General features: G+C 39.9%; 2 protein-coding genes across 2 annotated transcripts; both read left to right on the plus strand.

The window, feature by feature from the left end:
* Positions 1-2,690: 2,690 nt before the first annotated feature.
* LOC139465223 (uncharacterized) lies at positions 2,691-8,714 on the plus strand. Its single transcript, XM_071246895.1, has 2 exons — positions 2,691-2,772; positions 5,629-8,714. Coding segments are annotated over exons 1-2 (1,212 nt in total). The 5' UTR covers positions 2,691-2,770; the 3' UTR covers positions 6,839-8,714.
* Positions 8,715-17,672: 8,958 nt separating this feature from the next.
* On the plus strand, positions 17,673-59,143 carry LOC139465741 (innexin unc-9-like). Its single transcript, XM_071247579.1, has 3 exons — positions 17,673-17,773; positions 34,863-35,138; positions 55,234-59,143. Coding segments are annotated over exons 2-3 (1,233 nt in total). The 5' UTR covers positions 17,673-17,773; positions 34,863-35,136; the 3' UTR covers positions 56,465-59,143.
* Positions 59,144-129,230: the final 70,087 nt, after the last annotated feature.

Here is a 129,230-nt window from a genome sequence, read left to right on the forward strand (position 1 = left end):
GAAAGGCACAATCGACTCACACTCTTAATGTGATTAATGAATGAAGTTTTTCGCTTTTATTTGCATCAGAATGTGTGTTTTTCCAATACTTTTTGTGTCTGCATTATACAACAATTTTTAGATTAAAAGATGCCAGGAACGACCTATCTTATGTGACCTTATCAGGATAAACTGCATGGGGATTGCCCAACATACACATAAGATGTTACGTTTGAGTTTTTAAAAAAAAAAATATTTATATAGAAATATAGTAAACAGTTTCATAATATCCTGTGAATTCAATATAAAGAAAAGAAACGTGATTTAGTACAAAACGATCAAAATATTTTTTAAACATAGAATTTTATTTCTTCCTAATAACGAGTGCATGGTATAATTAATTATAGCTATGGTCAGATTAAGTACTCCGTGTGATAACCTATTTATCGAGACACTTGGTGACGTTTAAGACACAAATGATGCATTTGAAAACGATGACAGGCATACAGGTCCCACCCCATTTGTCAGATACCTTAAAACGACTTTTAATTCACGGCTGAATTCTCCCATCACCCTGTGCTTGTTACTCACATGGTAACATGGATTAGTCCAGATTATACTCCATTTGTCAGACACCTCATAAGATTTCTATTAAATAAATAAATAAAAAGAATTTCATAATGCTTCGTTGGCTTTAATAGCTACATAAGTAATTCAACAAGGTTTAACGTATTACTACATCAAGGTACCCCATTTAGCACTTTGGAACCGTTTCCTTGAGTTGACCCAACTTCTGTGAACACTTAAATGTCATAATCGAGTCATTATACAGAAAATAGCAAAATATTGTCACTGACTAAAACATGCTATTCTCTTCTTTCAACACTGTCAATAGGATGTATTAAATTATAAAAAAAACACATTTTCATGTTGATTCTGCTACTCATGTTGGATATTTTAAGTTCCTTTGTTTTAAACGCTTTTCTATTTTATTTATGTTACAGGTAACAATTAAAAACAAAACACTTAAAATTTGTGTTGCATTCGCCTTGGTGTGCTCGTTGGTATTGAGTATATAGTCAAGCTCCATATCAGCAAACTTTAAATAACCAGACTTCAACTGACAACAGAACTGTATTGTGAGATTCATTCTAACTCATAAAGATTGATGTGATAAGGACATTTGATGTTGACATATTATGTTCTTCACTTTTATTTGTTTGTAAATTAATATCGTGCAAACCTTGCTACTGATTATTGTTTTATAAACATTAATTAACATATCAATACTATTAGAAGTAATTTTAATACTATAAGGTTACAATAAACAAAACAAAAGAAATTATCAACTCAATTTGTGATGAAAGCATACGTCTATATTGCCACATTTACCCGTCAAAATAGCTGGAATATTGCTGAGTACGGTGTTAAACAACAAACAAACAAACATTTACACGATCACCCGATCTTGTTCTTGCTGTAAAGGTGATGTTGAAAGTCTTTTTTTGTTTATCTTAATTATTTAGTCTAAAATTAAGTCTATAAAGACCACAACAGGTAAATGTCATCTCAACTCAACTGGGGTATGACCCACATACAGGCGCATAACCTTAACCATTGCATAAGCATAAATTACATACTTTAACGTTCATATTTTCCTATTTACGGGGAAAGAATGGTATATGTTGATATGCGGTGTCAGATACGTCAATATTTATAGGAATGAAACATGGCTAACTATTGAACTAATTGGAGAATGAATGAGTGACATCTGAACAATCAGTTTTTTACAATTCTTTTTTGTATCAATATTGATACACGTACTTCTCTTTGAAACATATACAAATGCGTTTCTTCATTTCAGTACATTAACACCCTTGAATGTTTCTTAGACATGAGCTATGTGTTCGGACTGAACACAAAGAATTCGAAGCAATTAAGTACACATACCGATGATGATGTATTAATGCACTTATAAACGTGCAGGTCTACGACGGAAAATATAAATTTCATTATTTTATTTACCCATCGAATGTGGGATTGAGTGAGTGAGTGAGCATGTATTACACCGCCTTTAGCAATATTCAAGCAATATCACGGCGGGGGACACCAGAAATGGGCTTCACTCATTGTACCCATGTCGGGAATCGAACCCAGGCCTTCGGTGTGACGAGCGAACGCTTTACCCACAAGGCTACCCGACCGCCCCTCGAATGTGGAAGATGGAACGATGCACTCTTAATAGTCGACAGGAAATGCACTTTAAGTAATAGTTATAACAATGCTGGTGAAGTTCATTTCATATTTAGATGTAAATATCTTAATTCCATCAGTAACCTATCCAACTGTTTCAATGTAAAAATCCTATATCTCCACATGCTATGTACATATTGCCTGGAGAGTAATAAAGTTCTGTTCTGTCGTTCTGAGACAAAGGGGTAAGCAATGGAAGAATACAGGATACTGTTGCGAGTTTTGCAACCATGAGGTAAACCCCACTTGTTGCAGTAGTCTTTCGTTAAGTCTCTGCTGTATGAATGTCATATTCAGAGTCTTCTTATCAATAAATCAACAATATATTACATTACTCTGAGGCAAGCCAGCTCCTGCATAAATCAATGTCTATTTTAAGGCACAGCGCTATCAGTTCTGCTCTCGCCTACATTTTCCGGGGGATCCCCGCCGGTGGGAACCAAGGCACCGCGTGCTGCACGGAGGCGAGCCTTTATACTTACAGGACGGGGCCGAGAAGATAGCTGGTTTCTTTCTCCGCTGATGTTACGTTACAAAAATGTAAGTAGTATTTTATGAATTCATTACAAGTTCAATATCCGACGTATATTACATGTGCATTTGCGTGTTATCGAAACAGTGTGTGAAATGTATAAGGCTGTGCGTTAAAACGTGGGGAGTGAGGAAAAGTCATGGTAACCGCAAGGTTGGGGGTGGGAATATTGGTGGTGTGTGTGTGTGTGTGTGTATGTGGGAGGGGGCGGATGGAGATGTTACGCTGGGTGAGGAGATGGGCTTGTTTTACCAGTCGCTATATATTCTGTTCGTGCTTATATTGTTCTGTGTTGATGATATTACTCTGTGTTATGAGCGGAATGGTATAGATGCATCTTTTACCAAACAATAGGTTGCAAAACAAAGATTACCCAAATTATTTATTATGTTTGTTTCTTTGTTCGTTAACGCCGCACTCCGCTATATTCCGTCTAAATGATGTCTGTCTGTAAATAATAGAGTCTGGACCAGACATTCCAGTAATTGACATGGGCATCAATCCATGCAATTGGGATACGATGACGTGCATCAACCAAGTCAGTGAGACTGACCACCCAATCCCGTTAGTCGCCTCTTACGACAAACATAGTCGCCTTTTACGGCAAGCATGGGTTGCTGAAGACCTATTCTACCCCTGATCTTCACGAGTCCTATGATTTTTTATAGTGAAACCTCGCTAACTCGAACTCCAGTATCTCGATGTATCGTTTAAAACTAAGTTACTGTGAGGTCTCTGCAGAATCTTATCTGCACTATGGTCTTACTTATCCCGGTAATCCGGTTGTGTCTTAAACGATCAGTTGCCATGGGGTGGAAAAGAATTTTTACTGTATTCTTTTCAGAATTCAGTCACCGCGAATAACTGCAGGATTGCTGATGCGGTGTTAATCCTTAATCACTCACTCACTCATCATTCAGTATTTTAGGAAACACATTTTCATATATTTGAACCAATAAGTCCAATGGCGTTTTGCTTTCGTCGTTAAATATCATACATTAATCAGATATTAAATTTAAAAAAAAATTCTTTCAATTATTAAGCAAGTTGTAATACTAACTTTACATTGTGTGCATTTCAAACATTGTAACCAGGGTTTCACTGATCTATTTCTAGGAACTAACTCCTCGTACCCAGGGCGCGTCTTTAAATTGATGAAGCAATAAAGACACACTTGTTTTAATTCGTTTGATATATAATGCCATTTTTACAAGATTTATATATATTTCCGTGAGTTTATATTACAAATGAATTTTAAGACAAATATAAGTAAAATTTCGTTTAAAGCTATTTGATTAGAGATATCAGAAAAATGTAAATTTGTAAACATTTTCCGATATTGACGTTATTTCAGACGTGATGGAGATGCGGGCAGCAATGGAAACTATTTTTCAAAGACAATACGTATAAAGACTAATCACAGCCTCTCAACCTTTCTTACAACTTCCACATTTCAAATCGGTAATGACAGTTGTCTCTTCAAGAATCTTACACAGTCTCCCTGCTAGTTGGAACCATACAAATTAATGAATTAAATTAAGACACTGGCAAAACTTCAAATATGTCATAAGACGACCGTACTCTTCAGGATCTAGCGCCGTTTTATCGCTGAGTGCATCATTACTAAAATGAAGTGAGGTTATTTTTAATTTACACTATGTTCGTGACTTGTATCTAAGATGAGAGCTTGACGTATCAAACGTTATTTTAGTCCCCAGTATCGTTAAATCATTACGCCCCCAGTTTGGTCCTAAAGTATCACATTCGCGTCCTGTTATCAAGGGGTCTCATTGTGTCAGGCTTCTTTGTTAGTTAGCTGGTACAAAGAATGTTTTCAACGTGTTTATGCATGTGGTTGTGTTATTCAAACTGTTTCCTCCCCCTTTGTTGTATGTATTTGATGTTTTCTGTTCGGGTGTCAACACGTTTATGGCAGGAAGACGGTTGCCATGAGGCCGGCTCTATGTGACAATACATATATTGTGGCTAAGCTGTTCAGATTTGATTTCAAACGGTGTTTTTTTCTGAAACGCGACTCCTCTTTAGTTTCCGATAAGGATTAGTGTTTGTATGATTGTTTATATTTTTTTTTTTAATCAAACATACGTCTTAAATTTCTTGAACTGAAATAATGCCGATGCGACGTTAAACTTTAACTCATTCACTTTAATTTTTTTAACGTTTTTCCATTTTAAAAATAGGCACCTTCCATTGACCAAATCGTAATACTATGCGTTGCACTGAAACATCGTCATTGAGTTGTATTTATATAATAGTTCGTAATATATCCATGGTTATAATGCGGTGTTACACCCAATAACATTTATTAATATAGTCATGATTTGTTCAGTCTTAGCAGTATAAGTCACATTGGCTGTGTGTTGTGCGACCTCAATAACAGTTGCTAAGCCAGCAAGAGTTAATTCCCTTTGTTAGTGCGCGTTTGTAATCGCGTTTTTTACGCCCATTACACATTAATTTTATAAATAAACATTAACGTTCTAACAAATTAATTTTTTTACTACTGCTACGAATGAATATCACGATGTACCTATTCTCTGATTACAAGGCCATGTGCGCAGGTATGAGTTGACTGAAGCGCCGTAAAATCTACCCTCGCTTGATTTTTTTTTTCTGTCAATTTTCAAAACATCCAAGGAGCAATGATTGATTTTGGGGTACATTGATTTTGTAAAATCGCATGGTGAAGATCTGAGTTGGATTCCCTTAATGAGAACAATGTGTGAAGCCCATTTCTGGTGTCCCCCGCCGTGATATTGCTGAAATATCGCTAAAAACGCGGCAATGATACTCAATACTGACCTCTACATCTACACACTGACATCTTGCGTTCTCTTTTCCAGGTATTTCCAAACCCGTATCCTCGACTCTACAGCGACAGTGTTCGTACTGATGGCGCTGTTCATCCTTGGTCTCCAGGTAACGCAGCCTCCGTCCTGCAAGTGTCCGCGGGGATTCACTTACGCTCAGTGTAACTACACCAACATGGTTTGTTTGACGCAGGCATTTTTCGTAAACCAAGAAGCCATCGTTCCTAACTCTGAGCGACCCGCTGCTGAGCCGTCGGATGACGTTACAGCTCATGATGACGTTGTACAAGCTGATGTCGACGCGTTGAAGAGGGAGATGACGTACAATGATGGTTTTGTTTCCGAGATGTCCAAGTCAAAATCTCAAGGTTTCAAACATGCTTCAATCACCAAGCAACAAAAGTTGCGCGTTGAAGTCGTGACAAGCAGTAAAGGACTTTATTCCAGTTCTATAAATGAATACGATATTTTGAGGTCAAAAATCATTTTGTACAACGCGTACGCTGTCATCTTGATATCTATTGCGATACTCTTGTCTCTACCTAATTTTGTCTGGATATGTACATCCGTTGAGAAAGACCTTACGTGTATGTTGAATACTTTCACATACGCCGGAACAAATGATGGCGTAGGATCACGACAAAGATGCGTGGAACAGTTAGTTGGAGATATGAAATTCTTCCTAAGATCTTGTCAAGGCAGTTTCTACAAGAACATTCTGTGGATGCACGTTCTCAGACCTCTGATTCCATTCCTAGTTCCGGTGGCCATGACCTTCATACCTGGGGTCAATGCCCTAGAAACCTTCACCTTGAACCCCATGACGTTAATGTCAGCTCTGCACAACCAAAGCGTGACTGTGTTTCCCTCAAATGCCTTCTGTCAGTTTCAAGTCATAAGCAGGTCTACCCCAAAATGGGTGTCTACAACTTGTCTTCTCCCTGTAAGCGAATTGCTTCAGATTCTGACGCCAGTACTTATTGTTTGGCTGGCGGTTGTGTCCATATTTGGTTGGTACAAATACTACTCGTTTAGCAATGTCATGTCGTTAGCCAATCAGAAATCGTTTTATGGAAGGCATGGTCTGAGAATGGACAAGGAAGATCCAACATCCTTACAGAGCGTGTTCGGCAATGACGGCTTCTTACTGTTCACAATTGTCTCGGAACTCGATAAAGGCCAAATTTTACCCCAAGTAATGTACGATCTGAAAGCATCCATGGATAATCTAATAGGAAGATAACAGATATGTCCCCATATCGGTATCACCTACAGCAAATGTCGTCCTTGGTGGGACAAACAAGCGTCTCACTATGTCATTCCACAGTCTTTGGATCACATTCGTGACAAACTCGAGTTTGCGACTCGAAAAGCGACTCGTGTCCCTCTCGTGGCCATTTTTGCGACTGGGTTCCGTCTAAGCGCAAACGGGGATAGCTAAAACAATTATAATGATTCACGTATATTTCACCCATATATCGTATGTAATTTAAAACATATCGCGACTTACGGTATTGTACAGTCTGATTAAACACATTTAACTGAATCTTACGTGTCTTGGCAAGACATATGTAAAATCATATTATATTTCTGAGGGATTCTTTGACTGACAGGGGCACGAGTCTTCTTGCAGGTTACGGAAAGGTTCGAGTGGTGAAGAATGTTTGGATCGCCGATTTTGGGATGGGGTGTTTGGCAAGGATGCATTTTCACTGACGTTTAATTCATGTCGAAATCCATCATTGATTAAAGTGGGAAAGTCCAACTTCGACAAAACCTGTGTGTCGAGATACGACCAAAAATGTGTCGAGATATAACTTGACAATCATTGTATCATTGTTCTATATTGGTCATCGTTTCAATGAATGAACTGGGAATGATATTGCTTAATATTGCTGCGGTGGTTGTGTATTTTCTCTTTCATTTGTGTTGGGTTTGTGTAACGACTATGAAATAACTTTGAACATACGTTCAACCTTGACTCGCCCTGATAACATTCGTGATGTGACATTGTATATATATTTCATAACACAGTAACGAGATACTTCTTTGCCATCCGAGAGCTATTACATGTCACGCGGTGCATAATAATCCTTATTTTGACGAGTTGGCGATAAGTATCCGTGAACGCTATTTGTGTGACGTGAATGTCCAGACAATCTTCCCACACGAAATCTGGCACATGCGGAAATAGCTCGATCGTAGTAATTGTCATTTTGAGGGAGAACTGGTTCAGCTTACAGTAAAAGCGTTCGCGCGTCACGCCGAAGGCCCGAGTTCGCTTTACCAAGTGCACAATGTTATAAGCCCATTTCTGGTGTTCCCCGCCGTGATATGGATAGAATGTTGTTAAAGGCGGCGTGGAACCACACTCACTCACTCATTCTGTTTGGCCAGCTCGTCTCTTACTTGCTGTTCATATCATACCCAAACTTAACTGTGAAGCTTAACCCATCCCCGCCCCAACCTCCCCTCTCAAGGGCTGTGAATTTAGCTGGAAGTTGTATGACATAACGTTACATATTACCGAGGCAAGAGAGTTAACTGACTTTAAAAGTCCCCGTTCCACCCTTGTATCGTTGAAACTGACTGATGCAATAACGTTACATCTTCCCGAGGCAAGAGAGTTAACTGACTTTAAAAGTCCAGTTTCCACCCATAGTAACGTTACATAACGTTTCATCTTCCCGAGGCAAGAGAGTTAACTGACATTAAAAGTCCCCGTTCCACCCATGGTAACGTTACATAACGTTACATCTTCCCGAGGCAAGAGAGTTAACTGACTTTAAAAGTCCAGTTTCCACCCTTGGTAACGTTACATAAGGTTACATTTTCCCGAGGCAAGAGAGTTCCACCAAAGGTGGAAACGGGACTTTTAAAGTCAGTTAACTCTCTTGCCTCGGGTAGATGTAACGGTATTCCATCAGTCAGGTTCAACGATACACGGTTTTCTTTACAAATTTTGTGATTTGTCTTTCATAAATTAAATGATGTTTATATTACAATTTAAGTGTTTTCCCGTGAAGACTGTTGCTTTCGGTCTACTTTATGATCGGTGATTAAAAATAATATATTTATGATAATTAAAAGTATTTTGTATCTATTATGTACATGTACACATGTGTATATTTTCAATAGATGTTTTTTTGCGGCTGTTGAAATAAAGACATTCGTTACCCTAGTTCTTGTAATAATATTCATAGCACCATACAGTACCTGGGCAGCTGTGGTGGTAGTTTGTTTGTGCGTTTGTACAAAAACGCCAGACACAACAATATTACGGCGGCCTGTAAACAATTTAATCTGGATCGGACAAACCAGTGGTTGATATCATGAGCATCGTTCAACGTCGACGGGGTAGATGACACGGAAACAAACACGTCACCGATCCTGACCGGAGAGGGAGACGCCTGGTACTAATAGCGGATGTTCCTTGGGCCTAATATGACCCGGACTCCCCAGTTGGGTGGTGTAGCAGTAATAGATAGCATCAGTGGGTGGGATGTACCGCCGCCATGAGCAGTTGTCCAGTGATATAACCACGTGTCACTGACGCAGGTCGTAGACGTTTTTGGTGAATCTCACATGAAGGAGCATGGGTGCAGTGCTGGCAGGTCAAAGGTTACAGAGGGAGTGAATTTGATTCTCGAACCTTTGCAAACCCGAGTAGTAGTAGTAGTAGTAGAAGTAGTAGTAGAAGAAGTTGTAGTCGTAGTAGAAGATGTAGGAGTAGTAGTTGTAGTAGAAGTAGTAGTAGTAGTAGTAGTAGTAATAGTAGAAGTAGTAGTATTAGATGTAGTAGCAGTAGAAGTAGTAGTCGTAGTAGTAGTAGTAGTCGTAGTAGTAGTTGTAGTAGAAGAGGTAGTTGTAGTAGTAGTAGTAGTAGTATTAGATGTAGTAGTAGTAGTAGTAGTAGCAGTAGAAGTAGTAGTAGTAGTAGTAGAAGTAGTAGTCGTAGTTGTAGTAGTTGTTGTAGTAGAACTACTAGTAGTTGTAGTAGCAGTAGTAGTAGTTGTAGTAGAAGTACTAGTAGTAGTAGTAGCAGTAGAAGTAGTAAGTAGTACAAGTAGTAGTGGAAGTAGTAGTAGTAGTAGAAGTAGTTGTAGTACAAGTAGTAGTAGTAGTACAGCAGCAGCAGCATTAGTAGTATAGCAGCAGCAGCAGCAGCAGTAGTAGTAGTAGTAGTAGCTGGCAGCATGAACAATAACACATGTAGAGCTTCTGCTGAGTTGGGTAACTGCTTATGGCTTACAAAAGTTAGATGTAGGACGCAAAGAAAACGATACCGGTTGTAATTGTTTTACTATATCTGTGTATTGATTGAACCTGGCACAAGTACACCAATAGTGGTTAGCATAGTGAAGGCATTCCTATTGCAGGGATTTAATGAATACAACACATTGTGAGTGCGTACAAAAGACGATGTAGCTCTTTTCAGCCAAAGTAATTCTACATCAATCGGTACTACTGGTAGGCTAGGATAAGTTGAGTTGTGACCTGACAATTAACCCCATATGACTTTGTATGAGGTCCACACACTGGCGCGTACCACTGTGAAGAAAGGGGTAGCGGGTGGTCCACGCCAAGTGGTACGATGGATATGTGCGTGGCCTGCCTCGGCTAACAACGAGTTCTCGTAGCAAAGTCAATATATAGTACGCGCTGATGTGAGGTACCCGATGACTGTGAAATGGTGACAGCAAATTTGCATGGATGGGTCCTGAATATCATTTGCTGTAAAAAAACTGAATACGTTTTTGTAATCCAGAGAGCAATCATGAATAGTGTCGTGTCATTCATTAATGAATGTAAAGGTTGAGACCTTAAAGTAGTCATAGTTGACTCGCTGACAGGCTCCTAATCATTAACACTAGTCCCCACATTCTGATGCGTAGATACAGACGGACCAGTGGCAGTGTCACCTTTTGACAATGCTTGTGATTGATTTGCACATTCTTTCTCCATGTAATTTATGACCTTATAGGCCAATTCTCGAGCCAGAGAATGTGTGATTTGGCCATGCTAACCCAGCTTTGACATGTCTTTTCGTTGTACAGTAAACTACGGTTATAACGAACTCAAAGGGACAACTAATTTTAGTTTGTTATAACCGTAATTCGTTATAAGCATATATACAGCAAATAGTCGGGACTAAAAAGTATGTTCGTTATGTCCGTTAGTTCGTTATAAGCGTGTTCGTTATAACCGTAGTTTCCTTTAATTAACTTCTATCAAACGACTTTTAGAGAATTCTTGTATTCACCTGTCACACCGACTTCTTAATAGTCTCATAAGGAACACGTGTGTCCTCGGAAACGTTGTCAATTGCATCGCCATGACCTGCAATCTACAACAAGCGTACACCCTCCCTGTCTGAAACAAACCAAATATGTTTGCCCAAATTCTGTGCACCGCCTACTTGTCTCAAGCGCGTTTTGTGAGTTGGATCAACTTACCAGTATGCTATATTTCTGCAATACTAGGTACAACCCACAAGAACAGGTACATTTAACATCTCCTGCTCGTTTACATGCTTGATACAAATACATACAAGTTATTGTTTTAAGAATATCAACGTTTATACTTTTTTAAAAATATTTAAATGGATCTTTGGGTTATTTATTCAATATTATGGTAAAGTTAAAATAGCTTTCCCACAGATTCACATACTGAATTTTGTTTACATTATTATCAAGCAAATTGTGGTCAGGATTTATATGTGATTTCCCATTACCGTTAGGTAACAATCGGATTCGTAATTTGAGATACAGAAGTGCATCACATGATATTTGTATCCTTTGTGCATTAGATTATAAATAATAAACGTAATGTATATTCTACTTGTTGATATTACAATACCAATCCATATCAGCCTCATCCCTTACTTTTGCAACCAAACTATTGCTATATGTGCCAGTATGCTTGAAAGTCATATGTCGTGTGTTTTAGACATTATTGTTATTTGTAAGAATTATTTTCAGATTACCACATACTTACTACAACCAGAAATAGCAGCAGTACACTAAGTATCGAATAGTGTTTCATACAACGTCGCCAATGTCTTGGAGTTTACGGTATGTGTTTTATATCTTTTCAATACAGTGCACACAATGATATATTCTACAATACATGCATAAAATAATGAACAGCTGCACTATGATTCAGACATATTGTTAACGTAGGCGCCCTGTAATTGTTAACTTGTTTACTTTGGGCCCCATGGTATCGAACACAACACAAGGCTCTGGCAACAAAAGGCGACAAGAGTTACTCCCCTTGTGGAATTTCGTTAAACAGTCTTTTGTCCTTGGTGTGTCTACTGTGATGACGATGATGATGATGGTAATGATGTTGATGGTGGTGGTGGCGGTGGTTGTACGTATAGCATATTGTGCAGTGGTAAAGGTCAACATAAATCTTTCCTTCGCGTCAAAATATTTTCAACATCAGTTTCTCAGGACTAATATTGGCCTTACCAAAACTTGAATTTCGTTTTCTCCATGCTACATTCACGTATTTAAGCCACTATATTACCACAGCATTCTTCATATTCATACCATACGTTTTGCAACAGCATACTTCATATCTATACCATACGTTATTACAACAGCATACTTCATATCTATATCGTACTTTATTACCACAGCATACTTCATATCTATATCGTACTTCATTATCACAGCATACTTCATATCTATACTATATGTTATTACAACAACATACTTCATATCTATACTACACGTTATTACAACTGCATATTTCATATCTATATCGTACTGTATTACCACAGCATACTTCATATCTATACTAAACGTTATTACAACAGCATACTTCATATCTATACGATACTGTATTACTACAACATATTTCACATCTATATCATACAGTTATACTACAACATACTTCATATCTGTATCATACTGTGCTACTACAAAATACTTCATATCTGTATCATACTGTATGACTACAACATACTTCATATCTGTATCATACTGTATTACTAAAACATACTTCATATCTATATCATACTGTATTACTAAAACATACTTCATATCTATATCATACTGTGCTACTACAACATACTTCATATCTGTATCATACTGTATGACTACAACACACTTCATATCTATACGATGCTGTGTCGCTACAACATACTTCATATCTGTATCACTCGCTGACTCAGCTGATGCATGTCATTGATCCCAATTGCATGGATCGATACTCATGATATCAATCACTGGATTGTCTGGTCCAGACTCGATTATTTACAGACCGCCGTCATATAGCTGGAATATTGCTGACCTCGGCGTTAAACAACAAACAAACCAACCAAACAATCATATCTATATCATACTGTATGACTACAACATACTTCATATCTATATGATACTGTAATACTACAACATACTTCATATCTATATCATACTGTATAACTACAACAAACTTCATATCTGTATCATACTGTATGACTACAAGATACTTCATATCTATATCATACTGCATGACTACAACATACTTCATATCTGTATCATACTGTATTACTATAACAAACTTCATATCTATATCATACTGTATTACAAAAACATACTTCATATATATATAATACTGTTTTACTATAACATACTTCATATCTGTATCATACTGTATTACAAAAACATACTTCATATCTATATAATACTGTATTACTATACCATACTTCATATCTATATCATACTGTATTACTATAACATACTTCATATCTATATAATACTGTATTACAAAAAATACTTCATATCTATATAATACTGTATTACTACAAGATACTTCATATCTATATAATACTGTATTACTATAACATACTTCATATCTGTATCATACTGTATTACGAAAACATACATGTGTACTTCATATCTATATCATACTGTGTTCCCACAACACACTTCATATCTATACCATACTGTATGACTACATCATACTTCATATCTATATCATACTGTATGACTACAACATACTTCATATCTATATCATACTGTATAACTACAACATACTTCATATCTATATCATACTGTATAACTACAACATACTTCATATCTATATCATACTGTAATACTACAACATACTTCATATCTATATAATACTGTATAACTACAACATACTTTTTATCGGTATAATACTGTATTACTATAACATACTTCATATCTATATCATACTGTATGACTACAGCATACTTCATATTTATATCATACTGTATTACAAAAACACACTTCATATCTATATCATACTGTATAACTACAACATACTTTTTATCTGTATCATACTGTATTACTATAACATACTTCATATCTATATCATACTGTAAGACTACAACATACTTCATATTTATATCATACTGTATTACTACAACATACTTCATATCTGTATCATACTGTATTACTACAACATACTTCATATCTATATCATACTGTATGACTACAACATACTTCATATTTATATCATACTGTATTACTATAACATACTTCATATCTATATCATACTGTATGACTACAACACACTTCATATTTATACCATACTGTATTACTACAACATACTTCATATCTGTATCATACTGTATTATTACAACATACTTCATATCTATATCGTACTGTAAGACTACAACATACTTCATATGTATATCATACTGTATGACTACAACATACTTCATATCTATATCATACTGTATAACTACAACATACTTCATATCTATATCATACTGTATGACTACAACACACTTCATATTTATACCATACTGTATTACTACAACATACTTCATATCTATATCATACTGTATTACTACAACAAACTTCATATCTGTATCATACTGTATGACTACAAGATACTTCATATCTATATCATACTGCATGACTACAACATACTTCATATCTGTATCATACTGTATTACTATAACAAACTTCATATCTATATCATACTGTATTACAAAAACATACTTCATATATATATAATACTGTTTTACTATAACATACTTCATATCTGTATCATACTGTATTACAAAAACATACTTCATATCTATATAATACTGTATTACTATACCATACTTCATATCTATATCATACTGTATTACTATAACATACTTCATATCTATATAATACTGTATTACAAAAAATACTTCATATCTATATAATACTGTATTACTACAAGATACTTCATATCTATATAATACTGTATTACTATAACATACTTCATATCTGTATCATACTGTATTACGAAAACATACATGTGTACTTCATATCTATATCATACTGTGTTACCACAACACACTTCATATCTATACCATACTGTATGACTACATCATACTTCATATCTATATCATACTGTATGACTACAACATACTTCATATCTATATCATACTGTATAACTACAACATACTTCATATCTATATCGTACTGTAAGACTACAACACACTTCATATTTATACCATACTGTATTACTACAACATACTTCATATCTATATCATACTGTATTACTACAACATACTTCATATCTATATCATACTGTATGACTACAACATACTTCATATTTATATCATACTGTATGACTACAACACACTTCATATTTATATCATACTGTATGACTACAACATACTTCATATCTGTATCATACTGTATGACTACAACATACTTCATATCTGTATCATACTGTACGACTACAACATACTTCATATCTGTATCATACTGTATTACTACAACATACTTCATATCTATATCATACTGTATTACCATAACATACTCCATATCTATATCATACTGTATTACAAAAACACACTTCATATCTATATAATACTGTATTACTATAACATACATCATATCTGCATCATGCTGTATGACTACAACATACTTCATATCTATGTCATGCTGTATGACTACAACATACTTCATATCTGTATCATACTGTACGACTGCAACCTACTTCATATCTGTATCATACTGTACGACTACAACATACTTCATATCTGTATCATACTGTACGACTACAACATACTTCATATCTATACCATACTGTATTACTGTAACATACTTCATATCTGTATAATACTGTATTACTACAACACACTTCATATCTATATCATACTGTATTACTACAACACACTTCATATCTATATCATACTGTATTACTATAACATACTTCATATCTATATAATACTGTATTACTACAACACACTTCATATTTATATCATACTGTATTACTATAACATACTTCATATCTATATAATACTGTAATACTATAACATACTTCATATCTATATCATACTGTATTACTACAACATACTTCATATCTATATAATACTGTATTACTATAACATACTTCATATCTATATCATACTGTATTACTACAACATACTTCATATTTATATAATACTGTATTACTACAACATACTTCATATCTATACCATACTGTATTACTGTAACATACTTCATATCTATATAATACTGTATTACTACAACACACTTCATATCTATATCATACTGTATTACTACAACACACTTCATATCTATATCATACTGTATTACTATAACATACTTCATATCTATATAATACTGTATTACTACAACACACTTCATATCTATATCATACTGTATTACTATAACATACTTCATATCTATATAATACTGTAATACTATAACATACTTCATATTTATATCATACTGTATTACTACAACATACTTCATATTTATATAATACTGTATTACTACAACATACTTCATATTTATACCATACTGTATTACTGTAACATACTTCATATCTATATAATACTGTATTACTACAACATACTTCATATCTATATCATACTGTATTACTACAACATACTTCATATCTATATCATACTGTATTACTACAACATACTTCATATCTATATAATACTGTATTACTATAACATACTTCATATCTATATCATACTGTATTACTACAACATACTTCATATTTATATCATACTGTATTACTACAACATACTTCATATCTATATCATACTGTATTACTACAACATACTTCATATCTATATAATACTGTATTACTACAACATACTTCATATCTATATCATACTGTATTACTATAACATACTTCATATCCATATCATGCTGCATTACCACTCGTAATTGTGTATCGGTGATTTTGTGATTGAGCAGTTGAATACGTAGTTGAGTGGTTGAGTGAGTGACTATTAGTTATTCGTTCATTAATCTACTAATTTATTCAACAATGCTTTATATCATTGTTTTGTTTTCTCCGGAGTTGTTACCGTTATTTATCTTATCTCATTTGATTTAACGAAACAATCGTCACAAAGCATGCAATGGATGAATGTCCCAGTAATTAAACGAACATATCGGGGAGTAATTATGTACATCTATTAGAACATAACATATCGTGTTTCCTATGACTCAAGGATATGAAGGTTACTTTCCTAATGGCATTCATTTCAACCAAATTTCATCTAAATATTATAATCAACTGTGTATTACTCAGAAGCCCGTTGTCCATGGGATATCGATATATCCATAGTTCGAGACAAACGGAGTACCACTATTAGTGTCTGTGAGGTAAGTCTAAAAGGTAGATAGTCTGAAGCGTTAATATGTATATACTACTCAAAAGAAGTTAAGGATCGCCCGATTATGTTATATTACCAAAGTTAATCTCTAATGTCATGACGGGATAATGATTTAATAAAGTTATATGAAATAATCGGGTCGTCCTTAACTTCTTTTGAGTAGTATATGTCGAGGATGTGTGACTTATAAAGATTACATTATATCAAAGGAATAAATTTTGATTAAACCTGATTCAGGACAAAGGCCATATTTTACATTTGTTGGAAATGCACAAGGCCTTCATATCACATTCTGTTGTTATCACTTGTCCATTTGTTGTGTTGGAATTATTTTTTTAAAGTTTTCCAAAGGCTGACAACCAGTTTCCGCGCGAAAATGAGAAATTTCACTGGCTGCGATTTGCGCAATAAGTGCAACAATATGTGTTCTGTTAGATGTGGTGATTCCAGAGAATGACACATCAACATGTAGCAGACGACAAGCCTCACGCGCCCATGTGACGTCACAGGAACCCCAGACGACATTTCTTCCCGTTTCGGTAAACACTTGACAGAGAGCAAAGTTGGATACCAAAGTCACTAAACACCGGCAATGTAAGTACTTCCTTTAAAATAGTCCTAATCTCAATACATATATTAACAAACAGTCATTAAACAGTTTCACATGAACTCGACATGAACTGTCCCGTTTCCGTAGATGGAGAAAGGCCGCATAAGGCAAATGACTGTTGACCTAAATCTGAGCATCTCGACTCCACGCGAGGACAAACTTGTAAACATACTATGAGCATTATGACTCTGTGATTCTGATTCCGATTCTGATTCGATTCTGTGGTTGGACCTTAGTGGTATTATATACAACTATAACTACAAGTGGTTGATTGAGAATATGTCTCGGATGTTAATATATCTCTGTCATGGCTATGACGGCCCTTCTCTTTGTAGACTGTGAAAACTACAATCGGGTTCATCTGCAGCGAGTTAGTCCTGACTATGGATGTGGAATATCTGTATTTGATGAAAACAAAACCAATCTAGATTTATTTAAAAGCAGGTTTAGCCAGCTCTAGCCAGCACTTATCAGCATCAGGAAAATTATTTGTTTTAATTTTAGAGGAAAGAAATGCATTGTGTAATATAATATTTCATAGACTATTTGTTGGTTTGTGACGGGCAAGTGAAATGCGACTTGTAAACGCGAATAACGGTGAGATTCCTGTTAAACTTCTTTCGTTCAACAAGCTGCATCTCTGACAGGTTGATATCTTTATAAAAGTTATCTTGTAAGATGATACATATTTGTCGTAAAACTACACGAGAAATAAGGTGTTGTATGACAGATAGACACAGATGAGTTAGTACATATACATAGACCCCTGAAGATCCGGGTTAGAACAGGTCTTCAGCAACCCATTCTGGTCGAAGATAATAATAATAATCTTTCCCAAGTATCCTGTATGATGTTTGAACGTTTGTTGTTTAACGCCGCATTCAATAATCCAGCTATATGAAAGCCGGCTGTAAATTATCGAGTCGAGAAAAAACAATCCAGTGATTGCCATCATGAGCATCGATCTACGCAGTTGGCATGCGATGCCATGCATCAACAAAGTCATCGAGCCTGACCAGCCGATCCCGTTAGTCGCCTCTGCGAACAAGTATGGATTGGTGAAGACGGATCTTCATCGGATCGGTTGCCTATGATTGTCGTGCAGTACGTTCGGACCAACTTGAGAATTGATGTGACCCCGACGACATTCACACTCATACACCAAATCACTGTCATACTCTACTAAGTCTAAGTCTCCATAGTCTCGCCATGGAGAAGCGTATTCTTCCTCGCAGAATGAAATTACTAAAGAGCAGAAGTCAGTAGTCATATAGTTTTCCAAAACCTTTGTTTTTCACCAGTTGGTCGAACTGTACATTCCCACGCTATAGCGCCGCCTTGTCCCCACACGACGTCCCTGAGAAGGAACCTTACCCCCTGTGTTAGATTAGAATCCCACCCCCCCCCCCCCCCCCCCCCTTCCGGAATGCCAAGGAGGTTCCAGGCAAGCATAAACATCCTCATCTCCCCCCTCTCATCGTCAACTTTGTCGGATACTGAATACTTGCTTACTGCCAACTGCGCATGTGTTTGCTTCCACCAATCAGATCATAGTATATCACAGTAACAATGTACATCTACCAGCCTATTCTATCTGATTTTATGCAAAAGACACTTCAATCCCCAGGGTTACCATATTATTTTAAACACATGCCCACAGAAATGAAAGTTGAACCATTTGGAGAATTTGACCTTCAAACGCGTTGGAAAATTGGAACACAGTGATTCAAAGTACAAAATACAGTGATTGTTTGTGTGTGAGAGAGGGCGAGTTTGAACTGGCATAATGGCCATGATGGATCCTGTACCCAACTTTGACCTTTAGGTGTATTTCATAGTTCACTGTCATTAACATTGTGATCTGGCCTCAGATGTAAGGTAGACGTTCTCGCCTGGCGGATAGTGTTACATCTGATATTTTATTGAATGATATTGCAGATTAGTAACGGATTTTTGTTGTTGAATATGAATTTCAAAAGTGGTGAGAAACTCATGAATTAAACAAATATCTAGCCTCTGATATGAATCTATTTTGCAGAAAAAAAACAGTTGTTAAATTATCTTCATAATTTATATAAAAAAGAAGCCCAAAGATTATTATATTTGTTTCAGAGTTTGTTGAAAAGACTGCATATGCATACATAAGAAATTCACTTGATATCGTGTGTATTGATAACTACTTGAATAACTCGGTAACTACGTGACAGGGTCTATAAGTCCAATTAGCAAATGCTTATCGAAGGTAATTTTATAACCTTCCCTTTCGATTGTCCTTGCGTAGACTAACATCTAGTCTCTGAAATGAACATATCGTACAGAAAAAAACAGTTGTTCAGTTATCTTAATAAAAATATAATAAAAGGGAGCCTAGTGACTCTCTTCATACCTGATACTGCAGTAATCTAGACTTGCCAAACAATTTTAGACTTGCATGGGCTGTATTTGATATATATTTGTATCAGGGTCTGTAAGACAGACTAGTCCTAGCGCGAAATATGAATTCGTGGATGATGACCATTGTAGAAATATTTCAGGTAGACCATACATTGTATCTGCCGGTTCAATGTTCCAATGGAAGTCTACTCGTACAAGCCGTTTCTTGTAACTATTACCAGCGGGAGTTTTCGAGTAACTTTTAAGTTACTTTTGTCGTCCACATGCAGTAAACCTCGGGAAAAACAAAGTCCAAGGCAACAGCGCCAAATCAGTTCGTTATATCCGATGTTCATAAATAACGTGGCCATTTACATTTATGACCACTCCCTGGGAGTAGAATTGGAATCGCTTTAGACGATTATTCGTTATATCAGGATACGTTCATAATCGATACAACCGTTTATATTTGCTGTAACATATACCATGTAACGTTTGTTTGTTTGTTGTTTAACGCCGCACTCAGCAATATTCCCGCTATATGACGGCGGTCTGTAAATTATCCAGTCTGGACCAGACAATCCAGTTGTTGACATCATGAGCATCGATCCACGCAGTTGGTGATACGATGCCATGCGAGCCTGACCACCCGATCCCGTTAGTCGCCTCTTACGACAAGCATAGTCACCTTTTACAGCAAGCATGGGTTGCTGAAGACCTATTCTACCCCGGATCTTAACGGGTCCTTAATGGAACTGACTCAAGAGATGCCGTGTATGTACTCGCGGAGTTAAACATATATTCTTAAAATTAAATAAAACGAAATCCGTCAAATAAAACCTGCCACTGTCATAACTGATTTTCAGTGATACATTCATGTATATATATACATTTCACCGCCACTTCGTCTTTTAGGAGGGCATGGGTGGCCCAGTCGTCCAAGGCGCTGCGATTCGCTGTGCAGAGTTGCGTCCCATAAGCACGCCAGAAACCTATGACTTAGGGTTCGAATCCCGGTTCACCCCGATTAGGTTTCTAGGTTTGTCAGCAACATACCCGTGCTCGTGGGTTTCACCGAAGTGGTACACGTCTGAGACCTTCCCACATTAAGCTGACACGCCGTGATATAACTGGAATACTGTTAAAAGCGGCGTTAAACCCAACTCACTCACTCGTCTTTTAGGGCTAATGGTTCAATTTAGACAGATAATCAAGACTGATTATTCTCCGGCATTGACGTATTTCATTTTTATTAACTATATCAAATAGCGATGAAACCAGGTGTTCACGAACATGATGGTAGTTTCAATCTATACCCTGCAAAAAAATATATGAAAAAAACTATTCTTATCAGGAATAAATGTCAGGAAATAATAAATCCGACAGAAGCTCATTGATGACACTCTGAGATAGATATTAGATATGCACATCAAGCGCGATGGAGTACGACAGGTCACATTCTTGTCATTCCTCATCCAATGAGTGACACGTAATGTAATTGCCTTGAAGCATGTCAATCACGGCATGTGCTTATTTGGCGATTAAATGCCATGTTTATATTGACGAGTGTGATTGATGCTCTTCCAGGAAATATGTTCCTGGCGCCACACAAGAACCCCTGTCATCATGTTACATCCAGGATGAAGGGGTGAATAACTTGAATTGATAAGACCAATGCAATTCCCTATGTTGACTTGTACCTTATGTTACCGTGTTTGTTCAGGTGAACAGTTGACTTGCCTTTGCATGTGTTTGTGACGTGACACCGATAGGGCAAGATACGTCCACCTTTTTGACCTGGTGTCATCACTATTTGATAGGGGGCGGTCGGGTAGCCTAGTGGTTAGAGCGTTCGATCGTCACGCCGAAGACCCGGGTTCGATTCCCGACATGGGTACAGTGTGTGAAGCCCATTTCTGGTGTAGCCCGTCGTGATATTGCTGGAATATTGCTAAAAGCGGCGTAAATCCATACTCACTCACTCACTCACTATTTGACAGTGATACATAAACACGTGCTCATGACATTGTCGGATTCCTTCAATGGACACTGCTTTTAGCAAATATTTCTTATGATTGTAGAAATGTTTTTTGTCACTTTTAATTACTGTATCCAAATAACAGCTAGAAACTGGATTAAACGCTTGACAAAGGCGTCCGTATATATAACAATTGTGTAGACTTACATGTTTATAAACTTTTAAGACTTGAATAGGCTGATTTGACGAGCAGCGACTTGTGAACCGTTTCGCTACGGGAAGCTCAGTCGAGTGAGGCGAATATGTTTGCCTGAGTTTGCACGTAAGGAATGTTCCAGTACTCCCTCTCCCACACAGAATGACATCACATTTGCACCAGCGCCATAGAAACAACTACAGCTGCAAATCATTAGACAAAAAGCCAAGTGCAGTGAAGTCAATATTTATAGCATGGCGATCATAAATAGTTCTTAAACCTCAATGCCAACAGGGAAACGTGGTGCGTCCATTTATTCCCGTTTTCTACACCCATAGTCATACTGCGTTTGCTTGATATATACCACATAGCACTGATAGTATTGTTCAAGTGAGGCGGTGGGGTAGCCTAGTGGTTAAGCGTTCGCTCGTCACGCCGAAGGCCCGGGTTCGATTCTCTACATTGGTCCAATGTCTGAAGCCCATTTCTCACTATTGTTCAAGTTGCAGTGTTTTGTCAATTCACTGAGCAGAGTTGCCTCCCTTATGTGTGATAGGAATATCTGATAGAGGGTTCGAATACCTGATTCCCCTGACTGCATTACAGGTTTGTCAGCACCATACCTGTGCCCGTGGGTTTCACCAAAGTGGAAGCCGGGCTTTTCTCCTACATTAAACTGATACGCTGTGATATATTTGTTTGTTTGTTGTTTAACGCCCCACTCAACAATATTCAATCTGTGTGACGGCGGTCTGTAAATAATCGAGTCTGACCAGACAATCCAGTAATTGATGTCACGAGCATCGATCTACGCAACTGGGATACGATGACATGTATCAACCAAGTCAGCGAGCCTGACCACCCGATCTCCTAAGTCACCTCTTACGACAAGATCTCGTAAGTCACCTCTTACGACAAGCATGGGTTGCTAAAGACCAATTCAAACTCACTCACTTACACACTGTATCTGATACATATATTGTCCCTGAAATGTTACCTATTCAATGTGACGCTTCAGTGACTCTTTGACACTTCATAGACTCTCTGAAAACGCAGGCACAGTTTGCCCTGTCAAAGGTGCCACAATTCGCTGTGCAGAGTTGCGTCCCCTGGGGACACATAAAAACTGTGATCTTAAGTTTGAATCCAGGTTCGCTCCGATTATGTTTCTTGTTTTGTCAGCACCATACCCGTGCTCGTGGCTTTCACCACTTGGGCTTTCCTCCGACATTTAGCTGATAAACTGGCATACCCTCTAAGGCGGCGTTAAACCAAACTCACTCACTCTATACGGATTGAGTCCATTCAGTAACTCGTCCAGCCGTCTACACAATCACATGGTTATAAGACTAGCCATACTATACGAACAATATACCAGTGTAGACGTGTTTGCAGTTCACGTATTTCTTTCGGATCAATTTTAAGATTCCATTCAAGACATATTATCAGTCAGATTTGAATAATATTGCGTAGGTGAGAGATACACTGATTCAAAAACTTTACAGTTTTCGAAAGCACACTTCAAAGACGCAGCGAAGCATATACCAAAGCCATGTCAAAGTAGCTCTACCATATTTTGTCACAGAACACGGAAGACCAATGACCCTCACTGTAAAACATACATTCAAGAAGTGTTTGTGCTATTCGCTTCGCTTCAAATGACTCCTACCTCTCTCAAACATCGATTACGACTACGCCTTTCAAGCACGTAAAAGCATGAAGCATTGCCTATAGTAGCTGTACACTTCCATCACAAGGTTGTTTACACGATGGTAAAGTTTGAATGTGGCAACAGCTCCAGTACGTACTATTGAATTCAAACATTGAGCAATGGTATTCCTGCCAACGAAACGTAATATAACAGACGAGCTTTTAAACTCTGCCCCTATGTATACAGAGCTATTTACCTTGTCTACCTTGAACTAATGAAGACTCAAGTGGGGTTTATGAGAGATATGACGCGCCATTCTTCATTCTGTCACACGGTCAAAGGCAGACTAAACCAGGCACATATTCGCTTCAAGTAGAACACACTTTGTAGTGGTCTCTCAAGACCGGTTGAAAGATTTCAGGTAAGTGAACTCGTCCTTAGTACGAAAATAGAGGTATTTCGTATTTAGTATGTTAGGTTTGCGTTATTGAGAAAATAGATGTTTTTTTTGTTTGTCTTTCCTTTTGTGTACTTAAAAGTCAAAAGTAACCGTAATCATATAAATTTGATGATAATTAATAAGTAATTATGATGAAAGATGTCAAATGTAAATGGACGACGGACAGCGCTCTACGACAAAGGTGCTCTTCAACCTAGTTCGGATGACCTAAAACTTGAATCGGAAACGTATACCTCTGTTTTTAGTAAAGATTTTTTATTATAAAGGAAAAGAATATTGTGTCAGAATGATATATACAGTGTTAATATATGACCTTTTTGACACACACAGCAAGTCTCAGATAATGTTTTGAGCCATTGAATTTATTTATCATTCACTTTTCGTGTTGGTATTGATAGTTTTCTTTGGGTATTCAGTTCTCCTCCATTTGCATGTATCCATGTGCTGCTTCAAGTGTGCCAAATAACGCACAAGCGCAACAGCGATACATGTGTATTCAGTTCTCCTCCATTTGCATGTATCCATGTGCTGCTTCAAGTGTGTCAAATAACGCACAAGTGCAACAGCGATACATGTGTATTCAGTTCTCCTCCATTTGCATGTATCCATGTGCTGCTTCAAGTGTGTCAAATAACGCACAAGTGCAACAGCGATACATGTGTATTCAGTTCTCCTCCATTTGCATGTATCCATGTGCTGCTTCAAGTGTGTCAAATAACGCACAAGTGCAACAGCGATACATGTGTATTCAGTTCTCCTCCATTTGCATATATCCATGTGCTGCTTCAAGTGTGTCAAATAACGCACAAGTGCAACAACGATACATGTGCAAGTTACAAATAAATAAATGTGACCTTGCATTATTCACTGAAATAGATACCTGTCTAGATCCGGGGTAGAATAGGTCTTCAGGAACCCATGTTTGCCATAAAAGGCGACTATGTCGTAAGAGGCGACTACGGGACCGGGTGGTCAGGCTCGCCGACTTGGTTGATGCATGTCATCGTATCCAAATTGCGTAGATCGATGCTTATGATGTCAATCACTTGATTGTTCTTCACTCGATTATTTACAGACTGCCGTCATATAGCTAGAATATTGCTGAGTGCGGCGTCAAACAACAAACAAACAAAGAAAACTGCAATAGAGTTCATAACTATACACGTAATGCATGCATTCAACCAGTATATAATAATCTGTACACATCCAGGCTTGAAATACTATACTGGCAATTTAATTACGCACAGTGTCGCACTATTGTGTTTTCTTATTTGTCACGGATATTTGTTGAGGAGCAAATCAAAACTATTTGGGTTATGGTGATTTATTGTGCGTATTTTACTCTGGACAGAGATAACAAGACCAACGTGCTCCTATTCGACGATACAGCAACCGACTCAAACATCAATATGAAAAGTTCTCAACTTACTTCTTGTTACTAATTGATTACACTGAAGACTTACAATTTAACGTATTTTCAGTGAGTGAGTGAGTGAGTATGGTTTTACGCCGCTTTTAGCAATATTCCAGGAATATCACGGCGGGGGACACCAGAAATTGACTTCACACGTTGTACCCATGTCGGGAATCGAAACCGGGTCTTCGGCGGGTCGAGCGAACGCTTTAAGCACTAGGCTACCCGACCGCCCCTAATGCATTTTGAACAATTGTAATTTAATGGCAACACGTCATGGGTCATGGGCAGTGAAACGTATCTTTACAATATTGCTATATGAATTATTGAAAATATCTTGAATGTATATATGACGGAAAATGAAATGTGGAATTAACCCACAAATATTAAAACCAGGAAATCGATGGTTGTTTCAGATTAAATATTTTAAACATACGATCGGTTGCTAGAATATATGTGAAACTTGTGTTTGTACAGTCACACCTGGTTAACTTGTGTTGTCGGAATGTATCGCCTTATCCGTATTTCGAGACAAGCGGAATGTCGATATTTAGCCACAATGCCGAAAAGGATTCTGCATGGATGATGTATCGTCTAATTGTGGAGTTAAAGGCGGTTTCATTGTTCGTTTTGAATCAGAAATAAGCTGAAAATTCATATTTTACATCTCATTTCATGTAAATGTTCCTGGGCAGTTAGGTGATCTTTAAGAATAAGGCAGTTACTCACACTGAAACTAACACAAATATTTCACGGAACCAATACCGTATTGAAATCCTACACCTTATCCTCCATGTAAGCAATTCTCTCATACCACGTCGTATTTAAGTTGTTTATCAACACAGCTTTGACACATGACAGTTTTGATAACCCGATTTCAACGTTATCTTAGCGTTTCATTATCACAGCGACTCCGTGATATCAGATAATTATGTTATTAAAAGAACATTCATGTTCCCATATTAATCCCACTGCTTTCCTCTTATTTCGTTAAGAGACTCCGTAAACACCAAGGCTCCACACAAAACCATCATGAAATATCATAAATTCTATTCATTGCAGTTTTTAAGAGGCTGGAGTTAAAGGTCAAGATATCTTAAAATAGAATAAAACCCTGACACTCTCTGAGTGCACTTTAATTTTGTGAAAGGACCCTTAACTGGCGGTAAAGTTATCAATCAGAGGCATAAAGCGTTTGTTGGGTTTTAAAGATCCGCGTCATCATTCACAATTTGTGAGTGAGTGAGTGAAGATTTAAAGTCACATCGGCAATATTTCAGCCATATCGTGACTTGAACAAGTTATAGCATATATAAAAAAACTGTCGTCAGAGGACAGTACAACAAATAGCAATATATCACAGATTATAACTTTAAAACTAGTTTCAGAACAATAAAATGATTGGATTATGACAGACGACACATTATAAAAACAGGCTATTGATCACCAACAACTAAAGTTAGGCCACCATATCAGGGACCATGTGGACTTACTGTATCTTTGCTACCTGCATGGACCCCGGCAGGATTTACATCATCCCTTCAAAACAATACACTATTATCAAAACAATTGAGCGTAAAAGAGAATCTCTCGTGGGCATCTTTTGATATCAAATATATCAACATGAATTTATTAATGAAGACGACACGAGGGTGATGTTCTATTTATCATCCAAATCTTACAATGGACTCTGCGTTGCCTTCAGCTGGTATTTCTCACGATAATGAAAAGGGTTTGTCGCTTTTATGTAGCAATAGTTACAAAGTGTGTATCATCAGACTAGGCGTGTACAACAGAAACAAATGCTCCTTCATAACAGTTTACATGGAATAAGTTTCCGTCATTGGTTTACATCAGCAACCCATGCTTGCCGTAAGAGGCGACTGTGCTTGTCGTAAGAGGCGACTATGCTTGTCGTAAGAGGCGACTGTGCTTGTCGTAAGAGGCGACTAACGGGATCGGGTGGTCAGGCTCGCTGACTTGGTTGATGCATGTCATAGTATCCCAATTGATGTCAATCACTGCATTGTCTGGTCCAGACCCTATTATTCACAGACCGCCGTCATATAGATGAGTGCGGCGTTAAACAATAAACAAACAGTGGTTAACATAACGCGAATGTAAACGGGTGTAAATGTTCACGTTAAAGCCAGCATCTCATTCGCTAATGTTTCCGGACTAATTAAGTGAATAATAACGACTGAGTTGGGTTTACCCCCACTTTGGTTTGTATATTTCCGATATATCAGATATTTTGCAGCGTATCATATTAATGTGTCACTCCCATGCTCTTCCGTTCAAGTCTTTGAAATAATTACTGAAATTAGTCATGTCAGAACCCCCAAACCCCCACCCCTCCCAAATAGTTATGTACACGGTTTATGCTGTAATCCCTGAATGGAATATTAATCACACAAAGATGCAATCAGCCGTCTCAAGGCCCTGCGTAAGAGCGTAGTTCTACCTGAGGGTGTTGTCACCTATTTAGCTCAATACTTATCGGTCATTTAACGCTGCAGGTATAGAATGCGCCTCAGGATGTGACTGACGAGGTGCCTGGGGACAGGATTTAGGCGTGTATATCCACTTAGAGATGTACCAGCTTCATTCAGCGATGTGTGGTAACACCAGATAGTCAGGAAGAGCACTTGTTGACATTGTCGAACGATTAGTCAAACGTAATAACCAATTTGCTCGAACATGTTGAATGTCACCTGCACTTGAAGAATGGATTTGGTTGTTGTCGATAGGACAATGGCTCTTGAATAATAATATTGATGTGCGTATTTTGTGTAAGATTGTTCGTTTATGAAGTTTGATGTAGATGTGAAAATATTATTTTTGGAAGTGTGACTTTAGATTTTCCAATTGTTAGCTACCATAGTTTATATACAGTAGATGTCACTGGGCAGGTGAGTCTTACCTTACCCTGTGTGGAGGAAGGTGCGTGTGATTCTTCACGGTGTAGGTTCGTATTACGTTGTCAACAGAAGGTGTACTGTTTGATTTGGTGTTGGCTGCCAATGGTCTTGGTTCTTGTTCGAAAAATAGGGGGCAGTCGGGTAGCCTAGTGGTTAAAATGTTCGCTCGTCACGCCGAAGACCCGGGTTCGATTCCCGACATGGGCACAATGTGTGATGCCCATTTCTAGTGTCCCCCGCCGTGATATTGCTGAAATATTGCTAAAAGCGGCGTAAAACCATACTCACTCACTCACTCTTGTTCGAAAACAGTTGTAGAACAGATTAGTCGTGGCACGGTGTAGAATCTGTGTATGTCGTAGTGGTGGCATTAGTAGTTGTAGTGGTAGTGGCAGGGGCAGTAGTAGTCGTTGTAGTGGTAGTAGCAGAGGTCAGCGGAAGTAGTGGCCGTAACCCGGGGTAGAATTAGGTAGACTAACGGGATCGGGTGGTCAGGCTTGCTGACTTGGTTGATGCATGTCACCATACCCCAATTGCGTGGATCGATGCTCACAAGGTCAGTCACTGGATTACCTGATCCAGACTCGATTGTTTACAGACCGCCGTCATACAGCTGGAATATGGCTGAGTTCGGCGATAAACAACAAACAAACAAAAGTAGTGACAGATATAGTAGTTTCAGATTTTAAGAAGTAGTGGTACGTCGGGCATATACTACTGCGGCTACTACTACTAAAGCTGCTACTACCACCACTACTGCTACTGCTACTAGAACTACAACTACTACTTCTGTTACTACTTTTGTTACTACTACTACTACTACTACTACTACTTCTACCACTACTACTACCATAACTGCTACTACTACTACTACTACTACTACTACTACTACTACTACTACTACTACAGCTATATATTATACTACTACTTCAGATACTGGGGTCACGGGTGGCCCAGTCGTCTAAGGCGCCGCGATTCGCTGTGCAGAGTTGCGTCCCGTGGACACGCCAGAAACCTAAGTGTTTCACCGAAGTGGTAAACGTCTGAGACCTGCATCACTTCGGGCTTTCCTCCCACATTAAACTGACATGCCGCGATATAACTGGATCACTAAAAGCGGCGTTAAACCTCACTCACTCAGATACTGATAGGGCTGTAACCATATTTCAGTAGAAGTAGCAGTAGTTGTATTCAAACTAACAAGGGTAGCCTAGCGGTTAAAGCGATCGCTCGTCACGCCGAAGGCCCGTGTTCGATTCCCCAGACGGGTACAATGTGTGAAACCCATGCTAATTGATTTCAATTTTTCCGATAGCCCCGCCGTGATATTGCTGAAATATTGCTATACTCACTCAAACAAGCAAGAGCTCAATGAGAGATTGTTGACTGAGTAGTGATATAACAGTAATATTTCGTTACAAAGTTACGCTGTGACCATGAAATGTCCGAACGACATGAGGAGATTCAAACCACGGACTTCTGATCTGGAGATGGCTGTAGTCTGATCCACAGGACTAAAATGTCCAGCTGTCATATCGATATCATCTGTGTTGTGACTCCGTGACCTACCACATCTATTAAAGATACCGCAGACATGTTAAGCCGTATAAGTGTTCAAAGATACGGAGTTGTTTGTGCCCATCTCGCTGTGTTGATCAGGGTGACCGAGTCTCGAGATCACATACCATTCCGATAGCCCCGGGGGGTAGGGTGGGCAGTGTTAGGACCTGCGGACTTAGGTCAACGATTATCAGAGCCGTGTTGATAGCCCTGTCACTCACAGTGTGTGGGGCTGTACCTGTGCAAGGGCCAACAAAGCACGTGTTGCTAATTGATTTCAATTTAGATCCTCGAGGGGTGAAAAGAAACAATGGCTTGTCCTCATCAAGTCAAACCTCTGTCATTGTTTACCGCTTCTTTGTTCTAAGCCAGGTAGCACCTGCACTAGTGTCTTTTAAAATCATTTTCTTTCTCGTCTTGGGAACTGAAGCAAATCCTTGTTGTATACAGTGAAGTTCTATTGACCAATATTAGCAGTAACTTGTATTTTACACTAATGGACGTAACCTAGTCCTGCACCATGACCGTGGAATATATTTATTTTATGAAAAAAAACTCATACAAAAGCAAGTCTAGCCAGCTCAAGCTAGCTCTATTCCTCTATCATCCTAGGGAATTTATATTATATTATATTGGGAAGGATATTGTGTAATAAGAATATGTTTATGGTAATGGAATTTGCCCCAAACAGCGTAAAATCAAACTCTCAAACTTAACTCAAGAGTTCCCGGTAAAGACGCATGCACATATCCTTAAATAGCACTGGGAAGTAAGTTATAGTGGAGATTATGTTGACAATGTATGACATTGCACGTAACACAGTGTGAATCTTAAACGACGCTCTGTAACATTGCAGGACATCCGTCCGTTCTTACTAAATTCGTTGAACCAGGAACGTGAATGACTTGCAGGACGCGTTGGAGAAGTGAGCTTCCCACTGTCACACCATTTTGGAATTTCAAATATCACAAAATCTACACTTTAAAATAGACCTGAAAGATTGTGCCAATGCACGCATCGCGTCTTAAGCAAAGGGCTTTTCTTCGTTACTAAATATAATGACGGTGGTTGACAGGCAAGCGGGTTGTGTACAACATAGCCATGGTATATAGCCGTGGTATTAGGTTACCTTGTTGGGAAAGATTGCGTCACAGTTTCATTGTTTGGCATAGAGATCTGAAGCTAATTAAAGTTATGGACCAACAGTGAAACCCGTTATTATCCGGGCGGCATGTTTCCCAGTAAAAGCGAAACATGTTTTAGGATTATCGGATCATTGTAGTGAGCCATCCCCTTTTGGGGGTCCAGACATTTCACCGCATGGACCTTTCCCCTCTGGACAATTCCCCACCCAAAGCCAAACCCAACTTTTTTTCTTTCTTTCTCTTTGTTGTTGTAAGAATTAATGTGATCTAGTTTATTGCGGGATTCAGGATATCTTTTCAGAAGTTGTTTACAGGGTTTGTTTTGGTTTTGACAATTGGCCAATGAGCGTGCAGTGTATTGGTGCTTGAGGATACCCAAATTAACAGTGTATTATTAGCGAAAATGGTGTTAAATACTATGTATTATTAGGGGAAATTGGTGTTAAATACTAATACTCTGTATTATTAGGGTAAATTGGTGTTTAATACTAAAATACTATGTAGATGGGATATCTTTAGGGTTTGTAATCCTTTCATCACCGGTGATCTTCTTTTATCGTTCTACTGGTATATAGGTAAAGAAGGAACATTTGTATAAACATTCAAATTAAGAATTGCAGTTAGATCCACTATCTATCGTAGATCTCCTACAGCCAAGAGGTACAAAGGCGCTATACGCGCTAGCGAAGGCCAAACTAACTCTATTTCTGAAAGATAGACAGCTACACGAACGTATATAAACAGAGCAGCCAAAGAAATTCTATCAAGTTCTAAAAATAGAAAATAAAATCGTATCAATACCAAAATATCAATCTCATCAATACAAAAACAGAGATGTTATCAACACTGAATCTCAAATAGATATGTGTACCCTACTCAAACACACGAGTCCCAAAGAGAGGCAGGTCAGCCCTCATTGCTGAGGCAGAAGGTGATCTCTGAAACAGTCCAAGCAACTTTTGCATCAGTGAAGTTGATGGAAGTCAATACGAAAAGTATTTGAGGCTCTGAACTGATACAACCGCCTCCTTGATCTAGTGGTAGTGCGTCCTCCCGGAGAGCGGAAGGTCCGGGGTTCGATGCCCGGCCGCGTCATACCAAAAGACGTTAAAAGATGGTACTTGTTGTTACCCTGTCTGGCGCTCGGCATTAAGGGGCTAAAACAAGGACTGGTCGGCTCGGAGTCAGTATACTGTGTCTGAGTGGGGTATTCATGTTAAACTGCAGCATGGTATCTCAGTGAACAAGCACTATAAATCGGCATCAATCTGGATTAGTACAAGCAGCCACACACACACGTGCATGCACGTCGCTATATAAGTGCAATAATCATGGACGCGAGCGTTAAACCCAATTTCACCTCACCTCTAAACTGATATGTGAAGGCTACATGTATCATGTACCAGCATTTTATTACATAAAAGTATTAAGGAAGGTTTAAAACCCTCAATGAAGCTTGACTTAAACTTTTCAGAAACTGTATTTGTGAATGTATTTATGAATGTATTAATTTATACACAATCATATGAAAGCATTAAAACATTATTTCATTTTTTTACAACTGTATACGTATTCGTTTATTCAGGTTTCTCTTTCGATTAAAATATTGTATACGAAACGTTTTATTAAATTTCTCTCTTTTAGTTTTTGTTTCGACCGCTGTTACATATCTGGCTGGATTGGCCGACGCTTATCACTTTGATTTTTATTGAATTATATGCAGATATCCCACAGTCGTGGTGCAGGAATATACATTCTTATTCCCTTCTGTGCCGGCAACCCTCCCCTCGCCTCTCCAGTAGCCCCCACACCACCTGGTACCTATTGTGGTCTAAGGCCATCTACCCCCAAGGAAATGTCCCTTTGAATCTGACCCCTGACCTCCCCTTATCCTTCACCGCGTTTGCTGAGGATGATAACAAAGGCCCGCTTTTTCGGTTGTGAAGAAACCGGCTCTGTTGTGAGAATGCCTGAATCTGGAGAACGAAGAGACCGTATGAATGGTACAATAACTGTATGTCTAATAGGACTAACCGCTTCAGTCATTTGGAGCCGTTGGTGGGTGAATTGTCACAATAAGTGAAGCGAGCTGTGTGTGGTGAATTACCTCCCCTTGGTTGACTTAGCTGCGTGTGATTTTTAGGCTTCTGTTTATGTTAACCATCATACAATGATCAATCATATACTGACGTGTAATGATTATAGCACTATTGTCTTTATGTTTTCTGCCGTTGTTAAGTATTTTATCGATTACAAATGGTTGTTTCGACGTTTCAAAAATATATCTAAACTTCACTTGGAATTTTGATTTTGTGACGATTTTAAGGCGCTTTGTTCTTGGTCGCACATGCACTCTACATGGAGTTACCTCCCTTGTATAGACACTTGTTGATTCAATACTTCACAAAGGTTTTAAACAATCTTCAAAGTGCATTTCACCGTTGCAAATTCAACAAACGTATTGATTGTGGAACTATAGATTACTAATACGAGATGGAATAGGTAAATGTATCGCTGTATGATAACGTGGTACAGAGTTCTGAATGACACATTTAGCTAAAGGAAAAGAAAGGATTTTAGAAGAATTAATAAGAAACTTCAGAATTCACTTTTTATGCAAAAGCATATGAATTGGTATTTGTTTTTAAAAAGATCTGAGACATCGAACTTAATTCAGTTGTCAAGGGCATGCTTGAGTTATTTCTACCGCCTTGCTGTCGGTAAGCTGAAGTTATTAGACGTGTTAGTCGTATGCCTTGTTAAAGATTCTTTCTCTAGCACCTCGTGTTCAAGACGCTAGTTGACACGTTGGATAACCGATGGCACTTCACGCCTCCTCCCGTCGACATTGTTAAGTACAAGGGGCTTGTCAGTATCCTACTTGTCACCTCAAACTGTTATCTTTTCAGTTTCTGACAGGTTGTCGGTTTCAGCAAGAGAACGTCGGAAAATCAGATAATATTTTACTTCAAAATATTTTTTCAACCCTCTTTATATGAATTAAGTTTTATTTACAAGGTGAAGTATGTGTAAATACACAATTAACCTGTAATGATTAGATGTGAATTAAAGTCCATGAAAATATATATTTTAACTCGATATCAAATAAAATATCATTCAGAATGATAGAAATGTTTTGAATTATGATTAATTTGAAATTTACTTTTGATTCGTAAAAAAATCGACATGTTTACAAGCAACGTTTTCAGACCGCAGGTCCATTGTGACGTCACACAAGGACAGCCAGTCCCAGTTGACACAGACTCGCCCACTTTTGTGACATCACAGGCTCCGTGTCAAAGGTCACAGTGTCGAAATCTCTTTCCCAACTTGCAATATTTCACACAATAATAAAGTTGAACTTTCGCATTGCAGACGCAGTAGACCGGACCAAGAGACAAAGCCACACCCCAGACGGATAAAGACTTCCAGTCTTAGATTTAACGCAGGGGAACGATGTGTCCTACCTGAGCGCTAATCAGGGGAACACACTCACTGCACAGAGGCCGTAAACAAATCTCAGAACGAGGCAAGGCGAAAGGGCTGGATCGTCGCCCAACAAGAAGTTGAGAACTTTTAATCAAGTTCCTGTGTTCTTTTCGACATACCGAGGGATAGTTACTAAAACCGAAATAAGGAGACATCGAGGATGTAAGTATTAATTGACAATTTATTTCTATGTCGATCGCATCTGGTGAAATGTGTGTGTCATTCACCTGTTGTAATCTACCTGAGTGTCGTGTCCTAAATTTCCTGACAGCGATGTACATGGCTAACCCCGTGGGAAAACACGCGACGGGACAAGCTGACGTATACATGACCCTCCCGGTCGCTGTGGAACGCTGCTAGTTTCATTTATAACAGTATATACAGCGATGGACAGTTGTGATTATTGTTCAGAATTGCAGTTATTGTGAATATACGTTTGACAATCACACGTTCAGGGGAGTTGTCCCTCCATTGCTGACCCGCACTGCTCGCTTTACACTCACACATCATTCCTTTGGACGGGACTCTTTGAATTATCAATATACAAATGTGGTTATATTTTTATTAAAAGAAACCTATTGTATAATTGTTTCTTCGTGACTGAAAAGCTTATTTATTTATTTATTTATTTATTTATTTAACCATCATTTGAATTATAACAAGCCATTTATTTCCTCTAAATAGTTTATTTATTTATTTATTTATTTATTTATTTATTTATTTATTTATTTATTTTAAGCCATGTATTTCCTCTAAATAGTTTATTTATTTTTGTCCCTCCTTACCAACAAATGAGTATTACCGTTGCAAGATTCACCACCGCTGCACACATCGAGTACAAATTCTTCTTTTGTTATGCAATTATAAGGCAAACGTTCGTGTTTGTAAGGAACTCTTTTGTGGAGGTGCACACTATACAAATCCCGGACGTAAAGTAGCTTTTCAGTTATATGTTCGACATAATCCACAGAGCTGCAGCTTAAACTGTTCTTGTCAAGTAGTTTTACTTCCCCCTAGAAGCGGACATGGTGGTTCGCGTTGCCTGTCATCAGCTGACATTATTACCCTTAGCCATGTGTTGACACCGCTAATGACCCTTATCCTGTCCAATACGCTGCGTGTTCACGTATATCTCTATGACAGACTAATGGTCATCTGTCGGTTATTTCAAAACTGACCAGCTTTGTATCCAAGATTAAAACCGAATTGTTGCAGTCGTAGCGAAACAACAAATGGCCTGGCGGGCCCGTGCGTGAAATACGCATATATGTCGGAAAGCGCACGTTAAATTCCTGATTAAAGTAAGTAAGTAAGTAAGTCGTAGCGACTGGAAAGATGTCACGCGAAGAAACAAATATGCCACAACACAAAACACAACAATGTTGCATAACATAACACAATACAACATAACAAATCATAACTCAAACACAAAACCACAACAAAACATTCCTTCAAACAAAAACACCCAACAACAAAACAAATAAGACGTTTCTTTATTAAATTTTACACGAGTGGATAACACAGGTATAGGCTCCACCCAATTAACGCAATGTTCTATGGGTTCTTTTCATAACAACCTCAGGCGTAAGGAAGTGTCATTTCCGAGGGACCTAATACGCGCACCCTTTGTTTTTACGTTTGGCCCCTTCTATCTCTTATCAGGTGGGGATAAGCGACAACAATCCATCTTATCGGGATGGGATTTAGGGCTTTTTCTCGTAACCTGTTTTCTTGGGCAGAACCGTGCAAACATCCATTGTCACACTTCTATTTTCACTGTATATAGCGTATAGCCTCGGGCAATGAGTCTTTCGTTAGTAACAGACACCTGTAGCTTCGTTGTGGTCAGCTTAGGACGCAATGTGTATAGTTCCGCTAAGTAACCGGACCGTAGAAGGTCCTTCCGGCCAGCACTGGTCAATATTGCTATGTTTGAAAGAAGGTTCAAATACGTCCAGTTCTAAATCCGTGTAAGACTGACAGTAGCCGAGGGAAATAAAACAAAATTAATTGTTGCTCTTTCTATTGGTTTTTTGGTACTATAAACGTCTATGTACTAATAGTTCTTTGACTAGACTTGGCACATTCTTGGCCAAAATGTTGGGTACTGAGGACCCAGTCTTGTCCCAAATGGCTTACTGAGGACCCAGTCTTTTCCCAAATGTGGCGTACTGTGGCCCCTGTCTTGCCTCAATAGGTGGTGTACTGAGGCCCTTGTCTTGCCCCAATATGTGACGTACTGAGGACCCAGTCTTGCCCCAAATGTGACGTACTGAGGCCCTTGTCTTGCCCCAAATGTGACGTACTGAGGACCCAGTCTTGCCCCAAATGTGACGTACTGAGGACCCAGTCTTGTCCCAAATGTGGCTTACTGAGGACCCATTCTTTTCCTAAATGTGGCGTACTGTGGCCCTTGTCTTGCCTCAATAGGTGGTGTACTGAGGCCCTTGTCTTGCCCCAATATGTGACGTACTGAGGACCAAGTCATGCCCCAGATGTGAGGCCCTTGTCTTGCCCCAGATGCGACGTACTGAGGACCCAGTCTTGTCCCAAATGTGATGCACTGAGGACCCAGTCTTGCCCCAAATGTGACGTACTGAGGACCCAGTCTTGCCCCAAATGTGACGTACTGAGGACCCAATCTTGCTCCAAATGTGACTCACTGAGGACCCAGTCTTGCCCCAAATGTGACGTACTGAGGACCCAGTCGTGCCCCAAATGTGACGTACTGAGGACCCAGTCTTGCCCCAAATGTGACGTACTGAGGACCCAGTCTTGCCCCAAATGTGACGTACTGAGGACCCAGTCATGCCCCAAATGTGACGTACTGAGGACCCAGTCATGTCCCAAATGTTGGGTACTGAGGACCCAGTCTTGCCCCAAATGTTGGGTACTGAGGACCCAGTCTTGCCCCAAATTGTGACGTACTGAGGACCCAGTCTTGCCCCAAATTTGTCGTACTGAGGACCCAGTCTTGCCCCAAATGTGACGTACTGAGGACCCAGTCTTGCCCCAAATGTGACGTACTGAGGACCCAGTCGTGCCCCAAATGTGACGTACTGAGGACCCAGTCTTGCCCCAATTGTGACGTACTGAGGACCCAGTCTTGCCCCAAATGTGACGTACTGAGGACCCTGTCCTGCCCCAAATGTGACGTACTGACGATCCATTCTAGCCTGAAATGTGACGTACTGGGAACCTATTTAGCATGAAAATGCCCAAATGGTCATGGAGACGTATTCTGCCATGTAATCCCCACCGTGGTTTCAGTGTTACAGTCTACTTGTTATTAAAGTACTTATACACATTTAACAGATGCCTTATTTCCCCAGTGATTGTTGATTTCCTATCATTTCCGAATAAGGCGGTGTTATGAGAAATGTTTCAGTTTTACGTCAGAAATAATCAAGTGTTGTTTCGCAAGGAAATTTGAATTCACTCCGCAGAAAAAAAGATCTTATGACTGAAAGGTCACTCTTATTTGCATGCAGTTCGGGTGATTATATATGAGGACTAATTGTGCATGATCGATCATTAGTACGGACTAATTGGTACAATGATATTTGTGTAAAACTTCCGGACTCCATGATGTAAGCAAAAGGCAAACATTCCAGGATGGCTCTCGAAACCGAAACTTTGTCACGAGAAAAATACTAATTTCGGATAGATTAACTACAGGGATCTCTGCAATGTCGTAAGTAATTGGTTTCGAGATTTGCGTACTTAAAAATATATGTTTTTTACATTGTCAGTCATATCTGATTTGGTGTCTGAAACTGATATCCCGTACAACTGTGCTTGTTGGCTGGTCATTTGGGAACGAAAATCGTTAGCGTGAATCTTGAAATGTTGGCTCTACTGTTCTTTCTCCATAGCCTAAACAGCTACAGTAAACTACGGTTATAACGAACTCATAAGGACTACTAATTTTAGTTCGTTATAACCATAGTTCGTTATAAGCATATATACAGAATAACTAAAGCAGATAGTCGGGACCAAATAAGTAAGTTCGTTATATCCGTCAGTTCGTTATAAGCGTGTTCGCTATAACCGTAGTTTACTGTATCTATATTTCGGTTATGAATGTTTCCTGACTTCTAGACTGACATTTAGTCCCGGAAATAAAGTTATCTTATTTAAAAATATATATCTAGTAAATAAAAATGAATAAAATCAAAATGGAGCCCCGAACAATCCTTAATTTTAGCTGAGCAATCAAGATTTGCCTAATCATTCTAGACTTGAGTAGGACTTCTTTTTTAATTTTTCTCTCTAGAGTCTGGGGGACAGACTACCTGAGTTCCATAGCGTCGAATTACTAATCGGAGACATCACCCGTGGTCTAGTGGATAAAGCGTCTGGTCGGAGGGTCGGTGGTTCGATCCCCGTTCTCGTCGTACTAAAAGACGTTAAAAGACGGCACCTGCCTGGCGCTCGGCATTAAAGGGGTATAACAAGAATTGGTCATTTCGGAGTCAGTACACTGTGTTTGCGTGGTGTACTCGTGTTAAACTGCAGCGTTGTAGCTCTCAGTAGGTTGGTACGATGACACCAGTATTAGTGCGGAGTAGTAAAAGCGCACATACACACACGCACACACGCACGCACGCACACACACACACACACACACACACACACACACACACACACACACACACACACACACACGTGCATGTAGGTCGCAATATAGGTGCAATAATATCTATCTTGAATGTGATGTTAAACCCCATTCTGTACCTTTTAGGGGACCGGGGAATTGACATAGTTCACACGTGACACCATGACAACCTGTGTCACCAGCACACCCATCAAACAGCTCACAGTATCGTGTATGTTACCCAAACCGTTGTTGATATACCTCATACACACTCAGTTGATAGATGCTTGTTTGGTGAAGAGATTTTACCGTTAAGATATTGACCTCGGTTCTGTAATACGACTGTAATGATGAGCATTAAAGTTCGCTAGCGGAATAACCTGTTTGGGCATGTGGTGGATTTGAAAATATCATTTCTACAAATAAAAGTACAAATTTTATGTTTCTTTGTGATGAATCAAGAAAGATTTCAAATTCCAATGAATATATTCGATGAAGGCAATGAAAGTCTTTGGTTTCTCACCAAAGCCTGAACATATTTTTTGGTTACTGTTAAATATGCTGAAACGTTAGAATAGTTTGGTAAAATGTTCCGGGTGAGGTGGACCCGTGAAGATCCGGGGTAGAATAGGTCTTCAGCAACCCATGCTTGCCGTAAAAGGTGACTATGCTTGTCGTAAAAGGCGACTAACGGGATCGGGTGGTCAGGCTCGCTGACATGGTTGATGCATGTCATCGATCCCAATTTGCGTGGATCGATGCTCATGATATCAAACACTGAACTGTCTGGTCCAGACTCGATTATTTACAGACCGCCGTCATATAGCTGGATTATTGCTGAGTGCGGCGTTAAACAAAAAAAACAAACAACCAACCATTCCGGGTGAGGTGAAATGGCGTTTACCGTCCTTTAGATTATTGCACTTATATGGACAAATGCTTGTAGTTTTGTGTGGCTACTTTTACTAGTCCGGACGTTGAAGTGCAAACCCACTGAGATAAGAGGATACCCCACTCAGACACAGTGTAATGACTCCGAGACGACCTGTCCTTGTTTTAGCCCCTTGAGGTAACAACAAGAACCATCATTTAACGCATTTTAGTATCACGCGACCAGGGGATAAGACCAACGACCCTCTGATCTCCGGCCAGACTCCACTGGACCACGGAGGTGGTCGAAAAACGTTAGAACATTTAATGTTAACATATATATCAATATTTTGAACTGGTAGTCGACTTTTCATAAGAAGATGTGTTTACGCAGAGTTCTAATCAAATTTGGATCAAGGTCTCCGCAGATGTTTGTGTTCGTGTATATTTTATGTCCCAACGTAAATTGTTGGATCTGGAGCTTGAAAAAAAGTGTTGGTCGGGCAGCCGGAGTCAGTAATATTTTAGACCCAAAAACAAAACAGGGAGTAGATACCCAAATGGCGGATCACCTTCTGCAACCAACTCCCTTGAGTGAGCTGGTTGACCTAGTATGGCTTCTTACCCCGCGGCGCTGACGGAAACTGACGGTGTCAGGTACTGGGTTGCCTGCCTAAGGCTAGACATCTATTAACAGATCAATGCTAGATAGGTAGAAGTCATCTGAGCTTCTAAAACTAACTTTTTGTTACAATATATCATCGCTAAAACTTCATATGACTGCTAATAACGTATTAATATATCACTCGTCATAATATTTATAGTCCTATCTAGCATGTCAAAGGACTCGTTTAATCTCAAGGTATGATAAATTACGAAGAGTAGCAAAAGATATAGGCCACATTTCACATATTTAACTTATTTACCTTGGTATATAATTGAGGAGACGTTTGAATATTTGCACCTGCATAAAAATGAACATTTATGAGTGAAATGTATAGTTTAATAACATATTTCACAGCTAATATGTCTGTCGTGGTGGGGTGATAAATATATTTGCCGACGACCTTTTCATGGACATCCTCTCAAAAAGTACACTAACTGATACGTTCGCCCATTAATGTAAGCACCAGTAGTCAGTGGTAACCAAGTGCGAAGCTGGACGCTGTGTCCATCATTCCTCGAGACTGCGCCAACCCACACACAGACAGATATAGCTTGTCATACAGCGTTCCCGGCATACCTCCCCACCCCCCTCCCGTCAGGACCCCCTGTCAAACACAGGCTTGGCTAGCGTTCCCTCGATCACGTACTGAGTGACAACAACACAAAACACGTCGTCGGTCCGTCCACGGTGGCGTGTTTGCTTCCACGGGCGTGAAGTGCATTTAATCCGATGTTCTCTATGTGCAGAAGTTGAAAGTTCCGTATAAAGTTTCGCCCGTGAACTCTCAGGAAAATATTTTTATTGAATATTGAAGGATGTTTCCTCATTCATGTCACGTGTCTTGAAACATTTCCCTAGTCGTTTCCGTGGTGGGGATTTGTTTTGCGCAACGTTGGCTAAACAGTTATTGCAGCAATGGAATAATTATTTCGTCAAATGTCACATTCCTTGACTCTGTTTGGTTAACTGTATAAATCATAACATTTACCTTGTTAAAACAGTTGCATTCCTGTATTGCTGCATATATATGGGTGTAGATATAATTTGCACCAAAAATGCAATTTCATCGTTTTGACGATCGTTCCAGTATTTCGTCAGACTGTTCGTGCCCCGACATGAATAAAGTCAATATTGGCTCGTTTAAGTACACTCGTATTTCAATATATAACGTGGCGATTTCTTTGTATAATCTATTGACGTTTTGTGACTTTCCTCCATATTGAAATGCTATTTTATTCATTGTTTTGATAGTATGGTATAGTACTATGAATTATTATGACGTTGAACGCAAGCGCAATATACAACCAAATCTGCCGTGTGACCTCTAAGTGATATTGCAAGACACGATACAACAGATTAAGTTCTTTGACAGAGCTCGATAAGATAAAATCGATCAATACCCTTTGATAGGAAATTTATTACATTGACTACCTAAGTCAGAAGATCAATATATTTTTGAGACCGAAATCCAAAGTCCTACATGCCAAACCCCTTATCTATCACCCCTGTAGCCAGGCTGTTGTGCTGTGTGGTCAGGGCCATACCTGACCCCCGTCCGTGTCCCCTCCCTGTCTCTGACTCGGCCCAGGCGACCTATCGACCCCACGCGTGGTAGCTCAAACAGATAGGCGATACTAGAAATGATCATTTGAATTTATGCAAATGCGTGTCAACCTCCTATTTGCTTATATTCTAAATGTGGTACCTGTGTCAAGAGTTTCTGATATCTCCCTTTCTGTAACACGAACAATCCTTTGCACTTTGTAAATCTGATCGGGTTTTGGCATGATTTACTGACGATTATTAAGAATAGTTCGCAATCTGGGGATCAACTTGAAGATGTGTTTTAGAAAGCATTGTGCCTTATCCTACCTTAAGTCACTTTGGGATATAAATGTATATAAACTGTGATAAATCCAAACCTGCAAATTTTCAAAGGATACAACCAGTTTAAGAGTTTTCAGTTACATTTACGGTACCTTTCATGACAAATTCTGTTTATTTCTTAATTTTAAAAATTGACAAATAAAAATTAATTTATGTCTTTATCTTAACACATATTCTTTTTTAAATTTGCCATTTCCCTCTCCGTTTGGGAGTATCACGGAAACCTGTTCTTATCACTCACTGTAGACATATAGTGACGCTTAAATGACCTCTTACCCATCAGCACTGCTGTTCGTACAGGCCAAGCAGACTTGCCATATGTCCTTCACCGAGTACACCTACACACACGTGGTTTCAGAACACGGAGTCCCATGACTCAGATCACCAACTCCCAATCTGGTTTTACTACCTGTCGCTACCTGGGGTTAAATCACCCTCTCCAACCTTTACTGTGTGTTCATTCAGACGTATTATACTTACTTGTGTATATTATTCATCCAACTGAAACCACAAGCATACATAGGACCCCCTGCTCCAACTCTGAAAACCTGGTCACACTCTTAGAGGCCGTTTCGACGGATGAATGACATATATCACACTACGTTTGATACTTAAACAGCAGCACCCCCAGCAGTTTTGATGTATTTATAGAATACAATTCGTTAGTGTTTTTGTACGTTGTCAACAAAGTCATTATAAGTACACACTTTACGTACATCTAACCCTCGTTGTCTCATGTCCAGTTATGTTCAATTATTGCCTATAAGAGAGTATAACCTGGACACCAAGGCGTCATTAATGTTAGTTTGTTGTTTAACGCCGCACTCAGCAATGTTCCAGCTATATGACGGCGGTCTGTAAATAATCGAGTATGGGCCAGACAATCCAGTGATTGACATCATGAGCATCGATTCACGCAATTGGGATACGAAGGTTAAAGCGTTCGCGCGTAACGCCGAAGACCCGGGTTCATTTCCCGATATGGGTACAATGTGTGAAGCCCATTTGCGATTACCCACGCCGTGATATTGCTGGAATATGGCTAAAAGCGGCGTAAAACCAAACTCACTCACTCACTGATATACTATGATTTTAATATAGTCATAATGTTTGAGCTCAGAATCATAGCCACATCATTTGCGTTGCATCTATGCATCAGATTAACGTTACACTTAAGACAAGAAGATAAAGGTTTAGTTTTGTCTCCATATCGATAGTCTGTACAATGACTAGACGTTTGAATATCTTGTTGAACAATGAGCTTTGTTCCTCGGTTTGACCAATGAGCAGTTCCAGTAAACACTTTTACCACTGAACGAGCTTTCTCCTCATTCAATCATCCATGTCACATCCCTTTGCCCAAATGCATTGCCTATTGTAGTCGATTTAGCGTGGGAACAGTCACTTACAGTATTCAACCTAGCAGGGGTGCTACAAGGTTCTTCATTGTATCCTATGTTTTGTATGTTAATGCTTACAAGTCGTGACCTCCACTGAATCATGTTAAATCCATGCGTCGTAGCGTTATTGTATTTTAATGTATAGAAGAGCAAAATGCTTTCAAAACATGTTCAATATTCCTTTTAAAATGTATTTGAAATACCCTGTAATACTCTGCTGAAACTAAAGTTTCAAATGCATAAATTCAGCCCAGTTTACTTCAGATGAGAGTCTGCAATCGAATATATCTATTACAAATATGCTACCATGTCTTCTTCAAAAACTACAACGGAATGCATGAATTTATAAAAATACTTCACGCCCTAATGAAAATGAATGCAAGATTTTCTTTTATTATGGATGCCTCCTCTTTGAAGTAAGACTGGCCATTCACGAAGACTCCTTTGTAATGTACCACCCTGCTATTAAGTCTAAATGAGGAAGCAAGATGCCATTACCCCTACGATAGCCACCCAATGCCAATTTACAACCCCCTTCACTGCCTCAAGGGCATGGGCAATTGCTTCTAAATAGACCCACGCCAAAATGCCGCCCATTATGGCCACGGCCTGTGTACCTGGTCCGACAGATGTCTTTATGCAAGAGTGTCCATTGTCCAGTCGTCTGACCTACATCAATCCAACACTGATCCTGGTTAAACACGCCAAACCAAACACTAACACGATCCCTATATCTTGGCTGTTTGTCGAGAGAACTTAGACACACAAGGTCCCACGTCCCCTCAACGTAACCGAGCTACGTCACAAACAATATTGGTTCTGTTTGGGCCACAACAAATTGCTTTCTTGTTCCTTAGGATAGCCCTTTTCTTTTCTCATTGCATGAAGGGATTTTCCAATCAGGAACATATTTCTTTATTTAGCCTCGGAAGTATCTTGCCAAAATATGTATTTATAATCAGGAGTTCGAATCCCGGTTCAGCCGTATTATGTTCCTGGGATTCACGCCCACCGCCGTGATATTGCTGGAATATTGCTAAAAGCGGCGTAAAAAACACTGAGTCGCTCACTCGTAGGATTTCCCACTCATGGGTCCCCTCCCACATCAAGATGAACATGACGTGATGTTTCTGAAATTCTGTTCAAATCGGCGTTAAAACTCACTCACTCCTTAAACATTTGTGGACAACAACGTGCTATTGAGGACAAACTGACAACGATTTTATAATAGTTGACCACATTGCAATACATACCCTAAGAAAATATTAAGGGTATGTTATTGGAAAAGAAATTGTCAAAGAAAATATCGTTCCTCGTTAGTTAAGTTTTGAGAAAGAACAAGACAATACTGTCTTTTATGTAGTTTTGGCATATTTATGAATATTTAGAATGTTGGGAGCCCGACACTTACAGCGTTTGCGTATCACACAGATTGTATCAGTTTGAAGCCCGTTGTGCAATTTGTGAAGATGGTATAATCCGATATGATGGTTGCAAAAGGTAGATGTAACACCCGGTGTTCTTTTGATTATGACTATGACCCTGTCTCCAAGAACTCGTCAAACAAGGTTAATATCAAGACTTGTTTGAACCTGTCTAGAAGGTATTTAGAAATGGCATTTCCACTGATATCTAAATAAACTCATCTGTCCACAATTTGTTTTGTTGCAATAATTATTCATCAGGTTAAGATCTCCGTAAGTTGTAAGCGCACGCCGACATATTAAAAACCTCCCAGCAGCTAGAACTCATATGAATCCCTTTAAAGTTTATAGAGTACAAAACTTATTCAAAGTCGGTAGGAACCGCTTTTTTTAGGAGATTCGGCATGTTCTAGGTTTACGACCTTGGAAAAGACGAAAGTTAAGCTTAAATGCATTACTTTGAACGTAAATTAAATATATCAGCTTACACAACGTCTTTGAGTGCTCAGCAAGGGTTTTTAATAAGCTGCTTTTCAAATTATGACGTACATTTAAATCAACCGATATATCAAACCTTTTTTTCGCGACCTTTATGTGTCAAGTAAAACCGTACAATGGTACGGATTAACGTTACATCACGAAGTGACCATTTGTTAGTATTGTTACGTGTGACCTTCACTGTCATGTTCGTACATGGACGTAGGCACGCGTCCGCCATGACAACGCAATCGTGGAGGGGATTATGAGTTCATACCTGGTCAGGGTGATCCTTTGTTGTACTGTTAACAAACGGTAATAAGTAGGTCAAATTTACATCGTTCAAAAAACAGTTTTCTGGGGCAGAACGAAAGAATGATTCGATAATGCTGAGGGAAATAAATAAATAAATAAATAAATAAATAAATAAATAAATTGTGGATGCATGTGATTGACGTGCCATCTTGTCGTGAACGTAGGTGTTTTTCAGCCTCTGTTTGCTTGTATCCATAAACTATCTTTTATTCAACACACACTGCAATAGTAAACGTTCTTACATGATAGCCCTCTTTATTTGCTGTAAGTATCTGATGAGATCATATATGTGTAACCCTTTGTGTTGTAGGGTATTTGATAAGGTTCCCTTTGGGTTAGTGTATTGTGAATCGAAACCGGATAACTATATTTCAGTTGAACATGGACATATAGAATAAAGTTTACCGAGCTTTGAATGTTTGCCTTAGATTCTCATGACACGTGATTTATAACTACACAATGACACATTTAGACTAACTGATCTATTTATTGAAACAGGCAGATATGAAGGTATTGCAAGAGAACACAGACTTTGTAGGATTTGTAAAACTGATTATACTGAAGATGAATATCACTTTTTATGTGTATGTCCAGTGTATGAAGATTTAAGAGCAACATATCTAAATAACTATTTCTACCGCAACCCAAACGGTAACAAATTTTGTAAATTAATGACTTGTGATTGTACAGAAACTATTAGAAATCTATCAATGTTCATTTATCATGCCATGAAACTAAGAAAATGTATGAAGTTGTAACACGCCCCACACATTGTACTATAGGCCTTTGGCCTCATAAGTATCATGAATAAAGATTGATTGATTGATTGACTAACTGTTACTACAAATTGACAAATTCCTTAAAAAAACCAATAAAGCATACTTCATTATATAGCTATGTCACATGGGCATCAATCAATTTTGAATGAGTTCAGAAAAAAAACCCTTTCAAAATCATAGCTTCAAGATGGTTATGAAGTCAAACTAATTGGCTGGAAGACCTAACTTAAGATATGGACTTAATCGTGACAATTGAATTCCCTTTCTGCAAAAGTCAGAAGTACATCTCGCAAAACAACAGGGTATAAGACTAAACCTTGCCCTGTGATTTTATCACACAAAGCCTAGACCCATGTCGTTTGTGGAATGGTCACTCTGTGGCCACTTCAAGTACTAGACCCTTGGACATAGCTGCAACGTAACTCAATGGACTGGGTCACCTGGTGAATGCAATTGCGTTATTTGTCTACCAAATGGGTAAAAGGTTAGCGTCTTGACCTAGAGGGATCCTCTTGTCTGGGCCGGCGTGGTATGTGATGAGTATTGTGCTTTACTTTGTACAAGGGGCGGAGGGCCACATTCAGCGAGTTTATTCCTGTACGTATTTATGAGGTCAGTTTGCTGCTGGGCTGCAGTGAAGTTAGCAACGAACCTCTCAAAAACCGCAGGTCCGCAGGAAATATTTGGGATCACCGATTTGACAGTTTGAAAATGAATCACCATACAAGAACAAAAAGTCAGAATGCTTAAAGATAGACGTGTATATGATTACAGTTGTCCGGTTTCTGAACTACTGTCTGTGGGTTATTAAATACAGAATGACGGATTGAGAGCCGATATTTGCTTCATTGTTTCTTCTGTGATAACAGGAGGTTGTTTATAGTTCGTAACAGTATCTTATTTACAGATGTAAAATTTATAATTGATAAGCTACAAACAGACAAAGCTGCAAAAAAATTATTTTACCCTTCGTGAACCAACAGTAGTCCTTCAAGCGAAACCATGTACTTTATGTTACTGTATAATTCATGTATTTGCGTAAACAGGAAATTTGATACATATTTTCATATACAGGTCACAAGGTATATTCTTGCGGCACCGTCAGAATCCAAATTATTTACATTGTTTATCCTTCATAGTAGTTACACGGTCATAATTCTCTCAATTGATGTCTCGTTCCACCTCAAGTTAAGTAGGATAATTATGTCGGTCGGTTTCCAGTGAGGGTAACATGTGATTATGTGCATACGTCCTCGGTGGCTGGAGACAGGATGGGTGATACCGACTGGGAGGAAACGCATCATGTCCTGACGTGAATACAACCAAATGTTATGTCCTCAAACCTTTGGACCGAGTCGTTTGTCACAAAAGAAATTCAGTGTACGTGCTTTTGATAACAATGGATTGTGTTTGGCGTGTTCGTTAATAAACTTCACTGAGTTCAACAACAGAAATAATTATATTGTAAAATGAAATATTCTATGTGTTCTTGAACACTGTCTCTGTCATCCTCGAAATTCGTCCTCGTCCATTTCAGTTAATTCATCTCTGTTAACCCGTAGAGCTCGACAAAGGACATCTGATCACAATAGTTGAAGTTGTATCGTTCTAATTACATATATATAGTAGATAGGTTGAAGTGTTGAAATGTTCACAAGTATATATCGGAGTCATGTGTTCCCTGTATACTAGCATACATAACCGGACTTGCATCAGTCGAGTTAGGGAGTGTAGGAAACTGACCTCATAATGACCCGGAGCTATTAAGACAGGCCAAGCCTTGTTTGGTTCATCAAACCGGAGACCCGTGTTCGAAACTTCCAACCTGATGCATATACATACAAATTCATATACAGGACAATACGTACACTCACAGACAGACCCACAGAGCAAACAAATTATTAACAGGAGAGCAACTTAATGCAGATGTAGGTGGAGGGTTCATAAGGGTTGGGAAGCATCGTCAAGGGTTGGAGTGGCACACGCCACATGACAGCAAACCAACCGATGACGACGAGAAGCAGTTTATTTTGTGACCACGCATTTTTATCCCAAGCGTCTTATTTCGACCTTGGCCAGCGTGTCTGAAGGTCACATGTACTTGGTAGTATGTAATACTAACACCCTCGTTGACCTACTCTGATGCTTACAGTAGCGTCCTTTTCAATTCGTCATACCTAAAGCCACTCAGGGGAGCAAGCTGGTGACTTCTCACGCGTTTTAGCATCCAGCATATTCAGAGCCTAATAGACGTGAAAGCGTGACGCTCGGGATTTCAAAAAAATATTGATCCCAACCTGCAGCCTCTTATTTCGGTAACGGCTCCATTTAATAATAACATTAGCTATCATGTATCATACCAGTATTATCAACAAGTCATGTATTTGATTTAATTTTTCAATATTCTCAGGGGTCACGGGTGGCCCAGTCGTCAAAGGCGCCGCGATTCGCTGTGCAGAGTTGCGTCCCTTGGGCACGCCAGAAACCTATGATCGTGGGTTCGAATCCCGGTTCGCACCGATTATGTGTCTAGGTTTGTCAGCATCATACCCGTGCTCGTGGGTTTCATCGAAGTGGTAAACGTCTGAGACCTGCATCACTTTAGGCTTTCCTCCCACATTAATCTGACACGCCGCGATATAACTGGAATACTGTTAAAAGCGGCGATAAACTCAACTCACTCACTCACTCACTCAATATTCTCAACTCAGATTGTTAAAATGTGTGTGCATTTACACAGGTCGTCATGTGTATTATTTATCCAGTGGTATGCAAGTATATTTGAATATAGTCATCGTGATTTGAACAATAGACTGACAATCGTGAATATGGTGAGGTGAACTGGGCATTAACGTCGCGTCCACAATTATTGCACTTACGGAGCGACGTCCTTGTTTTATCCCCTTAATGCCGGCGCCCGACAGGATAACAAATACCATCTTTTAACGTCTTTTGGTATGACGCTACCAGGGATCGAACCCCGAAACCTCCGCTTTACCATTAGACCACGGAGGCGGTCCGAAGGTGGTTAAGGCCCGGGCACTTTGAAATATGCGCCTGACAGTGACTTAACGACCTGTTCCCGTGCAGGGGGAAATTACATATGAGTCACCTGTAGGTCTGACATGCCTCGCTTTATGAGGAAATTCAGCTTGCGAAACGTTGAATAGAGTAGAAACAGGAGACAGTTCTTATATGAATATCAAACTTGTTTCAGAAACCGCCCGTAACATGATATATGTAGCCTAATATGCATACGCCTGCTTTCATGCTATGTCAGCGATTGCAAATCCAAAACGCTACAAAACGTACACTTATACTGTCAACAGTCGTGGTGTCATGGTGGAAGATACTCCGTTGCCAGAACCTATCGTTTAAACATACGTAAGATGGAGTTGTAACAGTTGAAGTGGACCCGTGAAGATCCGGGGAAGAATAGGTCTTCAGCAACCCACGCCTACCGTAAAAAGCGACTATGCTTGTCGTAAGAGGCGACTAACGGGATCGGGTGGTCAGGCTTGCTGACTTGGTTGATGCATGTCATCGATCCTTTTTGCGTTGATCGATGCTCATGATATCAATCACTGGATTGTCTGGTCCAGACTCGATTATTTACAGACCGCCGTCATTTAGCTGGAATATTGCGGAGTGCGTCGTTAAACAACAAAAACAACAACAGTTGATGTGTGATCTGGATGAGTTTGTCACTCTAACCCTGCATGGGTCGTTGCTGTCACCTATATTATGACTGGATCATATTCGATTAATCCAAGCCGATATTATTTGGTTTTAAATGCCGGCTGCGCTGTAAAACACGATATTAATCATCTCATTTGTAAAATGGGTTGTTCATGGTACCTTTAAGATCCCCTTTCGGCTTTTTTCGGTGACAAGTGCGCCTATCCTATGGGCATTTTTTGAGGAGGGTATTTGCACAGCTATCAAATGAACCTCATCTTAACACCAGCTTTTAAAGCCTCGTACAAACACTTTTCTTATCTTCAATTGCACATAGGTACGCACCATACTTACAAACACATACCTGATCTGCTAGGTGAGAGGAGGGCGTAACTCTGCTTCCGAGCGGGGCGTCGGGAAACTAGAAGCAGCCTTTACCTGTGTGTGGCATTTAGGATTTGGGAAAGTCTGTCCAAATATTTGCTGGTCCCATCTCAATACGAAGGACGTCGCATGTGGCATTAGTTTGATCGTTGATAATTGTTTGAAATACCTTCCTCAGAAATGGATGCAATTGTCCAGATAACATATATGCGCTAATATATATATCTGTGATTGCAAGGTGTGTTGCTTGGGTGGCAGAGTCCTCTAAGGCACCGCGATTCGCTGTGCAGAGTTGCGTCCATTTGGCTCGCCAGAAACCTATGATTGTGGGTTCGAATCCCGGTTCGACCCGATTATGTTTCTAGGTTTGTCGGCACCATACTCGTGCTCGTGGGTTTCACCTAAGTGGTACACGTCTTGAGACCTGCATCAGTTCAGGCTTTCCTCCCACATTAAGCTGACACGCCGCGATATAACTGGAATACTGTTAAAAGCGGCGTCCTACCCAACTCATTCACTCTGATTCTGGGGTTTTGTAATTTGGTTCTATCTGACCATATCTGTAACGCCGTAACGCCTGGTATCATCACTAGTTCATTGTGATTCTTGGACGCATTCTCATCATATGGTCGGAATTGTACTATCGAAGCTTGGCAGAGATTTCTTATGGATATGGAAAGGGGTTTATCACTGACCAGTCTCAGATATTCCACTTATTTCAAATCGTATACTATCTAATTTTGCGCCGCCACTCCCAGTAGTAGAAATATGCTGATGGAAATAAATAGGGGAACGTCAAGGGTCGGAGTGAGTGAGTTGGGTTTAACGCCGCTTTTAACAGTAATCCAGTTATATCACGGCGTGTCAGCTTAATGTGGGAGGAAAGCCCGAAGTGATGCAGGTCTCAGACGTATACCACTTTGGTGAAACCCACGAGCACGGGTATGGTGCTGACAAACCTAGAAACAATCGGGGCGAACCGGGATTCGAACCCACAATCATAGGTTTCTGGCATGCCCAAGGGACGCAACTCACAGCGAATTGCGGAACGTCTTGGAAGGGATTCATGTGTTTGATATAGCATATCGTATATGCCCAAAGCCAAAAAGAGACTATTCGGCATACTGTAAACAAATCAAATATTTGAACAAAACATTGCACTCATTTTTGTATTTTCTTGACATGAAGCATTATTAATGACAACATTTTGAATGAAGCTATTCTGTATATTTATGTGGTCCTTTAATTGTGTCATCAGTATATTATGGAATGGAAACAGTGTGACTAATTGTAAAGTGATCATGTATAATGCCTAAGGAATCCCTGCATGACGTCCTAGAGAGTAGCGCCAAGGAGCTACGGAAATCCCTCCTTCGGGATACATGTAGTTCTGAATCCATTGTACGTGCTTTGCGACGCAATTATAATCTATGATAATTTTACTTATGTTCGAAGACAGGATCTGTACACCATACACATATATTATTCTAAAGCCTTTCTCATTCGAGTCATCTCAATAGGCAGTCATAACTGTTTCTTCTTTGTAGGGACGTTTTGACACATGCACAGAAACGATTCTTCACTGCCACTCTATGTTTATTTTCAAACTCCCAATCTCGAAGAGCAAAACTGAAATCAATCCTTTGAACTGTATTGAAAGCACAGCCGAAAGTTGTTCAGACTGTACCCAGTTGGTCTTTGCGAAAGGTAATACTCAATACAACCACTCACTGAAAGACTTTAACCGCACCTGCACAACAGTGACATGTGTAAGGGTCTGTTGACAGTTTTGTTACATTCTGTACACGGTACGAGTCATGCTAAGCGGTTGTATTTGGTTATTCTCCGCGAAGTAATTACCATGCCGCAATACCGTACCCAGAAACCAATTGAAAACGTTAAAGCTTAATTCACCGTTCCTAATATATCAGACACATTTGACATCATTGGAAATATTCAAACAGGTTTTGGATGAGTGAGGGAGTTGGATTTTAACGCCGCTTTTAACAGTATTCCAGTTATATCACGGCGTGTCAGCTTAATGTGGGAAGAAAGCCTGAAGTAATGCAGGTCTAAGACGTTTACCACTTCGGTGAAACCCACGAGCGCGGGTATAGTGCTGACAAACCTAGAAACATAATCAGGGCGAACCGGGAATTGAAACCACAATCACAGGTTTCTGGCGTGCCCAAGGGACGCAACTCTGCACAACGATACGCCTCACCTTAGATGACTGGGCCACTCGTGCCATCGGTTTTGGAAAAAGTGGATTTTGGAATGGGCTAATTTATACTAGGAAGAGAAGTAATCTACAAGTTTATACGTGTTCCTGTTCGGGACCATACCTATTGGATTTCGCATCCAATTTATATAATGAGCATTGAGGGTACAACTATAAAGTGGTTCTATGATGTAAAGCTCTATACAGCAACAACAATTACTCTTCATACTAGGTGAAATGATGAATGTAAAGTTCATAATATTTCCCTGAAACAAATCTGATGCCCACAATATCCAAAATCCGAATCCAAATGTTAAAACGTCGCAAAGAAAGTACACAAATTTGTAAAATAATCAAATAATCAAAGAGTAGTAAAGGTGAAATCGAGTTCGTCATTCAGCTGTAATGAGAAAATGAGTGTGAACGTGAAACACTATGCTATACTTGACTAAACTGACTCCCTTTGATAGGTATCAAATTTCAATTATTTCTTATCTGTTACATTTCTGTGTTAATTACGACCTTCACAGACACTGATTTGTAAAACACTGTCACTCATAAATACTCATTTTATTGATCATACCGTATGTTGTAACACAAAGTAGTCTACATGTTATGAAACAGTATTACTGTCTTTCTCTGAACGGTTCATAAATCAGCCATTCATACAGATAGCGTACGTGTAAGAGAGTCCCCCTGGCCTAGATCTAAACTGACTTGACTCGACCGCCTGCTTTACACACTCTTCTAATCTGTACACATTGTCAAAGTCCAAAGGCGGTCTGGTCTTCTTGAAGGACAATAAAACCTTCACAGCAATTCGCACCGAGCTAATAAACCATACACCACGACACACCCTGTTGAGCATACGATATGTGTGTTATTACTTATGTTATATATAAGTAGATCAATGCAGCTAGGGAGGTGAACAAGTATTTTTGAGCGTTTTTGTAGGCATGCAATTTCCTCCATCAAGCGACTTCAGTCGTCACATTGTTACCTGATCAAATCACACCTATCTATGAATTACTATTCCCTTTCTTTTGTATTGGTATTTACAAAATTGAAGAGTCCTTTCTATTCTACACATGATTTATCAGACGCTTGTTACCCCTGATTGCGATTGACTAACAGAGCTTGCTGACTTGATTGCTTGTTAACCCATGATTTTCGTAAGAGATGACTAAGGGGATCAGGTGGTCAGGTGACTCGGCTGAAACATATCACCGTATCCCGATTGCGTGGATCTATGCATATTATGTCAATTACTCGATTGTCTGGTCCAGACTTGAATATTTACAGACCGTCGACATATCGCTGGAATATTGCTGTGTGCGGCGTTAAAAAACAAACATACAAACTGATTGATTGTTTAAAAGAACTACGGCGTGGGGCGTTTTTTTATGACATCAATCACTGGTTTGTCTGGCTCAGACTCAATAATGTATAGGCAGCCGTGGTATGTCAATATTGCCAAGTGTGGCGTTAGACAGATACAAACAACTCATAACCTGGTGATTAAGCACCAATAACTTACACACATTACTTTGTGTTTCAGGTCTATAGGCTCTATAATCGGCGGGGTGCCGTCCTTGAAGAAGCTTCAAGGGGCGAGCAACGACGACTGGATCGACAGACTAAACCATGTATGGACGGTTTTTCTTTTCGCCTTATTCGCTATCGTAGTGAGTACTGGGCAGTTTGTTGGCGACCCAATTCACTGCTGGTGCCCAGCGGAGTTTACGGGAGCCTATGTCGATTATGCCAAATCATACTGCTGGATTAAAAACACGTACTACATCCCTATGGACACGCCCATTCCCGTGGATCATGCAGAACGCGATTCCGAGGAGCTGACCTACTACCAGTGGGTTCCTCTCATTCTCCTCTTCCAGGCGTTCATGTTCAAGTTCCCCAACATCTTATGGAGAGTCTTCAATGGTGGCGCTGGCATCAATCTGGACAAAATTGTTGAAATGGCCGAACAGACCCAGATGGGATCTCCTGAAGACCGTAACACGACGATCGAACACATCGCCAGGTACATGGACAGATGGCTGGAAACACACAGAGAGTATCACTGGAACATCATCGTCAGAGCTAAACAAAAGATGGCAAGGTTCTGTTGCTTTTTCTGCAACAAGCGAGCCGGAACCTACTTAACTGCATTTTACCTCTTCATCAAAGTCTTGTACGCCGCCAACGTCATTTCTCAGTTTTTCATCCTGAACGCTTTCCTGGCAACTGAATACAACATGTATGGTTTTGATGTCATGGCCATGTTGGCCTCCGGGGGAACATGGAAAGAGTCCCCACGGTTCCCTAGAGTCACGCTTTGTGACTTTAAGATTCGTCAGCTTCAGAATATCCAAACCTGGACAGTGCAGTGCGTCCTTCCAATCAATCTCTTCAACGAAAAGATCTTCATTTTCATCTGGTTCTGGCTCGTCCTCGTTGCGGCTCTCACATGCGTCAACATGGTGGCGTGGTTATACAGGGTAATGTTCAAGAGAAACAGACCAGCTTACATCAAGAAGTACCTGAAAATCAGCAACGAGCTCCACACAGGGTCCGACAAGAAACTGTGCGCAAAATTCGCTGACCAGTATCTTCGGGATGATGGTGTTTTCGTTATTCGAGTCATCTCCAAAAACTCTACAGATCTCGTTGCTACAGACTTAGTGTTTAAACTATGGAAGATCTACAAGGATAAAACTCTTCCAGCCAAGAACCCTGAAGATGATGAGCCAACAGGAGATGAGGATAAGAAAGCCTTAGCTTCATCATAAACAAACGAACATATAGAAATCATTGTACACCAATCGGCAGAACATCTGGACCAGGACATAAGAGACGACGGAAGTGGCATGGCAAATTCTGTTGAAGCTGTGTAAGCAAAGAAAAACCGATTCTCTTAAGTTGGTTTGTGGTGATAGGTGTGAGATGCAAGCTAGCCACAAAACACATGTGTCATGTGCAACACATGCTTGTATGTGTTTGTAGTTATAGAATCACTGAAATTAGTCTTGATAGTAAGAACACAAGTGGGTTGTTTACGTGATTTCAATGAGTGTAAGATCAAAATAGTCTTCCAAGTACATGCAATGTACAACCACCAATCTTGATTTACTAGACTCCAGGATGCTAGCGTTCAAAATATTTCCGCTGCTAATTCTAACTTGCGGTAGTTTGTTCTGTGCAAGAATGACATTCATTTACAGTTTTGAGGTTATTGTTTGCCCATTTCATCCGCAAAGAGATGGTTTATAAAGCTAGGACGTACAGGTGTTAGCTAACAACATACTAATGCCTATTTGCACAAAATACTAACACGTTCAGCTTACCCCAACAAGGTACCCCAGCATAGAACCTTCTTTTTTGATTTTATCTGAGTGAACATGACTTGTGACTTCACAATGGCTACTCAAATTTGGTCGTTCCGGTGGTAATTCCAAAGTGATTTAACATGAACTAGTTGCATAGAATAACCTTTCAATGTAAATCTCAATGAACAAACAGTCCTCGTTTGGAAAACCAGTCATGGAATTTAATATGACACTCAACTCTAATTGCTAATCACTGCCAACACCTTAGAGTTCTCAGTGAAAGGGTACAATAATCTGCACAGTGTTCTCTGAAAACAATATATTGAATTAGCGTATTGCTTTAAGCTAGCATTGATCACTGAACATCTCGTATTTAGTTTTCCATATTGCTGGCGTGTTTATCTAGTCACTAAGCATACACGTTATAACACAAATTACAAAATGTATTAAAAATTAATTTCGGACAACCCCACATTCCGTACAGTTGTGATAAAGAAATCAAACTTAAAACATTATTAACCAGCTTAGTGTGTAATATAGATGTAGATGGTCATGTAGATGACATATCATGGATATATATATATATATATATTGGTAGGCTTTGGTATAGAGTTAGATAACTAACATACCTTACAAGGTGGCTGTTCAATCAAAAGTATGTACATGTATGTAGTTACTAATACGATATTGTTCTAGAGTAGATATTGGCATTGCTTTGGTACATGTACGTCATCATAGATATCTGATAGTATGGGTTGTCATGCAGCTGTCTACGAAATTGTACTGATTTCCCATGAAACTGAATTAATCAATTGCTGGTAATCGTCTTCTGCCATTTGTACCTGCTTGTTTATGCTATCTGTTAACACAAGTACTATACCTGTATGTTCCAATGTCTTTCCATTCTACATGGCTCAGTAAATCATATGGCATTATGATGTTATATTTATGAAGTGAATCTGTATGATCTGTCACAAATAGTCATCTATGCAAATGAGATGGTCTTCCGCCTAGTGCCACCATTAGCTGAATGGTGAGTTTTGCTCTTCTTCGTAAAAGTAACGAAGGATAATTGTGATAGCCAATTTGCCTGTACTGTTCTTCCATGTAATATAGATATATTTTCTACAGTTTATATATTACGCCCAGGTGGTCACAATCTGCTAAATGTAAATACATGTGTTTTATTTGTGTTTTATTTGTGTTATTGATGTTATTACTATTAACGAAGCGCGCAACAAATCCAGGAACAAGTAACACGAATGTAAGATTTGAATCGACCGTACCTAAATTTAAATTTAATCAGTAGTATAATTAAGAAAAATTAATATTACTGAATCCGCGGGGTTATTAATATTACTGAATTACCATGTCTGTCTTTAATGGCGATCAGGGGAGTCAATGGGGAGAGACCACAATGGATGTTGAGTGACGTCAGTAATTGTTGTTGACCACAAAGAATATAACAAGCGCCTCCCGATGGCAAGGTTCGATCCTCAACCAGTGGTTTACATGCTCCAAGAACATTACAAGAATGCCGTCGCGTTGGGACACGACAGATAATCGTGTAAGACCCGAAATACTCGCAAAAAATGTTTCATGAATCCATTCCAGGTCACAGTCTCAACTATGTATACCAGCTGTATCTGACGTATTTCCAAGAATGTTTTTCTTTTTCATTCCATTTTCTGAGAGCACAGAAGCAAATATCATGCAAGCGCCAAATGTACAACATGTATATGTGTGTAGAAAAGTTGTAATTAGATCAACGGCCTAGGGACCAAACTACTAAGTTCCACGAAGATATATTCACCATTTTTCATTTAATGTTCATTTCATTACGTGAGGATGCAAATATTTTATATTTCCACACGCTAAACCGATATTGGTGGGTTGTTACAACGAACTGTACATACTGTTTCCTTATCTGGCCTGGTGTATAAGTTTGACATATATCCATTCACTGGAACTTTCTTAATTCAGATGAGAGATCATCTAAATAGTTATCTCTTTTTTAAAATAGATGAACTTTATGTATATTTTCATTCAAGGAGATTTATAACCTTACGTTGTTAACATGAATAAAATTTAGATTGATTTTTAATGTCAACATTTAATGTATTATGAAAATGCAAGTACAAATAAAATATATAATATTTGCCTGTCGTTATTTGTCAACTTTGTGTCTTGCTTGCGTGTCTTGTGCAATGTAAATCCACATTCGTGTTCTGCGGCTCTCAGCAGCCGGGTCGGTGTGGGATGACATCCCGAGGTAATGCTGGTCTTAGAATGTTTATTGCTTTGGTGAAACCAACTACGAATAGCACGTGAATTGTGTTTCACAACTAGGGGACGTAACATTCAAATTGCGATGCGTTTGACGACTGGCCTTCTGTGCCCTAATGTCAGCAAGATATGTTTTATGCAATCATGTTACGAATTATGTACTGTTACATGACATGTCGAATTCACCGAGTGTACATTGAGCCATTTACCAGGATAATACCAAGTGTACATTGAGCCATTGGCCAGGATAATATCGAATGTACACTGAGCCATTGGCCAGGATAATATCGAGTGTACACTGAGCCATTGGCCTGGATAATATCGAGTGTACACTGAGCCATTGGCCAGGATAATATCGAGTGTACACTGAACCATTGGCCAGGATAATACCGAATGTACAGTGGGCCATTGGCCAGGATAATATCGAGTGTACAGTTTGCCATTGACCAGTATAATATGGAGTGTACACTGAGCCATTGGCCAGGATAATATCGAGTGTACACTGAGCCATTGGCCTGGATAATACCGAATTACAATGGGCCATTGGCCAGGATAATATCGAGTGTACACTGAACCATTGGCCAGGATAATACCGAATGTACAGTGGGCCATTGGCCAGGATAATATCGAGTGTACAGTTTGCCATTGACCAGTATAATATGGAGTGTACACTGAGCCATTGGCCAGGATAATATCGAGTGTACACTGAGCCATTGGCCAGGAAAATACCGAGTGTACACTGAGCCATTGACCAGGAAAATACCGAGTGTACACTGAGCCATTGCCCAGGAAAATACCGAGTGTACACTGGGCCATTGGCCAGTATAACATTGAGTGTACACTGAGCCATTGGCCAGTATAACATCGAGTGTACACTGGGCCAGTGACAGGGGTAATGATTATCTAGGGTCATGAGTATTCACTATGTCAAAGGAATCTGGTGCATTATATTATGAATGGAGTCATCAAAAACGACCTTGAAAAAATAGTTTTACAACCCAGTAAAGTGATGATGAATTAGTATTTCGAGATAAAAACAAAAGACTCACAACAAATTAAGAGTAAAGTCTCACCTATCCAACTCGACGTGTTTACTGATAAACATAACATTTTGTTTCGTAGGCCTAAACACGATGGCACTCCACATGTACACCTTTCCAACTGGACACACGGTCGACATAAATGGAACACGCAACCGGAGAAGGGGGTTAATGCAAGGGAGATAACTCTCATATGTCATCTTCATCTCCCAGAAGCCATTGTCACAGGCTAGTCCACGTGACAAGGCCACGCCTGATAAAGTACTTGACCTGAGTCTATTATGAGAATCGTGGGACGTGTCATGACCCATAGACGCTGTCTGAGATTAACACACACGGGGCACCCAACGCTGAACCTCCAACAAACGAGTAAGCAGTGGGATATGTTATCTCAACATGAGATAAGATTTGAAAGTTTAAGAGTTAATTAAGTGGTTAACTGTGTCCCGTGTCCCTTTATGACTCATGCATATGTTTTTGTCACGATGAAATTGTAATGCTTGGACTTCATGTGAATCATAAACACATGCTCATGATATTGTCGTACAATCGACTCTGCTGATTTGCAGGGATTTCTTATGGATATGGAAAGGATTTTTATTCAATTTGCAACCCTAAGTCCAGACAGAATCTGTTCACCATGGTTATTATCCTTGGTTTATGATCCATGGTTTGTCAGAACCATACCCATACTGATCGGTTCAACCAAAGTGTGTGTGTGTGTGTGTGTGTGTGTGTGTGTGTGTGTGTGCGCGCGCGCGCGTGCGTGCGTGTGTGTATGCGTGTGTTGTTTAACGCCGTCCTCAGCAACATTTCTATAAGACTGTAAATGATCGAGTCTGGACCAGAACATCCAGTGATTGATATTGTGAGCAACAATCCACGCTTTCGGGGTACGATGACACGCAATCAATCAAGTCACTGAGCCACTCTTTTGAGTCACGTCTAACGACTTGCATAAGTTCAAGGGGACCAATTCTAACCCGGACTCACTACGGGGGACATCCAAGATGGCTAACGCCTACAACACGCTTCACCTGAGTCGGCTGCACGCTATGATGTGACTAAACTACGGAACTGTTCACGACGTTGTAAATCACAACTCACGAACTATGATTTCTCGAATATATAAATTTGAATGCTCGATGGACGAGCGTCAGATTCCACGTGAAACCCGTGCATAACAACGATTCTGATTTCATATCAACATCTGCCTTTTACCTTTTAATCCACGGCGTGGGTTATTAGAATACGCCAGGCCAGATATAACAACAAACCAAGACAGTAAACAATTGCATTGTGCAACAGTTACAGAGATAACACACACCTAATGCATGACCTTCCGGAAGTTCATCAGCGGCCATCTTGCTAAACACGTCTGTGACACTGAACTTGCTCTCTTCCTCCGCGAGGGGGCGCTCATATGGAGCCCATTACGCGTGGAGATAAGACATTTATGTTTCCTCCGACCCGATATTTAAACAACACTGACAAATGATAAGTAAACATTGATCATCAGTTGTTGTTGGTTTGACATTTCTCTCGGATTCACAAGCAATCGTTCCCGTATCACCTTAAACAGGTATTCCCTAGGAACCAAGTACACTTCACTGTCAGCCAATTAGATACTGTTCGTATTGCAAGGCATGTGCATGGACTGAACTTTCTCTGATTATCTTTGCTATACACACCCATCCGAGCACCAAATCATATTCATTTTGAATATAAACCTAACATGTGTCGCACGAATCTTTATGATAAAACTTTAGGTCTTTTTATCATATTTATTTGGGAAACCCTGGGGCTTCCGCTTGAAATGTCAGATAAGTGGTTTTTTTTCGGCCAACTGGACATGTAAAATCTTATAGTTCTTTCGTACCCTTAAAGGAGGTGTGGGGAAATGGGATTTAACGTCGCGGTCAGGTATATTTGGTACCCACCGGCGGCCCTTGCCACAAACACATGCAAAGGCAAGTCAATTGTTCACATTAAAAAGCATATGGTACAATAGGGAGTTGCATCGGACATTATTTTTGTCACTAATGCGTCACATTTTAAAATGTTTACATGTATACATAAAACGTTAGTAAAACATCTAAGATAATTTCAGTTGTTTTGACCAGCAAACTCCGAACGGATATTCCGATTCATATGTACAAAGAAACCGATCGCCAAGGAGGGGAGCATTGAGTTACGTTTGTATTTTGTGGGTGACTAATCTATTCCGAAAATGCTCGAAACGTTTCCTTTGTCTTCAGCTTATACAACAATGAAAATATGTTAATATATAATAATGTTAAATATAGTGAACTGCCTCAAACAAAAATCTCAAAGTGTATGATCACATCAAATAGAATTATTAATTCTTATTTAATCTAAACACTCTGACCTAGTGCCTTTAATAACCCGCGTAGCTCCGGGTTGGAATTGGTCTGCAGCAACCCATTCTTGTCGTAAGAGGCAACTAACGGAATCGGGTGGTAAGTCTCGCTGAATTGGTTGATGATTGTCATCGTATCCCATTTGCGTTAATCGATGCTTATGATGTCAATCACTGGATTGTCTGAGCCAGACACGAGTAATTACAGACCGCCGTCATATAGCTGGAATGTGTGACGTTATAAAAAACAAACATAAAAAAACGACACGTGGCTTTCACATAATGGTATAGTCGCAGGTATCAGTACGTGAAACCTTGGATTGATCTTGGATAATCACCTGAGGAGGCACGTGATAGTTTCCAGGTGGTTGTCTATCTGTCGACAAGTTCCTGATACCACTTGCAGCCCCTGACTCTCTGACACAGTCGGCATTAACATGACATGGCTAATCTCCGTCGAGATATTTCATTTGGGATTTTGCCAAGAGGTACGCTTTGCATGATGAAATGCACACGTTGAGATCCCTCTTTGCGTTTAGACGTAGATCAGAAATAAGTCGCACTTGTTGATTTTGTTTGACCAGTAACATCATAAACATGCTTTACTTACAATTATGAAAGCAGCATTTACTTTAAAGACCAGTTTTACTTATCCTAACCTCCATAGAGATGTCGGGTTAGATGGTCCACAAAACCTATGCTGGTCGTCTAAATGGATCGGGTGGTCAGGCTCAATGACTTGGTTGATTGCTTGGTTATAGCTAAAATGGCACCTCAGCAAAAGGGCACTGATTGGCGAAAACGTCACCTCGCCTAAAACGAAAACGGCTTCTATTGCCTGGCGAAAATGGCGCCTTTTTTACCTTGGTTCTGAAATACATGAAATAAAACTCACAAACTTACAAACAAAAACTATTGTTTAATGTTAAAACCAGTTTACATTAGAAACTAGCTTCTACTCCAATTACTCGGCGACTCTGATTAGGAGGCGCAACTATGACATCACATGCTTTGATTACCTTTACTCAACTAACTCATGTCAAGTCTGGTGGAAATGTCAAGAAATTGGACTACAGGTATAAGTAGGAAATAAATAGGAATTTTATGGAAATTTCATATATATATATATATATATATATATATATATATATATATATATATATATATATATATATATATATATATATATATATATATCCCCTTTCTGCCGGAGGCCGACATCAGAATAATAATGTTTCTGTGGATAATAGAGTGTGTCCACGCCCAAGGAGTGAGTGAGTGAGTATGGTTTTACGCCACTTTTAGCAATATTCTCCAGCAATATCCCAATAAAACATGTAAATAAATAAAGCATATTATATACACACAACAATAATCAATCGTTTGTCTGGGTTACCAGTGTGACTGGTGTGTGTGGCGTTAACAACAACCAAACACACTTATCCTAATGATAATATACATTAGTAAAAGACATGCAAGGATGTGCACTGACATGTCTGTTCATCTTCCCTACTCAAATTCGGCGTTATGTGTAACCCGACAATGACATCGTACATGCAACGGTTGTATATTACCTGTGCTCATTGTATTACGAAACCAAACAGCGACTTGGTAACTTAACGTTAAAACAATACGTTAAGGGTTCATGGGTACACAAACAGATATGCTACTCAAAATGAATGTAAGAACACCTATATATATATTTTTTAATATTACTATAGTTAATCTGCCATACCATTTATGTTTAGGCCAATAAACTACGAGTGAGTGAGTAATGTTTAACGCCGCTATAAGTTATATCGCGGCGTGTCAGCTTAATGTGGGAGGAAAGCCCGAAGTGATGCAGGTCTTAGACGTTTACCACTTCTGTGAAACCCACGAGCACAAACCTAGAAACATAATCGGGGTGAACCGGGATTCGAAACAACAATCATTGGTTTCTGGTTTGACCAAGGGAGGCAACTCTGCACATGGAATTACGGCCCCTGAGACGACTGGGCCACCGTGCCCCAAAAAACTCCGAAATAAGGGTTGAAGAACACCCGCATCTGTCATTTTACAATAGTTACTTTGTCATACCATGACAGATTAAGTACAGTAATATGAAAGAATATATTCTTTAACTTCTTTTGACTGGTATACAAATGTTTTAGTTGGGCCGTGCCTGATTTCTCTCACGTTACGACCATGGATCTGTTGGTAGTTTCGTAACGGCAACGTAACATTGAGCATTATTGTACAAAAAACCAACAGGGATCAGTTTACAAAATAGATTTGTTTGTATGTGTCAGAAATGCACATACAGCGAGGGGTGAGGGTAGTAATGGTGGGGTGCGATTAATGTGGTGAAATAATACGTGTGTGCATGCGTGCGTGTCGGGGGTTTTGAATATGTATAATCATGTAAATATATAATAATAGATTTGCAGTCTCACTGTCAACGATAATAATCAACAAGAAGGTATAATCCAGTCTACAGTGAGCCATGTACTACCTCGACTGTGATATGTCTGTCAGTTCGTTGAGTTTGTATTCTGCTTCATCCTGATTGGGTGATTGGTTTGTAATCAGGAATACTGTCTCTAGGACAGTGCTCCTTGAGGTTCATTGTCAGTACCCGGATGATTATTGTTTGTTTATTTGTTTTTAACGCCACACTCTGCAATATTCCAACTATATGACGCCATCTGTAAATAATCGAGTCTGGACCAGACAGTCAAGTGATTGACATCATGAGCATCGATCCACGCAATTGAGATTCGATGACGTGCATCAACCAAGTTTGCGAGCCTGACCACCCGATCCCGTTAGTCACCTGTTACGACAAGCATGCCATTGGGTTGCTGAAGACCTGTTCTGACCCGGATCTTCACGGGTTAGTACCTGGATGTATCTCATGTAGTTGGTAGCAAAGTGGGGAACGGTTGGTACCAACGTTCATGAAGCACAATTTAATTGATATCAAAGTTGACAGAAAAATGTTAATATCACAGTTGACAACAAACGGTTTTTTAGTGATCCATTCAAGTACTTTTCACCGCTATCTTGCATTCAACGCCCAATGGAAACCGTTTCGGGCGATAATCCAGATTGGTTATTCTCGGGCGTGGCTGTTTCAAACATACATTTTCAGTATTTTTACGTTTGTGAATAGGAAACAGCGCAAAGGTACTGTTGCCCACCGGGTACATTAAACGTGGGCGGAATGGTATACTGGGTGAAATCTGCAGCCATAAAGTCAGGTAAGTGTGACTGTTAATTCACTGGGTGATATGATCCGTTTGAAGTGAAGGGACATTACAATCGTAAGTTGATATTCTTCAAACGTCATTATGGTAACAAACATGTACATGCAAGTTCCACAGTGGGTCACTTAATTTCTGAGAAATAATATATATGATTTCGCAGCATCGACAGCAATGCCCAAAGCAGATGATGTTGAAAGTAATCTTACATTCATTATTATTAACACAATCTAATTGGCATGCACAATCCTTTTGTGTTGCTGCACATTACACCTGTGTTTCGAGGTCTCAGTCCTTGTGGTGTGGTTTCGTAGAAGGAGATTTCTAAAACTCTTTCCAAACTACACTATATGAATATTATTTTAAAATATTAAACGGTTAATTTTCACATCATACTCAAATTTGAGTTCCATGATTTGGCGAGACATTCTCCTCAAGTTTAAGATACATCTTTCAGCCGAATCGGAGAAGACGTCGAAAGCTAACGGACAGGCGACGGGTGGCTGAACGATCGTACAGACAAGGGTCAAGCAACTAGCCATGGGTTTCCACCATCTTCCCGGGGCAATGGCGTTAACTGACTATTAAAGTCCAGTTTCCAACCTTGCCGAACTAGGCTGGAATTCTGGTGTTACATTTTGGCTGGGCTAAGGAAAATTGCGTAACGATCTAGACATACTGTTCGTAAACAACATGGATTTCAACGTGCAGACTTCGGTCGACTGAAGGAATTCCAAAGCCAGTGTACTTTCAACTAGGCGTCGGCAGATTCTTCGCTAATTTTGATGATTTGATGCAGTTCGCGGGGTAAGACTATTGATTAGAGATCAGATCGTCTTGACTGGTCGCCGCCATTTTGTTTGAAGCAAATTCAAGTGATATGAGAGATTGAATCTGATTGTCCAATCGGAGGGACATAGAAGGGGCATAACTCGTAATACCCACTGGTAGCACTACAATCGAGCCTGGACATTCCGGCCTAGTTCGGCAAGGGTGGAAACTGGACTTTTACAGTCACTTAATGCCCTTGCCTCGGGGCGATGAGCTCCAACAGGCCTTCTGTCGTGGTCTACTGAAGAAATAGTCACACGTTTCACCTAGAGTTATGGAACAAAAAAACATTCTGACCTGAACGTATAAGTTAACTTATTATGTTCTCAGAAAAATTGGTTGAACTGTAACTATTGCAAGAAACATAAAAATGCAAGTAGGAAATCTGATTCACTGCCTCTGATCCCTCGAGACATGATAACCACCATCAATATACGAGAGCTTTCTCTGGGCGCTAGAATACAATATACATTAATTTACACGAAGGCTCAAGCAGTGATGTGTATAATCCTAGTGCATACTGACACACTCAGTATGTTTCTGTGTAAACGTTTATAGCGTTAGGTACAATGACATATTCATAACATATAGAGAGATTTGTTTTTGACATTTGGATCAATTTCGCTCCATGGACTGCTGCCATTCAGAACACCATTGTGTCCTTATGACATACACAGATGCAGGGTGCGTTCAGTGTTTGCCAAACAGTAATTAAGTCAACCCCGAACAAAGTATTCTCTATGCATGTGGCTGTGCAGCTGTTGAACCACACAGCTTTCGCGAAGCCCGTCGAAAGCTGGTTAAGCCCACAGTAAATGTTCATTGTAAGTGTCCCAGTTGGGATACAAGGTTAGAATTGGTCCCCAGCAGCGGTGCTTGTCGTACGAGGCGACTTGGTCGCATGATCGGTGATCCCAACGTTGTGGATCGTTGCTCACAATATCCATCACCGGTTTGTCTGGCCAAGACGCGATCAGTAACAGGTCGTCGCTATAAAACTGGTATGTCGGGAGTGCGCCGACTGTGGCAATAGTCTAGCCCGGCAAAGGACACGAATATTGGCTTCACACATTGTACCCATGAGGGAAATCGACCCTGGGTTTTCATAGTGGGGTGATGGCTTGTACCACTAGACTACCCAACCGCCCTCGTTCACAGTAGGGGGCACGGGTGGCCCAGCTATGCAAAGTTGCGTCCCTTGGGCACGCCAGTAAACTATGATTGTTGGTTCGGATCCCGGTTCGCCCCGATTTTGTTTCTAGGTTTGTCAGCACCATATCCGTACTCGTGTGTTTCACCGAAGTGGTAAACGTCTGAGACCTGCATCACTTTAAGGCTTTCCTCCCACATTAAGCTGACACTTCGTGACATAACTGGAATACTGTTAAAAGCGGCGTTAAACACAACTCACTCACTTGTTCACAGTAGAACCTACCAGTACACAAGTGGTTGATTTTCTATTGTACGCATATTAGTAAACGCGTTTGGTTTTCACACTGCTTTGAACAAAAGTTTGGTCAAATCAGGACATAATTCTCAAATAAAAACAGACAGAAAGTACCCTAGAATCCGAGGGACGCAATCCGCGTTGGTATATTTCAGTAAAATGGGTGCTGAAAGACACATGCCGATTGTGTGTGGCTAATTCTCTGTGGTCATTTAGGTTGATTTTGGGTGGATAACTTTGATAATACGACAAACTCGCGAAAACAATAAATATATGAATCATCACAATATAGCAGGGGCGGTCGGGTAGCGTAGTGGTTAAAGCGTTCGCTCGTCACGCTGAAGACCCGGGTTCGATTCCCGACATGGGTACAATGTGTGAAGCCCATTTCTGGTGTCCCCCGCCGTGATATTGCTGGAATATTGCTAAAAGCGGCGTAAAACCAAACTCACTCACTCACTCACAATATAGCATGTGAGTTGTGGTAGGGGCCTGATCGAGGTTTGGATGTTCGACTGGCCACAGAGATTTGAATCTCGGCAAAACCGGCAATGAATATGTTGATCACATGCATACATCATAGCATCCATTCAAAAACAATATAATTCAATTCTTGGAAGATTATCTGTTGAATGATAACCAAATGGACTTATTGGGAACCCTTTTTAATAACGAAAGACTAATGTGTATTCTTGATTGAGACAGATTTTGTGTTGATAACCGTTGTTTTACTGTCCCTGGCACAAAGTGTATTTACAACATAATAAAGCATGCTATTGTCGCTTAGCAGTCTTTTTTTTCTTTTCTTTTTATCTAAATTTGAGAAATAACCTCAATAATTTTGAAGAGATTTTACGCTACTTCTGAAAATAATGTCCATTTTCAATGGCAGTTAAACGATAAAACAAATGTTTATCATCATTGTGTGGGGTATTTATAACATGCCTTTTGTGGGAGGATAAAAAATGTATGCTTTTCCCGGTATAAAAACCGATTTTGATACCAGATATATAAATGTAAGAATGTTCGGAATTTAACGAAAGAGTTATCTTTCCCTGGCTAAAACCACGTCAGCGTGGCTGCAAAGAAGTAAGCTTGTATTATTTTTGCCTCCTGAGTTAAAAAATAATAACTTGATTAAAAGTTACAATACGAATCTGGCAGGCAACATATGTATCGTGGCCTTTTAAATCAACTTGAATTTACAAAAAATGCACCAGATAATTAGAACACACGTTTCAAATAAATAAATAAATAAATAAATAAATAAATAAATAAATAAATAAATAAATGATCATACACAACTGAATTTATTTTGCGGGTATCAAATCACAAACCTTCAAACGACGTGTTTGGTATTTGCACGTGAAACAAGTTGCCGCGCACATGTAGGCGATATCGTTCCTTACTGCCCTGGAGATGCAACACATGCATTTTTGGAATGTGGCAGGAAAAGATATACTGCGTGGGGCACGAACCACAGACATTTCACGTGCTCTCAGTGTGGAATACACGTGCATTTACACAGTATGCTTTTAACGCCAGCGTTACACATAGAGATAATGTTTAAAGAACATTTACAGGTAGACAAGGGGGCGATGGGAAAGCCAAGTGGTCAACGCTTTGGCTCGTCAGGAACAACACCCGGGCCTATTCCCATCAGGGTGCAATGTGTGAAGCCAATTCTTGGTGTCTCCCGTCGTTATATTGTTGGAACAGTGCTAACGCGACATGATACCATATTCGTCCAGCTTTAATGGGCATTTTGCTTATCGATGCTGTTAATCTCAAGTTAATCTGGTGGAGGGGTCAAGTATTGGTCAACAAGAGATCACAGCGTCTTGCATGGATGGTAAAGTCGGGTCAGACAACGTGTTCTGCAGCGAACGCGTAAGCTACGTCATCGGAGCAAGAACGTATACTACGTCATCCAGGTCAAAACAGAAAATCACCCTCCCAGAAGCCATTTTGGCAGTTTTATCCTCCTGGTCGTCTTTGATAGGAGACCAAATTTCTTCAACTGTTTTTCTTGACATTATATAACAATTGTCGAACGTTTTTCACAATTATCAGCCTTATCTGCATGTAGTGAATGAGAATGGTTTTACGCCGCTTCAGCAATAGTCCGACAATATCACCATGAAGATCCGGGATAGAATAGGTCTTCAGCAACCCGTGCTTGCTGTAAAAGGCGACTATGCTTGTCGTAAGAGGCGACTAACGGGATCGGGTGGTCAGGCTCGCTGACGTGGTTGAAGCATGACATCGATCCTAATTGTGTGGATCGATTCTCATGATATCAATCACTGGATTGTCTGGTCCAGACTCGATTAGTTACAGACCGCCGTCATAGCTGGAATATTGCTGAGTGCGGCGTTAAACAACAAACCAACCAACCAACACGGCAAACCGACCGCTCATTATGTACAAAGTGTGAAGCAATTTCTTGTGTCCATCGCCGTGATATTGCTGGAATATTGCTAAAAGCGGCGTAAAACCACACTCACTCACTCGTAATGTACATGTAGCATGGCTCACAGGTCACACCTAGCTTAAAAGATAATTTACTGTCTCACTAAAAGAAACCAAAACGTGACCATGTGGATTGTAAGTTCGTGTGATAACAACTACCACTAGCCTGTGAAAATGATCTGAGCTTTGCAACACAGGGTAACAACGTAATAAGTCCTAACCACCAATTCATTCGTCGTCAATTCTTAACATGTTTAGTCATATATAGATCGATTTGTCACTGCATCAGACTTCCAAATAAGCGTGTAACGTTTCCTCTCGTCGCAATTCCTGACGCAATGTCTCCAGCTATGTCGGCAGATCACATGACCTTACTTTCTCGTCAACCCGGACTTTACGGTTTAAATTCGAGTTCTGCCAGTAACAGCTAACCACTCCTTGAAACCACATACAATATATATCAACAATATACCACTGTTGAAATATAGGTATCGCAGTACATCCGCGCGGCTTAACCCTTCCTGTACATAGAGATGTATATTCTGCATTGTCATCGTTATGTCGTGTGTATTCAAGTGCTGTTGATCTTAAACGAGCACGTGTTAATGCAGGTCGACATTGTGGACGTTTAAAGCTTTATAGGAAATGTACTCGTGTGTGGGGGTGAAAGATTCTTTATTCTGAAAGTTCAAACCCTAGAATTAAATGTATTTGTAATTGTATGGATACTGTGGTTAGTTGGCTCTAGGTACATACACAAATCTGACTAATTGTATAGGAGAGAGATACGCCCTCATTGTAAATGGTATACATTGATATAAAATCGATCTTTTTTCCACACATCAAATGTACCAGTTCAATAGGAATTATGTTCTCAGGCATATACATCACGTGTAAATCAATGCTATTGCAAGTGGTTGAAACAAATGAAATAAATAATTGTGTGAATGGATGGCAAAATAGATGAGTGAGTACGGTTTTACGCCGCTTTTAGCAATATTCCAGCAAAATCACGACTGGAACCAGAACTGCGTATTACATATTGTATCCTTATTTGGAATCGAACCCGGGTTTTCGACGCGACGAGCGAACGCTCTAACCACTAAGCTACCCCTCCGCCCTAACATAACATAACAGAAACGTAGAGAGACCGAGGGGATATTGAAATCATATATACAAAACCACCAAAGAACAAACATATGGGGGCCCCTCAGGATATTATCAAAACAAGAAATCAGAATATTCAACAAAAGTATAACATACAGTAATACCGTTATAATGATGAATGCCGTTATTATTCATTGGACTAGCACAGTCACAACACACTATAATACAGCTTAATGTTGTCTTAAGCTAGATTGGATAACCGCTCCTGTAGCCTATGTAGTGAGTGATATAATGTGTAATACAACAATTCACTGGTCCATAGTGTTCTTGTCTGTGTTACACGTGAAAGTAGATTACTTACTAAAACCAAATGCTGCTACAATTAACATTGTATGTTAATACGATATACGGCCAAAGGGTTAAAATATTTCCAGATGAACGAACGTATCAATATCAGTGTAATGAGATGTGGAACAAGAATACTATTCATACAGTCGTACTTAAGGGTTGATATATATTCAGATGAAGGGATAAATAACTCATAAGACTTTAAACAATATATAAGCTGCTCTTGTAAAGGAACACGTGTTAGAATTTCACGCTCTCTGAGTTCAATTAATCAAAGTGGCAATGGCAACGGTATCTAAATGTGGCGTATATAAATTATTACAAAGTACTTGTCACCTTATGCTTTAGGTGAGATGACATTAACAATAATGTATGGTTTATGTTACATGTTTACATGGGTTCTGTGGCACCAGAGATTATCATGATTACGTCTAATTCAAGGGGTTAGGATTACCGTACCTTGATACGTGTGTGGGAGAACATGCGTCATGTTTGGTGTCAGCGTCACGCTTGTAGTTTTGGCAATACAAATTAGGATCTAGAAACCTGTATACCCGGAGTTCACAATGAGTAGATTAAGGATTAACGCCCGTGTGGCCATATGTCAGGCCTGTTTAGTGGAAGTAATATTTACAGACTCCAGCAAATCCTATTGCAGCTATTAAAGGGACGCACATTGAAATGTTTTGTAGACGGGACCACTATGCTTCCTCTGCTTTAGGCTTATTCAGTCGACATGTTACCTCGAACTTGCAGTGCTATGTGCATAGTAATATCATTAAGTTAGCTACGCTAGTTTGTGGGGTACAGTTTAGTTCCCGTTATGTCGAATTAACTACGATACTGAGTGGATCAATTACCTTTTTGTCGAATGTACCCACAGTACTAAGGTTGAACCTTGAACAGGTCAGTCCCGTTTTGTCGAATGTAACCACTGCAGTACGGGGACCTTATACAGTTAAGTTCCGTTATATTGAATGTAACCACGGTACTACGGGGGCCTTATACAGTTAAGTTCCGGTTTGTCGAATGTAACCACTGCAGTACGGGGACCTTATACAGTTAAGTTCCGTTATAGTGAACGTAACCACCGTACTACGGGGACCTTATACAGTTAAGTTCCGGTTTGTCGAATGTAACCACTACAGTACCGGGACCTTATACAGTTAAGTTCCGTTATAGTGAACGTAACCACTGCAGTACGGGGACCTTATACAGTTAAGTACCGGTTTGTCGAATGTAACTACTGCAGTACGGGGACCTTATACAGTTAAGTTCCGTTTTGTCGAATGTAACCACTGCAGTACGGGGACCTTATAAAGTTAAGTTCCGTTATAGTGAACGTAACCACTGCAGTACGGGGACCTTATACAGTTAAGTTAAGTTATATTGAATGTAACCACTGCAGTACGGGGACCTTATACAGTTAAGTTCCGTTATATTGAATGTTACCACGGTACTACGGGGACCTTATACAGTTAAGTTCCGGTTTGTCGAATGTAACCACTGTAGTACGTGGATTTTAAGTTCAGTCTCGTTGTGTCGAATGTAACCACTGTAGTACGGGACCTTATACAGTTAAGTTCGGGTTTGTCGAATGTAACCACTACAGTACGGGGACCTTACACAGTTAAGTTCCGGTTTGTCGAATGTAACCACGCTACAACGTGGGTCTTATAAGCCCAGTTCACTATGTCAAATGAAACCACAGTACTACTTGAAACTTGTACAGTTAAGTTCCGGTTTGTCGAATGTAACCACGACAGTACTGGACATCAGACATTTGAACTTGATTATACAGTCCAGTCCCGTAACGTTTACCACTCTTTGCCCCTGGAACAGTACCCTCCATTTAACGATGGAAGCTATGTGTGTGTGTGGTGTGTGTGTGTGTGTGTGTGTGTGTGTGTGTGTGTGTGTGTGTGTGTGTGTGTGTGTGTGTGTGTGTGTGTGTGTGTGTGTGTGTGTGTGTGTGTGTGTGTGTGTGTGTATGTGTGTGTGTGTGTGTGTGTGACGATTCCTCCAATACTAATACTAAAACTAAATAATAATAACATACGGCGACGACGTCATCGACGAAAACGACTGCATTAACAACACCAACATAAGTATAAGTATAAAGACTGGTGAAGTTGCTTGATATTAAAAGGGGGGGGGTATTTCTCTCCTTTGACACACACACACACACACACACACACACACACACACACACACACACACTTTCTACTTGTCGACATATCACACGTGGTGGAACTTATCCCTTACAACATGCCGTCTTACCACAAATATCACACAAGGCATGCATGTGCTGTCTCATAGGATAGCATGCACATGCGAATGCACCAACGCACGCACACATGCATACACGAGTGCACCCAGATGTTTATTTTCTACAATAAAATATAACAGTAAATCTCTACGGGGTTAACCTTTCAAGGGGCACGTCCAAAATTAAACTAAATGTGTTTTGAAAGGTCATAAGAACTGTACACATCCAGCTACGCGTGTTGTTTGGTACGACCTTCGAAGCGTTGTGCATTCATTATCTTCCGGTAAGTCACAGCGACATAAATCGTGTGACCCTCTCTCACCAACTGAGAGGATTTGCCGACAACACAATTAATCTTTACTTGTCATATAATTGCCACGCGTCTAAGTTATACCTCTTATTGGGTTCTTAGCAAGCATAATACTTACTGGTTTAAACAAATAATGGAGTGGACACCAGTGACGTAAGTTAGATAAACTTTCCATGAAAAAACCCGGAAAAACTTAAGGATGGTTAAGTGTCATAATAGGTTTATGTCGGACGGAGACGTGAAGGTGGGATCGTGCATATATATTTAACCTCCGGATGTTATTGTCGTTATTTAACAGTTGTCGTATTTGTGTGCAAATATATACAATTGCTGGCAGATTAAAATCTGTATTTGAAATGATCCTAAGATTCGTGAACATATAAAACATAACATTTACATATAATAATTACTAAACACTTACTAAGGTAGCAAACAAATCTTATTTGATAATAGAAATAAAATAGTCTATACGAACTCATATTTAGGCCTTGTAATGCTTGTAATAATGTGTTACGACATGACATAGTTGAATATACTGCCTGACAAAAGAAAGTATACATCTATGTTTGATGGTGGCTAAAACTTAAACAAACAAGAAATGTTTTTTCGAAGGTGATGTACTTGATAAGGGTATCTTAGTTGGGGATTTTTTACCTTAAGTTTGCATGGTTTCAGTGATAAAGTGTGTAATGTTTTTGGCCAAATCCAAATTTCTAGTGTGTGCTTTCTTTTTCCCGAAAAATAAGTATTGCAAAAAATAAATAAACAATCTTTTGTGAATATGGATTTTGTATATGGATTTTGTTCGTCCGAGGTGTATTGTATTTCATCTTTTTACATGTCAACAAATACAGTGATACCTCGAAGTCTGTTAACTCGACATATTTTTTAAGACGATGTTATTATTAATTCCCGGTACAATCCTAGATCGGTACTCTGATTATATATTCAACGGCCGGCACCTCGATGTAGTCCGAGTTTATGAAGATCGCTGGGTTAGATCTGAGACCAGAGTCCAAGACACTGCAAAACCCAACCCAGGGTGATGCATCCTTTACTCACAATCGACAACCATGTCAATCATATAGTTACAGAGCAACAGATAAGCTGCGTATTTCCATAAAATATGCACAATAATCACAATATATCCCAATTAACTTTAAGTTGCTTGCGTACAAATACGCATGAAAGAAATAAAAACTCAAAAGTATAGCAAGGCTGTGCTCAGTTACCCATTGTAGTCTTTTCAGATTGCTGATTTACTGATCAAATGCAGGGATTGTGTACACATGAACCCTACTTCAGTGACAACTATCAATACCCCACATGAATGTGAGTTAACACGCAATGGCTTAAACAATTATCTGTAGGCCAGTAGTAGAACTGGTTTGTTTGTTTGTTGTTGTAGCAATATTCCAGCTATATGACGGCTGTCTGTAAATAATCGAGTCTGGACCAGACACTCCAGTGGTTGACATCATGAGCATCGTTCCACGCAATTGGGATACGGTGCCATGCATCAACCAAGTCAGCGAGCCTGACCACCCGATCCCGTTACTCGCCTCTTCCGACAAGCATGGTCGCCTTTTACGGCAAGCGTGGGTTGCTGAAGACCTATTCTTACCCGGATCTTCACGGTTCACGGGTCAGTAGAACTAGTAGCAGTAGTAGTAGTAGTAGTAGCAGTAGTAGTGGTTGTAGTAGTAGTAGTGGTTGTAGTAGTAGAAGTAGTGGTTGTAGAAGTAGTAGTAGTAGTAGTATTTGTAGTAGTAGTAGTAGCAGCAGCAGCAGTAGTAGTGGTTGTAGTAGTAGTAGCGGTTGTAGTAGTAGTAGTAGTAGTAGTAGTAGTAGTAGTAGTAGTAGTAGTAGATTTCAAGCAGGTTAATGATCAGGACACTGGCGTTACAATCAAGGAAATCGATTGTTGTTTTTTAAATTGTACACCTTTTAAATGTTATGAATATACCATATATAAACACCACGACGAGACATGGTACAAATTATATCCGATCCATTTCATAGCCGTTAATAGGTTGTCGGTAAGTACCCATTCATATCCTGCACAGCTGTCAATCAAACTTGAACTATCATAAAATAGCTATTCATCGACCAAATCAGCCTATGAAGAATTTCCCCATTTCAATACTCTATTGCTATCTTATACTGACGGGTGGTTCTCATTGACAATCCAATTTAGTCACACAGAATTGCCCTGACCTTCTGACCTTGACGGAAGTTAACTCCACGAGTCCAATGAAAAGATAGTTATAGTCTGTGGTGAGTTCAAACGTAGTCCTCATTTGCATATGAAAGGACATTTTTCCCGCATTTCTTTGATGATTCTAATCATAAATATTCGATATCAAGACCGCGTCTGAGGAAACGGGTAGTACGTATCATTCAAACCATGGATTGCTTGCAGCGCATTCGCAAACAACATTGAATTCTTGTATATATTGAATCTAATGAATGCGACAGTTTGAAATAATTCACGTAAATGCCCATGCTTAAGTGTGTCGTCCTTCAGGCACGTCCTCAGAATCGACTTTTTCAAATTACAAAATACAAACTGTCAAAATTGTGAAAATATGGCATGGGCCTTTAAAGTAAGAACGTTAACCGAATAGAAGATTTAGACGTGATAAGTGTCGTCCACGGTGACCGTTTGTAGTGATTATATAAAGTCTATGTGTGCAACCGGTAGGACAGGACATGCTTACACTCTGGGCGAACACCTGGCGTCATCAATGACTTTCAGTGGCCCATTCATGTCATTTTCACCACTACTTTGCCTTTTACGCCCAATGAAGTCTGTCTCGTGGGTTAATCGAGACTGGTTATTCTGTGGTGTTGACGTTAAATATTGCACTTACATTAAATCAAATTCATATCGGAGACACTGTACAGTTGATTTATAATAGACTTTAGTACTAAAGTCTTCTATTTGTGTGGTATCTGCCAAGTTGTGTTTCATAAGTTCCCGCAGATCTGCCTCGTCCATGCTGCAGGTTTATATTTCATGGCTACTGTAAATCCCCTGACTCAAGGCTTCACAGAGGACAGGTAACCCCGTTGCCAACACATACAATAGTGGTGTTTACACTAAGGTTTAAAGAAAATAAATACATTTTTCATTTAAAAACCGATTCCGAGTTTTCGTTAAAGTTTATGCAATACTTCCAGACAGAGAGTGTATGTTGTAACTGACATATGGAACTAGTTATGCGGACCAATAGCTCTGTTAAGGATAACGCATAAGGATAACTGGACATTCGTTACGAATAGTGTACGAGCTACCAAACCTGGTGAGTACTATTATAAGTACCGAATGTCTAGTTCCGTAATATGACTTAAAAAACAGCATCCACGTTACAAAGTACTTCGTTAGATTTAATATTCAGCCTGAAATTAAAAAAAATCAATTATTAAATGAACCTGAATACAACACAGTGTTTTGCAGTTTATTCGTCATACATACGAATCTTTTACTTCGTGCATTTAAACTAGCCCGTAAACTCTTACTGCAAGGGAGGTTTGTGCAATTTGATCCTTGTAGCCAGTACATTCGTAATGCCCGTGATTAAAATTAATGCATGAGCTTAAAATATGCATTGCAGAAAGTTGGTCAGTTAACTGTCAATTCCTTACATATAATCAACAGTTGAAACAATAGAGTGACGTCATAGCTGTATTCTATGAATAATTAGGAGACGCCTACTTCTACTAAATTCTACTAACATATTGTGCATTACATTGATGCTGTATTTTAAGCCAGCTAACGAACGCGTAACTAGACATTCTTTACAAATTATATTCAAGCCAGCGAATGTCCAGGTACTCGTGCGTTATCCTAATCAGAACCGACTGGGTATCGGGTGGTCACTTTGTGTGAACTGGCAGAGTCTCCGTAACACGACGACCTTGAGCGTTGTTCATGCTGACAACCATTGGTTTGTGTGTCCACACCGAAGTGTCTACAAGTCCCAATATAGATCATTCAACGCTGTCTGTGTTTTAAAACAACATATATTCTCTCTCTGTAAAATATAAAGCAGAAAGTGAAGTGGTCTACAAGCACAGATATGGCTACTGATCCCGCTTGACTAGGCCTAGTGCCCTCGCAAAATTATTTCGAAATTTATATCTCCAAAGTTGCCAAAACTTATAGAATGCCTTAGTTACGTCGCAGATAGACACTGCTTTTCAGTAGATAAGACTGTTTTTTTTATATAATTATAGCAATTATCCCTGTAGTTTATCCACATTCAGGATGACTCGATCGCCGAATGACAAGTGCGGCGCCATGTTTGTTTATAAACGCTGAAAGTAGTCCCTACTTGACCTTTGATATTTGGATCTCTATCCGCATATGACCCCAACGGATATCGTTTTTATCCGTTGGCTTTATCCTGCCGATAAACCTACCCATTATATGATAATATATATTTATCTACACAAACACGCAAAATACTTTAGCGGACGACCTCGATGATAAGGATGACGTCCCCTAAGGCAGACCTTTTTCGACTTAAGTCGTAATTTATCTTTTTAATTTTTTTTGTAAATACGAAGACCACGTGTCACTGAGCTGTTCTTGATGGACTCTACTGATGGCTGCTATGCCTAATACGGTATATGCGCACGTTGGTTTGTCAATCACACACGTAACACACTGTGCTTAAGTTATCACAATTGCTATGTGAGTGAGTGAGTTGGGTTTAACGCCGCTTTTAACAGTATTCCAGTTATATCGCGGCGTGTCAGGAGAAAAGCCCGAAGTGATGCAGGTCATAGACGCACCTCGGTGACACCCACGAGCACAAGTATGGTGCTGACAAACCTAGAAACATAATCGGGGCCAACCGGGATTCGAAAACACAATCATAGGTTTCTGGCGTGCCCAAGGGACACAATTCTGCACAGCGAATCGCGGTGCCTTAAACGACGGGGCCACCCGTGCCCCCAAATTGCTATGTGACATTGCTTGCGAAATACATTCACTTTGTCCTCCCATGTACGTTTTGTGTTTTTATTTTATATTTTATATTTTTATACCATTACTTGATCTGTCTAGATATCAACGCATCGCTATCTCGAATGTCAGGATATCTCGAAGTTACAACACGGTCCCGCTAGGTTCGACATACCAGGATCCGATTCTACATCCAAATCGTGATTTTTAACCAAACAATCGCAGAATAGTCTTTATATACACACGTGGACAAGGGAGAGATATTTAAGTACTAACACCTAATCTCATGTTTTAACAGACTACAAAACAGTACTACAGACCACAGTAACACTAAAACCTTATCTGGGTACTAACTCCGCCACATATATCATCTGTTGTGTTGGCTGCAAGTAGGTCATCTGTTCGTCAAGCTGACGGTACCACAATAAGCCGTAAGAAACTGTTCACTACAACTCAAGGTCAAGTTACAAGTACCAACAGTAGACAACCAGTAACATAATATGTTGCCATCTGTGTGATCACGGATGTGTCACGAGTGTCAGTTGTCTCTAACAACTCCATATCGCCGTATACATGTGTACAGTTAGTATGTTCGTTTAAACTATTTCAGGATGAAATTGAATCTATTGTGTCCGTAAAGGACGGAGGCGACGAGTCATTGTAGCCGGTGTTTGTAGGATGATAAAGCATGTCTGCTTCAGTGTGTGTCAGCATGCACTTGTAATGCGTATTCAGTTACTTGTGTTGTGTTTAGAACCTTTTCTTGTACATGCGATGCGTAATGTGCAGTAAATCCCGAATCATCTTGTAATGCGTTTTCAGTTTCTTGTTTTCTGATTAGAATATTTCTTGTACATGCGATGCGTATTGTATGGTAAATGCACGCATTCTCTTGCAATAGTTATGCATATGTTTTAACACGTAAAACGCAATACAGTAAACTACGGTTATAACGAACTGACGGATATAACGCACCTACTTTTTGGTCCCGACTATTTGCTGTAGTTATGCTGTGCATGTGCTTATAACGAACTACGGTTATAACGAACTAAAATAAGTAGTCCCTTTGAGTTCGTTATAACCGTAGTTTACTGTATTTAATGTAATATGTGTTGCTGTTTTTTTTGCCTTTAGCTGTTTGTGCTCCAGAAATTAAGTTTATTTTATTTTCCAGATATACGAAACTCTAGAAACGTTATGCAACATTTTTCGGAACGACACCACCTCAAACGCACCTAGAACATCTAAACGTGTTCTGTTGATCAGGGTTACAACATCCAGAATCTAAGTACAACTTTCAAATGTTTGATGTGGATAATCCAAAATCTGACGCATCAGTGACCAAAAGGATGTCTGGTGAAATTCCCTATTTCATTTTGTAAAATATGTTACAGTGTTTTTTTTTTCAGATGAACAATTGACTTTGCATTGCATGTGTTTGTGACAGGTTCCACCCATTGGGCATGACACGCTCACCTTTTCGCCAACGCCTGGTCTCATCACTATTTGATGGTGGTTCATAAAGACATTCTTATGATATTGTCGGAATTGTACAATCGACTGCTTTTAGTAGAGATTTGTATTGAATATGAAAAGGGTTTTGTCGCTTTTATTTACAATAATTAATCATTATGCCCCTACCTTTTCATACATAACGAACACGAGAAATATGCGTCATGAACTACGGTGATTTGAAGTACGACATCCAACCAATTGAGCCGTAAATATACACTTTGGTTAACATTTTGTGGAATGAGTGAGTGAGTGAGTGAGTTTGGTTTTACGCCGCCTTTAGCAATATTTCAGTAATATCACGGTGGGGAACACCAGAAATGGGCTTCACACATTGTACCCATGTCGGTATTCGAACCCGGGTCTTCGGCGTGACGAGCGAACGCTTTAACCACTAGGCTACCCGACCGCCCTTTTTGTGGAATGAAACATACATTTGTATGTATATGGATGAAATATTAAGCTCTGTTCTTCTCAGCGCCAAAAGCGCTACAAAACCATTTCATAATCACAGAAACCGCCACTTAAAGCAGAGTCCGTTGTGATACCTCTCACTTGACTACAAGATACCCGTACCTGTAGAAGATAAGATGCTTCACATTGACACTGTTCCTCTATCTGTTCATATCATTAATTCTGACACCTATCAATCATGTCAACAAAGTGCCAATCATTTGTCACTTTCGGCGATGCACGTTTGACGACACGTCGAGATCCAACATCTACCTGATACACCTACCATTAATGACGTAACGCTAAACTGTCACGTCGTAGTTACCTTCCCGATGAGTACAATCTAACTGCTTGTAGTACGTGACACAACAAGGGAATCCAATTTTCTATAATTACCACCTGTGGTTAACGCTGTATTGTGATAATGTACGCTGTTAGTTTCATTCTCTTCAATGGCGCCGACTGATCCACAGCAACAGACGTTTCAAATTTGACGTTACAAGTGGTCAGCTACATCAATAAGCAAGCATCGGTCAGATGGAAACGCGCCATTAAGTCCTTTGTCAATCTACAAGCTGATACACACTGAAAGGTACACCTCCTTTCAAATCTTAAATACTCTGTGGGAAACTTAAAGAGCATCAGTTGCCCGCCGGAAGGCAATCAGCAGGTCATGATTAATTATCTCCCCCCACCGCCAAACATGGCGGCGCCGTTATATCGTCTCCGTCTTACTCCGTGGTTTCCGACAGTTATGCCTAGAGGTCTACCTGACTATAGCTAGACGTCGTGTCATTCAGTTTGATCGATCCATCAGTTAGGCAAGGCACTGAACTTTGTAACCACCGGAGCATGTACAGAGATAGGCAACAAGCCTCGGGGTATTGGAGTCCGCCATCTTGAATCGACAACAAACTGGCTAGAGGCTGTATGGTATTATGGGAATGGCACATAGCGTATTTTAACAATTCGTTTCCGTTAATCTTTTTAAATATAATGTATATTCACGTTTTGATGAATGAGATTCTAAGATAATCAATTTTAATGATTCCTCTAAAGGTATTACAGTTTTCCTGGAGGCATTCAGTGATATGTCTTATTCTGGGCTTGTTATGAAAGTACTTATTCCAACTTATTTTTATATAATACTAAATTAATGCACTTGTGTTCCAATCATGACCTCAATACGTGATAAACACCACGTAATGTGAGGTAGTTTTCAATATGGTACTAAGGACAACTCATGATTAACGCATACTTGATATGTCAAAAAAACCTGATAACCTAAATGCGTTCAATAAATATTGACATACCAGTCAGGTATTGACATTCTGGTTAAAAGCAAATAACTTTTGAAATATTAATACCCACTTTTCGCTTAAGGATAAAAACGAACGTATGTGATTTCGGTTTTAATTGCCTGACACACAGTGACAAGCAGTCGTGTTAGTTTAGCCTCGAGGAAGCCATAACACGTTTCGTGTGTTGGAATGGTGTTTGACTAAGTCGTTAGTTGGTATTGTCAATACTTGTGTTACATTCGGTTACAACCATGGTTTGACCTTTGCTTTGTATAAGCGTTTACCTACACCCCGGAAAACTTTCCTATGTTAATGCTGCACGAAACAGTCATGTATTTAACGCGTGTTGTATGCTCGTACGTGCGGAAACGCATTGACTTCAATGTACGATGATGATTCGCAGCAATTCAATATGTCTTGCGCACATAGAGGAGGATATATGATATGCCCTTGATGATCCCCTTCCATCAACACTATGAGACAACAATAAATTGAATTTTTTTGTGTCAGATGTTTTAGTAACAATGGGGATCTTGATGTTGAAATTGTGTTTCTCGTTTTGTAACTGACACAATGAAATATAATTTAAAGGAAACTTATTTCTGGGTGGGATGGGGGTGGGTGGGTACATTTTAGATACATTTCTGATGACGTTTGTTGTTTACGATGGCCTGTAAATATTCAAGTCTGAACCAGACAATCCAGTGATTGGTACTGTGAGAATGGTCATCACCGTCTGGTACGTTGACACGCCATTAACCAAGTCCACGAACCTGAACACACGTCCCATTTGGTCACCTCTTACGACCACCCCAGGTGCTTGGTGACCATTGAACCCGGAATCACCATGGGGTAGCGAAAAGCAGGAGAACAGGAACTCAAAACCACCATCTGACACTGTTTTGGGATAGGAGATGTGAGGGAGTAATGAGACCGTGACAAAGTTAACATATCCCCCCACACCCACATCCACCCACCCTTACCAGCACCCCTTCACCCCCCTCACCCCCAAAGTTGCCGCTTCAGCAACCCAGTTCATCCTGATCACTGAAGCAGCTGTAAAATTCCCGTGTCACCGCTGTCCACGTCGGACAAACTGCATCAGAACACGCTCGACTGACCGGTCAGGGTGACCTGCGTTATATAATTCTGGATTCACATAACACGGTGGGATGTCTGTGCACGTAGGAAGGCCGCGTACATGAATATGTAAATATTTTAACCTTTATTTGTTTATCTCATTGGTGCTATTACTTTAAGTACTTCTTTGACAGGCACTTAGAAGTTGGAGTACTGAGTAAGGATACGAATTTATGGATGAACAACTTCTTTATTACACCGAAACTTTTTAATTGTAATAAAGAAGTTCACCCATAAATTCTTATCCTTACTACTTTAAAGACATTTGTAGTAACGTGGTGATAAACGCCATTGTGCTGGAAAAAAAGAGTATACTCATATATTCCAAAATAAGAACATGACTATTTCAAGTTCTACAAACAGTTTGTCGGCAACATACATGTGTTTGTAGGTTAAGTTTCGACATAGTGGTTAATGTCTCTTCGACCTGCATTTACATGTATGTCACGCTGGTCTTTCCTCTCATACCGCACTGACACGCCGTGATATAACTGAACTACTGATCGAAACTGGCTCACTCTCAAACAGGTGCATGTCGTGCCCTCTGCGATACCTTTGGTACGAACAAAGACGTCTAGAGATCTATATATGTCTTTTGTAAGAGATAGTCACGACTACACGAAGCTCGACTTCTCCAAGCTTTGTGTTTTCCATCAAACTTACAAAATGTGGTAAAATGGGTGTTACGTTTTCTGCTACCAATAGGAATATATTGGGTGTCAAAACCAAGGACAATCCTAACTTGAAGTCAGAACACAACAAACAGAAAAATTATCAGCCTCTACAGATATACTGCTTAAAGGAAGTTAAGGACCACGCGATTCTTATATATATATATCTGTCATGAGTGGCAGACTATAGTAATATGAAAGAAGAAACCTATGATTGTGGGTTCGAATCCTGGTTCGCCCCGATTATGTTTCTAGGTTTGTCAGCACCATACCCGTGATCGTGGGTTTCACCGAAGTGGTAAACGTCTGAGACCTGCATCATTTCGGGCTTTCCTCCCACATTAAGCTGCCACGCCGCGATACAACTGGAATAGTGTAAACTACGGTTATAACGAACTCAAAGGGACTACAATCTTTAGTTCGTTATAACCGTAGTTCGTTATAAGCATATATACAGCATAACTACAGCATATAGTCGGGACTAAAAAGTAAGTTCGTTATATACGTCAGTTCGTTATAAGCGTGTTCGTTATAACCGTAGTTGACTGTACTGTTAAAATCGGCGTAAAACCCAGCTCACTCACTCACTAATATGAAAGAATCGGGTGGTCCTTAACTTCTTTCAAGTAGTACATGATCTGCAACCAGTATTATATATGAATGGCTTCATAGTAGCACGTAATATTTACGTTAGCTGTGGATAGGAAATTTTCACTCAGAATCGGTTGGGTATATGTACACGTATGATATTGACGTCACGACTGGTGGCGCTCATCAATAAATCAACAATTGGGTTTTCTGTTTTGAGGCATTGTTTCAACTGGATCCGGTTTTTACACAGTGCACAGAAGGGATATCGTTTAAGATTTTGGAATGTTTACAACAACAAAAATTACAACAACTTGTTTTAATCTGCATATGAGTAAAAGAATTAAAAAGCAAAATTTTTAACAGGTTAAATAAGTTGTGGTGTGGGGTCGCATATACATGTATACTCCTTGCCTATCTGCAGGTTATCGACGTGGCTTAGTAGAACTCACAAAGCGTTCCATGACATGGTAATCTCCGATCTTAGATATCAATTATACCTGGCACACATTATAATTTATAGCTATGATCGAGCGTGTTGTAACCCCCTAATACACCGAGACACATCCCACATGCATACTCTTTAATTTTTAATTCGCTATCTCTAAGAGTATATATGTTAACTCGTAAATATATCACTTGAGACAGGTTCATGTATGTATTCTCTTGAGGAATGGCGTGAACGTTTCTGTTGTGTTCAAACAAGGCGCCACACTGGAATCTTGGAACTCCTATAAAATCACAAAATGCAATGTTTGGGACTGTTGTACCCGACCTGGTGTCCCGTGACCCCTGTACCCGACCTGGTGTCCCGTAACCCCTGTACCCGACCTGGTGTCTTGTATCCCCCTGTACCCGACTTGGTGTCCCGTAACCCCTGTACCCGACCGGGTGTCCCGTAACCCCTGTACCCGAGCTGGTGTCTTGTTACCCCCTGTACCCGACCTGGTGTTTTGTATCCCCCTGTACCCGACCTGGTGTCCCGTAACCCCTGTACCCGACCTGGTGTCCCGTAACCCCTGTACCCGACCTGGTGTCACGTAACCCCTGTACCTGACCTGGTGTCCCGTAACCCCTGTACCCGACCTGGTGTCCCGTAACCCCTGTACCCGACCTGGTGTCTTGTATCCCCTGTACCCGACCTGGTGTCCCGTAACCCCTGTACCCGACCTGGTGTCCCGTAACCCCTGTACCCGACCTGGTGTCCCGTAACCCCTGTACCCGACCTGGTGTCCCGTAACCCCTGTACCCGACCTGGTGTCCCGTAACCCCTGTACCTGACCTGGTGTCTTGTGTATCCCCCTGTACCTGACCTGGTGTCTTGTTACCCCCTGTACCTGACCTGATGTCTTGTTACCCCCTTACCCGACCTGGTGTCTTGTGTCTTGATGATAATCTGCTGAATACATTTTACCTTAAACCTTCGTAAAACATACGATGCATGTAGTCCCATAAATAATAAACATAATGTCTTGTACAAGAAGAATAAGAATATCGCCCATTATCTAATTTTCAGAGTAGACAAAATGATAGAAATGTAATGGGTGACAGTAGGCCGAGACGTTTGAAATATATCTGTTATAACATGTATATGGAGCATACAGCGCAAGTATAACTGGCACCTGCCCCCTGCCCCTGTCTCCTGACCCCCGCCCCTTGCCCCTGCCCCCTGCCCCGGTCTCCTGCCCTGAGGGCCCTGTGTCAACGACCTCCTCTCTCCCATAACTGTAGACTCCCCGTCAGTGTTTTCCCCAGGCTGTTGGTTTATCGCAGAAGATCAGAAGCCAGACATTTCTGCACAAGCGGCATCTGTGCCTAATCACGTGATGAACATCCATTTTCTATAATCCCTACACAGAAAACAATGACGTCATAAGCTTATGCGTCAACAAAAGTTCAGAGTTAAGACCCTGTAGAAGCAGATGTACAAAGCTATACCCTCATCAACTCAGCATGTTCATATCAACGATGTTTCGACGAAGGGGTGCCAAATAAGCTGATTGACAATTTTGTTCGATCTTTTATGCATCGTCCTTTTGTTTATGCATGGTATCACCTTACACGACTGACTGCACACCTTCATGTGTGGCTTCCAGTGATGAAGAAGGTGTCAACTTTGTCGGTCTATTATTATATTGTGACAGGGCCACTGTGACCCCGAAGTTTTATTGCCATCGCATGTCAACGTGGGATATAGTGTAAAGTAATGACACAGGTTGTACGTTTCTCATAAATAACTTGCTGATATGACCATTGAGGACGTGTCCTACGGGAGTCATATTTGCCTGATATCCTTCAATGAATTAAAAAAAACTGGATTGTAAGTTTGGATGGGAAAATACAGTATGACCCATATATCATTTGTATTCGATTGAAAGTATTGAATAAAAGGCAAATACATGTCAACCTTAATAATTCCAATGGTGTGTTAGGATTAAATAATGTCCCAAAATGTGCATTGCTCTCATCTCCCAAGAATAGGATTTGATTGTGTGAGTTTTCAACATAAAGTCGTCAAGCTATTCACATCTGGTAAACAGGATGTTCCAGGCACACTCAGAAGCAATGTTTGATTACTAAGTTCGGTTGCAGTGACATGCGACCTTGATAATTTATTTTAAATGAAAATTCTAAAATGGAAAGGGGAATTGGTGGTGATAAGCATGCGTCTTAATTACGAGGCAAATGTTTCTTTAACGTAATTTGATAACAACTTATTAACATCTTTGTTGGAACGAAATCGACTTTAAATTATTAGCCCAGAACAGAAATTAAGGTAACTCACGGTTTGTGATATATTACACACTACAAACTTAAATAGGATTACAGTTCATTAAAAGTTTTATTGCCATCGCATGTCAACGTGGGATACAGTGTAAAGTAATGACACAGGTTGTACGTTTCTCATAAATAACTTGGTGGTGTGACCATTGAGGACGTGTCCTACGGAGTCATAATTGCCTTATATCTGTCTAGGCGTTGAACAAGGTGAAGTTCTGTCACCAATATTGTTGATAATACATACACAAGATATTGAACATGGTGAAATTCTGTCACTAATCTTGTTAATAATACAAACACAAGATCTTGAACATGTTGAAGTTCTGTCACCAATATTGTTGATAATACATACAGGAGATCTTGAACAAGGTGAAGTTCTGTCACCAATCTTGTTGATAATACATACACAAGATCTTAAACAACTTGAAGTTCTGTCACCAATCTTGTTGATAATACAACACAAGATCTTGAACATGTTGAAGTTCTGTCACCAATCTTATTGATAATACATACAGGAGATCTTGAACAAGGTGAAGTTCTGTCACCAATCTTGTTAATGGTACATACATAAGATCTTGAAGAATGTGAAGTTCTGTCACTAATCTTGTTAATAATACATACACAAAATATTGAACATGGTGAAGTTATCTCACTAATGTTTTAAATAATAAGTGCAAAAGATGTTGCACAGGGTAAAGTTCTGTCTCCAATCTTGTTGATACTTCTATTCAAAAGATCTTGAACAAAGTTAATCTTGTTAATCATACAAACACTAAATCTTGAAGGGGGCACGGGTGGCCCAGACGTCTAAGACTGTGCAGAGTTGCGTCCCTTGGGCACGCCAGAAACCTATGATTGTGGGTTCGAATCCCGGTTCGCCCCGATTTTGTTTCTAGGTTTGTCGGCACCATGCCCGTGCTAGTGGGTTTCCCCGAAGTGGTACACGTCTGAGACCAGCATCACTTCGGGCTTTCCTCCCACATTAACCTGACACGCCGTGATATGACTGGAATAATGTTAAAAGCGGCGTTAAACCCAACTCACTCACTCATTAAATCTTGAAATGTTTATTTGTAAGCAAATCATGCTGCACATTTGTTATTTCAACAACATTATTTGTAACACAAGTTTAGTTTCAGGAAAAAGACAAACTACCTATGATCCAAGAGCCACGATCTCCTGAAATATATCACATTTAACCTTCAATGAATTAAAAAAACTGGATTGTAAGTTTGGATGGGAAAATACAGTATGACCCATATATCATTTGTATTCGATTGAAAGTATTGAATAAAAGGCAAATACATGTCAACCTTAATAATTCCAATGGTGTGTTAGGATTAATAAATGTCCCAAAATGTGCATTGCTCTCATCTCCCAAGAATAGGATTTGATTGTGTGAGTTTTCAACATAAAGTCGTCAAGCTATTCACATCTGGTAAACAGGATGTTCCAGGCACACTCAGAAGCAATGTTTGATTACTAAGTTCGGTTGCAGTGACATGCGACCTTGATAATTTATTTTAAGTGAAAAGTCTAAAATGGAAAGGGGAATTGGTGGTGATAAGCATGCGTCTTAATTACGAGGCAAATGTTACTTTAACGTAATTTAATAACAACTTATAAACATCTTTCCTGGAACGAAATCAACTTTAAATTATTAGCCCATAACAGAAATTAAGGTAACTCACGGTTTGTGATATATTACACACTACAAACTTAAATAGGATTACAGTTCATTAAAAAGATGTCCAAATCAGAATTTAACACTACCAAAACAGAGACGCAGAATATAACATAGAGAATATAATTTCATGACTGAGCGTGTCCTCAAATATCGAGTTACATCACATCACATTATACTACAAATATGAACTTAAGCCAACAATTCCTCTGTGATTCAACATGCAGATCAGTTGATTATATACGTGATCTATGTGTACATATTTGAGTCTCACCGACCTACAATGATACGTTATTTCTACCATAGGGATTGCCCCTTTAAATCAGGTGACCCTGCAAGCAAGGTGTGCATCTCTCTTGCAAGGAACACGTTCGGTGCAAGGTGCAGCCACATCCCCGTTATGTGCAGGTCGACATTGCTGTCACCGACCGCGAGGCTGCTAAACAAACTGTGTTGCTTTCCTCTTTCCTTTAAACGTGGACTTGATTCAGGACCCGCATCTGTTTGGCCAGCAAGCGGGATGTGGGAATTTCGTGATGCAAAGCTTCTCATTCCGGTTAAGTTAAGAAAATATATACCGACAGCTATTTACTGAGAAAACCATCATTCAGCTACTACACCAGCGTTGGAAACGTGTGATAACAAATGGGAATAATATCGCGTTTCGTTAATTCTATTTGTTTGCCCAGACACATAACTGTTCTTCCTAATGTAAAACACAATCGCTGTCCGGGTTGTAAAGAAAAGGGCGTGAATACTGGATTTTGTTGCCTCAGCCATATATTTTTTTATGAAACTCAGAATTAATCTGATGTTGATTTCAAGCATGTAGTGTGCCTTAATCTGAGCTGTCAAATGTATCCAGAGGTAAACGGAACAGCGCTGTTGCGCATACATTGACATTGATGGAAAGCGTTCTAGAAAAGAGAGACTTTGTGAAAAAACATACCACATCTTAACACTGGCCATATTATCTGGAGGCGAGGTGAGGTAAAATTGGGTATAACGTCGGGTTGAAGATTTGTGCACTTATACAGCGACGTGCATGGAGTCCCTGATTCTTTGCCCCCTGACCGCCGTCAAGGACTCGAGGTTAGAGCGTCTGACCGATAGGCGGAAGGTCGGTGGCTCGATCGGCGGTCGTGTCATACCGAAATACGTTTAAAGATGGTACTTGTTATTATCCTGTTCTGTTCTCGGCATTTAGGGTCTAAAACAAGAATTGTGCGGCTCGGAGTCAGTATATTGTGTCTGAGTGGGGTATATTTGTGAAACTGCAGCATTGTATATAAGCGGCCTAGCACTATAAAACCGGCATGACTCCAGACTAGTACAGACAGACACGCACGCACGCACGCACACACGCACGCACTCACGCACGCACACACACTTCGCTCTACCAGTGCAATAACCTTGAACTCCATTTTACCTGACCTTTACCCCCAACTCACCTCAGCCCATTTAAACAAACTGTGTCACATGTCTGGCTAAATATATTCCACAAAATAACATCATCAATGGTATCACATCTGTAATTTTTACTGAATTAAAACATAAAATGTGACAACTACTGACAGATGATCAATTAAAGTGACAACCACGAACATCATCCCTCTAACGAATCATCGTTTTTAACACAGGAACACCCTCCTGTATATCTATCAAAATATCATTTTATTTCACCCATATGTCAGTTAAGTAATCATTAATCGAAGTGCTGATGAAAACGGATCTTTTGAAAGCAAACCATTTTGGGACGCCCTGTGTTGGGCCACATGGGACGTGACGGTTATCCATCATGGCCAGGGCATGGCTCTAATATTTAATCATTTAGATTTCAGGATTTAACTCACGTGGCGTTCAAGCTGTCGCCGGATAAGGATGATAATGTATATTTGCTGTGTAAATATGACACGTGTGTTGATGTGACTAATAATAACCATCACCTGAGTTTCACGACTTGTTATATCACAAGTTTGTAGTTCACTCTGAAATTAAAGTGTCAACGAGAATTAAAACACCGGGTATTGACAGCCTAATGAAAAGTGGTTGATTCAAATGTGCCATCTGCTTGCGAAACTGGAAGTCTTACGTAATTTAACGCAAACGCCGATTATCCACCGAAACAGATTCCATTGGGCGTAACAGGCAAAATGGCGTTGAAATTTATATGAATGGATCAGTGAAAATCAGGGATGACACCAGGCGTGACTCGTTGGTAGAAACTCACTACCCGGTAACGTCGATCTCTTGGTTTGACGAAAAGCGAAATATTTGTTTGGTTTGGCTTGTTTAATCCGGCGTTCCATTATGCACACAGCATAATTCAAAGGCGCCCATCAAGGACACATTGTAAATAAACTTTGTAAAGGCACAAAATTTTTACTGTTTCCGCACACGATGAAGATAGGGCATTTAAGCATCCTTTTCAAAGACCCCTTTGAGGACATGATGCAAAGACTTCATGCCCAAGTAGTATCAATATTATCCCACAGGCACAGGCATGCAATATCAATATTATCCCACAGGCACAGGCATAATCAATTTTATCCCACACGCCCAGGCAGTATCAATATTATCAAACAGACACAAACAGTATCACTATTACCCCACAGGCAAAGACAGCACATCCCGATCAAGCCTAAGTAGTATCAATATTATCCCACAGGCACATGCATGCAATATCAATATTATCCCACAGGCACAGGCATAATCAATTTTATCCCACACGCCCAGGCAGTATCATTATTATCAAACAGACACAAACAGTATCACTATTATCCCACAGGCAAAGACAGCACATCCCGATCAAGCCTAAGACGGATGCCACCTGTTCTGAATTCTTTCATCTAGACTGCATGGTTATAATATCTGTGGTCTTTACATACGCCAGTAGTTGACTTCAGAATTATCAAGATATGCTGTCGAGCAACTCTGCGCTGTATTATTCATACGTCTACAGTATAGACTTTAGATTAAAAGCGGTCCCCATTTTTACTGCTATCCGCATCAAGTTACTGTACCCCGCCTGAACACCCGGTGCCCAAACAGGGCCTAGTAAGACCCAGGCTAAACCAGACAGACAGGTCCAGTTAGGGATAGGATGTTGAATATCATTTGAGCTTTTAATACAGTCCTGAATAACATCCTTGAACACAGCCATTCCCTGCCAGGGTTTTTCGGGGAAAAAACGCCTTCGTCGTCTGGTGCTAGCGCGTCTGTCCGGAGAGCGGAAGGTCCGAGGTTCGATCGACGGCCGCGTCATACCAAAAGACGTTCAGAGATTGTACTTGTGTAACCCTGCTTGACGCTCGGCATTAAGGGGCTAAAACAAGGACTGGTCGGCCCGGAGTCAGTATACTGTGTCTGAGTGGGGTATTCATGTTAAACTGCGGCATGGTGTCTCAGACGGCCAGCACTATAAATCGGTTTTAGTGCAGACTAGTACAAGCAGCCACACACACACACGAGCGCACACACACGTGCATGCACATCGATATATAGGTGAAATAATCTTCGAAGCGACGTTAAACCCCATTTCGCCTTTCCTCAACTTCAGATACTATAGCTAGTGTTAAGATCTGATACGTCTTTTTATAAAGTTTCACTTCTTCAGAACATTTTCCAACAATGTCAATGTATACGCCACTGTGCTGTTTACCTATGGATACCAATGACAGCACATCTAAAAGCACACTACTTGCTTCAAATCAACATCATGCTGGGTCACCTTCACTCATTTGAAGTAAATCATCTGGCTGGGTCACCTTTTCACGCTCTCTGTGTTGTAGCGAGTAATGCCACCTCACCACCTACGTGATTTATTGTGTCCTTATGTAGGTGGGTTATGGCTGTGACGATAACATTGATTCTAGCAGTGGGCAATGTCGCTATTATCATAATGATACAGTAACGCATTGGTTGTACGCAGGGTCGAGATTATTATTTTGGTAGAAATATTGAAACATTATCGTATGGTTTCGTGCCTGTAAAAAGCATCACGAAAAGCTAGGCCCTATTTCATTTACAGTAAAGTACTAAACTTTGGCGTATACAGACACACACAATGCAAACACGCACGCGCGCACACACCACCAACGAAAAGCGACATCGAATGTGTATCCTCTATATATCTCTATTGCTAATCATATTTTGTATATTTTGTAGTTCTTGATGTTGTTGTTGTTTAACACTATATTCACTGACAGTCCAGGTATCCGATAAAATCATAATCGAGTCTTGACCACACAACCAGTGATTGATATATTGAGCCATTTCTCATGTCGCCGGAGTAAGATGACATGCACTTAACTAGATCATTGAACCTGACTCCCCGACAAACGGCCTGTATTGTGATTGGCTATCACCACGGGGGATTACCTGTCATGAATATTGGCTAAGTTGATGTTAATCCGACACTAGTCTATTATATCTTTTTGTCATAGTACAACTATAAAGCGACACCAACCTACAAGTTCTACTATTCCAGAATGCGTCAAAATAACACAAAATCGTACCATATGACATCCCCAACAGGGCATCTGTCTAGGTTAGAACAGTCCAACATCTACAGGTTTGACTTGTCTTAAATGTCACGCTATATGTCATGTTATAAGAAGGCGCAGGGGGGAGTGGGGACGTTTCACCTATACAGCAAAACATGTTGTGTCGTCCTACCAGCCCGGCAGGCTAAACTGTGCACTTGCACACTGGTGGATTGGTGTCAATACTGCACAGTGCATGCAGTCACGTTTGCAGATCTCGCGATCCAGGCACCATGAGATCTCGCGAGATTACAATCTTATGTGAAAATCCGACCCGTACGGTGGCGCCTTGCCAGAACATGCACTTTCAGTTAACCTTAGGATGAAGCTTCGTGAAAACATCCCTCGGGAAGCTGACGCAACAAAAACGCAATATTTTTCTCGATTGGCTAAATAGGTTCAACATTTTGGAAATATGTGCTAATTTGAGGACACATATGGTTACGAAATGTCACTGTAAAATGGCTTATTCTGGGGGAAAAAACAGCAACCAAAGTGAGAAACACTTGTCGCTTTGTCTCTAATCCTAATTAATGACACCGACGATAGCGGCGAATTGAAATTGTTTCCTTTCCGGATCACAAAATGACATTTAAGTTTCAGATTTTTTCTTATTTTTACTGATATGAAACTTTTATATACGTCACACCGAATGTGATACAATGTGCCGTTATCTGGTCGCATAGTTGATGTGACGTCACGTACTTAATGTCGCGTGACTTGAAAATAAAAGGAGTTGATGTCACCAAGAATTGCTCGCATTAATCTTTCGAGCTAAATTTTGTTATAGATTAATGTTTATTTCATTAAAATTGTGCTTTGTTATAACATATTCTTTTTAACCATAGTTCGCTCTATTTCACACCGGTATTGCTTTGTTTTTTGTTTAACGCCGCACTCAACAATATTCCAGCTATATGCCGACGGTCTGTAAATAATAGAGTCTAAGGCAGAAAATCCAGTGATTGATAACATGAGCAGCACTCTTCCCAATTTGGGATGCGATGAGATGCATCAACCAAGTCATCGAGCCTGACCACCCGATCCCCTTTGTCGCCTCTTACCAGAAGTATAGGTTGCTGAAGACCAATTCTAACCCGGATCTCCACGTGGACCGGATTTGTATTATTTCAGGATTTCTATGGGTATTTGAATTAAATTCGTAGTTTAGATTGGCTGATGCAATTTGTAATGATGTCAGTTTAGGCTTTCTGAGTGTATTTGAATTAAATTCATGTCTTGAGTAATGTCTTTTTCGCCTGTGCTCGTGATAAAATGTTGAAAGCCAAACCAATATGAATATAAATCTGTATTCAAACATTCTTATGATTGATTATTTCCCTGCTGTTCTGTAAGCTGTGTTTATTTGTCTTGCAAAATATTTAAAAAAATGAAGGAAGTAAGAGTTAATAAAAATCAACGTTGAAATCATAACTTCAATATTTACATTGCAGTGAGCCATTGTTATTACGTCATCGTTATGGGATGGTCGACAATGTGTACACAGAGATCAGTATAGGGGCGCACGGACAGGAGCGCAGCACACCAGGGGGCTTGACAGAGGCTCTCAGTCACGTAGGACAGACTCGGTTCAGTCTCCTACCCTAAATACGTTCCCCGTATTTGAGCAAATTGTTTTTTCTATAATTGAGAACCGCTTTGGACTTCGAATATTTACTCATTGTTTGCATGTTAAATATTTGTATTTGTCTGGGTTTTTTTATTTGCTTGTTGCTCTGGTTGGTTCAGTGTGGTTGTTGGGATGGCTTAATTTCAGAGATAAAATGCGACTGGTATAACCTAAAGACCCGGATGTTTAGGAGACATAGAGTCCGATGTTTGTCCTTCTAGGGCAACATGACCGTACACAAGGCAACACTATATTACATAAGAACGTATTTAAAGTTGCATGCTATTTATTTCAGATTGATCCGAGTTCAATCGGAAACATTTAATGTTTGATGAAGATAAGTCGACTTATCCGTGCGGTATCCGTGGATTTGTTTTCTTATCTAGAGATGAAGATGACGCGGAATGTATTGAAGTATTGACTTATTTGTTTGCGTCTGCATAATCACACTGCCACTACATTATACTTCATGGCCTGTCTTCTTGGCAGTGATCAAAGTGTTAAAACGGCTGTACTCATCTGATGTAACGTTGCCGGAGACTGTGACCATATTCATAGGTATTACATAACTACATGGGAGGTATATCAGTTGCGTCATTGTTGATGTCCAAGAGCACATGGACTTATCTGCTTACCTTTAAATACACAACGACACATTAACGTACAAATGCTGTCCATTGTATAATTCAAAGTATGAAAATATCCATAGTTTGCCATGAAATGATAAACACTTTCTTCCTAATGTTTATTATTTTTTAACAATATGACAACAATATCATGACGGGGACACAACCAATGAGTTCGTCACGACTTCAGAACTCATACAAATATCTCGACTCTGTCAATAAAAACAACCTTTTAACCTGTTATTGCTGCTATTTATCATGCTTCTGATAATACTTATTTTAATAAATAGTAAATACTTTAAACTTAATTAAGAAAGGTTATATCTACGAAATACACATTACATTTGGATACGAGTTATCCACACGAGTGAATGAGTATGGTTTTACGCCGCTTTTAGCAATATTCCAGCAATATCACGGCGGGGTACACCAGAATTGGGCTTCACACATTGTACCCATGTGGGGAATCGAACCCGGGTCTTTGGCTTGACGAGCGAACGCTTTATGGGGGTGGTAGGTTACCCTACCATCCCCAAAAATTGTATCAATAGATTTTAGTGTCACTATATCGGAAGTTCTTGTTAAAATTTGCTATAGTCGTGGGTTGTTCAAATGGTCTTTGGCATAGTATATTCGTTTGCTCTTCATGAAAAGATTCTGCTGTCAGCTCTCCTCTTCACGACCAACATTTTGTGCATACAAGTACATGGTCATATAATATCCATATATTCTATATGTGTCCATCTATTGTTAACTGGCACGGCGTCACTTAAACCATCAGTCGTATGCACTCGTAACCCGTGATTCAGTTCTCTTGATTTAAAAAAGATATCGCCTGTTGAATGTTACCGTGCTATTTTCCAGTTAAACACACTGCGCCAAGTCGCTCTGAACTTCCTCCTTGAAATGACTTTTATAGTTTGTACTATTGTTAAACTTTGTGAAATAACATCACGTCTATTTGTACGTCTTAAAATGTGAGTGGGTCAATGGCTGAGCACTGTATGTCATAAATTACGTCAAAATGCCGGGCAAAAACACACCTAGAACAACGCACATGTATGTACACTGTTACCTATCAATCCAAGGGAGAATGTTAATCTTCTTTGGGCTTTGGTGACATCTCATGAACCAGTAAGCATTTGCAGAATACAAAACAAGTAATTGAGCAATGAAATCTATTCCACTGTGAAGCATCATCCGTTTTCTGGATGGTTTTTGTTTGTTTGCTTGTTTGTTGTTTAACGCCGCACTCAGCAATATTCCAGCTATGTGACGGCGGTCTATAAATAATCGAGTCTTGACCAGACACTCGAGTAATTGACATCATGAGCCTCGATCTACGTAATTGGGATACGATGACATGTATCAACCAAGTCAGCAACCACCCGATCCCGTTAGTCGCCTCTAACGACAAGCATAGTCGCCTTTTACGGCAAGTATGGGTTGCTGAAGACCAATTCTAACCCGGATCTTCACGGTTGTTTTCTGGATGTGATTACTGGGAACGTCTCCATTACTCCAGACCAGTTCTTGTTTTATTCCTTTATGCCGAAGGCCACTTCGAGATATCCGGGCATTTGAGATAACAAGACATGGACATTCAGACAGATCAAGTCACAGTATAGATAAGAAGCAATAGTATTGCTTACACAAGAAATTATGAACACCACACGTGTATGCGATGACAAATTGAAATGTATTTCGCCGACAATGATTTATAACTACATGTATTGTGTATATCACCGTCAATGATTGATAACAAGTGTGACAAATAATTTGCATTGTCCGTGTATCGTAAAAGGCAAAGCAGTTATCACTATTCATTCTGTACCATGTTTGAACAACTTTTGTATTGACGCGTTCTGGGATCGAACCACCGACCTTCCGCTCTCCGGGCAGACACTCTATCCAATAGACCACGGAGGCGGTCGCAATTTGATACGGCACTATTGTTTAGCTTCGCTTTACTGTATACAAACCTTAATTGTAGCAAGGAAACGTAAGATTGTATTCGTTCCTTATATACTGCCGGGCAAAAGTAAATATACTTCCATGTTTGATGGTGGCTAAAAATGAAACAAACAAAAATTGTTCGATATCCTGGTTGAGTTTTCCACTTCAAGTTTGCAGGGTTTCGGCGAATGTTTTAAGCTAAGTAACGTAGCGTATTGTGATAATGTTTGTAATTTGTAGCTCAAATCCAGTGTTCAAGTTTATACTTTCTTTTTGCCCGGCAGTTTCGATAATATGACATAGTTTCTTCAATGCCAGGTGAAATGTATAGATGCTCACAACTCTCATGGTTAATGTTATTTTACGCCAGAATATATTCGGATCTGTAAATGATCGCGTCTGGGTTAGACAAACCAGTGATTGATCGGAGCGTGGGTGATATATCACACATTTCGCAAGGTCACACACATATGCCATCCATCCTCAAGCTGGACAGACCGCCTCCGTGGTCTAGTGGTAGAGCGTCCGCCCGGAGAGCGGAAGGTCCGGGGTTCGATCCACGGCCGCGTCATACCAAAAGACGTTAAAAGATGGTACGTCTTGTTACCCTGTCTGGCGCTCGGCATTAAGGGGCTAAAACAAGGACTGGTCAGCTCGGAGTCAGTATTCTGTGTCTGAGTGGGGTATTCATGTTAAACTGCGGCATGGTATCTCAGTGAGCTAGCACTATAAATTGGCATCAGTCCGGTCTAGTACAAGCAGCCACACACGTGTGCATGCACGTCGCTATATAAGTGCAATAATCTTGGACGCGACGTTAAACCCAATTTCATGCTGGGCACGATAATGACAAGCAGGGAGTGCTGGGAGTATATTCCACCTCGGTATCCTCCCTGTCGGTATATGAAGAAGGGGGATAAGAAACAATTATTCTGTTGTTGTTTTTTGTTGTTTAACGCCACTCTCAGCAATATTCCAGCTATATGACGGCGGTCTGTAAATAATCGATTCTGGACCAGATAATCCAGTGATTGACATTATGAGCATTGATCCACGCAAGTGGGATACGATGACATGTATCAACCAAGCCAGCGAACCTGACCACCCGATTCCGTTAGTCGCCTCTTACGACAAGCAGATTCGCCTTTTACGGGAGGTATGGGTTGCTGAAGGCAATTATTCTGTAAACTTATATCGACGGATTGGTAACAGTGGGTTAGGAGAGGTGGTTTATCTGGGTCTCACAGCTTGATGTGATTATATGTGTAGGGTTGCGTTGGGTTGGGGCAAGGGCATGGGGTAGTGTGGTGGTGGGGTGTAGGGGGTAGGGGGTAGGGGGTGGTACCGACGAGGACAGGTAAGGTGTTGACTAGTCTGGAAACATAATCCGGGCGAATCATGGATTCGAACCCACGGGAATATGTTTCTGGTGTTCTGGTGTGTCTAATTGCTCAACACTGCACAACTAAAACGGCACCTTAGGCGACTGGGCCATCCATGCGCCATGTAGAGCAACATACATTGCATTAAGACTTACTATAATTGATTCTGCACATTCTATCAGTGGCCCTGATCATGCATCCTAATGCAACCTTCCACGAAACTGTAACGTCTCAGCTATGTGTGCGCATATCTGTTTATTACCTGCGACACGTACACCAGGAAAAACGTTCATTAACATATATCTAGAGCATTCAGCTACACGAAATATCATTACATAACATTTGTGTGGAATGTGCTTGGAAGCAGTCACGTTGCAAGCAATGCAATAGTCCTGACATTTTAACGGTATCTATTCTGGATAGGTAAAGACCAGTTCTGTAATATAGTTGCAACTGGAAGCGACAGGTGGTAATAAACATAACTTTTTCCTTGTCTAACTTTCTTTACGTTCGTTCTTTATCATACAGATGTCACCTTCATCTGCAGTTTAGTGGCCATAGTGTATTAGGTATGGGAGAAAGCGATTTTGGCCAACTGATCTATGATAGTGCTGCAAGCACGGGTCAGTCCGGTTGGGGTATGATGACATACCAGGTCAGCCAGCACATCCCTGAGACGAGAACTTTGGTAACTGGAGCCCAGGTAGTTTAGTGCGCAACGCGACGTAATTTGTTGTGTGGACTTGTCTTCCTTATCCGAGCCAGGATTCGATCGTGGATTCGCCCTGCTTATAATGTTTAGCCTGTCAGCACCATACCTGTAAATGTTCACTGGACATGTTCGTGATTTTTCCCCGGCGCCTTTAGGAGAAAATTAAAGTATGCCTTGAAGCTCTGATCGAAAATATCGGTGTCAACCGAACCTTCCAGCTCTCACAGCCGGATAGTTGTGTTCCCCGTCAGTATGGTCGTTGCTCATGCTATCAACCTTTGGACTGTCTGGCCCACATTCGATCATTTTACTTCTCGACGTGAGTGAGGGAGGTGTAACGCCACTTTGAACAGTAGTCCAGTTATATCACAGCGTGTTAGCTTGATGTGGGAAATTGGCCTCAGACGTTTGCCTCTTTTATTGGGGTGAACCGGGATTCAATCTGAGGCGTCCCATTACGGGTTACGCCAGGACGACCTTTCATCCGACCAATCAAAGCGCCGCTTACCAGGTCAGGAAAGTGACAGTCGGAATGTGTTTACTAATCATGCTACCTCGAAAAAGTTGACAGGGGGTATTCCGAACGACAGTTACGGTCTGTACGACTGATTCCGTCAAAATCATCGTCTCTCTCTCGCTTCAATGGGATAGACATTTGAACGGAAGAGACGCCGCAAAGTACATGGGAAGTACAGACATACAATCTCGACCATATATTAGACATTCAAGAATGTTCTTCTGTTCGACAACTTTGTCAGCATAATTTTGAAGCGTTGCCTGAATTGGAAGTCGCCAGTATGAAACCTCGAGAAGGCTGCATTCTGATTCGCTAATGTCGACTTCTTATTAGTGATGTCATTCAAAGTTGGTGGTTCTGACGTGAACAATAATGGCATGTCCTCAGATCTAAGATCTGATTTTAATGGGATTGACCGGGATTCGAACCCACGATTATAAGCTTGCCAAAGGGACGTAACTCTGCAGAGCGAATAACGGAGTCAAAGACGACAGGGCCACCCATTCACACACACACGAACGCACGAACGAACGCACGCACGCACGCACATACACGCACACGCACACACACACCACTACCACCATGTAAATGTACTCATTTTAGTGGCCTACACTGTTGAGCCAAATATCACACCAGCCACTCCACCATCAGCACGTGTCTAGACATGTACGGCATTCCTGGCCCGGTGCAGCGGCTCGGGGCGACCCGGGAAATAATGACCCCTAAGTGGTTACTGGGGCAATCATGTCATTACAGATACCGGTGTTGTCACTTCAGTGGGGAGTTTGTTTGTAACGCCTAGGTGAGATAACGTCACCAAATGGCATTCCTGTCTGTAGAGGTCCGTCAACACTCGTGAAGTAGACTGATTGGTTATGCTGTGAAATGCGTTGTATACATGTGTGACATCCGGCTTAAAATGAGATAATCATGCCATTGACAGTAATTCTATTAGCATCGTCGCTATCTTCTCGCTCTGATAGTCCTGGGTGGCTCGTCGTAGAAGGTGCCACAATTTGTTGTACAGAGTTCTGTCCCTTGGTCGTACCAGAATCCTGTTAACGTGGTTGGAATCCCAGATTCGCCCTGATAATGATTCTCGGTTTTGTAGCACCAAACCATGCTGGTGTTTCACCAAAGTGATAAACGTCAAAGAACTGGAATACTTAGGGATTTCCATTTTCATTAAGCTGACTCGACGTGATGTAACTGAAATACCGTTCACATCGACGTAAAACCCAACTCCTCTCCTCTACAGTTCACAGTTTTTGGTTTTAAGGAACCTTTATATACAGTAAACTACGTTTATAACGAACACGCTTATAACGAAATGACTTATACAACAAACTTGTCTTTTTGGTCCGGGCATTTGCTGTATATACCTTGCATATATGTTAGTAACGAACTACGGTTAAAGCGAACTAAAAATAGCGATCGCTTTGAGTTCGTTATAACCGTAGCTTACTGTACATGCAACACAACGACGGAGAAGTACACTGTAAAGAACATTAGCCTTCATAACAGTAAGACATTCCTGGGATAATGACTTCGAGGGGCCTGCAAAGTACACTCGTTATATATATAGTTCGTTATTACCATCACGGCCGGTATTAATAACTGTTAACTGTTCTTCATTCAAGGATATGAGTAATATGGGTTCGTCATAACAGATTATTTATTACATTACAGTAAACTACGCTTATGACGAATACGCACATAACGAACTGACCGATATAACGAACTTATTTTAGTACCGGCCATTTGTTGTGTATATGCAGTACATATGCTTATAATGAACTAAAGGTATAACGAATTAAACTTAGTGGTCCCTTTGAGTTCGTTATAACCGTAGTTTAGTGTACTTGGTAATATCTGCAGATGGTTTTCTTTCTGTGAGTGATGCTAACCAATTCACGGCTTAGACTCAATACTATGAAAACAGCAGAAGAGGAATAGTTCTTTTGAAGAAAAAAATACAATTATTTTAAGGAAGTGTTTTCACAGACTAAGTGTTAGTCTAACTCAACACTGACAAAGCGGATCAAGGTTTAAAAGTGAAAACACTGTAGAAAGCGCTTGTTCAGTAAAATAAGGATATATTCTTAACAGACTTTATCTTATTACATGTCTTTCTTCTTTATTGCTGTAACTATTGAGAGCACCTGGGAACCGCAATTTAACAGTACCCATTTATTACATTTTGCGTTAAAACTGTTTTTTTTAATTAAAGCTACACAATTATGTCCATAATCAGAAGATTAAAGGCAGAGTTCTTTGAGCGATTCCGACTGTATCATGAGCAAGAGTTTATGAATCACTATCAATTAGTGATGATACCAGGCGTTCGCGAAAAGGTGTGCGTATCCTGCCCCAACGGTAGCGCCCGTCACAAACACACGCAAAGGCAAGTCAACTGTTCGCCTGACAAAATACAGGAACATGTGGTAAAAGTCATATGGGGAATTGCATCGGACATCATTTTATCACTGATACGTCAGATTTGGAAATATCCTCCACATGGCTACCATAAACTGAAACCTTCACTCCTGTAACCCTCATCAAACACCTATTGAGCAAGAGTCGTTGTATTAACTTAGTAATTCGGAATTCATGAACCTATAAACTACTGTAGAACACTTAAACGCAGCATGGTCGATGCTTGTTATATTTTGATCACTCCATGTTATGCATTTTTCTGAGGTTCTCGTTCAATTTTCTCCAAACCTTTATTATAGAGTCAAAAGGAAAACGTCAGTGCACCAGAACATTCTGTTGTCGTTTCGGATCTAAATCTGGGATTGAGTGAGTATGGTTTGACGCCGCTTTTAGCAATATTCCAGCGGTGGGGGGCACCAGAAATGGGCTTCACACATTGTACCCATGTTTGGAATCGAACCCAGGTTTTCGGCGTGACGAGCGAACGTTTTAACCACTAGGCTACCCGGCCGCCCCCATCTGAATCTGACATCATCTTTGATCTCCCGTGTGAAGGTGGTTGTTGACGTGGCATGCATAATAACACCCGAGAGTTGTATAGCTGTTTATGTGACGAGTGAAAGACTCATTTCCAAGGACAGCTAAAAAGATTTTCACATTTCAATTTGTATGATGCTCTAGTTATACATGTGTAAGCGTATATACCCTGAACCGGGTATCCTTGCGTTTAAATGAACCCGCTATGCTGACTTGGTAGTTTCAATGACAAACGCTTGTATTTTTGTAAAGACATACCACGAAGACGTTTCGAACGACACGTTACGGATCAGACAACATCAACGAAAACAAAAGAAACACAATATTAGCACGTTATGTCATGATGTACTTAACACATACCATGGATCAAGCCCAACAAACAACAACAAACTCACGTCGAAGACCCGGGTAGAATGTGTGAAGCTCATTTCTGGAGATCCCCGCCGTGCTATTGCTGGATTATTGTTAACAGCGGCATAAAACCATACTCACTCACTCAATAAGTGACTGGTCCCTAAGATTTGGAAGACATCGTAGTTAAGGCTACACGCCCCTAACTGTGATATATTGAAAATAAGTGAGGGTACACTACTTCTCTCGCGATTATAGCATAACCACTTTCAAGGGACGTTATCTTTCAGATATGTACCTTCTACATATGTCCCTGAAGAGGTTCTGATAACACCACAGTGACCTTCAAGGTAAGCACCCTTTATCAAAACTTGACATTTTTACACTTACAGATCTTCGTTAATGGCCAAGCTTCAACGATAGGAACAGGGCAAGGTCAGGGGTGATGACCCTTTCGCTCCCATGGCTACAGGACGCTACAGAGGGACGATCTTGTGACAGGTACAAGCGCCATGTCTGTCACCACGTAAGGCTAGGAGTGACCGAAGTCCTCTGTTTGCGGAATATTAAAGTTTGCTTGTTTCATGTTTGCCGTAGGTCAGCATGTCTGCTTTTAATCTGACATTTTTATTTTATACATATTTGCTGAGCGAACGTGATCTATCGTACGCGGGTTGGGAGGAGGTGGGGTGAACACAGTTTCAACCCCCTTCACCCGATTTGAGGCATGTAAACGGAAAAAAACCAGAACATGTTTCTTGGTTGGTTGGTTTGTTGTTTAACGCCGCACTCAACAATATTCCAGCTATATGACGGCGGTCTGTAAATGATAGAGTCTGGGCCAGAAAATCCAGTGATTGTTATCATGAGCATCGTTCCACGCAATTGGGATCGATGACATGCATCAACCAAGTCATCAACCGATTCCGTTAGTCGCCTTTTAAGGCAAGCATAGGTTGCTGAAGACCCGGATCTTCACGGGGTGACATTAACGAAATATGTTATCACACGGTAAGATTTTGATGAAGGTGTTCGTGTATGTTAATGTATTGTCAGAACATGACGACAAGCATCGTCACCTTTTGCGGCAAGCATGGGTTGCTGAAAACCTATTCTACCCCGGATCTTCATGGGTCTTGTTTGGTGGTATATTTATTGATACCAAAAGGGGCAGTTGTTTTCCAATTCGTGTACCCTTCTAAACCAACCACACACCAAATCCCCTCCATCACCACATGCGCACACACACACACACACACACACACACACACACACACACACACACACACACACACACACACACACACACACACACACAGACACCACACACACACAGACACACACACTCACACAGACAGACACACACACACAGACACCACACACACAGACAGACACACCACACACACACACAAACACACACACCACACACACAGACAGACACACCACACACACACACAGACACCACACACACAGAGACAGACACACACACACACACACATACACGCACCCAGGCACCTTTATAATTTAAGAACGTAAATAATTATTTATTTTTTTCGTCAGAATTGCTGCCTTTTTGCGTTGTCATAACAGAGTCATCATTTGAAACATGGTTTTGTCATTATATCTTGAACCTTCTCAATGAGTATACTGCCTCTCAACCTCAGATGACAAACGTTTATAGCTCTAGAAAATTTATTCGTTCACCTTGACAATGTTTCTTGACTGATGTATGTGATGACAAAGAGCTTCCTTTATGCGCTTAAATTAAGATTAAATGGACGCTGTTCGTCGAGTGAGCTATGGATGACAGTTTCACTGCTTTGCAATTGTTTTGCTCTACTCCAGTCGGATGATTGATGGTCCGTGCATATCTTGTTGACTAATTCATATGTCATGTTCTGACAAAACATTTACATACTCGACTTTTTTACACCAACACCTTCAGCAAAATTTTACCGTGTGATAACATTTTTAGTTAATGTCACCCCGTGACGATCCGGTTCTTCAGCAACCTATGCTTGACTTAAAAGGCGACTAACGGAATCGGGTTGTCAGGCTTGCTGACTTGTTTGATGTATGACATCGTATCTCAATTGCGTGGATCGATGGTCATGGTGTCAATCACTGGATTGTCTTGTCCAGACTAGATTATTTACCGCCGCCATAAAGCTGGAATTTTGCTGAGTGCATTGTTAAAACAAACAAACAAACAAACACATGTTGTGGACAATGTTGTGTCAATAATCAAATCTTTTTTAAGATTGGAAGTTGAGAGAGCTCAAAGACGTGACTAGTTTTATGGATAACAACTTTATTATTCTGATACGATGTTCCGTGGTTACTTAATCAGATGACGAGAAGTGGAGAAGTGGATTTCGATCATATCATTATGATATTAAATAAAAGCGACTTAACCCTTTCAATATCATATGAAATTTCTAAAAAAGCAGAGTCGATTGTGCGATTCCGACTATATCATGAGCATGTGTGTATGAATCACTATCAAATAGTGATGACACCAGGTGTTCGCGGAAAGGTGAGCGTATCCGCCTTCACGGATGGCGACTCAAACACATGCAAGGGCAGGTCAAATGTTCACCTGACAAAACACAGGAACATATGGTACAAGTCAAAATAGGGAATTGCATCGGAAATCATTTTGTCACCGATGCTTCAAATTTGGAAATGTCCTCCAAATTAATCCATAAAAACCACAAAACTTTTTGAAAGCTATACAAAGGCATTGGATGTTGTAACCTCAATGAAACAACTTACAAATCTTCGCAGCCAGAGCATGTTTGATTGTACCCCAAAAGTTGTGAAATGTAGGCACCAAGGCTGGAACTGTTGGGATATTGCTGGATATAAAGAGAAAGCTGGTCATCCCTCTTGTGGATAGTGTTTTGGTCTCTCCGAATCTTTCTGCAACAAATGAAATGGATTCTGAACCTTTCTTTATCGTTAATTATATAGGCCACAATTTTCCAGGGAAGTTAAACATTTCATTTACTTGGTATAGTAGCGTCTACATGATTCATGCAAACATAACAAGGACTTTTAACTTGTGTTGCTCTTTCTTCTCACAAATATCTGGGGCACGGGTGGCCCAGTCGTCTAAGGCGCCGCAATTTCCGTGCAGGCTTGTGTCCCTTGGGCACGCCAGAAGCATATGATTGTGGGTTCGAATCCGCCTCACCCCGATTATGTTTCTAGGTTTGTCAGCACCATACCCGTGCTCGTGGGTTTCACCGAAATGGTAAACATTTCAGACCTGCATCAATTCGGGCTTTCCTCCCAAATTAAGCTGACATGCCTTCATATAACTGGAATACTGTTAAAAGCGGCGTTAAACCCAACTCACTCACTCACTCGCACAAATATCAAATGACTTTTTGTGAATAGGTCGGCGTCTACTTTATCCTTAATGTTTCTTCCATGAATAAATTCAAATTTACAACATATTTAAAAGCATATACCAACAGCACATACTATTTATTTTAAATACACAACTCCTTGCGATCACAATATCTTTTAGATTCAAATGCTTTTTACTGTTCCACTATTGCAACAGTCAGGTTGTTATTTTACATGCACCGACAATTATATTTTCTGTATGAAAGACATATTGTGACCAAGTCAATGGAACGCTGAACACACATGTGCTCATTTCTTGTGCCAAGCGAATGTACATGTATATAATTGAGTGAGTGAGTGAGTTAAATTTTAAGTCACAGCGGCAATATTTCAGCCATATCGTGACTATCAATAGTTAAATATAATACATACATTGAAACTTGTATAAAAACCTGCCAACGAAGGACAGTAAAATTACTAGATCATCACAGAAAAAGATATAAAACTAGTACGGAATTATAAAAGAGAATAGCACTATACATGTACATGTATATAAACCACTGTACACTTTATCAATGTTCAATCTATGTGACCTATAGCCTTGGAGCGTTGCTATATACGTATAATGCAAGATAGCTTATCTCATCATCGGACCAGTGTCAGCCTTCTCACGTGTGAAAACACGAGGACGTCCATTTGAGTGAAGTCGCTTCAAATCTATATTCCTGTTTCCTCTCGTTGTGAATAAGTCGCTTCCTTCACATACCGAATACAGTTCAGCTAATGTTTATATTTATCCGTGTTTCGTCCTATTTGAATAAAATCAAAATTTGATAAATTGCTATTAAGATTTGGTCATGTGATTTGTGACGTCACCTAAACACTTTTTTTAACGTCACTATAGCATTCCTCTTGCTCAGGGCATTAACTGCACATGTCCGCTTTCACACAGCGGGTAGATTTATTCCATCGCTACAATTGTACTCCTTATATATATAGTTTGCGACTGGGGTTGATACGAAACATAGTACTGAAATAAAAAAAGGGATAGGGTCCAGGAAGTTAATGACACATGTTGACACATTACTCGAAACACATTGTTAACGATATGAAGATACATTTTAGAAAGGTAATGAACCTTGCTCTCCGTAAACCAGGAAGTGGGTCAGTGACGTCACCAGTGACACCATGTCTGTCTCCCTAATTGAAATTTCTCAGTTTTATCTTTAGGGAATGATACTTTTTCTTAGTTCTCTATGGAGCCAAGCATCTATTTCGCCTCGAAAGGACTTTAACAGGAGTTAGCGATATCTCCCCGAGCCATTAGTCAATCTTTCCATCCATCCATCATCCATCCATCCATCCATCCATTCATGCATCATCCATCCATCCATCGATCCATCCGTCCGTCCGTCCATCCATATGTCCGTCCGTCCGTCCATCCATCCATCATCAATCCATTCATGCACCATCCATCCATCCATCCATGCATCATCCATCCATCGATTGATCCATCCGTCCGTCCGTCCATCCATCATCAATCCATTCATGCATCATCCATCCATCCATCCATTCATGCATCATCCGTCCGTCCGTCCGTCCGTCCGTCCGTCCATCCATCCATCCATCCATCCATCCATCCATCAAAGCATTCGTGTAGACATCTATGCATTCATATGTCAGGTTGCCCGGTGTGTCACTCTCTTGACATCATGTTGCCTGTCTGTCTGTGGCTTGTCTACCTGACGTTACAGTTATTATCTGTTGTTGCGTTTTGCTCAGTTTCTGCTGATTAAACTCTCGTGTAAAAATGTTACTGTCCCATGTATCTACTGGACTGTCAGTATGTTGCATAACCTGTCTGACAAGTTGTTTCTCAGGATCTGTGTGTCCTCTCCCAAACTGCCTGTCTGTCTCAGGTCTGCTATATTGATACATATCTCCTTGACGTTCGTCGGTAATGTCTAACGTCTGTTTTGTCCACTGCCTCCAAGCATATCCCGCTGACTGTCTCACGCCTGTCGTATGGCAAAACGTCCCCTGAGCGTGCGTCTGTGAGACTGTCCAGCGTCTGTCTTATGGCTATAGCTTCCCTGGACGTCCGCCAGTAAGATTGCCTAACATCTATTTTGTGTTTGTCGCTAAGCATTTCCCCCTGATTTTATACTGTCTCGCTTCTGTCGCATGGCTGTAGTTTCCCTGGGTGTCCGTCTTGAGCTTGTCTAACGTCTATTTTGTCTCTTTGTCTTCAAGCATGTCCCCCTGATTTGTTCATTGTCTCACATGGCAACAGTTACCTTCAACGTCCGTCTGTGAAACTGTCCAACGTCTCTTGTCAACTGCCCCCAAACATATCCCCTTGATCCTCTTTCTCAGGTCTGGCTATAGTTAAACGACCGTGTGTAAGATTTCTAACGTCTATTTGTCCTCTGCCTCCTCATTTCCCCTGATTGCTCCTGTAATATGGTTATATCTCGCCTTGGTATCCGACAGTCAGATTGTCTACCGTCTATGTGTGTTTCCCCTGATTGTTCCTGTAATATGGTTATATCTCGCCTTGGCATCCGACAGTCAGATTGTCTACCGTCTATGTGTGTTTCCCCTGATTGTTCCTGTAATGTGGTTATATCTCGCTTTGGCATCCGACAGTCAGATTGTCTACGTCTATGTGTGTTTCCCCTGATTGTTACTGTAATATGGTTATATCTCGCCTTGGCATCCGACAGTCAGATTGTCTACCGTCTATGTGTGTTTCCCCTGATTGTTGCTGTAATATGGTTATATCTCGCCTTGGCATCCGACAGTCAGATTGTCTACCGTCTATGTGTGTTTCCCCTGATTGTTGCTGTAATATGGTTATATCTCGCCTTGGCATCCGACAGTCAGATTGTCTACCGTCTATGTGTGTTTCCCCTGATTGTTGCTGTAATATGGTTATATCTCGCCTTGGCATCCGACAGTCAGATTGTCTACCGTCTATGTGTGTTTCCCCTGATTGTTGCTGCAATATGGTTATATGTCGCTTTGGCATCCGACTGTCAGATTGTCTACCGCCTATGTGTGTTTCCCCTGATTGTTGCTGTAATATGTTTATATCTCGCCTTGGCATCCGACAGTCAGATTGTCTACCGTCTATGTGTGTTTCCCCTGATTGTTGCTGTAATATGGTTATATCTCGCCTTGGCATCCGACAGTCAGATTGTCTACGTCTATGTGTGTTTCCCCTGATTGTTGCTGTAATATGGTTATATCTCGCCTTGGCATCCGACAGTCAGATTGTCTACCGTCTATGTGTGTTTCCCCTGATTGTTGCTGTAATATGGTTATATCTCGCCTTGGCATCCGACAGTCAGATTGTCTACGTGTATGTGTGTTTCCCCTGATTGTTGCTGTAATATGGTTATATCTCGCCTTGGCATCCGACAGTCAGATTGTCTACCGTCTATGTTTGTTTCCCCTGATTGTTGCTGTAATATGGTTATATCTCGCCTTGGCATCCGACAGTCAGATTGTCTACCGTCTATGTGTGTTTCCCCTGATTGTTGCTGTAATATGGTTATATCTCGCCTTGGCATCCGACAGTCAGATTGTCTACGTCTATGTGTGTTTCCCCTGATTGTTGCTGTAATATGGTTATATCTCGCCTTGGCATCCGACAGTCAGATTGTCTACCGTCTATGTGTGTTTCCCCTGATTGTTGCTGTAATATGATAATATCTCGCCTTGGTATATTATACTGGTGTTTGTGCCCCTTGATTATTCTTGCAATATGGTTATATCTCTTTTTTTTGCATCCGACAGTCAGATTGATAGGGAGGGGTAGCAGAATGAATTTAGTTTCACAACAACAAAATTTCAGGACATCCTTATACCCAGCGAACAAACACGAACAACTTCCCCAACCGTAGGAGTATCATGACACATAATCAGTCACGTCACACATTGTAAGACCTCGATTGTGATTTTAGACACCACCAAGTAATGGGTGATATTCATCACCTCGTGGTATATATCCTAACAAACAGCAAACCGGTCAAATAATTCATATGAATTTCAAAGTAAGGACAAGAACACAGAACCCCCCGGAGGTGTATGGACTTCCCCAATACGCCCTGTCATCAAATATGGACAATCATGACATATTTCGATAACAAACAGCAAATTGGTCACTTCCCCATATAGAATGTGATTTTGCCACGAAAAATGTACATTCATGAACTATTTCTTAAGATGCGTCGCAGACTAACGGTTGACCATGTTCCGAAGGACCTATAGAGCTGAAGTTTCGCCTTCACCAACTCAGCAAACCGAGGTACAACACAAACGTTAAGTCACTGTTTGACTGGATTAAGTATACGTAGCCTAGGTGGAGATGCCGGCCTGTATGCCATAGTGTATAAAGGGCGTCACGCTAGACCAGCGCGTGGGGTCAGGAAAAGATCCCCAAGTGGAGTGGAGTGAACTTGCTTCATACTGATAAGACAGATGGTTTGACTCATTGCTGACACTCATGAATAAGAATACAGGAGAACATGGGTATAACGAACTACCAAGACCAACGTGCTCCTATTCGACGATACAGCAACCGACTCAAACATCAATATGAAAAGTTCTCAACTTACTTCTTGTTACTAATTGATTACACTGAAGACTTACAATTTAACGTATTTTCAGTGAGTGAGTGAGTATGGTTTTACGCCGCTTTTAGCAATATTCCAGCAATATCACGGTGGGGGTCACCAAAAATGGGCTTCACACATTGTACCCATGTCGGGAATCAAACCCGGGTCTTCGGCGTGACGAGCGGACGCTTTAACCACTAGGCTACCCGACCGCCCTATAACGAACTACAAGGGACCGGAGAAATCAATTCGTTATATACGTTGTTCGTTATAAACGTTTTCTCTCGGAAACGTCCGCCACCTTGGATAAATAACACACACAATACAAATGTAATTAAAAACTGACTTTCGCCACCTCATAAGGGTTTGCAGTTATCCTGTTCCAGTAATACATAATACCTGTTTAATCAGATGGGTTACTTTGAAAACAGTAATTTAAAGGTTGTTTGTTTGTTTGCTTTTAACGCCGCACTCAGCAATATTCCAGCTATATGACGGTGGTCTGTAAATAATCGAATCTGGAACAGGCAATCCAGTGATTGATATCAAGAGCATCGATCCACCAAGTCAGCGAGCCTGACCACCTAATCCCGTTAGTCGCCTCTTACGACAAGCATAGTCGCCTCTTATACAAGCATAGGTCTTACCCGGAACTTCATCGGTTTGAAATTTATAGACGCAAACATAAATATATCTATTATGGCAAACGGGATACTTGTTGGAAAGTGAGCCGATAAGTCGGTGAATGTGACTAGTAAACACGTTCATTTATTTCACCGTGTGTTAGGTTACTGTCTGAGGACAGTAACGCGCAAGTGGTAAGCCTGTACCGTTAGTTAAACATTTCCAATGAGCAATGATATAATGCTGGTCGTCAGCTTAGCGTGGGAAGAAAGCCCGGAGTGATGCAGGTCACAGGCGTTCCCACGTTGGTTACAAGCACGGGTATGGTGCTGAAAAACCTAGAAACATAATCAGGGTGAATCTGTCAACGATCTTAGGTTTCTGACACGCCTAACGGGTGCTACACTACGCGGCGCCTTCAGTCGGGACCACACCTGTCCGTTTTTTCGCCTCCGTTACGTTGGAACTTTCCGTAGTTATTTCCATACGTATCCACACTTGCCCATACGGACGTGCAAAACGGGAACTCCAAGGGGTTAACAATATAATGTGACGTCACAATAGGGGCTGTTCCACCCACAGGCCCATCCTCATCCGCAAAAATAGGTCTTGGATAAAAAAAAACCCGGATGCGAGACACTTATCTAAAATGTCCGGATACTGATACGTGTAGGTGTAGATGCCCCAGCATATTTTCTACAAAAGCGATTTTTGCGAATACGGATACGGAAAAAATAATAGGAATAGGTATAAAAGACGTATCTACACGACTGGGCAATCCGTACCCCCTGTAAATGTATGACGAAAGAATTTAACTGATTTGCGCCGTTCTGCTGTGCTGCATCAGACAAATTGAATAAATACTTGTTTTTTTTCTGTAAATTAAGTGAATGGCGGGTGCTACCGGCAAAGACCATATAAAAATATATGGTCTCTGTCGTAGGGCAGAACATGCTTACCCACTTCGCGAACACCTGGTGTCATTGATGATTTTCAATGGTTCATATAATTTTCACAGTTATTTTGCCCTTTACACCAATGGAATTTTTTCGTCGGATAATCAAGACTGGTTATTCTCTTGATTACAGTGAATTTGCTGAAGCCAACCTTGACCTAAATAAATGTTAGTGACCTTGAAGGTCAAGGTACGCTAATTACAATGTTACAGTTTAATGGATACCAGTTATATAGGCTATGACGTCCCGGAGTCAGAGTCAACTTGAGACATAGCGTGAGACGTTTTGGCTGATGTGCTTTGTAGACACAAGTAAGTATTCTTATGTTACATCAGCTCAGCTGATGCATTGTTTGCAGTGTTCGCTGAGTGTTGTATAAGGTTATGAGCTGTGGTTTCAGTGGTTGGGCAATTTAACCGTCAGTTTCATTGTGAACCAGTATCAGACACGTTATTCTTTACGGGATCCTAACGCTGGACACAAGGAATGCGAAATATCTATCGGCATGACTTGTTTTACTTTTTATTCAGATTATATGATCCGTATATTTCCGTGGTAATATTCCTCTCATATGCTATCATAGATACAAATAACACGTGATGCTATCTCCTCGACGTTTGATATGAAGAAATATTATATTCTGTAAATACACTTCGCAGTTATGATCTTACGCTTTCGACATTCGCGTATCCTTTTTGGACCAAAGGTTCCGTATATAGCGTTAAGTCCGTTCTGGTCGAAAGTCGACCAAGAAGATCACATTTATTGTCCTTACCATGATCACTAAGAGATGGTAGGCTCGTAAATCACTTTTTAACTTTTTCATTTTTTATATGAAATGCACAAATATTGTTATTTTTAACAGCTTTTTTTTTAACAGTATCGAAATTGAAATTCAGAACTACCAAAGCCATTCCAGTAAGATATTATGATGGATATGAAACGCTTAATTGTCAAACGATACACGGACGTGACATAAGTCCGCTCCTCACATTTGGGTGGGATTCAATGAAGAGATACGCGATGATGTCTTAAGGACTCGACCGCCTCCGTGGTCTAGTGGTAGGTCGTCCGCCCGGAGAGCGGAAGGTCCGGGGTTCGATCCCCGGCCGCGTCATACCAAAAGACGTTAAAAGATGGTACTTGTTGTTACCCTGCCTGGCGCTCGGCATTAAGGGGCTATAACAAAGACCGGTCGGCTCAGAGTCAGTATACTGTGTCTGAGTGGGGTATTCATGTTAAACTGCGGCATGGTATCTCAGCTAGCACTATAAATCGGCATCAGTCCGGACTAGTACAAGCAGCCACACAAACACACACACGTACATGCACGTCGCTTTATAAGTGCAATAATCTTGGATGCGACGTTAAACCCCATTTCATCTCTCCTCTTAAGTACGCCACGTGTACGTGGGGTTGATGCGGCTTTCATGTTTCAGCTCACGGTGCACATGGAAGCAAGATGATGGCCCTTTTGTCTCCGGGAACATGAACTAATGATACCCTTACTTTGTGGATGTCGACCATGTTCAAACCATCCAACAAAAATAAATCTACAGATATTTACCTTAAGGCATGTGAACCTGTCTACCGACGTTCCTCACTTCTAGAACTAATACTAATATTTAAAATTCAGGTTATCAATATACAATATATACCATACAGAATAATGTGTTAATGAATAGCCACGTTCAGTCTCGACTAAATATAAATTGATTGTCCTAAAGTGTCATATCGCTCTGACCGTTTTCACTCAGCATCCATGAAAAAATGACATTAATTTGAGATACAGACACTTTGGAGATGCTCATTTTCCTTCCTGTTTGTGCAGCTGTATAAATAAATGTATGTATGTGCATCAGCTACAGTTAATAGTAAGGTATCCACGTATACCCGCACACATCATGTACTTCCTACAGACAACGCAAACACCTCTCTGGAGTACTGACCTATTGCAACACGCCACAATCTGGCTGAACCTACAAGATTTTACCCTATCTGCATCCTGTCTTAATTTGCTTCAGCTGGCTGGCATCTGCATCGTCCCACCACAGAGAAATGCTTCTGCCCACCACTTGTTACGGATCCGAGGCTGACATAACATTTGTTGTTACAGCATGAGCGTTTATGCTACCTGTTGATCGTCCCAGAATCACAGGTAGGTGGTTTGCAGTTTCTGAGTGGCAGGGATGTTGGTTTGTTGAGAAAGTTTCACCTTCCATTCCTCATCATGGGAATATCGAACGCATGATTGTCTTTTAAAACTGGTGTACACTCATCTTGCTTTAAAACTTCGTTTTCAATATTAAAAAAATATTTGTTAAAATTTACTGATTTTTTACAGAATTCCTTTTATGCCATTCAATGTGTTACCATATTACACATAATTTGAACTTCTGTCACACAAGGTATATGTATTTTCTATGTGGATGTGTTATACCTTACATATTTGTCATATCATCATTTATGAAATTCACTTTTTTGTTCAAATGAACACCAAGCTAACGTATGTGGTCGTTTCTTAATAATCGATCAAATTATTCGATTCGGTCGTCCAAACAGGCGTCATACAAACATCTGTCCAAATAGTAGAATCGATGCATTCGGCCCACATTGCTGATGATGTAGATGGTGTTTTATTACTTCGCCTACGAACAAGTCAGGTGTTCGTCTGTTTTAAAGAAAACAGTATATGCTAATGATGAACGCACATATATGTTACAGAGAATATGTTTTATCACTGATATTATTTAGGAATGATGAGTAATGCCTGATAATCATTTCAGGAAGTCTGTATACATATATTATCACTGTTTGATGCATTTTTAAATAGTTAATGAAATATGTATAATGCCTGTATATTTTGAGAATGGTTGATGGAATATATACGATCCCTGAATATTCTTTAAGAATTCATGAAATATGTATGATCCCGGTATATCTTAAAATAGTTGATGCAATATTCATAATCCCTGGATATTTATAAACAGTTGATGGAATATGTATGATCCCGGTATATTTTAAAATAGTTGATGCCATATTCATAATCCCCGGATATTTATAAACAGTTGATGGAATATGTATAATCCCTGAATTTTTTTAAATAATTCATGGAATATGTATTATCCCTGAATATTTAAAATTAGTTGATGGAATATGGATAATCCCTGAATATTTTAAAATAGTTGATGGAATATGTATTATCCCTGAATATTTTAAAATAGTTGATGGAATATGGATAATCCCTGAATATTTTAAAATAGTTGATGGAATATGTATTATCCCTGAATATTTTAAAATAGTTGATGGAATATGGATAATCCCTGAATATTTTCAGAGGTTATTCGTGTTCTGTGAAATATCATTTATATTCATGCGTCTCCCCAGATGTCAGATTTAATATAATATCGGTTATACGCGACAATACTCTTTCCACAACACAAGAAATGGGTGACAAATATCTAACAACGCGTTTCCATATGTGATGATTTGTTGATAAGATACATATTTTGGGGACATCAAGCAGGAAGCACGGATCTGTACGTCCTCATCATCCCCAGTGTGGTGGTCCAGCTTTGCTTGTTGGTGCCTTATATCCCGAGTTTTAAATAGTTAACACCGTTATTGGTGTGGCAACTGTTATTAATAACGTATTTTTAATATTACACATAATTTGTTAGATCGTTATAATATGTATAACACCATTCACTATTTCAGGGAATATTTGTAATCCCTGGATCTTGCAAGTGATTGCTTATTATTCCTACGTGAATCAAGCATGACAATAATCATAGAAAAATTTAGGGATTATACACATTCACTGATTGAACACATTGCCTGTAACTCATATGTCTAGTCAGAGCACATAATAAAATCATTTTCATAACCTTAGAGAATGACGGTCATAATACCGAATGCCGCTTTTATATTTTACATGTCACAAAAAATAAAAAAGCCACAAAACCCTTCCATAATTATAAGAACTCTTTGCTAAAAGAAGACTCTATTTTACGATTCCGACTAATCTAAACCTATGTTATTACATACATGTGACCCGTGAAGATCCAGGTTAGAATAGGTCTTCACCAACCCATGCTTGCCGTGAAAGGCGACTATGCTTGTCGTAAGAGGCGACTAACGGGATCGGGTGGTCTGGCTCCCTGACTTGGTTGATGCATGTCATCGTATCCCTCTTGCGTGGATCAATCAATGATCTTCTCCAGACACGATTATGTACAGACCGCCGTCATATAGCTGTAATATTGCTGAGTGTGGCGTGAAACAACAAACAAACAAAACATACATGTACATATATATACTTATATACTTATGTAGTGCTTAGTCACAGCTACCGCCAGCAAGTCAACATATGCAATATGTTATTACTAATAAGCATATTATTATCAATACTCTACAATACGTTACGGTCAACGCTAAGACTTGATTTACGTCACTGCAGGTCCTAGGTCAAGGCCGACGCTCACTCTCTACAGCAAGGACTTCATCACGTATGCTCGACATAAAACAATCAATAAGACTTCATATTGCCAGCTGGCGTAGTGATCCTTCTGACAAGTAGGAGTTCCTATGCATGTTCTTAAAGATTATAGTTTATTATGATACCAAGGGATGATAACTCGCCACGTGTTTGAAAGGTGCATCGGAAATTAATCTTGCAAAGTGACATTTTCGAAACGTGTAAGTACATCTGTTTGGTTTTTCTTTCGTTACATGAACATCATGGACCATTACAATGTGAATAATATAATTATCATATATACCTTCATTGTATATTGCCGATTGATAACTAAATTGTATAATCTGTTTTTGCCTTGAAACCAATTGTGCCACACCGAATAATGCTGAAGTGAAATGCTTATTTATTCTCAGGCGGTTTGGGTGATTAAGGGGTACTGGATCATGGTGCTTTTAATATATCGACTCATTTTACTTGTACAGCCTTAATCTATCTGAGCATGATTACGTTCAACATTGTCGTTCACACAGAGAAATTAAAACGTAAGAGTTGTTAATAATCGTAACTTTATTAACGTTAACAAACAATAATGTGCTTCGAACCAGAATCGTTGGGTAGGCAACGGTACCAAGAGCAACAGTGCCGTCTGTTATTAATGAACTTTATGAACTGTGTAGATGAGTGACTATGATTTTACGCCGTTTTTAGCAATATTCCAGCAATATCTCGATGGAGACACTAGAAATGGGCTTCACACATTGTATCCATGTCGGGAATCGAACTTGGGTCTTCGGCGTGACGTGCGAACGTTTTAACCACTAGGCTACCCGACCGCCCCACTGTGTGGTTGAGGACGAGAGGTGGCATTACCCAAGGAACCTTTGAACACCATTATATAAATTCCCATACTTATGGGATTCCCACGTGAAAACAAAATATACGTGGCATCCTTGGCTACACAGGACAGTGGTATATTCAACAGGAGTACAACAGAGCGGTGTCAGGCATCAAACACATACATTGTTATGCTAATTGTGTCAGTGCTATAAGTTCTATTCCTTCGCGAACACCTGGTGTCAACACTGACTTTCAGTGATCCATTCATACAATTTCCACTGATATTTTTCCTTTTACACCAAATGGAATCTGTTTCTTTGGAAAAAAGAGATTCCCTGGCTTTGACGTATTATATATATATATATATATATATATATATATATATATATATATATATATATATATATATATATATATACGAACCGGTTAATATCTGACAGAGAATGAGACTCCGATCACGTGATATTTAATTTCGTGACAATAAAGCAAGACATCTTAATTCGTAAACATACAAACTAAGAGATTATATAAAAGGATTACCGTTAGATATAGAGGTCGGGCTAAAGATCAAAAGGAACCGTTTACGTGACACCCATGACGTTCCGGAGACGTGATCCCGATGAAATTTCAGTTTGGAACACCTCCCGGCTAGGGGTATACATGAATATATTTTACCACGAGGTTGAATAGAAAAAATGTCTTTCCGTGTCCCATTAAACAAAGGGTTATTTACTGTCATATACACGATGTGTATCTAGAAGTATAGAGAGGTAGATTTGAACGTCATGGTAGCCTTATGATATTTACTTAACTTATGTCATATAAATGTTTTATCATTGTTGCTGATCATGTGACTCTTAAATAGACTAATATTGTCTGTCTGTCTGTCAATGGAAGGTCACTCTTGTAAACACATTCTTTCGTTGTTGTGAGTTTAAGTATTTGAGGTCTGTGGTCACATGCGACCCTGCTTTGTACGCGTCTTGGTTTAACCTCGTGGATAACTCCACTGTGTTTGTTTGTGAGTGATGTAGTACATTCGCCCCATCACTACAGAGGAATGATAAACAGCAGGGAAGACGTTGGTGTATACCGACTACTTTGTAAGTAGATAAGACAGCACGACTCAACAGATATATGGTTCTCGTACTGGTTAGGTGATTAACACGTCCGTGTTCTGACCAATTCATATTGTTTGTTGTTTTACGTCACCGCGCCCAGTAACATACCAGCCACATCGGTCTGAAATAATCGAGTTTGGGCCAGACAACCCAATGATTGATATTATGAGTGATGTCACACTCCGTCGGGGTACGTTGACATGAAGTAATCCAAGTCACCGATTCTGGCCACCCGATTCAGTTAGTCGTCCCTTACGACAAGCATAAGATTCTAGGGACCAAGTGAATTCACACATGAACACTACCCTTCGACACAGATGGACATAACTTTCGACAGTGAGTGAGTGAGTTGGTTTTACGCCGCTTTTAGCAATATTACAGGAATATCACGACGGGGGACACCAGAAATGGGTTTCACACATTGTACACATGTCGGGAATCGAACCCGGGTCTTCAGCGTGACGAGCGAACGCTTTAACCACTAGGCTACCCGACCGCCCCATTTTCGACAGTGTATTAGGTGTATATTTTGTTTAAAAAAAATAATAATGTTTTTTATTTTATTTTATTTTATTTTATTTTATTTTATTTTATTTTATTTTATTTTATTTTATTTTATTTTATTTTATTTTATTTTATTTTGTTTATATTTTATTTATTTTTTCATTTATGTATGTTATGTGTGTGTGTGTGGGGGGGGGGGGGATTATACTACATGGCACTTTAGCTATATGTTATAACATGATAAGGAAATGTGTGTCATACAATCAATTATTCATGTTTGCGTTAGATGCCATACAAATATTGTCAACATAGTTGTCGTAAAACATACATAAACATATTAGTATGCTATCGTGTCACTGGCTTTTCTGGTCCATCACTTGATTGTCTGGTTTGTTTACAGGCTGCCGTCAGGACTACTGCCACAAAGACGTTTACGCAAATTGTATGAGCAGCGAGTGAACGTAATTTCATCCCTGATTTTCAGTTATCCATTCATCTACCTTTCAGCACTATTTTGTCTTTTACGCCCAATACAATGCATTCACTGAGCTATATGTACTGATCCAGCTAATCCCAATTCAAGTAGGTTATCCTGTTGTTATTTGACTGTATTAAAAGCTAAAACACATACTCACTTGTCACTATTCCAGCTGAACAACCCAGATTAGAATCCACTGAACTAAAAACTCAACAAAAACCTTTAATTTGAATTATACGATAAACTTTCTCATTTGGGTAACAATATGTCCAGAACATTCAACACACCGTCTTGACTATACCATGCTGAGAACACATCAGATTATACAGTGTGTTCCCATAACACGGCAATGAATTCATAACCAGCTTCACGTCAGATCAATGGGATTAGCACAGTCTTAAGGCAAGCTCAGTAACAGCTTGATGACTATAACCGGCAAGGTATTGTTCATACATATTACACTTACATATGTGCGTGGGGAGGTCTGTGTCATTGCCATAGTATTGCTGTATAGGTAAAGGTGCCAGTTGGAATACTTCTGCATACATGAACACTGAGACGATATACTAAAGGTAGGTCCTCTTATGTTCCAGGACTGCTAGAATCGGTAGTATACTATAACTAGTTAACCTTTGACTCCATGACGAATTTTGGCCATTGGCCCATGTCAAACCATGATGGCGTAAATTCACTTTAAAAGAATTCTAATTACAGAAGGAATGGTCCTTTTCATATTTTAGTAGGGGGGGGGGGGGGGGGAATTGGTATCCACAAGAATTTTTTCCCCCAGCAAATTGCCATGTATTTTGGCACCTAGTCATAAGTATATCTGGTTATGCAGATGTAGGTAATAAGTATTTAGTCTCCATACAAAATCCCAGCTCCCCTTGAGCCCATCTCCCCACCCCAACCCCACCCCAACCCCACCCACCCCAAAATATCAAATGGTCGGTCCCTTAATAACCCTTAGATCCATAGGTCGTGAATCATCTACACCTATGAGTTGTATAGGTAACTGATGAAATGGTAATACTGAGAATGTATATACCGATGAGCATAGGTTAATGTTGGCAAAGAGTGAACGTGGCTTGACTGTTTCTACAAGTTATGCTTAAAGAGATCACATTACATATATTTTGTTAAAAACGTATACGGTAAATAATTTGTTGTACTATTTATTTCCAGTGTGTTGCCATCGAATTATTAAAGGAACATCTGTTCAATCATGGTAAATCGATATCAAGGTTTGAACCACGGTCTTGAATCTCTCAATCTCTCACAATTTAACGATAACATGATAAATATAAGTGCAGATTTCTTTCTCTCATGCCGGTCTCATCTTACTATTTGCATTATACAGAATTTCTAACAAAACCTTAATTAACAAATTAAAGATTAATCGCAAGATGGAAATGGATTAATCCTTATTTCTTTCTGGTTGTTGATAACGTCAATTAATTATAGAGGTTATACATTAATATGATCTGGTAATTAGATCATATCATATTCTTATTCCAAGTCCCCAGCAATCTATGCTTATCGTAACAGGCGTGGAAACAGGTCCGGTGGTCAGGATCGATGTCTTTGTTGCTTACGTGTCATCCTATCCGGACGAATTGGGGTGTTGCTCATGATATCAACCTCTGGTTGACCTGATCTCTTTACAGGCCGCCGAACATTGCTGCTTGTGGCGGTAAACAAATAAACAAATTACCCTGTGATGGCGTTACGTACGGTGACATAAATCATACTTTTCGTGTGTTGAAGGAGGTAACAATACAGTGATATAAATCACTGTAAATGGAGCAGATACCACTATCCGACACGACACACTTAAGGGAAAACTTCATGGGTATTTATAACTAACCGTGGTCACTATTGAAAAGTTCAAAATGAAAGGTTCAGGACATTTTTGTCAAAAAATGGAAGCAAATGCCATCTGAAGTTTACTGAGAAAACAATGTGAAATGCAAGACTTCCACATAGATAACATCTCTTACATTTGGGACCTGTGAAGTTCCGGGGTAGAATAGGTCTTCAGCAACCCATGCTTGCCATAAAAGGCGACTATACTTGTCGTTAGAGGCAACAAACGAGATCGGTTGGTCAGGCTCGCTGACTTGGTTGAGGCATGTCATCGGTCCCAATTGGGTGGAGACCCGTGAAGATCCGGGTCAGAATAGGTTTTCAGCAACCCATGCTTGCCATAAAAGGCGACTATGCGACTATGTCGTAAGAGGCAACAAACGAGATCGGGTGGTCATGCTCACTGACTTGGTTGATGCATGTCATCGATCCCAATTGCATGGATCGATGCTCATGATATCAACCACTGGATTGTCTGGTCCAGACTCGATTATTTACAGACCACCGTATATAGCTGGAATATTGTTGAGTGCGGCGTTAAACAACAAACAAACAAACCAAATCTGATATTTGGTGCAAGAAGTCGGCCATTTGTGCTCCCCTTCTTGATGTTCTGTTTCTTTGTGTATATGAATCGGAATTTCTGCTCAGATTGGCAAAGTCAAAACAAGGTCATTTGGCAAAGAAGTTTCGCTTTAGCTTCAGGTATATCGATGATCTAATATCGTTCAATAACCATCAAATAGCCAATACCCCTACACTGATTTACCCACCTGAACTAGAAATAGAGGAGACCAGTGAAATATGTGAAATGCTGCACTTCTTCATTTGTGTGAAATTTGGGGATAACACGAGGTAGTCAATTGTTTCATCTGTTTTATATTTTGAGATATGCATACTAATTCAGAGTAACAAAATACTTTCCACCAGACAGTACAAGGGGTATGATTTCAACTTTCCAATAGTCAACTTTGACTATATGTCGGGCAATATTACAGCAGCTCCAGCCTTTGGCGTCTACTTGTACTTTTCACACCGTTTGAAGTCAATCGAGCATGCTCTTTCCACGCAGATTTCAAAAAGCGTCACACAACAAAAGTTGTTTGATCAGGGATACAACATTGACGGCCTTAGTAAAGCGTTTAACATGTTTTATGGTAGGCATTTGGAGGACATTTCCAAAGTTGAGATATTTAGTCTCTGAAATTAAAAAAAGTACAGATTATAAATTTGAATGCATAGTGCCATTTAGAAAGTGGTCAAATGTAACAAATGTTATATTTGGGATAACTCTTTCTTAGTAAAGTACAGATTCTCGTATTATTGGGGTGGCTGAGTGGGTTAGATCGCCTTGTGTGCTGGCAATTAGGTGCCTCGTGGCATTGTGGGTTCGAATCCCGGATGGGACGAAAAAAGTACGAAAATCTGTACTTTACTAAGAAAATGTTATCCCAAATATAACATTTGTTACAGATGATATTTGTTAAACTGTTTTTATTATCGTCCGAGTTTAAAGTACTATGTTTGGAACTCTGTGAAAGTCCAATTGTCGATTAAATTGTTTATACAAATATTTTCATTTCAGATACAAAATGTTAATCTATCCGACTAGTCGTAACAATTTTATTGGCAATAGCTAACTCCTATCTCCCAGAATAACATCTATAGTTTCCTTACATTCTTCTTGTCTCTCCAACATGAATATATCAGACACACTCTTCCTTATTCGTAAGCACAGTCAATCAATCATTATGTAAGGATAAGAATAAGAATTTATGGATGAACAACTTCTTTATTACAATTAAGAGCGACGTTTCGCTCTTAATTGTAATAAAGAAGTTGTTCATCCATAAATTCTTATCCTTACTTAGTACTCCCACTTCTAAATGCCTATCAAAGAAGTTAATCAATCATTATGTCATCTAAGTGTAGGCTTATGTAAAATATGTAGTGATTAAATCGTGTATGCTTCAAAACACTCAAACCTCTGTTGAAATTTAGCAGTATTAAAATATAAATCCTTAAGCGGTAGGTCGCCTACACTCTCAATGTTTATCTTGCACTGGACTGAATGCCCCACTACAGGCTGGGATACACCAGGACGTGTCTGCACACGGTAAAGTAGCTGTCATTGTAGGGTAATTCACATCAAGGTCCCGTTCTACCCTTGTCGACAACACGCTATTTGTCTTACCCGAGAACTTCACTGAAACAATCTAAATTACTATACGCTGGGCATTGGTTGATATATGTCATTGCTATGTACTCTGGCGAAACGGAGTTGGTTTGAAGGTTGGATGGAACAGTCCTATAAAATCACCGTTTGGTTACAAAATACGTAAATATTTTTACAACATGTCATAAGACCAGTATGAGAAACATAATTTAAAAGTTTCACTCACATCTTGATCAAATTTCCTACTACAGATAAAAGCTACAAAAACAGTTTCATTGTCCATTGTAGAATTGTTTATGAATCACTATAAAGTAGTGATGAGACCAGGTGTTCGCAAAAGAGGTGAGCACATCCTGCCTCTTCGTTTGCACCCATCACAAACACATACAAGGGCAAATCAATTGTTCACCTGAAAAAAACTCCGGGATACAAGTCAAAATATGGAACTCCATCGGACATCATTTGTGTCACTGATGAGTGAAATTTGGACATATATCTATCATTAGACCTTTTGAAAGCCGGGGCCTTGAATGTTGTAACCTTGATCAAACAACAATGCAGAAATCACCTGTGACTATATGACCAGTAGGTTGGTAACAGTATGATCAGTCTTGGCAGGCCACAGTGGACTTGACATCATGACCTGCCAAGTCCACGTTCTGCAACACATTCCTATAATTGGATAACTTGGATGAAATGTTCGCAAGGTCGGACGTGTCGGACGTGACGTCACATCTCAGTCTCTCTTATCACACAATTTATATCGCTGATGGGTGTAATTTCAGTGGGTGGCTATTGTGACCTTATGTCATTTCATATTTAGAGATTGCACGGGTGGCCCAGTCGTCTAAGGCGCGGCGATTCGCTGTGCAGAGTTGCATCCCTTAGGCTAACCAGAAACCTATGATTGTGGGTTCGAATGCCGGTTCGCCTCGATTATGTTTCTAGGTTTGTCAGCACCAGACCCGTGCTCGTGGTTTCACCGAAGTGGTAAACGTCTGGAACCTGCATCACTTCGGTCTTTCCTCCCACATTAAGCTGACACGCCGTGATATAACTGGAATAAAAAGCGGCGTTAAACCAAACTCACTCACTCATATTTTGATCTCCATTCTTCATAAATACCTTAGATCCATTCGCTACAATGACTCGGTAAGGTATTGCAGCGAATGTATATATCATAATACAGAGATGTGATAATTGCATAATCGAGGATGATGCAAGAGCATAGTCACTATTTGAGTGTCATTACTTCTCACATGACGATAACGCGTACGTTAAATAATGAGCAAGTTCCTTGAAATGCAGGCATATATGGTTAATTGTGACGTTGGGAAAACAGCCATGTAATTGTGAATCATCACTAAGTATCATCGTACAGGATAAGACAAATCATAATATTGGAGCGTGATTGTTGCAAAGTGATTGTGTACGAGCGTATATGTGGTTGCTGAATCTTCAGTTATCTGTCAAGTGTTATCATTTAGATAACGTACTTGTTATCACTGCAGGGAGGCCCTCGCTGATGTACCAACATGTCACATGTTATCACGAATAACAAGGAGGACAGGACTAGTACAATCGTGTTCACATGAAATGAATATTTATAGTTGGTTTCAGAAAGTAAATAACGCTCAATTCACGATGTTATCCCATACAAGACCTTTACGTTGATTTTCACACCTCCCCGGCACTTACGTTAGTGGATCGGGTGGTCAGGCTTGATGACTTGTTTGATAGCTTAGATATATTCAAATGAGTAATTCAGAGCATGACATAAACGATGGCATCGTCAATTACAAACAATGGTGGTATGTCTTTATTGTAAGATGACCTTGAACGAGTGACGTGACATTGGTGAGTTAGTCTAGAAGTGTCAAATAAGAATAAACGGTCTAATTTTAAAATAAACATAACTAACTGAAATAAATTATTAGTCCGTAGCGTGAGGCTGTGATGCGTAAGTGCGTGAGTACAGTTTTACTCCACTTTTAGCAATATTCCAGCAATATCACGGCGGTTGATACCAGAAATGGGCTTCACGCATTGTGTCCATATGGGATTCGAACCTCTGCTTTCGGCGTGACGAATAAACGCTTTAACCACAAAGTTACTCATCCGCTCCAAGACAGTGATGACTTTATACAACGTGCAAGTATTCAGTTATACGCAGTCAATATGCTTTGTTTGTTTGTTGTTTAACACCTCACTCAGCACTATTCCGGCTATATATGACGGCGGTCTGTAAATAATCGTGTCTTGATCAGACAATCCAGTGATTGACATCATGAGCATCAATCTACGCAATTGGGATACGATGACATGCATCAACCAAGTCAGCGAGTCTGACCACCCGATCCCGTTAGTCGCCTCTTAGACAAGCAAAGTCACCTTTTACAGCAAGCATGGGTTGTTGAAGACCTATTCTAATCCGGATCTTCACGAGTCTATTCAATATGCCGTCACAATTTGTGTTAAATTAGTGGTAATTTCAAGTCATCTCTGTGTGATACTGTTGAGTCAATGGGGGTCTGGTGTCCAAAATATAGTGTCATACATAATTTGCTTAATTTTTCAATATGCTGAAAACAGATGTATAACCAATATTATCTATTTTATATATCAGTATTTCAGTCCTTAGACCTCCAATCGATCGACATTCAGCAAGAAAGGGTTCAAATACATATATCCTAAACAGCGATGCGGTTGTTTGAACCAGAAGTATGTTATTGTGATTTGAAATCGAGGATCAAGTATTCCCTGGAGTTTTGCTTGAATATAGTTTCACGTCCAGTAGGGAAAAAATACGACGACGTAGAACAATACTAATCGGCTGAATATTTTCTTCTGAGCATTATCCACGCTTATCCAAGCATGGTCCAGAAGTTGAGGGTGATGATGAGAAATATGTAGATGGATGTAAGAACACTATACATTCGAAACTGTGTGCGTGGTCTGTATCATCTGGGGGCATCATGGTCGGGAAGCCTAGTGGTTAAAGCGTTCGCTCGTCACGCCGAAGACCCGAGTTCGATTCTCGACATGGGTACAATGTTTGAAGCCCATTTATGGTGTCCTCCGCCGTGATATTGCTGGAATATTGCTAAAAGCGGCGTAAAACCATACTCACTCACTCACTCACTATTTCATCTGATTTCTAGGATTTGTAAAAACTTCAACTAAGCACATCCATGGTTTCAGTTCCAAGTCATTGCACGCCATGCAAGGTATTGTGTTACTATTTGCGGCAGGTTCGAACCATGGTGTTACTCGATGTTTTGCAATACCCAAAGTGACATGAACTGAATGTACTATATAACTGGTTACATGGCGACTTAGCTCGGATAACTGGCTGATTCAGCAAGTCTGATTCAAGTCATTGTAACATAGCTTTATCTGTCTGCCACTTCATATCTTACAGTCGATGATGACCCTAATTACAAAGAACCAATGTCTCAGGTTCATATATGACACTAATGAGAAGGTCTAGACCAAGCTTGAATTGGCTCCGGACATTTGGCGCATGGTCTCGTTTATGTGAGTGCGTGATGTATGTATAAATGTGAAATGTATGAATGCAATAGAAGTTAAAACTCTTAATTATTCAATGTCCCAGTCGCTACGGTATCAAAAGCACTGGGTTCTACCTCTTAGGTTTCATATAAACTCCAGGGGGGATACTTCCA

Source organism: Haliotis cracherodii, unplaced genomic scaffold, assembly GCF_022045235.1.
Source record: "Haliotis cracherodii isolate W230 unplaced genomic scaffold, xgHalCrac1.p SCAF_18, whole genome shotgun sequence".
In the NCBI taxonomy this organism is placed as follows: domain Eukaryota; kingdom Metazoa; phylum Mollusca; class Gastropoda; order Lepetellida; family Haliotidae; genus Haliotis; species Haliotis cracherodii.